This window comes from Budorcas taxicolor, chromosome 6, assembly GCF_023091745.1.
Source record: "Budorcas taxicolor isolate Tak-1 chromosome 6, Takin1.1, whole genome shotgun sequence".
Taxonomy (NCBI): Eukaryota; Metazoa; Chordata; class Mammalia; order Artiodactyla; family Bovidae; genus Budorcas; species Budorcas taxicolor.
In genome coordinates this window covers 46,215,991-46,360,169 of record NC_068915.1, presented here as the reverse complement: position 1 = coordinate 46,360,169, position 144,179 = coordinate 46,215,991, and the positions used below count along the sequence as shown (strand labels likewise).

The 144,179-nt window shown below is 40.1% G+C and overlaps 1 protein-coding gene, 1 non-coding gene and 1 pseudogene across 2 annotated transcripts; 1 reads left to right on the top strand and 2 right to left on the bottom strand.

The window, feature by feature from the left end:
- Nucleotides 1-30,896: 30,896 nt before the first annotated feature.
- On the bottom strand, nucleotides 30,897-142,874 carry RBPJ (recombination signal binding protein for immunoglobulin kappa J region). The gene is made up of 11 exons (XM_052641600.1): nucleotides 142,801-142,874; nucleotides 74,098-74,136; nucleotides 59,499-59,594; nucleotides 50,954-51,119; nucleotides 47,803-47,977; nucleotides 42,439-42,576; nucleotides 42,175-42,287; nucleotides 36,771-36,911; nucleotides 35,325-35,480; nucleotides 34,861-34,964; nucleotides 30,897-34,686 (listed from the first exon to the last, which is right to left on the bottom strand). Exons 1-11 carry the CDS (start codon nucleotides 142,857-142,859, stop codon nucleotides 34,371-34,373), a joined length of 1,503 nt encoding a protein of 500 aa, XP_052497560.1. The 5' UTR covers nucleotides 142,860-142,874; the 3' UTR covers nucleotides 30,897-34,370.
- On the bottom strand, nucleotides 80,286-80,931 carry LOC128049401 (deubiquitinase DESI2-like; annotated as a pseudogene).
- On the top strand, nucleotides 109,740-109,843 carry LOC128050145 (U6 spliceosomal RNA). The gene has a single exon (XR_008199654.1). It is a non-coding gene; the product is annotated as a U6 spliceosomal RNA (small nuclear RNA).
- Nucleotides 142,875-144,179: the final 1,305 nt, after the last annotated feature.

Genomic DNA, 144,179 nt, shown 5'->3' with positions numbered 1-144,179 from the left:
CTGGGGAGGGAGATGTAAGGGGGTTCAAGAGGGAGGGGGCATATGCATACCTGTGGCCAATTCATGTTGATGTATGGCAAAAAGCATCATGATATTGTAAAGTGATCATCCTCTAATTAAAAATTTAAAAAGAAGAAATTAAGAAATTAACTGTCTTTCACATTAGAAAAAAATGAAGTCTTGTGTTTTTTAGCAGAATAAAAAAGGGGGGAGGGAGTGAAGAAGCCCTGGTCTATAGTATTCCTTGGTTTTGCTCCTCCCTCTGCTCATTCCCTTTAGGGAGAACAGTGATGACAGCAGAAAACCATCACTGTGTTCCTGGTCCATGTTGAAGTCCCCTGATCACTCTTTAGGGCTAACGCGTATCATCGAAGCCCACCCAGCACCCCTGGCTGTTCCCTCGTAACTCTCTGATTTCCTGCAGGACTCCTCCTGGAGCCTCTGGGCGTCTTCCTGGCCTTTCCCCCACCCCACACCCTACCTCTGAGCCCTGTGGCTGCTCTCAGCTCCAAGCAAGGCGCTTCCTTGATTCGGATCCCTCTGGCCCCTCCGGCTTCCTGGTCACCCTCAAGTGGAGCATAAATCCCAGGTTTCCTAAACCTGCTGCCACAGCTGAGGACCAGCCCCACAACCCTAACCCCCAACCCTGGCTCTGAGCAGCCCAGCCTGGGAGGAATTTCAGGTCCCTCTTCTTGCTCAGGAAGAGGGGTCAGACAAGTATGAATTGTCCAGCAACCACTCTTGTACATAACACGTAACAGGTGCTCAGCGAGTGTCTGGGGTGGATGACACAGTGAACGGGTGAGGACATTTGAATGGAGTCCGTCAATGCCGGGCCTTTCTGGGCTGCTCTGGGGACCCCACCATCCTAACCAGAAGCATCTTGCCCAGAGTGTGCAGTGGTGCTCGACAAGAGGGGAAGTGCACGGGACAGACTTGTTCTGTTCCCAGTCCTCCACACTGCACATCAAGTCTGGCAGACACTGCTTTCAACGTCACTGACAGTAAAGGCCTCCTTCGTTAGTGAAGAAGATACAGTTTGGACCCCAAGTCCATATATCTGTGTCCCAGTGTTATACACACACACACATACGTTCAGCCATCTCTGCCCTGTCACTAAATTGTTGTGTGACTCCAGGGAAGTCACATACCTTCTCTGGGTATCATTTCCTTCATACAAAGTGAGAGGTTGTCACACCATCTCTGTGGGACTCAATGAGTCAGAATTTGCTATGAGCTTTTCTCTTCTATATCCTTACTCAATACTGTTGGGTTCCCATTGTTTTTGCAATCAGAGAAACTCCCTGATGCCAAGCACCTCTGAGGAAGGCTTGATCTCCAGGGTGCCTCTGAGAGCAGGTGGCCAGGGTGAGAAAGAAAAGGTCTCACAGAGGAATCTGTAAGCTCTCAACCCCTTCTAGGTAACAGCTGACCAGAGCAACTCATGGGAGGCTGATCCCTGGAACATAAGCCCCAGTCCCACTGACATGAAGGCATAAAAATCCACTCTCAAACCCAATTTGGCCTAGGTGAGAGGGGTACAAGCATCCTTTAAAGCCTGCGTAAAGCATTATGAAGTCACTGGTGACAGCAAGCAACAATACGCACTCGTGGAAGGATGGAGTGTCTGGTGCTCATGGGGTTAGAGAAAGTCACCAACAACATGCTTCTATGCTTCCCTGGTGATCCAGGGGTTAAAAATCCACCTTGCAACGCAAGGAACATCCGTTCAGTCCTTGGTCCCAGAAGATCCCAGATGTTGAGGGGTAACTAAGCCCAGTGTGCCCTAACTACTGAGCTCACGCTCTCTGGAGCCCGCACTCCGTAACAAGAGAAGCCCCTGAAACGAGAAGCCCCTGAAACGAGAAGCCCATGCACCACGATGAAGAGTAGCCCCCACTCTGCAACTAGAGAACACCCACAGGCAGCAATGCAGACCCAGCACAGTCAAAAATCATGTTAATTAATTAAAGAAAAAATAAAAGATGGTACCACCTGTTGACCCTGGAGCTGGACCCGGGCAATTGGAGGCTCCCCTTGCCCTCCCCTGTCCCAGGAACGTGCCTTCCCCCTTGCCTGGAGTTGAGCCAAGGATTCAGCCGTGAGATAGAAACGTGGTGCCGAGGCTCCTGGACTGTGCACATGACTGAGCACAGGGAGCGCGTGCATGCGTGCTAAGTCACTTCACTCGGGTCCGACTCTTCGCGATCCCATGGACTGTAGCCTGCCAGACTCCTCTGTCCATGGGATTCTCCAGGCAAAAATACTGGAGTGGACGGCCATTCCCTCCTCCAAGGGACCTTCCAGACCCAGAGATCAAACCCGCATCTCCTGTCTCCGGCACTGGTAGGCAGGTTCTATTTTTTTTTTTTTTAGGAAAGAAGAATGGTTTCTTTTTTATTATTATTACTGAAGGATAATTGCTTTACAGAATTTTGTTGTTTTCTGCCACCAAACATCAACACGAATCAGCCATGGGTATACATATGTCCCCTCCCTCTTGAACCTCCCTCCCACCTCCCCGCCCATCCCATCCCTCCTAACCTGTTGCAGAGCCCCTCCCTCTTTGAGTTCCTTTACCACTAATGCCTCCTAGGAAGCCCAAACCCAGGGAAGGCCTCTGCATAAATTGCTAAGAGTCTGTGGGTAGGCGTGGAGACCTACTCACCCTGTTGCCACTCAAGCAAGTCCCCTTGCTCTGTGCACCTGCTGCTAACCAATCTGGAGGGGCTGTCTCTGTCCTCAGTGTCTCCCTGCCCTCCACCAAAGCCACTGGTTTCAGCTTTCACCCAGGAAGTCCTGGAGAATGTTGCTTGCCAATCAGCATCTGGTTTCTTATTTAAATTTCAAAAACAGCATGTGAGGCACCATTCTCCCCACTTCACAGGTGAAGAAACAGGCTCAGGGGAGTGGCAATGTGGACAAGGCCTGACACCTAGTAAACAGTAGAGACTGAATGGGCTCACTTTGAAGCCCCCAGGCTGCTGTTGGCATTAGGTGACATTTAGTAGCCTAAGTAATCAGCAGCTGGTGATTTCATTTCCTATAATGCTTCCCAGTTCCTAGTCCTGGTGCTGTACCAACCCTAAGGATGAGAAATCCCATCTCTGTCCCCTCCTCCTTCCTGACCCCTCACTGCCCAGGGTTCTTGCTCTGAGTCCTCTGAGTGTGGAGGACTGGAGAGCTGACGTTTTGTACTTGTGTCTTGGATGTTTCTATGTTTATTTTTAGAAAGGAGGTCATACACTTTGCCACCTCACAGGGAAGCCAAGAGATACTCTCAGCCAACGAGCTTTCACCTCTTGGCCAAGTGATCGAAGTATCAAGGTAGATCTCTTTTCTCAGAATAATCAGAGAGGAAAGAAATACAGGCCAACTGTAAAGCTTCCTGGTCCACCCCCTTCACCTGTTACCCTTCTCTCAGGTCCCCCTTTCCCGGGGGAATCTGCAGATTATCATTACCTGCAGGCCAGCACTAAGATGTCCCCATAACCCCAAATCCATCATAGAAATGGAATGGTTTATCCTATCTCAGAGTCTTCCCAGGTGGCGCTAGAGGTAAAGAATCTTCCTGCCAGTGCATAAGAGACCTGGGTTCAATCCCTGGGTTGGGAAGATGCCCTGGAGGAGGGCATGGAAACTCACTCCAGCATTCTTGCCTGGGAAATTCCATGAACAGTGGAGCCTGGCGGGCTATAGGCCATGAGGTTGCAGAGTCAGACACGACTGAGTGACTTTCACTTTTTCATGTGAGTTGTAAGGTAACTGGGACATTCAGTTCATGGCAGAAAGGGAGGAGGGCATGGCTCATGAGCCCAGCCGACATCACAGGGAGTAGCCAGGCCTGAGTACTCTGGGGCAGAGAGAGGTCATGCACCTCCCTGGCTTCAGATCACTGTGCAGGGCCGGAAGACCCCACACAGTATGCATGCATGGGAGGGTGGAGGTCTCTGGAAAACCTACAAAATCGCCCCACAAGAGAAACAGTCAGCATTTGCACATCCGCCATGACAAAGGTCATTTGTTCACTGGAGAAAAGCCACAAAGAACATCACTTAGGTCCCTCTACTACTTACAACCCCACCCTCAACCCCACCCCTGCCATCCTCAAGAAGAGGAGATGGAACAAGGAAGTTCAGTTCAGTTCAGTCACTCAGTCGTTTCCGACTCTCTGCGACCTCATGAAATGCAGCACGCCAGGCCTCCCTGTCCATCACCAACTCCCCGAGTTTACCCAAATTCATGCCCATTGAGTCGATGATGCCATCTAACCATCTCATCCTCTGTCGTCCCCTTCTCCTCCTGCCTTCAATCTTTCCCAACATCACGGTCTTTTCAAATGAGTCAGTTCTTCACATCAGGTGGCCAAAATATTGGAGTTTCAGCTTCAACATCAGTCCTTCCAATGAACACCCAGGACTGATTTCCTTTAGGATAGACTGGTTGGATCTCCTTGCAGTCCAAGGGATTCTCAAGAGTCTTCTCCAACACCACAGTTCAAAAGCATCAATTCTTCAGTGCTCAGCTTTCTTTATAGTTCAACTCTCACATTCATACATGACTACTGGAAAAAACCATGGAACAAGGAAGAAAGAGAGGAAAAAAGACCACCAGCTTCTTTCCCACCATAGAGGTCTCACCTAGCACCTGTCTGACTCAGACAAAAGTTGAAACTAGGTGTGAGATAAAAGGTTTGATTTTTATCATACTAGGTACCTAAAGATGAAATTGTTCTAATGAACAAATAGGAAAAGCTATGGGATCTCCCAGGATATCATTGGGTGGGGAGATAATCTAACAGATAGGGATTGAAGACAGAGGTTGGGGAATAATAAGGTTCTTTCCTGATTGTCCCACATCTTTCAAGACACCTGTTGCATGTGAACAATATCTGGCAAACAGGAGGTGCTTAATGAAGCAGAACCATTAGAAGTAATAGTTAAGACATCTAGTTCAGTTACTAACCTGGTGCAGCTGGCCTTTTCCGTTTTTATTGAGAATACCCTAATCAGAATTACCTTTGTAACTTATCACCCAGAAAATCATAGTAATTGTTCAACTGTCCTCCCAACCCCCAATTCACTCTCCCCTCCAGCTTACTCTACTCTCTAGGATGAGCTTAGTTTAGCCAATATCAGAGATGGGCATCTCGCTCCCTGTCCAGGAATCTCCAGTGGCTTCTTATTCCCTAAAATCCTACTTGTTCACTTGGCATCAATATCCCCAGCAACTGGGAGTTCATCTTCCTTTCTCATTAGTCAATTTCCTCTTCTTTTCAGAACAGAATAATTTGCTTTTCCCCAAGCACTTCAGTTAGGAAATGGCATCCCACTCCAGTATTCTTGCTTGGACAATTCCATGGACAGAGGAGCCTGGTGGGCTACAGTCCGTGGGGTGGCAGAGAGTCAGATACGACTGAGTGACTGAGCATGCGTGCATGTACCCAACTACTTCCTTGCCTTCGTGCCTCCCCAATTTGAGATGTTCTCCTTCTCCTGTTAGCTCTTCCTCATAAAACCTTCTCATTCTTCATGGCTCAGCTTACATTATCTTCTCCATAAAATCCAAAGTCCTCTATTGGAGAGATTCCTCCCTCCTCTGAGTTCTCAAAACACTGACTCTGGGTACATGTAATTGCCCCATAAGAGTTTATTCCCACAACCCTACTCCTCATTGCTTGCAAATGAAATGCCATCACATACAGGCTTTGATGGTATCATGTTCAGGGGGAAAAGTCTAGCTCTGAGGGGTAAATCATGGTGGATGTGTGTTAGACATGACAGTCTCATTTCCTTTTGTATGAAGTCCTAGAGCTTGGGGTGAGGGGTGGCAAGGAGAGAAGCACTGAGGGGAGGGGGATCCTTTGCAGAATAAAATTAGGGGGCAAGAGACCGTAATATGACTTAAAGACCGTGAGTCCCATTCGCAATTCACTACCCTAATTCTGTGCAGACTCAATAAAACTGAAAGGCTTAGTGCAATGGGAGGCCCATATCAAGGCTGGTAAAAGTGACTTTCAATAACCAGGCCTGAGAAAGATATTGTTCAGCCAATATTCTTTCTCTTGACACTACCACCTCTTCCATAGGAGGCTTTTACTTTCCTGCCCCACAGATATTGGGATTGGCCTTGTGACTTGCTATGGCTAAAAGAATTTGGGGGCAGGGAAGTGACAGTGAGCAAGTTTGAGCCTATGACTGAAGACGTGTTGAGGGTTTCCATTTACTCCTCACTTTGCAGCTGGTCCAAGGATGATAGACACATGGAGCATAGCTGGACTCCACCCGCAGCTTGGAACCAAGCCCAGCAGGGCCTAGCACAGATCAGCTGGAGCCAAGTTGACCAACAGACAACTGAGCAAGAAATATATTGCTATATATTGTTGTATATTGCTGAGGTTTGGATGATTTGTTATGCAGCTTTAACGCAGCAATACCTGACTGTTGCTTTGCTCTTTTCCTGTTTCCTACCGCCTCTCTCTGTGTGTCTTCTCTCCTTTCTCCTCTGTCTTCTCTCTATCAAAGTATTTCTTTTTCAAAAATTTTTATTGGAGTATAGTTGATTTACAACTATATCCGTTGTATCCGTTTCAGGTGTACAGCAAAGTGAATCAATTATACATATACATATAGCTATCAAAATATTTCAATCTAAAAAATCAGCTTATCTCTTAGACGGAATTTTAGTTACACACTTTCTCCTTCCAAATACACACACACACACACACACACACACACACACACACACACATATGGCTTTCAATTCATTGTCTCTTTTCAAAAAGAAAGACTTTACTATTAGGACTTCAGGAATCAGTAACCAGGTGAGAAAGGCCTTTACAGACTGGAAACGGTTTTATAGGTCCCCTGATTTCACACTTCTCATAGCCTAGGTTGAAACAGACCCCAAGCAATAGCTGATTTTTCAAGAAGACTCAAAATACTGAAAGAAGGGTTCAGCAAAAGGTACGTATCTGCTTCATTCCATCATTTACTCTAATGAAGTGGCAGCATGGATTGGTGATTCCAGCCACCCAACCCCTCCCTAAAGTTTGGCCAGCTCCACAGTCCAAATGGCAGCATGTGTTCTGGAAGATGATTAATGTTAGCAGAAGGCTCCAGAGAATCTCTCAGGAACCTTTTGTTTATTAAATATAAAAATCTATGTTTAAATATAATGTCAAAGGTACGACACAGACCAGCATGAGCTAAGACAGACCACTGCCTCCAATCTTCAACTAGATGTTCTTCAAGTTCTGGCTTCTAGGCCCAAAGCATCTAAAGATTTTCCAGGGAGCCTCAAACTACTCAACAAAGAGGTCATAGAGGTCGACTGAGCCCATCTATTTCTGTCCACCATCTGCTCCTAATTGCAGGGGCGGTGGCTTTCATGTTGGGGTCCAGTACGTAGTTGGGTCTGGGTCACTTTCTGTGGAAGGCAGCTATTCCTGACACTACTGAGCCTGGGCTAAGCACACGGCTCTGTTCTGCATGGAACCCAGACCCCATGCACTTGCCCACTCCTTTAACTCAGAGCTATGGTGAACCTTCTGGGTGGTGGGCCTGGGTTCAGGACGCGGAGGCATACGGAGTACACATGGTGCCCACGTCTGCCGGTTAGACTCTGGAGGTGGAGACACAGACCACTCACAGGTAAACACAGGGTGATTTGGTCACAAGGACTAGGAAGAAAATAAAACAGGGTGATATGATACATGTGAATAACAGGGGGTACATCACAATTAGGTGGGGTGCTCAGGGAATACTAGAAGCAGGGGCTTCCACGCTGCCTACCCTGTTACACTATTTAAGTACTTTGCGTCTATTTGTTGTCGTTCGGTCACTCAGTCCTGTCTGACTCTTTGTGACCCCATGGACTGCAGCACACCGGGCTTCCCTGTCCTTCACTGTCTCCTAGAGTTTGCTCAAACTCATGTCCGTTCCACTGAGTCAGTGATGCCATCCAACCATCTCATCCTCTGTTGCTCCCTTCTCCTCCTTCCCTCAGTCTTTCCCAGCATCAGGGTCTTTTCCAATGAGTCAGCTCTTCACATCAGGTGGCCAAAGTATTGGAGCTTCAGCTTCAGCATCAGTCCTTCCAATGAATATTCAGGACTGCTTTCCTTTAGGATGGACTGGTTGGATCTCCTTGCAGTCCAAGGGACTCTCAATAGTCTTCTCCAGAACCACAATTCAAAAGCATCACTTCTTTAGCACTCAGCCTTCTTTAGGGTCCAACTCTCACATCCATACATGACTACTGGAAAAACCATAGCTTTTATATGGACTTTTGTCGGCAAAGTGATGTCTCTGCTTTTTAATATGCTGTCTAGGTTTGTCTTAGCTTTTCTTCCAAGGAGCAAATGTCTTTTAATTTCATGGAGGCAGTCACCATTTGCAGTGATTTTGGAGTCCAAGAAAATGAAGTCTGTCACTGTTTCCCATCTATTTTCCATGAAGTGTTGGGACCGGATGCCATGATCATAGTTCGTGTCTATTACCACCTTTAATTTTCACAGCAACAGTATGGGGAAGGTATGATGACTGTCCTTTGACAAATGAGGAAACCGAGGCACAGAGACACGAGGTAACTCTCTCGGGATCACACAGCCAATAAGAAGAGGTGCTGGAGGCATGCTGAAGGGTTGGCACTGCAGTCTAGACACACGCTCACCCGTATGTGACATATTGCCTCTCAGAGTAGGTGACAGTGGGGTGAAAGTCTGTGATAGAAGGGGCCAGCCATGTCAAGGTCTGAGGAAGAGCGTCCTCCTCAGGTGGACGAGGAGACCAGCACCGTCCTCTAGAACCTGAGTGGATGCAGTGAGAAGTAGCAGCTTTGGGATGTTTCCACTCTGTGGTGTTATCGCTCATTCAAGTGACACCTATTCTGCTAAAACTTCATAAGGACTTGGGTTCACCTTACGTCCTAATGCCTTATGCAGTGTTTAATTTATTTGTTGTTGTTTTTCAGTCCTTAAGTTGTGTCCAACTCTTTTGTGATCCTGTGGACTCTCGCTTGCTAGGCTCCTCTGTCTGGAATTCTCCAGGCTTAAATACTGGAGTGGGTTACCATTTCCTTCTCCTGGGGATCTTCCCAACCCAGGGACTGAACCTTTATCTCCTGCATTGGCAGGCAGATTTTTTACCACCAAGTCACCAGGGAAGCCTGTTTAATTCATGGATATATTTAGTAATTCTTTTTTGGATCAATGAATATGCTTTTTTGTTTTAACTAATTAATGAATAAGCATTGGACCATTATTCAGCATTGGTTTGAATCTTAAATCCTTTACCTGTTAACTGTTCAACCTTGGGCAAATAACCAACTTCTCTAATCCTCATTCTCACTTTCTGTGTGGTGGGGATAATAAGACAATCCCAAGGTTGGTTATTGAGAGGGTTAAATGAAATAGCTTTTGTAAAGAGTTGAGAGCAAGGTCACCAGAGGATTGGTCCTGCAGAAATGTCCAGCTTTCTCTCTCCACTGCAAACAAGACCAGAGTTTTTCCATGGCATGAACCCACTGTAGAATCTAGCATTGAAAGGGACTCCTTGCTACCTGAAGTGTGGTCCGAGGACTAGCCCATTAGAATCCCACAGGAGCTTGCTAGAAATAAATAAGCTCAGGCCCCAACCCAGACCTACTGATTAGAATTTCTGGAGGAGAGGACTGGTTACTTGTGAAAGCACCTCTCTCCATCCCAGGTGATTCTTATCATCAAAGAGAAAATTGAGATGTTGATAGATCGAGTCTACCCCAGTCCAAGGGTCTATATCTTTCATACTGCTTCAAACACATGGACCCCAGCCCTACTCTGGTGCTTGCTGCCTACTCTGGGCTTCTGAACATTGCTGCTAACCTGTTTCCTGCCCATGCTTTGACACCTTGCAGTCCTAGCTGCACCCCACCCGCCGCCCCACTGGAATGACAACCACCCACCATAAGATGTCCATGCTGGACCAATCAGCTGGGCTTGGGAGGTCCAGGGAAGCATCTCACCACACAAGAGCCAAAGCCCGGCTGGCTTGCTGACCAGTAAGGGGCCTTCTCTCCTCTACTGTGCTCCTGGCTCACCTGCTATGCCCGAGGAAACAGCACGGAGCAGCATTCTGACTGACAGTGCGAGGCAGCCTCAGGTCTGAGTCTCAACCATGTCAACACACCCTGAAGACAGAGGTAAAAGAGAGGGTCACTTCCTACTCACCTGTCAAACATTTTCCAGGCTAGTCTATGCCTGTTGCACATTAATCAACTTTGATGCCTGGGTGTCATAAAACTGTGTTTTTTTCTTCGTTGTTAAGATATGATTAAACCCTCCAGAAACTGAATTGTCTTCTTAGCTGGTGCAGACCTCCCTTTAGTGAGGCATGGAGCCTGCTTCTCAGTCTCAGTGGTTGTTCTCATTCTGCGTTTTTGGGGAGCTGAAATAAGGGTGCTTTCCACACCACCCTGTAAGTCCTGGCTTTGCGCCTCAGCACACCTGCTTTCGACATCGTTGAGGGACCATCTTTGTCGAGATGGCGACCCAAGTGATGGGGCCAGAACATAACTTCAGAATGGTTGTGATTCCATCTGCCATGACGACTCCACCCGGCACAACACGGGGTTTCGATGTGCATTTCTTAATTAACGCCCAAAAGCACAGAGATGTAAATGAACTTTACAAAGATGCTCATCAAGATGAGGACTGGAGACTCGACATTTTTATCCAGAGCTGTTTACCTTTAAACCTTCACGGCTCTGGTGGACTCTCATATTCTGTTCCAGGAAACAATTTCCCAGGCCAAGTTCAAACTTGCTGCCATCTACTGGCCAACCCTGAAGATGACATTTACCTGCATATGCTTACATTTTAACCAAGCCTACTGAAAAGACCCTGATGCTGGGAAAGATTGAGGGCAGGAGGAGAAGGGGACGACAGAGCATGAGATGGTTGGAGGGCATCACTGACTCAATGGACATGAATTTGGGTAAACTCCGGGAGTTGGTGATGGACAGGGTGCTGCGGTCCATGGGTTCCAAAGAGTCAGAGCGACTGAGCGACTGAACTGAACCGAACTGATGTGTAACTTAAAACATTTGATGAAAGTTATGGAAACATGAACTTGGCAGTAATATTCCATCTCAAGAAAATAAACATAAACTGTTTTGCATCAGGTGTTTTAAAAGCTTAAATTGTAAATTAGAGCACAATGAGATTTCCAATCAAAAATTATGTTATACCTTCAGTGGATGGATATGCTGCTTCTATTGGGTTTTATGGCTACTACTTCATAATCTGTGAGTTTGGGAAAAATCAAATTCTGAAAGTCAGAGAACATCTCCTGAAGATACTCAAGCCCATAGTGTATACATTCAAGAAAGTGCAGTAGAAACTGCTGCGCACTCAATAGAAGATGCTAGGAAGTCCATTTTCACTGCCCCACACTGAGAAAGAGCATGCTTGTGTGTGAGTGTGTGTGTGTGTGTGTGTGTTTGACATACTTTTTTAATATCTGAACTGCAAACCCTGGGTGACAATAGGTCACCTAGCATTGCTAGTTGCGTATGAGAGGGAAGTTGGGTCTATAAGTAGAAAATCCTCCAAAAAAAGAAAAAACACAGACACACACATACCTCTGATTTCAAAGATTCTTCTGAGACTCAGTATGGCTTGGGACTGGCCATCAAAAAACATGGTTCTGGAATGGGCCCTGAGGTTTACACTGATGGACCCAAAGTCTGGCTGGTGGTTCTTTAGACTGCTCAGAGTTGCCACTGCCCCACAGGACCACAGAGACCCCTTCTGGGCAGGCAGGCAGACTGCACTGTAGTCCAAGAAATGTCCCCCTTCTTTGAAAATAGACTTAGTGTCTCTGAGAATTAATGTTTGTCCTTGAGAATGAGCGCGCACATGTGTGTGTGTGTTTAAGAGTTGCCTCTTGGACAACTGCTTGCTGGCAGGGATCACCAAAGTCCCCCTTGGCCAGTGGCCTGCTGAGCAATCCCCACAGAGTGCATTCATTCTACAAATCCATCCACTAGTATTTACAGAGCAGTCACAGACCCTGTTCTAGGCTCTGGGGGCCACGGCAGTGAACACGGCAGACACTGCCTCCCTTCTCTCGGGTCTTGCCTTCTAGCAGGAGAGGAAGGCAATGTACAAGTGCAGAGACTCAGGAGCAGTAAGGGCTACACAGAAAATAAAACAGGAAATGAGATGGAGTGTGAATGCAGGAGAGAGACTTATTGGACTGGCCATCTTTTTCTCAAAGGGCAGATACCTGAGTGAAGTGAGGGAGACAGCCATGTGAAGGTCTGGGAAGAGTGATCCAGGCAGGATAGCAGGTTCAAAAGCCTAGCAGTACGAACTTCTTGGCATGTTTGAGGAATAAAAAAAAAAATTGCACGTCATGTACATAACCTCAAATAATCATCCCAAAGACCCTAAGAAATAAGCACTAGTATTAGCCCCATTTTACAGATGAAGAAGCTGAGGTTTAAAGAGGTTAAGTAACTTGCCCAAGAGCATCATCCAGCCAGCAAATGGCAGAGCTAGGCAAGGAACCGGGGTATCTGGCTGCAGAATCCAGGCTCTTAAGAATTTGAATGGATATGAGAAGCAAGTGCCAGGTATTACCTGGAAGAGCTGCGGGGTGGGAGTGGTGAGTAGGGGTGGAAGATAGAACCCAGGACAAAACCAGCCTTTGGGAGAAAGGGTGCTTTCTCTTCCTCTTGGAAAGACTTGTAGAAGAGACCCTTTCATAAGAGGGTGTATCAGAAGGCAGGAAGGGAAAAGCTGTCCCCGGGGGTCTCCAATGAAGTGTATTTGTGTGTCTGTGTGTTTTCTCTTTATGACTATGGGGACAGTCACATTCAGTGTGTCATTTTAAATTCCTCTCACTTAGACCCATGAGTCTTAACAACCTGGCTCCTTTGTGGAGTTTGAGGGTTTGTGCAGCTCTGTGGGGTACTGGCACGGGTGAGTGGAGCCCCCACACCCCTGCCCCCCAGGTAGGTGAGAAGGTCAAGACAGGTGGTTCTCGGGGTCCAGGGGAGAACAGAGAGAGCCCTGAGGCCTGCAGCTGAGCTGACCATGAACATAAGGCAAAGAATTTCTTTCCCAAATGTCCTGAGAGAGTATAGCCCTTGGAGGGAGGGTGGTGCCTGGGTCTTACCATCTCATCCTAGAACCTGAGATTTTGGAGAACAGCAGTGTCTTCTGTGACACACACCAGCCCCCAGCCCCCAGCCCCCAGCACCTAGCACAGGTCCTGGCAGGCAGCAGGCACTTAGTAAACAGGTGTAATTCAGATATGTAATACACCTATTGGGAAACTTGTGATGCAAGGGGCAGAAAATTTCTGATTTAAGCCCAAAGAAAACTTCTTTACCTGGTAACAGGAGGACTGGGAACTAGGCAGGGCTTTTCACCCAAAGGACATGGGGCTTCTACAGCAAACCCAGAACTCTGTGTTTGCCATGTCTGAGCTCAGGCTTCCATGAATTTGTTCCATTCTCAGGTTAAGATGGTGGCACCAGCTTAAGCCCTCATCCAACCTCCCAAGAGAAAGACAGAGTCCTGGGAATCACTCTGATCGGACCAGCCCTGAGCTAATAATCACCATGGGCAGCAAAATGCCATATCTTGATTTGGCTCCATCTAGGTCATGCGGTTCACCGCAGATTCCTGAATCACTGCCCCACACTGACCCCAAGGATGAGCAGAGAGGAAGAGGAAGACCCTCTATGAACACCTTATACCAGGAAGAAGGGGCAAGGGCTGCTAGGGGGAAATACAAATGATCTATGCCATAGAGACAGGGAGATGGAAATAATAGCAATAATAATAGCAAACATTTATAGAGGGCTAACTTCTACTGGGTTGCATTTTGCTTTACAGGTATTAAAGCAGTTCTGACAACAATGCTATGGGCAGGTGGTATCAACAGTCCTCACTTCAAAGAAGAAGAAATTTAGGTTAATTAGCTTTCTCAAGTTCACACAGCCTCAAAGTGGCAGAACCAGGAATCAGACCCAGGCATCCAGCCACAAAGTCCATGCACGCAAGCACAGCCTATGTAAAAATGGCTGAGAAAGGTCAGAAAGGGGATGACTTAATAGGCAGCCTTGCAGCTGACACCCAGTGCCAAGTTACAGCCCTGACCCATAGTAGATGTTGACCACTTGTCAACTGAAGAAATGGTGCCCTGGTCTCACCCATGTGCATTTGACATTCTCAGACTGTAAGTGATTTGATCTCTGGGAAAATACTTAAGACACAGCTTCCATATCTTCTTAGGCTGGAGATTCATGGTGGGGGCTAAAATTTTTATTTTTAGGGGAAAATGAAGAAGAGATCATGACCAGAAGGGAGAAATTCCAGAAATGACTTTTCTGTGGGGTCTCGATATCATTTCTCTCCTCTGCTCTTCTGGGAAAGCTTTCTTCAGATACCATGCCTAAGCTATTTGCCAAACAGTGGATGGGGGCTGCAGGATCCCACGTCCTGGGGACTCGAAGATGGAAGCAGGCACCTGCCCAACAGAGCACAGGTGAGGGTTCTGGGTCCCAGGGTAGTGGGTACTGAGAAAGCCTGTGGTCTGGACTTAGACCCTTCCCTGACCAGCATGTCTGCAGCGTGTCTGGAATTGTCAGCCCTGCTGGTTGGTGCTTCTCATAGCTTCTACGTAGCCCCTGTGCTAGGATCCGAACTGGACCACCAGGGATGGGAGTGATACCTACAGCACTCACTCATTCGTCCACCCACTCACTCACTCCCTTTTCAATCCTTTCACCGATACTTATTTGAACACTTATCAAGTTCTAATCACTCTTCGAGTAGTGAGGGCATTAAAAGAGGACGAAGATTCTTCCCCCCACATCCTCCTCCCACAAGATACCTCCTCCTGTGCAGCTGAGACTCTTGAGAGGTCAGGCATTAACCAAATAATCACACACATCGTTGAAAGGACCAGGAGCTAAGAGAGCAGGTAGGGAGGCAGCTGGCAGGGGTAGGGCTGGCAATGGACGAGGGGGTGACAGCAGACAGCCCCCAGAAGAGACATTTGAGCTGACCTCAGTAGAGCAAGTGGGAGTTCAAGGCGAAGTGGGTTAAGGGGAAAAGCATTCAGGCAGACACAAGAGACAGGGCAGAGGTGGTGCAGAGATCAGAGGAGGGAGGAGAGACGAGGCCAGAGAGACGGGAGGGGCCTGACCCTGCAGGACTTTGTAGAATTTGTTGGGAATTTTGTCTTTCCTAGAGGACACTGAAAATCTAGTACTGGGTAATGGAAAGAGATGTGATTCAGTTTCTATGTTCCAAAGTCCCACTGGCTGTTATGTGGAAAGGCAGAGAGGATAAAGGAAGAACAATTAAGAGGTTCCGGGAGAAATCCACACAAGAGGTGATGGAGGTTTGGACACGACTGATGGCCTTGGAAAGAGGTAGCATGGGCAGAGTGGAGAAATGGTTAGGACCCAAGTCAACAAGACAGCTCTGTGACCAGAGCAGAAATGTGCTTTCTTCACACCCCGTCCTATCCAGGACAATCATAAGACTCCACAGACCTGAGACATCTGTCCTTGGAGGCCCTACCCCATATTCATATAAAATATCCACATCCCATGTAAAACATGGGTTTGCAGGGTGGGTTTTTTGTTTTTTTTTGTAGTTTTAATTGAAAATATTTTGATCATTTTGCCTTTCAAATTATCTAGTCCATGCAAACTATTACATTTAGAATGGATAAGCTACAAGGTCCTAAGGTATAGAACAGGGAACTATACTGTGGACTTAAAATTATTCACCTAAAAGTTGAGAGCTATGTTTTATTCAGCGGAAATTTTTAGGACTTCAGAGAACTGTGCCAAAGAGGCAAGCAGAGGAGCCAGGTCATGTAGAAGTTTTGCAAGAAAGGGCATCCAGTGTGAACATTAAGACTAATTAAAGAAAGCCAGATATCTCAAGTTAAGGAACTCAGTGCTTTGCTCTATATGGGAAGGTCTGGGCTTACTGAAATCATCCCTTTGATATGCACCCCAGCTCTCTGGGGCCAGTATCCTGTGTTCTCACATCCTGAGTTCCCTCAGAGCTCACTGGCTCACCATCCATGGGGGCTGCAAGCCCTGATGACCATGACCTCTTTTGTTTACTGACATGGCAGGAAGTATTCCACTTCTCAATACTCAATGTCCTGTGACAAACCATAATGGAATAGAAAAAAAAAAGAATGTATATATGTATAACCAAGTCACTTTGCTGTACAGCAGAGATTGGCACACGTTGTAAGTGAACTATATTTCAATTTTTTAAAAAGTGAAAAAAAAAGTACCTGTAAAATTAATATTTTTGCAATTTGTCTCTTGGCGATCATCAGGCAAACCCCAAAATCCTAGCCAAGGGAGAAAATCAAACCTACAAATTGTTTCCAATATAATCAAAATGTTTGAATGTTACACTGGATAGTAAATTAGATCGACACCTTCACACAAGCCATATTTGACCTACGACCTGATCTTTGCTGAGGGCAGATTTTCCACATTTCTTTTATTCTGGGTGTGACTAGTGTTGATTTATTCAATATACACAATTTTGAAAACACTGCTTTGGCATTTTTTCACTTAAAAAACTTAGATTTATTGGGGTATCATTTAAATCTAGTAAACTTTATTCTTTTTATTGCATAATTCTATGGGTTTGACAAATATGTGGAGTTGTGTGTGGCTACCACAATCAAGATATGAAATATTTTCCTCCCCCACCAGAAGTTCCCTGGAGCCCCTTCTGTACTGAACCCTCCACCCTCCCCCAGTCCCTGGCAACCACTGGTGTGAGGTCTGTCTCCCGGGTCCTGCCTTGTCTGGGTCCTGCCTTGTCTAGGTCCTATGATGCAGTCACAGAATGTGGAGCCTTTTGTGCCTGACTTCTTTCACACGCACATGCGCACATTGTGCATGTATCCTTGGTCTGTTGCTTTCTGTGGCCAGGTAGCACACCCCACTCCAGTACTCTTGCCTGGAAAATCCCATGGATGGAGGAGCCTGGTAGGCTGCAGTCCATGGGGTCACTAAGAGTCGGACAAGACTGAGCAACTTCACTTTCACTTTTCACTTTTGTGCATTGGAGAAGAAAATGGCAACCCACTCCAGTGTTCTTGCCTGGAGAATCCCAGGGATGGGGGGGGGGGAGCCTGGTGGGCTGCCGTCTATGGGGTCACACAGGGTCAGTCAGACACAACTGAAGCGACTTAGCAGCAGCAGCAGCAGCAGCACCACTTCCTTGTGTGAAGAATTACCATGAACTTGTTTATTTCTTATAAGTTTATTTCTAGAAACGTATCCTCTCACAATTCTGGAGGCCAGGCCCATGCCCCCTCCTCATCTCTGGGAGGTTTGTTTATCTCCTCCAGCCTCCAGAGGCGCTGGGGGGCCCCGTGGCTTGTCGTTGCATCATTGCGGTCTGCCTCCATCCTCCCACGGCCTCCTACTCTCTCCTTCTTGTCCTTGGATCTGGGATTCACTGGAGAATCCAGTGTGCATACATCTGGTGGTGGTATAGTCGCAAAGTAGTATTCAACTCTTTGAGACCCCATAGACTGTCGCTAAGTAAATTCGACTCTTTGCAACCCCATGGACTGTAGCCCTCCAGGCTCCTCCGTCCATGGAATTTCCCAGGCAAGAATACTGGAGTGGGTTGTCGTTTCCTTCTCCAGGGGATCTTCCCCACTCAGAGATTGAACCTGGGTCTGCAGCATTGCAGGCGGATTCTTTACCAACTGAGCCACCAGCGAATTATATCTGCCAAGATTCTTTTTCCAAAAAAGGACACCTTCATAGTTTTAAGGAGCAGCACACAGATATGACCTCTGGGGGCCGCCATTTAACCTATTACATAAGGATAGACCACAGCTTGTTCTCTTCTCACCAGCTGATGGGCATTTGTGGTTTCCGGTTTGAGGAGGGTATTAACATCCCCCGCTTTGAATACCCACAGATCTTAGCACAGACCCATGCTCTCTTTTCTCCTGGCTGCAGGATGAGAGGGTCATTCCTCTACCTGGTTAACACAGGACGGCTTCAAAGCATGCTAGTGGCCTGCCCCGCTCTGTCCATCTCTGAGCCGCTGTGCTTTGGGACCTGAGCATACCCCAGCCTCACCCCAAGTCTGGTTTTGCCTGCAGTTCCAGATGAGTTCGGGTCCAGGCCCTAGTCCCCTGCCCTTGGCGAGTCAAGAACCTTTAGATAAATGGACTTTGGAGAGGAAGAGCCCCAGCAGGGCCGGGGACTGAATCTCATTTCTCTGGGCTTGCTTCCTGGAACACCAGCCTCCGGCCTCAGACAAGGAACTTTCTCTTCCTGTCACTGTCCCTGTCCAGGGCAGGCTCCGGAAGCCAGACACACAGGACACCCAGGGTCCTGCAGCATTGCATGCCCCGGCCACCCACCCGGGACCACGACGCGCTGGCCCAGACGGGCTGACTGGGACCCGCTGAGAGGCAATTTTATCATCAACCTGTAACTTCGTTATCTCCAATAATAAATGAACAGTCGACACTGCTAATCCCCTCAGACTCCCCCACAGAGCCTGGCTTCTATTTGGCTACACATGTCCTTCTGTGGGTTCAAAGGAGCCTTTTGTTTAACATCAACATTTGCTTTTGAACTCTTTTCATGTATTTATTTTTCACTGTTTGCATCTGCTTGTCCTTGCCCAGTGTGGGAACACCCGGATGAGAGGCCCTTTGGTTCTAAGGCTTTCCGCCCTGTGAGATTCCACACACCTGGGTGACCCTCACTACCTGCTTCTCTCTCCCTGACTAGGACACCTTCAAGCTCCCTGAGATGAAAGTCAATGAACTTGTTTACAGAAAAGGCTTGCTGGTGACCTCACCTGTTCCCCGGGGAAGGCTGCCTGCTCCCCTGCAGGGGAGAAGGATCTTGTCAGGTTGGGAATTGGGAACCACGGGAGGCCCAATTCAGTCTTCACCTCCTGCTTGAATTCTGTGTCCTTGAACTTCTGCTGTACTGCAACACTAACTCAGCCAGTCACTGCTGTGCATAGTATAGTCCCTTCCAGGATTCGTTCCATCCATTTAAAAAAAGTCCCTTTCTGAGACTCACAGGCTTAGAGATCGAACTTACAGTGGTGAGGGAGCAGGATGGGGGGAAAGGTTAGGGAGTCTGAGATGGACACGTACACACTGCTATATTTAAAACAGTTAACCAACTAGGGCCTACTGTGTGGCACAGGGAACTCCGTTCAATGTTACGTGGCAGCCTGGATGGGAGGGGAGTTTTGGAGAGAATGGATACATGTATATGTACGGCTGGGTCCCTTCGCTGTTCACCTGAAACTATCACAACATTGTTAATTGGCTATACCCCAACACAAAATAAAAAGTTAAAAAAAAAAAAAAAGAACAGCAACAAGCCCCTTTCTAACCATCTGTGAGTTGAAATGCCTGGGTTTTTTGCAGGAATTCAAAATCCTGAGTCAACTTCTACAGGAGAGATGGAGAAATCTGCCTAGTTTCCTCAGTTCAACTTTTATCTTCTCCACTACTCCAAGGGACCTCCTGAATTCTGTGCAGCTTAATCCACAATGAGAGACATGGTTTCTGGGAAGCTGAAAACAGGGAGTGTTCATCTTTCTCACTAGAGAATTCAGGTGACTGCTCAGACACAGGTAGCCTTCCCTCATCTCCACGGGGGAGAAATCCCGGAGGGGTGAAAATCAAGGTGGCTCCAAATGTAATGAGAGCCTGCCTCTTTTCCTCCAAGCCACTGCCTCCCACCTAAAGACATGGCTGCATTTCCATGGGACCCAGATCAAACTTAGCATTATGTGAATGTGAACTTTATGCCAGCCACTTCACGTAGTTCCTTGCATTTTTATGTTTATCATGAGAAATGGAATGTTTCCTGCCATATCTGTCAGTAAACAAGGATGTCAGTCATTGAAATTGCAGCCTTCCTGTGTGAACTGATGAGGGCACTCGGAAAGAATACCTAAGATCTAGCAGCCATCAGACCTGATGTGAAGAGCTAACTCACTGGGAAAGACCCTGAGCGAGGCTGGGAAAGACTGAGGACAGAAGGAGGCAACAGAGAATGAGGTGGTTGGATGGCATCACCGACTCAATGGACGTGAGTTTGAGCAAATTCCAGGAGACAGTGAAGGACAGGGAAGCCTGGCATGTATCCATGTGTCCACGGGGTCAGAGTTGAACACAACTTAGGGACTGAACAACAGCAAAGCAGTCATCAGAATACAGCCTGTCCCTACAGCGAGCCCTAAGGAAGCTGGGAATGTGACAAACACAATACTGGCCCCAGATAGCTTAAGTGCATATCAAAGGAATGATTTCAGTGATCAGTTTGGGACTGCATCTTCCTATATAGACAAAAGTGCTAAACTCCTTAACTTGGGTTATCTAGTTTCTTTAATTAACAATAATCTTTTGATGTTCAGATTACCTGCCCTTTGTTGCAAAACTTCTACATAACCTGGCTTCTTCCCCTCATCTTCTCAGAGCAGTTCTCTGAAGTCCTAAAGACTCTCGAGTAAAACATAACTCTCAACTTTTAGGTTGTGAATATTTTTTAAGTCAACAGCCTCAATGAAGCAGCTATCATTACCTTTTTTTTTTTTTTTTAAACTGAGGAGGAAACACATATGAGACTTAGAGAAATAAAGTGAGGTGTCCAAGACCCTAAAGCTGGCCAGCAGTGAAAGAGGAAATCAGAACTTCCGCCCAAGTCTTTGCATCTCTGATGCTCATATTCCTTTCCCAGCCATGCTACCAGCTCCGACAGAATTCACAGCGTGCTTTTGAACAAGATAGGGCCTCTGAGACTCGGTGTCCTTGTCTATGAAGTGGGAATGTTGTGTCTTGCTCCCCAGTGTTCCTGAGAGCTTTAGAAATGAGACTCAGCAGGTAAACAATTAAGCATAATTCCTAGAACATAAATGTTCAGTGAGCAGCACCAATTTCTGTTTTCTAGTAGCAGCATTCAAGCTTTTGATGGTAGGGTCAGATCATACAATCTTCCAGCTAGACGCACCTCAAGACTATCTTTTACAGTCCCCTCACTTTACAGGTGAGGAGACAGATACAGTCGAGGAGTTTAGGTGAACTTCCTGTGGTCAGGCAATGTGTTAGTGACAGACTGAGTTCATGTTCACACTCTTGCAAGTACAGCTTCAAATGCATCAACGTTGATTTCTAGAAGAAAGAAATGTTTACATCTTGTTCTCTGAGCTTCTTAGCTGCATTCCAGGCTATTCAGGCTTGTTCTTGTTTTGTATCAAATCACAATTGAGAAAAAGGTGTAAAGGAAAGGCAGATATGGGTCAACACTCCTTGACCTATGGTTCTCAATATGAGGTCCTTACAGGAGCATCACATAGAAACTTGTTAGAAATGCGATTTCTTGGGTCCCCAACCCAGACCTCCTGAGTCAGAAACTCTCTTAAAATGGATCTTATAACAAATACTTCATCTGAAAATACTGTATCCATAAAATATACCAAGAACACAACGTTAAAAAAAGAACAAGAGTTTTTGAAGACTTAAAATGAGAGCCAAGATGGAAAAAACACAAAGAAGGGCTGGAAGGAAAAGTAAAGGAAATCTCTCTGAAAAATGAAATAAGACAAAGAAATGGAAAACAGGAAAAAGATAAGAAAATTAAAGAAGCAATCAGGGTAGTAGGTTGGGAGGGTCATCAGACTGGTAGAGAGATCACCATGGGAGGAGGAAGGTTGGGGAGGGGATGGGTCTTGGCCCTGGGACTATCAAAAGTTTGAGGTTGCGGAGCTGAGAAGGAACCAGCAAGGCAGATTGAGAAAGAGCAGCCAGAAAGGTGGGTGTCCCAGAGGCCAAGAGAACAGAGAATTTCAGAACTGAAGAGGTAATCAGCTGTGTCAAATCAGTGAGCAAGAGGGATGGGCACTGTTTCAAAGCAACACAGTAATGGACCACTCACAGTGAGCAAACAGAACATGGGCTTGCAAGCATTTTTTTCTGATAACTCAGGAAACAAAGTATTTCATGGGCTTTAACATACTGCTTTCTAGCATTTAAAATATCTCCACATTTGTGACAAAGGTTAAAAAGGAAAAAAAAAAAAAAAAAAAAACACAAAAGCAAATTTTTTTTTGGACTGACCCCCAAAGCCAAGTCTTTCTCTGCTTGTCCTCGGTGACCCAGTTTCCAGGGATTATGCCCAAAGCTCTGCTCTCTACACACACTTGGCTAGTGTTCAGACCACATGATAGACAAAGTTAAACATCACGTTCCAAAAAAAAAGACGCCTTGGTTTGGTTGAAATACTATCAGAGCAGTGTGTGGTTTTGTGTGTGTGTATGTGTACCTGTGCACACCTTTGGGTCTGTAACATTTCTGATGATCTGGTTTGCTTCTCTGATCACCTTGAGTCTACAGTCCTATCCCCTAGAAGGACCATGTGCATCGTTTGCTCCAGTTGGACCTACAATCACAGGAAGGAGAAAACAGTCTTCCTAGAGGCAGGCCACAGAGAAGCAGAGAAACTTAAGGAGAAGGGTCTGCCTCTCTCAGCTCTGAGTTGTGTCTGTGAATCTCATGAGCAGCTAGACACCACTTAGTTTTTAGGTTTCTGTTTCTGAATTTGCAGAACTGCACAGGAGTAAGGGAACCCAATTAAAAGTAAGTTCCCCTTGCCCCAGTCAAAGAGTTTTCAAACTCTTTCAGCATTCCTGACTGCTGGGTACAGCAACTCACCAAAGACGCTCAAAGAGCTCTGGATGTTATGACCCGTGATCATGTAATGTAGGCTTCTGTGTCTTGTAAATATGACTGCATGTGAACATTTTGATCTTTAAGCCACTTCATCAGCACGGACAGCAGACTCTGATGAATCCATTTGCAATTTGGTATAGAAGGTCTTCTCAAGGGTAGAGAGAAATCTAGACCTGTGCGTCAAACACAGTAAGCCTAATTCTCAAACCATTTGTGAGTTAATGCTGACCTGGAAATAGGGAGGTTAGTTAAGAACCATCACTTTTACTAAGTGAAGAGGCTGCTGCTGCTGCTGCTAAGTCGCTTCAGTCATGTCCGACTCTGTGCAACCCCACAGACGGCAGCCCACCAGGCTCCCCCGTCCCCGGGATTCTCCAGGCAAGAACACTGGAGTGGGTTGCCATTTCCTTCTCCAAGTGAAGAGGCATGTTACCCTTTTTGTCAATCACTCCCATTTCTGTCTGGGCATAAGCGAGGCCCTCGCCCTTCTAGGTGGGGTCTCTCGACCTCAGTCCCTGTGCTGCAGCATTGCTGAAATACAGGATCTCAAGACACACACCTACGGACCTACAGAATCAGCCTTGAATTTTAACCCCTTCTTCCCCTGTGGGATCCTAGCATAAAAAGCTTGAGAAACACGGCTTAAACAGGGACTGTTGGCGAGGTGGGTGGGGCTTGGACCTCTTTTCTACATATTCTCCTCCCTCTGAGATCTCATCAGGCTGGTGGCATTGAACCCCATCTATATGTGACTGACTCCCAAATGTGTGTCTCCAGCACAGATGGCCCTGAGCTCTGGTTATCGAGCTCCAGTTCTGGATATCTAGCTGCTCACTTGCCTTTCTAACTGAAGTCTAATAGGTGTCTCAGAATGAAGCTATAGGACTCTTCACTCTTACAACCTTCCTCCAGCTGCATCCCGGGGTGGACAGGACACGCCTTAAAAAGGCAGAGTGGCAGGAAACTGCTGTGTGGGCACCAGGGTCCCTGCACGGCTCCTGCCTCCCTCAACCTTGCTTCTCCACCCCAGCCTCCAGAAAGCTCGGTTCTTCTGAGGTGAGACTGTCTCTGGAAGCTTCCCAGACCCCATGTGGGTCAAGCCCTCCTGGAGTATGGGAATCCCAGTCACAGCCTGCTTCCTGATGGGCTTTCCTAGGCAAGGACTGTAGTCATGTCTCAATCACCAGGAGCTCACACCACCTCACCCCGCCCTCTGAATGTGTGCCCAGGGATTACTGCAAAGTGGCTGAAAGGGACCCCGAGAAAGACAACAGGGGCAGGCCTCAGTTCCTCAGCTGGCTGTACAAGATTGTTAAGTGATGGTACTCCCATTCAAACAGCAAAGCACTCATTAAAAAAAAAGATTTTTTATACTGAATGTCATCTACTCAGTACTTCTGGGACACAGTAATTCTCATCCATAGATGATGTCCCTGGAGGGTCTTTTTTTTTTTGGTGGTCAGATTCCATCATCTCTGGGCTCAAGATGGTGACATTTTCGGTTGTGATTTGGTTGGTAAGTCATATCTGACTTTTTGTGACTTTGATGGGACGTCTTAGGCAAGGATACTGGCGTGGGTAGCTGTTTCTTTCTCCAGGGGATCTTCCTGACCCAGGGATCAAACCAGAGTCTCCTGTATCAGTGGGTAGATTCTTTAGCACTGAGCCACCAGGGAAGGACTGACATTTTCAGTAGGAGCACTTTAATACATAGACATGCATATGAAAGTGAAAGTCGCTCAGTCGAGACCCCATGGAGTATACATTTCATGGAATTCTCCAGGCCAGAATACTGGAGTGGGCAGCCTTTCCCTTCTCCAAGGGATCTTTCCAACCCAGGTCTACCGTACTGCAGGCAGATTCTTTACCAGCTGAGCCAAGGGAAGCCCAAGAATACTTGAGAAGGTAGCCTATCCCTTCTCCAGCAGATCTTCCCGACCCAGGAATAGAACTGGGGTGTCCTGCATTGCAGGTGGAATCTTTACCAACTGAGCTATCAGCGAAGCCCATGACATGCATATACGTATATTGAATACTTGAACTTAGTTTTCCTTCTTTCTGTCCCACCACGAAAGCCCCATAAATAGCAGGATTTTATTACTGTATCTGCAGTTCCTGGCTGATGTAGAGCTAAATTAACTCATTCAGCAAAGTTAATACTGTACTCGGAGAAGGCAATAGCAACCTACTCCGGTGTTCTTGCCTGGAGAATCCCAGGGACAGAGGAGCCTGGTGGGCTGCTGTCTATGGGGTTGCAGAGTTGGACACGACTGACGTGACTTAGCAGCAGCAGTAGCAATACTGTACTGAGTAAAGGGCAGAGGCCAGGAATCTTAGCAAACAGAAGGTCCCCCTACAAGGCTATGAAGTGCAGAGAGAACCGTTCCCCTTAACAGACATGGCAGGACATTCTACCTATGGAACCCTGGTAGCCTGTTACAATTTATCCACAATCTCATGACAATTCCTACTGCTCCCATGGCGCCATTACATTAGCACCTGCCTGGTGTGCTCCCTGCCTTCACCCAGCCTATCCAGTTCTCAAACATCCACACAGGCACGTCTACCTGGTAAAATCCTGGACCCCTCACTCTTTTGACTCAAATGCTTCTATCTCGATGCGGCTCCCCTAGATGTTGGTACTGCCTCTGAACCCTGACCTCCCCTCAGGTCCAGAGGGCCTAGGTTTGAACATGGTTTTGCCACTTATAGCTACAGAACCCTAAAAACGGCCTTTCATCGACGAAATTGAGGCAACAGTGGCAAGACTTTGCTATTACAACACTGGTTGCAACTACTATGAACCTATTCAAGTTCACTGAAGCACTGAGTGGATGAGTTATCTCGTGGTACTTAAGGCAGGAATACAGTCAAGCTTCAGAAAGGGGGGAACTGGGAATGGTCCCTCTTTAGAAGTTTGCTTCATTTTTCTTCCTGCAAACATGTTCTTTGCTTCTCAGTGGATGTGTCAGAGTTGCTACATCAAAACAAGCTGCCTGCAATCTCCTGTTTGCTTCTTGCCCAATAACCTGCAGAAAGCAAGAGAAGTCTCTCCAGCGGTCCTGAGGCTATCAGTTGCTGGGTGCAGGGGGCGGGTGTGGTAAGCAGTCAGAGTTTCTGAGAGCCTATTGGGTGGAAGGGGCCCTTCTAGGGATTGCTGGAAGGCTAGAGGAGATAGAAGGGGTTTTGGTGTTCTGACTCATCTGAGAATCCTTTTTAAAACTGCCTATTAAATGGACTCAGAGATTTGAGGAATATGAAATATTTCAAGTAAAGCCTTTAGCACAGAGAATACAGTTAATACATTTTACTACAGAACTTATTGCTTGTAGCCCTCTAGAGCAGCTGCCTGGCACCTATTCCTTATCCTAGCAACCTCAAATTCCTTACTAGGAAAATATTTCTTCCCCTGTTGGTTTTAAATCCAGGCTTGCCTGTGACCACAGAAGCCAAAGAGCCTCTGTGCTTAGTTGGTCAGTCATGCCTGACTCTTTGCAACCCCATGGGCTGTAGCCCACCAGGCTTCTCTGTCCATTCGGATTCTCCAGGCAAGAATACCAGAGTGGGTTGCCATGCCCTCCTCACTTCACAGTTGAGAAAGATGTAGCCCCCGAGAAGGTGAAAAGCCCAAATGTGACTATGGATTGAAAATGCTTTATTCCTTTTAACTGACCCTTCCTCTAAGTGCACAGGACAGGCAAGTGACCTGGGCTCACACTGCCAGTTGCTGTCTTCTGCAAATTGAATCTAGAGCAGCTGACTTAAGGATAAAAGAGGTTAGGCTCACAGTAGTGGCTCTCTGGGAAAACCATTCCTACGATCCAGGGTTCCTTAGTTCACAAGAGCTGCCCAGTCCTTAGAAACATGATCCAGGCTTCCCGTCAGTCCGAGGAGTTTCTGCTACTCTTACAAAATCCCTTTTCCCTAAGTTAACCAGGATTGGTTTCTGACTTAACTCTTGTTAACTCTAATAACCACTATTGTATTGAAGGTGTAAAATTTTATATCTTTGAAGTATTAAATACAAAACCACCATATCACTGTTTTCTTGAATGAGCAGCAAGAAAAAAAAAAAAAAGAAAAGCCTGAAGACCATGATCCTGGAGGACCCAGACCAAGTGGCCTCCTGTTTCTCTCCAGAGTTGTGTACTTTACGTGTAAGGCTTGGCCAGAGGGAGCAAGAACATTAACCAAGAGGCCAGGACACTACATTAATAGTGAAAACAAGCAAACACCTTGAAATTGGATAGCACGTTCAAGTGAATAAAGCATTTTCAATCCATAGTCACATCTGGCCTTTTCACCTTCTCTGGGGCTACATTTTTCTCAACTGTGAAGTGAGGACTGACATAGAATGGCTATCCCCTATGAAGCTCCTTAGGGAGACAGAGCCTGTAACAGTACCAGCCCCTAGTAACCTGAGCCCCTGCCCCTTCGTGACTGAGACATCTAGTGTGCCCCTCGAGCATGACTTTGGGGCACCTGGGTCCACTTCGGAAGCCCAGCTCTGCTAAATCTACTGTGCGACTTTGGGCAAGTCTTGAGCCTGTGTCATCTCTGATACAAGCATGTTAGCTCAGTGTCGTGGTGAGGATTAAATCACAGCCACAGTTCACAGGTGTAAAGGTGACTTCTCTCTCGATCTTGCCTCTCCCCTTGTCCCTCAGCCCAAGCCCATTCATCATCTTAGCTGACTACTGAAAACCCCATCCAGGACTCAAAAACGCAAGAAACCTGAATACTATTCTACAGATTCGTATCCAATAAATTATTGAAACTGTAATCTAGAAAGCTTTTAGGAAGGGCCCTGCTATGAACTAAATTGTTTTCCCCTAAATTTCATGTTGAAGCTTAACTTTCAATCTGACTGTATCCAGAGACAGGCCTTTAGGACTTACTTAAGGATTGGGTCCTAAACAAAAAGGGACTATGGTCTTAAGAAGATACAGATGTCTCTATGCTGTGAAAGCATACAGCAAAAGGTGGCCCCACCTGCAAACCAGTTAAGTGTCCTCACAAGAGCCTAACCATGTTGGCACCTTGATCTCGGATTTCTGGCCTTTAGAAATGTGAGAAAATAAGTTTCTGTTGTTTTAAGCCATGCAGTATTTTCTTATGGCAGCCTAAGCAGACAGACAAGTCCTTCCTGAAAATTTTTAGGAAAACAGCCATGCCCTGAATAAGCTCAGTGCCTAGAACACTACTGGCTGTTTTAACATTCCTAGCTGTGTCTTAACTTTAATTCCAACTTCTAGCACTACTCAGAAATAATAGGGACGGATATTCATGCTTCTAAGCAAATACGTGCATATTCCATTATCCTTCACCTGATCTTCTTCCCAAAGATCACGTTTGCACCTTTGGAATCTTACCAGCTGACAACCCTTAGAGCTACTCTCTAAGATAATCAATGATTAAAGTCACAATGACTGTTTCTGAGTCACAATTATTTTCCAAAGCTTTTCATTATATCAAAGTATCTGAATTAAGAATTTAGCTGTGAAGGTTTAAGGAACAGGAGAAAATCACAATCACTGACTTTGTGTTGTGTGGTGAGTGAGGACAAAGAGAACATCCTTGCAGGGAGAAAGCTTAGTTTCAGGAAAAAAGGACAGCTGTCAAAATTGGCTCAACAGGCCACTGGGAATGACCTCATCACAGTCTACTTTCTTATATGAAGAAGACGGGGGCCGGATGGTTTTCTGGATCAACAGTTTGGGATTTCAGCATCAGCAGAAATGATCCACGAGGCAAAGATGCCAGAAATGAATGACCTGTGTGCTGACTGCACTCAATGAGCAGGGTTGTGGAATACAAGGAGGTGAGAAGCAGGGACTACAGTTGATCATGCCAGAAAGAACTTAATACACACCTGAACTTCATACTTATCTTTTAAAAAACGTGTCATAGAATTTCACATTTTAAAGTGCTACTTTCCCCAAAGCAAAACATTTTATAAATTCCATTAAAAAAAAAAACAAAAAACAAAACCCGAGTTCAGCATGAATGTTTCTTGTTAAGAGTTGAAACCCTGTTCCTTTTCTGGATAATATTCACCTGTCTTTTATTTAAACCAAGATGTGTCACAACTTCTTACATATGTGTGCATAACAACTTAAAGTATTTGCTGAACACCTGCACACCAGGCACACAGACGACTTTATCCTTAACACATGAACTGCAAGGAACTGTCCAGTCTTACAGGTTCTCGCCAGGGCTGTGTGTTCTATCTCCGAGCCTAAAACTTTAGGGTCTGACTAAGTCAAAATTAATCCCTTCATTTGTACCTTATATACATCAGCTTAATCGCTGCCCTCACTGTCGTCTAGCACTAAACTAGGGAAAAAGATTTTTCTTTGGGAAGAGTACTTACTACTGGGATCCTTCACCACTAGCATCTGATGTAGCTTGCCCTCTCTATCTTTTAAACTGGCAACCACTTAGGGATCCAAGGACAAAAAACATATACATATACACTGATCTTTCATTAGGTTGCTTAGAAAGTGATCACATACTCTTTATATATTATTGTATTATTCCCATCTAAATTCTAAAGGAGCTATTACTTAATCTAGAGATGAGAGTCTGGAACTGACAAGTACACACTGCTATATTTAAAATAGATAACCAACAGGACCTACTGTTAAAAAAAAATAATAAATTATTTTTTAAAGGAAGCTATTACCAATCCTAGCCATTGAAAGTCTCACCATTCAAACCCCAACTAAATTATTTATTTAACAATCACTATTTTCAGAGGATGTCTTTAAAAAAATCGTGATAACCTGGCTTACGTTTTTTTCTTTTAGGGGATGTCAGATAAATGAACTTGCTATGATTTAAAAAATCCGTAACAACCTCCTCCTTTACTGTTTCCCTATTGAACAAAGTGGGCTTCCCTCATAGCTCAGTCGGTAAAGAATCTGCTTACAATGCAGGAGATACAAGTTCGATTCCTAGGTTGGGAAGATCCCCTGAAGAAGGAAATGGCAACCCACTCCAGTATTCTTGCCCAGAAAATCCCATGACAGAGGAGACTACAGGCCATGGGGTCGCAAGAGTTGGCCACGACTTAGCAACTAAACCACCATTAAACAAAGTATGCTTTCTCTGAAAGCACACTCAAGAGCCCCCAACAAAAAGCACAAACCATTCTATGTTCTTTCATACACCAGGCCCAAATGATAACCTCATACTGGAAAAGCAAGCTGTCATTAAATAATGCTTTCCAATCATGTTGAGATTAGTTCAAAATGTTCCTGAATTAGGAGACAGCTCGAGTTGTCCAAAGTCCATTTCCCCATTTACAAGGATTAAAAAAAACCCTCTCAAAAAAAAACCTTTCTTTTTAAAGCACTATCTAGTTAAAAATGCAAAAAAGAAAATAAAATCAGTATAGTTATTACTTTGATGTGATGAAGCTTAGACAGCAAGGTAAAACTAACAAACTTTAAGTATTCTGAAATCAATGATGATAACGCAGGTATCAGGCACGTCCAACAGAACACTTTTACAATGGTTTACATTTCCTTTTTATTTATTTCTTGAAACTGCCCGTATTGCAGGTTTCTCATGGATGAAATATGGAACTGAGCAGATTCTTTTTTCTACAAAATTATGGTATAAACTTGCTCAATCTTCTATCTTATTGCTAATAAACCTTACAGGCGCACAGTTTGTAAAATAAACCCCTTAAGGACTGAATGCGTAGAGCATGCTGCAAGGTACAAGAAATAAGCTAAAAATGAGCATATAAACCTACATCTGGACCAACACAGTACTGAATGCTGGCAAACATTTATCACAACACAGGGAAAAATTAATAAAAGGAAATACAGTTCAGTCCTGAAAGGGTTAAATAGAAACCCTAATATATTATTGTTTCTAACCATCCATCCCACGTTACAGTGCTTGAAAACAAAGTCAAAAGTCTGGCACAGAAAATTACACACATTTGTTCAGTATTCATCAGAAACACAGCTGCTTTTGAAATCAAAAGTAAGTAACTTAGTTAATAATTGAATAACATTTTGATTCAAAAAAGAACCCCCCCACCCCCACCCCCTACATGGATTATCTGATTAAACATGAATAGTTTAGTTCTTAAAAACTGTTGACAATTTCCTGTGAGGGCACAGACAGTACTAGTTTCATTTAAAAAAAATAATAATAACCAGTTAATATTGCAAATAAGTCTGTGCAGTAAGAGTGACAAATATTTTACCAGTTAATACGCACATATGGATATCTTTACTTGTCATGGTTTAAGAAAAGTCAGCAGCAGATTATACTAGTGTTCAACTCTGAAACCATTCAAAATAAAAAGGGCATTTTATATTTATAGCTTTTTGTTTGCCTTCTCAATCTAGGTAATCAATTAAAACAATATATTAGGTAAGAGACAGCTTCTGTGCATATTTTCAGAAACTGCATAGAATCATAAAAGCATAGGATATACTTCTAATACATGACTTTAAAAAAAAAACACCTTGAACATACTATACTTTAACTGAAGTGGTTACCATTCTGAGAGCCTTTATGAGGGAAACTGATCAGCATCTCTAATAATGCCACAATTGGAGGAAGGGCCACGTTCTACAATACTATAACTGGAGGACGAGGCTCCTGTAAATTATACACTGAAAAAAATTCACAAAAATTTTTTTAAGCAGCTGACAAAAGAACTACTGATAAACGATGAGCCATAATAGACAAATCATTTCAGTTTGTGGTATGTAGAATGGCATAAAACAGTGGCAGGGGGTGGGGGTGGGGGCCTGTAGGAGTATACTCTTAAATATACTCTTAAAAAAAGAACCAACAATGAAAAGGGTTTACAGTCCAATATTTCAATTATCTTATTAAAATAAACAGAGCCAAAATTAGACATAAACAGTAAAAAAGCAAAAGTTGATTTTAATAAAGTCATAAACTTGAAAAAAAATATTTTGAGTTGCAATGCTGGGTAGGAATAGTTTGTGCTTCAAAAGCATCTTATTTGTTATCAGTTAATTTAATATAAATTGGTAACTAAATAACAAACTTGGGAAGTGGAGGAAACCTGTGGCCCATTTCAGCAGCACTGAAAACATTTCTGCGCTCTGAACAAAAAGCACTGTGTGAAGGCTACTTCCAGACTCAACAGAGAGCAGAATAAATACTACTCAGAAATAAGCAAGTTTGCAAGAAAAAGCCAGTAAACAGTTAAAACAAAGAAAGATAAGGCCACAAAGAATTCTGCCCTCGGTCACTGAAACAGATTTAAAGTATGAGGCAGGATTAGCTTACAAGAGAAGCTAGTGACGGGAGCAGACTTAAAGAGAGAAAGGCTATATATAGCATAATGCAGCCTGTAGTAATTAAAAAGGCTTGCAGTAAAGAAAAGACCACAATAACTTTAACTACGTGTTTTACAAATGACTTCGCCCTTGAAAACTGAGGAAAAAGTGATTTCAAGATGTTAGGAACTATATTTACAATGGCATAATCTGAGCAAAAGAATGAGTAATGAAGATTTATCAAAGCTGTGGGGTGGGAATGGGGGGAAGCTACTAATGATGATGTTTTAAAAAGCCGACGGGTAGAAACTTTTCAAAATAGCCCAGGACACCAAAAAGACAATTTCTGTACGGAAAGATATGCAGGAAGTTACAGTTTTGCATCCTTAAGGTACTTGTGGCTTCTGTTTTATGGGACAGTAAAAGCTTACCACAATCTAGAGGTAGTTTTTACTCGAAGAAAGATGATTGTATTACTAGACCATGTCCTGTAACATTACACACAGAGATCCTGTACTAAATGTAGCCCAATGAGTCTGCCGCAATTTCTAAGAAACCAAACAAAGGTATAACCAGAGTGTAGGAACAAAACCAATGTAAGAGAGGTGAGTCCAGCACAGATAGGCAGCACACGACCCGGAATGCAATCAAACCTTAAATGGAGAAGAAATGCTTTCTGAGTAGGTGACATTTGTGAAGACACTCAGTGTTGGGGAAGAGAAGACAAAAAAAGGGAGAGAAATGGAAAGATAAATTACATTTGCATTTTTATAATCTTACAACTATCCATTTCTAAAGTATTGTCTTCCAGCTATTTTAGTTGGTCATCTAGTAAAAGCATCCTGTTTCAAGGTTACAGTGATGTTTTGACCTAGGCTACCCTCCCACCAAAGAAAAAGTAAATAAAACCTTGCTTTTGCTGAGATTTTTCCTCATTATACAATAAGGGCACCATCTACCAACTGGTAGCAAATACTTAGCATGATACTTTTTTGTTATCATATGCCAACAAGGCAGAAAAACACCCTGCTGAATGAAATCACTGGGAATATTCCAAGTTCAAAATAAAATGTTTAACTTACACATAATACAAGTTATGTACAAGATAAGGAGGGGGAGGAAACCTGAACAAATGTTGACTGAGTAGATACATTTCTGCACAGGAAAAAGGGAGGGAACACTGTAAAAACCAACATGTTCCATGCCATTAACTCATTAATGACTAAATGGCCACATTTAATTTCAGGTAAATGTTAGAACCTCTTAGATTACCACTATAAATACATTAAAAAAAAAGTAACACAGAGAAATAACTATCAATGGTATTGAGAATAGAGACTAAGTACATTGAATGTATTGCAGGCAAGGCAGAGGCATTTTTTTTTTTAAAGCTTTTGCACAGACTTCATATCTTAAAAGAAATATGAATGCAGGCCTTTACAAGATTTGACTTGCTGAAATCAAAACACCTTCCATTCAAGAAAAGTCATAAGACTTCAGCTTTTAAAAAAATAATAAAAGAACAGTTCCAGCCTTGGACCAGAAAGACCTGGAAGAGTATGGTAATTAGATTAAACAACCATGGTCAGGCTTGGAACCTGAATGTACTTAAGAGCAAAAGCTCAAAGTGGGTGGGGAGGAGAACAACCTATTTGGTAACAAAGGTGTATTATATATGTGATATAAAAAAGGTATGGTGAAAATGTACCTTTTACTAAAGCTTATACAAGTTCCTTGGTCCATAAAAACTATGTTAGATTTTTGTCTTCTAGTTTGATTAACTTTTTTTTTGAGGACTTCCCTGGTGGCTCAGACGGTAAAGCGTCTGTCTACAATACGGGAGACCCGGGTTTGATCCCTGGGTCGGGAAGATCCCCTGGAGAAGGAAATGGCAATCCACTCCAGTTCTATTGCCTGGAAAATCCCACGGACAGAGGAGCCTGGTAGGCTACAGTCCATGGGGTCGCAAAGAGTTGGACACGACTGAGCGACTTCACTTTGATTAACTTTTACTCCAGCCACATCTCTATTTCTCGCCCATTTAAACAAAATCAAACAAAAACCAACCAAACAAAAATAACAGCTGAAAAAAACTGATTTCCAGAAGTTTGCACAAGTTTTTTTTTGTTGTTTGTTTGTTTTGTTTTACTGTGGCTTCTGCACTTCAAATCAGCACTTGCAGGTAATGGGGTTTTTGAATAGTATAACCTGGTATGAAAAGTTTTCCCAAGAAACCACAAAAGATTGTTCATTTTTTTCTTTCTTTTTTTTCTGTCAACATTTTGCCGCACTCAAGTCAGTGTAAGTCCTAGCAAAAAGACGGTAGTTAGGACACAACTGTTGCTGTAGATGATGTGACATTGGTTGAATTTGTGCTGACGTTTGTGTAACTTCCCTCGCTGTTTGTGTTTGATTCATTAGGGGGCACTTGGCTTGAGTTGGCTCGAAGGATTGCTCCCGCTGCACTGCAATGTGGCCGTGGCCCTGGTTCTGGGGTATAGGTAAAGGTAAGGCTGGTGGAATAAATGATTCCATCATTACGGACCAAAGTTACTGGAACCTGGACTGGCTGCCGGACCCATCTCCAGCCTTCTCGGAATGCAGAAATGTCTGGGACAACACAGAGCATACTCTCTCCACATCTGAGGAGGAAACAGAAATCACTTAAAAGCATGGCAAATTTTATAACTGAAACTTAAAAACAAGGTTGCTTAATACAGGACAATTAACCTCTTAATACAGGACTCTTGGGAAAGAGTCTCACATACCCACCCCCATCAAAAACTCTTGATGATGTAAAAAATTGTATTAAGTACCTGTACATAGTTTCAGCTTCTACATCCCCAAACCACACTCGTAAATTTGGAGTGAAATTCTGTCCTGTAAGTTCAAGCATTGCTACGTCCCCACCGCCATTCAACTGCAATTCACAGAAAATCAAAACAACATTGAGGAAACCTTTCATTTTTCATTAAAGTATACAGATGAGTTTTTCATTCAACTATCATGTGCAAAATAAAAAGATAATTAAAATACTTCCTTTAAATAACATGATTATAAAGACAAAGTAAACTAAAACTCTTCATATACAAGCTGATTTACATTTAAATTTTCTAGCTAAAATTATGTGTGTTCCTCTGATTTTCTTCTTCCTCACTGTATAAAAAACCCTCCAAGTCACAGGATTTGAAGAAAAATCAAATTTATTGTGAAGTAAAATTACGCCACGTCATAGCTGAACAGTTGCAAAAAGCTGAAGTCAACTTGTAAGAGGTCTCACCTGAAGACTTTCTACGACAGGCACAGGTGTGACTGGGGCAAGGACAGGGCCCATTCCCTCATAAAATGTATACTCTGCCTTATCCGTACTAATGATTGTCCAGGAAGCTCCATCATTTATCATCTCTTTATTTGGTTCTTTTGGGCATGGAGTGGCCTTAGAAAAAAAGAATGGTTATAAATTATATACATTGTGGTATTATAAGACAATTTTGACAAAGTAACACTCATGAAGAGAATTTAGTACAAATTTACAAACTTCCCAGGCACCATACTTTTCCAACTCCTAGTTAAAAATAGAATATTAATATGGAAACCTCACGTAAGGCTAGTTTTCTTTTAATATAAACTATTTTGTGAGATACTAAAAATTAATAATACCTTTCAGAATAACCATTTAAGTAATAACCATTAAGTACAGTACCTGTATAATTATTTTAATAAAAGATCAGTATATGTGATATAATTAGCTACTTAAAATGCTTCAGAGATCCCTAAGAGAGAGGGGGGCTTCCCTGGTGGCTCAATGGTGTAGAATCCACCTGCCAATGCAGGAGACGTGGTTGAATCCCTGGGCTTGGAAGATCCCCTGGAGAAGGAAATGGCAACCCACTCCAGTATTCTTGCCTGGGAAATGTCATGGACGGAAGAGCCTGGCAGGCTATGCCCCAGGGGGTCACAAAGAGTAGAAAACGGCTGAGTGACTAAATGACAACAACGAGAGAGAGAGAGAATGGAAGTTCCCTCCTACCTACAAACTACAGAAACTTCTGTACTTTCAGCAGGAAGGAACCAAGATGTGAACGGCAATCCCCTATCCTACCTCGAAACACCTAGGCCAGACCATCAGTGCTGGGCTGGGGAGACCAGCTGTGTGTGGCCATCTCGCTGGAAAAAGTCTCCAGATGTCCACAAATGAGTCTCATGTGGAAGTGTAACTATTCTATTAAATCATTTGTTCATGTCATAAATGTCCTCATAAAGGTCTTCTGAGTCAATATAGTTAAAAATTAGATTTTGACTAATTAGCTTCTAACATGTCATCATTACTACCTTAGAAGACCCCAATATAAATCTGATGAGAATTATGAACCCTCCTCCAAAATGTGCACCACTATATACAGTGCTGTCCACACACATTTCAGGAGACTCTCTCAACACCCAACATCTACTTTTGGATAATCTGAAGAACTTTTCATCCCTCAGAATTAGATGTTAACGGCTTCTCTTAGAACACTCTCATAGTTTTGAGTTCTTTGAGGCAGAACGACTACCATGTCTGAAGAACATGTGGGCTAAGGACCCTTGAAATCGGGATAAATACCTGAACACAGATTCATGTATTTGAATACTATTAACATTTTTTAAATGAAAGTTTCATGTTTCTGAATCCTGCTAACCTAACAGTTTGCACATTTTAGATTTTACCAGCAATTTATAAACATACCTGAAACTGGATTATTCTTTCTTGAGAAAGGCACAAGTACATTCTTTCTGTATCCTTAAGGTAAAATGCACATTTGTGGAGCTGTGACACAGGATCATCGGCATCCAGTAACGCGGTCTGCTTATCAACCTTCCTAATTATCTGCATTTCAACAATTACAAAAGGAAAGGTCACCACAAATGGAGAGTCTTCCTTTCCTACACTGTTAACAGAGTCCATGGCAAGAATCTGCCATGAAATAATATATCACAGATACCTGTCACGTATCTTCATACACAACAGCATTTACAAACAATAAAGTTAGGCATAAAAATACTTTTAAATTGCAAGCATGTTAAGAATGCGGAGATGTTGCCTTCTCCCACCAACTCCTAAAAACAATAGGGCAGGCAGGCACTTGCTTTCTAAATCTGTGCTTTTCAAACTTTGACATCCGTACAAATCACATGGGGTTCCTGTTAAACATACATCTGTTCTGAGCCTGCAAATCATAGAGACGGCCTGATATTTTGCATTTCTGGCTAATTTCCAGCTGATGTTCATCCTGATGGTCTATGAACTGTATTTTGAGTAGCAAGTTCAGATGGCCTCTCCAATAACACACAATGACAAATATTCTAACATCAAAGGGAAAATTATCTCTAAAGGTCACTATGGGTATGCTACTTAGTACCTAAGTCCATTATCACACTTACATGCTGTTGCTTTGTTTTAACATAAAATAGGCATCATTCTGCAGGTTAGGAAACAGGCTCAGAGGTCAGGTTAAGCTCTTCAAATTCACCCAGTCAGTAGCTGAAGAACCAAAGTATGATTCCAAGGCTGGCTGCCTGCCCAGCTTGAACTCTTTCCATTATATAGTATGACCTTACACTACAAATATTCCACAAAACACACAGGATATCTGAAAGATAATACTATTCAAACCTTCAGTGTTACTTATCACACAGAAGGTAATCACTAAGTGTTTGAGGACTGTGAAGATTACTCTCAACAGCATACAAACATGTTGGAACTACTTCTCATCTTTAAATCAGAAATAAAGAAACCCCTTCCTTGGGACTTCCCTGGTGGTCTAGTGGTTAAGATTCCATGCTCCCAAAGCAGAAGGCATGGGTTCTATCCCTGGTTGGGGAGCTAAGATCCTGCATACCAAGTGGTGTGGCCTGCATACCAAGTGGTGTGGCAAGTCAATAAACACTCTCCAGTCACTGACATTAAAAAAAAGAGAAACCCCTTCCTTGACTACATGTCCTTCTTCCCTCTCACCACCCCATTTCTCTGTTCCCCTTTATAGCAAAACTCCTCTTCCTCACCATCTCATCTCGTGAAATCTCTCCAACTTTGTGTTTCAAAATTGCTCTTGGTGAGGTCCTAAGGACGTCAAGACAGATGAATCCCATGGGCACTTCTCTGTCCTCACCTTAGCGTCCTCAGAAGCATCTGACCCCCACACTCTTCCTTCAGAAATACGCCTGCTCTACCTGTCTTCAGTGCTCCAGGGCTGAGTCCCCAGATCTCTTTCCCTCTCCCTATACTCTACAGACTTTCTATTCTCTTTAGAGGTCAGTAGTGGCAGTGTTAGTCACTCAGTTGTGTCCGATTCTTTGCGACCCCATGGACTGTGGCCCGCCACGCTCCTCTGCCCATGGGATTCTCCAGGCAAGAATATTGGAGTAGACTGCCCTTCCCTTCTCCAGAGGATCTTTCCGACCCAGGGATCGAACCTGGGTCTCCTTCACTGCAGGCAGATTCTTTACCGTCTAAGCTTTAGAGGCTGGCAATTCCTAAATTTTTCTCCAGTCATAGCCTTTCTCAAGCACTCAACTTGTATATTTAACTACCTATTCAACAATTCCACTTAAAATGTCTATTAATAGCCATCTCAATCAAAAATACAATTTTTTTATTTCTTCCTAAGCTCAATAAATGACACCATATTCACTCAATCCTTAAACCGTGGAGTCATCTTTGACTCCCTAATTTCTCTTACATGCCATCTGTCAACAAATTCTGTTCGGTCTACTTTCAAATAAATCAGTCACCTTTCATCCCCTTACCAGTCCCATCTTGGTTTAAGGTATCATCATCAGCTTCTTGCCTGAATTATGACATAAGCCAAGTCATCTTTCTCTTTGCTTCCACCGCTATATCTCCCTGTGCTCTTACTCACAAAGCAGCCAGAATTATTCTTCCAGACATAAACCAGCCACCATTCTCTGTGAGAGCCTCCAGTGGCCTCCTATTGTACATAGTTAACAGAAAGTTCTACCCGAGACAGAGAGAGGGATTTGACCAGATGCTGCCCATGGCTTCTTTGCAGCATCGTCTCCTGGCACCTGCCCTCTCCACTCCTCCCTGAGCTCTAGCTACCATGGCTTCCTTGCTAGTCCTCACACATTTCTGTCCTTAGTTCTTTCTGCTCTCATTCTGTCAGCCTGAAACGCTCCACACCCAGTTTCTATTTCCCAACTTCATTGTGGTCTGTGTTCAAATAGCCCCACTTCATGAAGACTTCTCTGACCACTGTTAGTGCTCCCATTTCCCTACGCATTTATCCTGTTTTAATTTGTCTTGCCACTTGTATTAACCTTTAAATACATTATATAGACATCTCTTTAGCTTTTTTTGTCTACCGTCCTACCAAAACATAAGCTCCAAAAGGAAAGGAAGTCTACCTTTTTCACCAATGTGTCTCCAGCATCTAGACAGTGACTGGCCCGTGGAAGGTTCAGGGCTTTTGTAGAATGCATATATACATGTAGAACTATAATACTTTGCTCCACAATGGACATTCTTAATAACTGACAGAATTTTGAAGGGTTAAATGAATTGATATTTATAAAAGTGCTCAGAACAGTGCTATAAATATTATGGGTTTCTATTGGGTTTTTATTACTTGATTCACACACCTAATTTATATTCCATGATCATTTTTTTTCACCTAAGCCACAACTATTAAAAATCCTGATCTTTAAAGTCAGCATTCTTCACATTTACATATTTTTAGCTCTGCAGTTTATCTGAATATTTGTCACTCTTACTTATATCACCACTAATTTTCAAGTTTAAACGGAGACAGTACACTTTTAGCAATTATATTTTCTAATATATTCTGTGAGACTAATTAATAAACTTAAGTAAAATGTTTCCATTCAACTCTAGCCTTAAAGCTGTATTTAAGTTTAACAATGCTTGAATTTTAGAGAAATAGTGAATTCTGAATGAGGTAAGCCTCAAACTTCCTGTAAGTCTACCACACTCATTTATGACTTCACCACATAAGAATCAAGATCTGCCTCTAACAGCTTTATTCCTGTAATCTACTATTTCTCCACTACTTAATAATAATGAGCATATTGAGAACATGGGTCATGTTTGGTTCAATTTTATTTCTCACAATAGCTCTCTGGACATAGACACTGCTGAGTGACCTGGTCTCACCAATAAACAAACCAAAGATGACCCCTACTGTTTGGTATCAAAAACTTGCTGTGATAATTTCTAATTATTAAGAAGAGGAAAGAAATCTGAGAAGCCAGGTAGTGTGAATGTTATAATAAGCTATGTGTAATGAGAAAGTGATGAATTCTAACACCAGGAGTTACTCCAACCAGCTCTCTCTCCTCTATGCTGGCTCTGTAGGTCACTGGTACAGTGTTTACTATACTTCTTAGGTAACTGGGATGCAGCCCTTAATGACAGAAAACACACCTTATTCATACTCTTAACACCATACCTTGTAAACACCCAGGCTAAATTTACGCTCATTAGTTTATCTAAAAGATGTTAGATGTCTCCAATTTCTGGGGTATCTGACAGACTTGAGAACATGAGACCTTCAAGCAAGGTAGACTGGCACTTTACATGAAACTAAGTGAAAAGACCATTTTTACATTTGAGTCAGTCTTTTCAGGTGCTAACTGGTGTTTTTTATTAGTTGGCTACATAGATTGTGCCTGTTCCCAAAGTAATCAAACCAGGATTTCTCACTAAGACCTTCATCCCATTGAAATTGGTCTTGGGGGGACAGTGTTCATCAAGCAAGGATCTCTAATAAGACTAATATTCTAGGACACACATAAAATGCAAACTTTAAAGGCAGTGTTATCCTTCTTAAAAGCATATGAAAACTATAGAATGCTTCCTCTGAAAAACATGTTTTCATTGAAAATTGTATGTAAGTGGATGAAAAGGAAGTAGTGTAGACCATATAAAGCCTAGCTATGATTCTGATGCCTAGCTATGAAACTAATGCCTCAGTCACATGATCTCTAGAAAGAAGTCTTTACTGTTAACAGTGCTAACGATGGTACTGCAACTTTTCCTAAGGCATTCTCTGGATCATGTTTTTTTATTGCAACAGTTTTATAATGAGAGCCACACAGTTTTGAATGTAAAAATATTCAATTAAAGATGACTTTCAAGCAAGGTAGACTGGTACTTTATATGAAACTAAGTGAAAAGACCATTTTTACATTTGAGTCAGTCTTTTCAGTGGCCTATATATAAGTTGTTGCTGGTCAGAGACATAAGCCTCTGAATTGTGCCTCCAACTACAAGCATTTAATGCCAAAGCAAATAAACATTATTCTTGGAATATAGTGACCAGAATAAATAAGAAGAGAACTTTAGTAAAATTTATTCATTCTGTTTTTTGGTTTGTGTCTTCCTAATTTATGCACCCTGCTTTCCCTACCTTTCTCCCTTTTATAATCTATCTTAGGTTCAAGTTTTGTAAATTTATATTACTGTGTTTCACATATTTTGGCTTTAAGTTGATGTGGGAAATAAAATCACCTTGTACAACCACAACACAGAAAAATATAACAAAAACCACAAGATGATGCATTAACTTAGATAATTATAGATAATATCAGAAAATATCAGCCAATGAAATATTTCATCAAAGAGATACAAAGCATATTCAGGAAAGTAATACTAAAATTCTTCCATTTGCTCAGCCCCTCCCCCAAGCTGACCTTGAATCGAACTTACTCATAAACTTCCATCTTTAATACAACTAAATTGTGTTGTTTCAGAGAACAAGGGGGAATATGATGCAGAATGTATAAGAGGCTTTTGGTTCATTTTGCTAAGAAAAGCAGTTTTTTACTATTTCAAAAAGCCCAAACACTGTCTCTATCTTTTTGTAGGAGAGTAAACTAGCAAAAACTATGCTTATATTTTTAAAGAAGTTTACAATTTCTATGCTTTTGAAAATTTGGGCCTGTGGCAGGATACAGCAAGTACCACAAAGAATGAATAATGAACCTATATTAGCTAAGAAGATAAATCATAATGTAACTTTAGAGTGCCCTCTATCGTCCAGATAAACAACCCAAAAAAGGGGGAAAGCTGTCAAAATTTATTATAAATAGTCATGAGGTCATTAAGGCCATACCAATCTTGGGAGTGCCATGCCAGTAACTGAACACACAAGTTTGACTGTTTGTCCATAATGGATGTATCCATCGCGGACTGTGAATTCTTCTCCTTCTGATTCATCATCATCCACTGCAGTGCGATGGAAACAGAGATCAAATTATCATCTTTAAAATTTATTAATCTGCTTATAAAAATGACAAAACTATATCTGTAAGTCTTTATTACTTAGAAAAATTTAATTTCACACTAAAAAAAACCAAACGCATGTTTTTATACTCACAGAGATGAATGTAAAATGCTCCCCACTGCTGAGAACTGGCATGGAAATTACCTCCTTCTACATGCAAGTATCTGGTGCTAACTGTCTGGGATCGGAGTCTATTAAACAGAGCCACCTTTGTTCCTGAGGCAATGCAGACTGCAAAGAAAAAACAGCTATTTACGTGATTGAGGGGTGCGGGTAGGGTAACAGTAAAGAGCAAGAAGGGACCAGTACCTGGTGAGTTATGACTATTCTTTACCATAATAATTAATGGCTTCAGCTAACACTTATTTCAAACTCTCCAAGAAAATACAGATAATACTCCCCCAGAAGTTAGGGTAACTCTTTTAATAATAATGTTAAGCTACAGATATATAATATGCCCATAAAAATGATTTTTAAACGAGTGTTGTATAATATATTTAACACAGTGCTGAATTTTTTAAAAGGAAACTTTTAAAATAATAGGTGTCAAATAACAGGAAATTGATTAAATAAAACATAATATCATTGACCTAATTGAATAATGTGTATTTAAATGCACTGATGAGAAAATATCTCCCTGATATATCACTGAATGCAAAGCAGACTATACTGTGGTTTCATTAGGTAAACATATACATTTTTATGTGATAACATATGTCTCCATGTGCTCATATATAATCCCATGGAATATATTCAAAGAGAGGGGTCTAGAAGGTTGTTTACCAAAGATGATGGCAATTGCCTCTGGATGCTGTGACTTTAGAGATTTTGCTTCCTTCTAAATACCTTAAAGTATAGCATTGCATGACATTTCTTGAAAAACCAACCACATCTATGTAAGCAGGAAAAATACTGAATAAATGAAATACATTCTCTGCCATCAAAAAACTCAATAATCAACAGAAATACAAAATTATAAAGACTTTAAATAAAATCCTATAATTTGAATTGGCTTAAGACATCTGTGCATGCTCAATCGTATCTGACTCTCTGTGACCCCATGGACTATAGCCTGCCAGGCTTCTCTGTCCAAGGGATTCTCCAGGCAAAAATACTGGAGTGGGGTTGCCATTTCCTTCTTCAGGGGAATCTTCCTAATCCAGGAATCGAACCCGAGTCTCTTGCATCTCCTGCACTGTCAAGCAGATTCTTTAGCCACTTGGCCGTGCTGCACAACTGAACTGGAGACAACCTAAATACATGGCATTAAATGCCTCCTGATGCAAGAACACACAGAATAACTACATAAAAAAGATCTTCACGACCTAGATAATCATGATGGTGTAATCACTCACCTAGAGCCAGACATCCTGGAATGTGAAGTCAAGTGGGCCTTAGGAAGCATCACTACGAACAAAACTAGTAGAGGAGATGGAATCCAGTTGAGCTATTTCAAATCCTAAAAGATGATGCTGTGAAAGTGCTGCACTCAATATGCCAGCAAATTTGGAAAACGCAGCAGTGGCCACAGGACTGGAAGAGGTCAGCTTTCATTCCAATCCCAAAGAAAGGCAATGCCAAAGAATGCTCAAACTACCACACAATTGCACTCATCTCACACGCTAGTAAAGTAATGCTCAAAATTCTCCAAGCCAGGCTTCAGCAATACGTGAACCATAAACTTCCAAATGTTCAAGCTGGTTTTAGAAAAGGCAGAGGAATCAGAGATCAAATTGCCAACATCCACTGGATCACTGAAAAAGCAAGAGAGTTCCAGAAAAACATCTATTTCTGCTTTACTGACTATGCCAAAGCCTTTGACGGTGTGGGTCACAACAAACTAGAAAAGCTACAATCATGGCATCCAGTCCTATCACTTCATGGCAAACAGATGGAGAAACAGTGGAAACAGTAGCAGACTTTATTTTTCTGGGCTGTAAAATCACTGCAGATGGTGACTGCAGCCATGAAATTAAAAGACGCTTGTTCCTTGGAAGGAAAGTTATGACCAACCTAGACAGCATATTCAAAAGCAGAGACATTACTTTGCCAATGAAGGTCCGTATAGTCAAGGCTATGGTTTTTCCAGTGGTCAGGTAGGGATGTGAAAGTTGGACTGTGAAGAAAGCTGAGCGCTGAAGAATTGATGCTTTTGAACTGTGGTGTTGGAGAAGACTCTTGAGAGTCCCTTGGACTGCAAGGAGATCCAACCAGTCAATCCTAAAGGAAATCAGTTCTGAATATTCACTGGAAGGACTGATGCTGACGTTGAAACTCCAATACTTTGGCCATCTGATGCGAAGAACTGACTCATTGGAAAAGACCCTAATGCTGGGAAAGATTGAAGGCAGGAAGACAAGGGGATGACAGAGGATGAGGTGGTTGGATGGCATCACTGACTCAATGGACATGAACTTGAGTAAACTTTGGGAGTTGATGATGGACAGGGAGGCCCGGCATGCTGCAGTCCATGGGGTCGCAAAGAGTCGGACACAACTGAGCAACTGAACTGAACTGATGCAAGAACACTATATATTACTGTAAAGCAGGCTTGCCCTACAGCAACAAAGAACAACAAAAGAACAACAAACTGAAATCTGATCAAGTTTCTAAATTAACTACTGACAAGGACTCTCTCCTTAACCAAACTTCAGACAGTGTTCCTCTGAGCCCTTTACCCATGGAGACTCTTCCTTGGGTCCCAATAAGAGCTTAGCTAGCCCAGTTATTGCCAAGAATCCTGCTAAGTCGTCCTTCCATCCTTGATATCTGATCAAGTTTTTTCCCTCCACCTTTATATGTAATCATCTTGTTCTTGTTAAATCACTAAGTCGTGTGCAACTCTTTCGTGGCCCCATGGATTATATAGCCTTCCAGGCTCTTCTGTCCATTGGATTTCCCAGGCAAGAATACTGGAGTACGTTGCCATTTCCTCTCCAGGGGATCTTCCTGACCCAGGAATCAAACCTGTGTCTCCTGCACTGGCAGATGGATTCTTATCCTCTGAGCCTCCCAGAAAGTCCATCTGATCAACTTGTCCTATCTTTATAAAACTTCTCGTCAACAATACCCACACCCTCGATGTCTCCTCTTAGTAACTTTTGACCTCCTGACACGTTCAACGCTGCTCCTTGACTATAAATCCCACTTGTCCTTGTTGTATTTGTAATTGAGCTCAGCTCTATACTGAAAGCTCTTTTCCCTATTGCAAATGTAGTGAATAAAATGTGCTTTTACCACCTTTAATGTCCAGTTCTGTTTCTCTTTGACACTACCAATTTACAGAAAATACATTAAACTACACCAAGGGAATACAATTATTGAAATACAGTATGTGAAAATCTCTCACAGTCAACTGACTTAGCCTCTTGAATAAATAAATATGAGAGAGAGAAAGGTGCAGAGAAAAATCTACAAATTTAAAAAGAAAATTCAATGACATGTCAACACAACATATAATATCTGGTGAATCATATTTGAATTTTGATTCAAACCAATGGCTAACCAACACCCCCCAACCCCCACACACATTTTAGACAATTTTCAATTTGAGCACTGACTACGTATTTAATGATACTAAGACATTATTTCTTTTTATAGTTGTTTTATGTTTGTTTTTGTGTGATCATGGTATTATAATTATATTAGAATACAAAGAGACACTATCTTTCAGAGGTTCATAGAAACAGTCTTGGATTTGCATCAAACTAAAATGAAGGCAGAGAAAAGTGTGGGTGGAGTAGGGTTACAGATGAAGATGAATCAAGACTGGCCTGAAGTTATGATCACTGATGAAAAGTTAGAGGATAAACACAAGAGGTTTCATGTTATTATGCAACTCTACTTTAGTACGTTTGAAATTTCCAGAACAATGATGATAATGACTAAAGCAGACTAAAAACCACCCACTATATAACATCCCATAAATTCCTTAAAAAAAAAAGAAAACAAAGTAAAAACAAGCAAATTAAGCAAAATCCTAAAACCTCGCCTTCAAAGAATGAAACTATTATTCTGCAAATTAGTAGACAAGCACTTATCCTGCCTTTTCTTCACAGACTACATTTTAAGCAAACAGCTAACAAACACAAAAGTTAAGAATAAAACAATCAGAAATGCCACTATTTTGCAACCATGATGGACTACTAAAATCATTTGGTTAAAGTTTTCTGAGGAATTTTGTAACTGTTAGATTAGACTAACAACTCAACTTACTATAACCAGTCTTAGTGTGACAAGAAGTGGGATAAGCAGACAATAAGACTTCTGATCTGACAGAAATGAACATACGCAGAACCAGCTAATTCTAAAATGAAGGTCTTTAGGTCTAATCAACAGTTTATAGGAGATATGAGAGACAGAGGAAACACGTATCAGTCAGATTCAGAATATGGAAACTGCACAGGAAAAAATCACCCAATTTCAACAAATAAATAACGGAGGAAGAAAAAAAAGGCTAGTAGAAAGAACAGAAGCTATTTCAGGTTAAAATATATGAACGCTGTTTGGATTCAAGTTTGAACAAGCCAACTACTGAAGACAACAAAACAACAAAACCACAACTGTGAAAAGGTCTTTTGAGACAGTATGATCAATCCGCACGTGGACTGGCCAGCAGATGGCGATAATGAACTATCACCAACTTCTGTTGGGTATAATGATGTTTAAAAGGAAAATTTTCTGTTAAGAATCACCACTACAGAAATGATTGAAAGGACAGGATGTCTAAGATTTACATTAAAAAATTCTAGCAATTGATGGAGGAAGAAGAGTTGGTGGTGACAGAAATGATAAAATAGAATTGGTAAAATCTGTTGAGGTCTGGTGGTTGGTCACCTTATATCAACACTACCCTTTTCATGTAAGTTTGAAAGTTTTCATAATAAAAAGTCAAAATAAAAAAAGAAAAATGGGTATAGAAGTTGAAATGTCTAATTCAAACAGCATTTACTGGTGAAAATCTAAAAATGGGCAGAAACAGCAGTCTGCCAGACAACCATGTTAAATTTTTTTTAGGTTTTCATGATGGCCTTCCAAAGTCCATTTGATATAACAGTGCTTCTCAAAGAGGTGTTCTGATATTCTGAGTGAACCAATTCTTGTGGAATAGGAACCATCTTGCACACTGCAGGATATTTAGACACTCAATGCTAACATCACTCCCTCTAGTCACTGACAGCAAAAGGAAACTCCCATTTCTCCTAATGCCTCTGGGGAGCAGTGAGGAAGCAATTCTGGTTAAGAACCAGGTGTTGCCCATTTTTAATTAGAGAAAAAAGACCATAAAGCAGCAGCAATAACTGAATATGACTTTTTCAGATAAAGTAAGATCAAAAAAATACTTTAAAAAAATGAACTGGCTACTGAAAAGAAAATTTTAATTTAAAAAATAGTTGAATTAGTCTTATTAATTCATATTGGGAGTTGAGGGGAAAAAAAGAAAACTAGTATACACACGGTCAGCATTTTTCAGTGACTGCTTCTTTTTGGAAGGTTTGGAGATGACTTTTATCCGTTTGCTTAGGAACACACCAATGTCATCACTGTTGCCATAGAACATCTTTACAGACAGCATGAAGTGCTTTCTCTTGTCTGAATCAGATATATACAATGTTTTGGCTGTGCAATAGTTCTGTGAAAGAAAAGGATAAGTCTTAATAGCATCAAAACCCTGTCAGCTATGTACAAATAACTCAATGAGGCTATGGCTAAGTCTGATCAGACTTAAGGCAATAATCCCACTGAACAGCTGATAAAACCAACTGTAAAAAGTACTGAAATTGATCTCTGAAAACAAAGTACAAAATCTTCCTTACTGAGTCTACAATACCAACACTGTATTATTCTGTTTCCCCCTCTCAAAAAGACTTAAAAAAATAATCTTTTATTGTTTTATATAGCTCTACATCTATTTACAGAATTATCAAGACCTTCAGGCAATAAAAACATTTGCCTTGAAATAAAAAGAAATACAAAATATAATGCTACAAAAGTCTACAGAAATATGTGAATTGTAGAATTTGAATTATAGAAACAAAACAATACTAGCAACAGAGGTATAGGGCATGTAATTCTTAAAAATAAAAATTTAAGTGCTAATTAGGGTAAAAATTCATGTTGCATAGCTTACGTAGCTTCAACTGTGTAAGACAAAAACTGAGAAAATGAATATTTAACAAATTATTTTAAAAACATCAGATCCAAAATATAACTATATAGTCAAATACCATGACCATAATAAAAATAAGGGCTACATATACTAGAACTTTGTTGTAATAAATATTAAAATAAGAATGCAACATGCAAAATAAAATCCCTCCTTTCCCAATAATGACTAATCGTACCATTCAATGAACACGCTATTGAAAGAAAACAATATTATCTTAAATGAATGCTTGTTAAGTAAGACAGGAGTAAAGTGCCACTTTCTCAAGCTCAGCATCCATCTCACTGCTTGGTCCATCTTTGCCTACCTGGAACCAAACTGACCTCATTCTTGTATTTGATGGTCCAAGCATATGATTATATTGTTCTTTCTGCCTGGAATGCCTTCTGCTGACTCTCAACCAATCTTATTCTCTATAGACTCCTCTAATAGCATTTTTCATTAAAACTAAATATTAACACATAATTTTGGCTTAGAGACACTGTTGCTAAGTCATTTCAGTCGTGTCCAACTCTGTGCAACCCCATAGACGGCAGCCCACCAGGCTCTCCCATCCCTGGGATTCTCCAGGCAAGAACACTGGAGTGGGTTGCCGTTTCCTTCTCCAATGCATGAAAGTGAAAAGTCAAAGTGAAGTCGCTCAGTCGTATCTGACTCTTAGCGACCCCATGGACTGCAGCCTACCAGGCTCCTCTGTCCATAGGATTTTCCAGGCAAGAGTACTGGAGTGGGGTGCCATTGCCTTCTCTAGAGACGCTGTACTTCCCTGTAATTAAGTGTTTTAAGTACTAGTTAATACTCAAGCTCTCAGGTATTATTTTCTGCAAATTTCTAGGGCTTGGGGAAATGATATAATGGCAGAAGTTGATGAAAGATGTACTAAGCCACAATGCTGAGAAAAGCAAGTGGGCATGCTGTTTGGTATTACTGCCCTCAGAATTGCTGGAAGCAGTTAAAGCTAGCAATAAAGTTCAATTGCTATTGTTTAGTTGCTAAGTCCTGTCCAATTCTTTTGCAATCCCATGGACTGTAGCCTGCCAGGCTCCTCTGTCCATGGGATTTCCCAGGCAAGAACACTGGAGTGGGCTGCCATTTCCTTCTCCAGGGGATCTTCCAGACTCCGGGGTTGAATCCACATCTCTCGTGTCTCTTGCACTAGCAGGCAGATTCTTCACCACCGTGTCACCTACGAAACAGCTGGGCTTCTCACTACCTATCCAATTATCAATCACAATTACAAATGTCTAGGTGTACAGCTTGGAGACATACATAACAAAAATCCATGAGATGTGACCAAAGCCTCTTTGTTCAACCAATTACTCAAATATATCTTTAACTTTACCTCAAGAGTTATAACTCAGATACATTTTATATTGCTCTATTTTAAAATGAAACAATCTTTACAGTACTAAATTTTCTCTCAACTCTAACTTAAAATACATAGTTGACAAGCATTAATGATAACAATTATAAGAATATAAATGACAGAAACACACTCAAATTGGAAGGATACTGATATTAAGGCTCTTTATTCTCAGTGCTCATTATCTGTAAAATGACTCATTATCTGTATAATCACTAAAAAAATTAAATGAGAGTACAAATCTCCTAGTTCATCACCCTCAACCTTGCCCTCCAATTCCCATCCCTAGTGTCAACTACAATACATCAAACACTAAGACAGTCAACAAATAGTTACTGAGTGAGAAAATAGCTATTTGTGCAGTCTTTTAAAAGACATTCGTATGATCATTGAGATCAGAAATATCCATTTTTCAATTTTAATAGCAAGAGAAAACAAGTTGATGCTAAGTCAATAAAGAATTATTTTTGAGTACTAAAGGTACAGACTGAGATAACTGCTTTCTAAATTCATAAAATACAATTAGTAAAACTATCTCATAAACTGCATTCCTTAACAAAGTAATCAAAGAAAATCCCTAAAAGTTTGACGAAAGCTATTCACAGTGTTCCTGTCGACACAAGATAGTGCTCTTCCACACTGAAGCTAAATAAAACATTTACGATATTACCAACTTATTTAATACTTTGCTTCCAGTAAAAGACTAAGATTAAATGAGCAGAGTAAAACATTAGTGAACTATGTATTTTCATTGTTATTTGAATATCATGCCCTTATGAGGATGGGAAATTAGCCTCCTAAATTTATTATCGGCCCCCAATAGAAATATGATTCACAGCCTGCCAGAACTGCTAGCAAGCTGAGGAAGCTTACTGTGTGCCACCTTTAGATGTCAAAGCTCACGGTTCACGAGTCATGACTAGACCTCAGCTATTAGAGGTTATTCTAGTTCTGAGTTATATATTCAAGAAGTGCTAGTAGTAACCATAAAATCAAGAAAAAAAGAATCATCACTACAAAAACAAGAAAACTACATTATGGTATCATGGTGCTCTTTACAGGGAACCATGTAAACTTACCTTTCCTTCCAAGTTCAGTTGCTGCATTTCTTGGTCACTATTTCCTATTCCAATAAATGCACATGGTTGAGATTCTTGTTCTGAACAACCATCGCGTTCCATTTGTTCTTTTTTTTTCTTCCAGCCACTGCCCATAAGATACACACAAGGAGGAGGGCAAAAAAACCTAAAATAATGAGGGGGGAGGAAACACAATGCAATTACGCTCAAGAAAGCACTTCCTTTTCTTGAACATATGAATGCAAAATCATGTTGAACTGTATCAAGTTAGCTCCTAAAGAAACATTTTGGTGAAGCCTTTTGTAATGCAAATAACCATACCCACAGCGCAGAAATCAATACTTCATTTGTTCTGGTTAAGGTTCATCTATAATGACATTACGCATTCACTTAGCCTAGATACTTTCAGAGCAGGGAACTTAAATTTTCACACAGCTCAGAGTTTTGAACATCTGCACTTCAGCCAAATCCAGTGTACTCCAACATACACAAAAACAGGGTATACCACCACAGAATCTGCAATTACTGATTAAGGTCTACTGAAAATGATGTACTGTTAATTAATGACATTCTTGGTATGGATATCATTCTTAACTTCATTTGGTAATTAATCTGGAAAACAGAGCAGTGCCCAAAGTAGACACTTCCAAAATATTAATACAAGTAAGTAAAAGAATTAAGAGAAAAATGGATCATTAGTTTACTATGTATCTTACAACCTAAACACCTGCTGCATGTGGATCAAAGAACAATATATTGTGTCCCTTTAACTCAAAGACAACCAACAGATTTGTTTTGTTAGTTGCCAATAACCTGCCCTCATAAATTCTTCCCACCTAGAATAATTCCTTATAATTTTCTTTTAGCAGTTAGATTATTTTGAAGTCTAGCTCAAGCCCCACAGTTTACCTAATTCAGAAGACCACCAATCCAGTCCTTATATAGGGGGTAACACCTTCGCTTGATTACACACATTGACTTATACACACTTTAAAATATTTATTAATATGTCATGTCTCATCAAGGGGCCTGAAAACTCAAATACTTACTCAGATAATAGCCAAGTAAACTCAAATAGTGGCCAGGTAAGTAATCTAAATAAGTGGACCGGGTGTACAATAAATAAGTAGAAATATTCTTTAATTACCCAAAGACGTATGTTCCTTCCCTTCTTTATTGAAACAAAAACCCTCAAGGCAAGTCCCACTTTTCATATAGTTATAAGCATAGAAATTTCTATCTTAATTCTTTTAAGTTCACTGTAAGGGAATAAAAAGCTTAACCGCAAAGGTCATCACCCACTTGTGTATGGCTCTGATGACAAGGAAACAACTGAGAACTGCAAGCATCCCCACATGGCTGAACTAAGGACATGGAGGTCACGTGTTGATCACATCCTCCAATTTTCCAATAGTCACCGAAAATCAAGTTTTATATGAAATTCCTAATTCTAAAATTTAGCAGCTAATTTATTATGCTTTTTTACCACTTTTTAGGCCAACAACGTACAGACTTTTAAAAGAAGTGTATCCATGCATATCTCACACACACACACACACGTGTGTGCATGCACAGAAACACACAGATACCATCATGCTGGATTTAGTTCTCGGTCCATCCTAAAGGTAGCAGAGTAGTATCTACTTGTTTGCTTCCCCCTCAGCACCTACTATAATATTGACTGAACTGAATCAAAATAAATGGTATCCACATTTTGCTCAACTCTACCAAAGACTACTACTTAAGAGGCAATCTACACACAATTTACAAGAAGTGAGCTGGGTTTATTTAATTTTCACTAATTCACAAAAATTTACTACATTCCTAGTCTGTATCATGGACTGGAAAAATAGTAGTAGTTAAACAAAAATCCTTGCCCTAATGGAACTCATACTCTAATAAGAAAGACAATTTTAAAAATGTAGATGACTAAAATAACATACATACTTTAGCTGGTGAGGGGAAAAATAAAGCAAGGAAGGGGTACTTAAAAATGTAAGTGGCCACCAGAGTGGCCAAGGAAAATTTCTTGAAGAAAGTGACCTTGAGTTAGGACCTATGGCCATGGGTATCTGGGGAAGAGCATTTCAGAAGAGGGAACAGCAAGCACAAAAGCTCTGAAGTAGGGAGGACTGAAACAGCAGAGAAACAACAGACCAGTGTGGCTGGAGCACAGAGGACAATAGGATGTGACCCAGGCGTAATGGGAGCAGACCTAGTAGGCCGGCAGGGTCAGGCTGTGAGAGGAGGAAACCTTCTGAGGGTCTGCTCGTACTTGTCTAAGCCAAGAGAAGGGAATCAGAGTGGCTTTTTTGCCTGTATACTCTCCTTGTTGCCATGAGTACAGAGGTCACAGCAGAGGCACTGGGCTCAGCTCCAGGTCACTCCAAATTTGGAGGGATGCCTAGATTAGCTGGGCCAGTTCTGGAATTTGCTCATTCAAGTCTATACCAGGGATCTCTCTGGCCTCTAATGCTGGGAACTACCCAATACTTAACATGGCACAGACTCAGATTCCTAGCTGGCACACTATTAGGAAGCTGAGAAGGCATCAATTTTGGAAAACTTATCTCCTATTAGTATTTTACTGAACACTGACAAGTACTAGGTCTCCTTAGTAAATTGGTACACCAGCTATAAAACTTGCTGCGTTTTAGTACAGTGTACCAAATATAGTAATCAAATCCCAACAAGTTATCACAAAAGATACTTTTATTTCACACCTGGAAAGAGGTCTAAAACTGTTAAAGACTCAGTGAAAGTGAAAAAGAAAATGAAAGTCGCTCAGTCATGTCCAACTCGTGCGACCCCATAGACTATACAGTCCACGGAATTCTCCAGGCCAGAATACTGGAGTGGGTAGCCTTTCCCTTCTCCAGGGGATCTTCCCAACCCCTCCCGCACTGCAGGCGGATCCTTTACCAGCTGAGCCATGAGGAAAGCCCAGAAGACTCAGTAGTGCTGGTTTTCTCAAAAGTACTGCGATGACGTGGTATGAAACCAACAGGGCATAAAATCAGAAAGATTGTCAAGAAATTCTTTATCACTTAAAACACTGACTAAGGTTCTATACTGAAAGTGCTTTCCAGTCATGTAATAAATCTAAGAAAAATGAAGAGTCTTCAACTGTCTCTAAACTAGACAGTTTTAAATCAACTCTAAAACTAATTTTAAAAAAGCTGTGATGCAAGAAAATAGCAAAAAATAGCCAAAAAAGACACATTAACATTATTTCTACCATGTGATGATGAAATCTTATTTTAAACATCCCAATATTGCCACCCCCTAAAAAAATCACAATTCAAATCTTCATCTCCAAAGACTTCTGCAGTAATATAATAATCAAACAGAAGATAATCATCAATTTAAAAATTACAGACAAATGAAAAGAAATGAAGGAAGGGAAGGAAAGAATATTACCTAATTAACAGAAGAAAAATTAATTATATACCTTTATAGTAGTACGCAAATCGATGTTTTTAACTTAGACAGATGCTCAATATGTACCAAACAATTAGTGAAAAGTCTGAAATCAAGTGCTCACCTTTCAGAGTTTAACAGCTGCTATGAAAGCATACTTTATGAAACAATGTGCCTTTATTTTCTAATCTTTCCCAGTAGCTACATCTAAGCAACTAAGGCAAACAATGCTTTTATCTACCACTTGGTGGCGATATGCACACATTTATGATTTTATTCATTTCCTAAGTCAAACAATCAGTCTTTATTTTCAGAGAATGATTCAACAACTTTTCCCTCAAATCCTAAGATGAGGTCTGGAAAATACCTTACAGATTCAAAGAAGTCTTTTTATTCAGCCCAATACATAATATCAGACAAAATCTAAACACATCATTTACATTATCTGACTATTTTGGCAGAATCATTACCCTTTGATGATTATTCATACTTCCCCTAACACAAAGTTGAAGAAATGTTAATACATCAAATTGCATTTCCATATTTTTAATGGAAATTTTCCTCTAGACAAAATAATTTTTTCTTTAAGTTTACCTTTCAATCTTGTAAAGAACGTTTTCAATGAAAGGTTAAAACTAACCGCTAACATAAGTGGGATACCAAATGTGTTAAGCAAAGAAATATTCCTTATTAGGCACAAAAGTGAATTCTCAGAACAATTTAAATTTTAGGATAAAACTTCCTGCTCAAATATTTCTAGCATCATTCACTGGAATTATTTTGTAAGCCAAGAGGACTGTGGTCATGTCCCCAGGTTACCTCATGCCTAAACTTAGCAGCTTTTCAGAAAGGCCTGAATCTGATCAACAAGAAAGCAAGCAGATCTTCCTCTTTCTACTATACTCTACCAAGCAGTAAGGGACAAGACCTCTTCCTGTAAGAAGCCCTGACAATCACCCAGGAGACTGACCTCTGTTAGCAGCCCCTGACTACTAACTAATACTTTTTAAAAATCAAGTAATTTTGAGAAGTTTGCCTTTAGTGTAAAACTAGTGCCATGTCTCTTCTGGACATGTTAATAACATAGTAAATATAAGAAAGTAGTTACTCTGGCATTTTTTTTTAAAATCTTTTCATTTTTTGGAGTCAGAAGCTTAGATTCCTTGATCTTTCCTTTCACTAAGGTTTTTAGATTCACCAGGCAATACACAAATAATAGAAAGAAATTGAAAATAAATACAATCATAATAAAAAATAATTGCTAAATCACCTATTTTAACTCGATAAACCACTATAGCTTTATATTTTTAACAGTGACTAGCAAACAGGAATCTTATCTGGGACTTTGAGAAACTCTTCCCTGTCTGTATCTTCCACTGGGTCTCAGTTATCCACTTCAGTATTAAATGACATAGCGACTTTTAAAACTCTTGGCTTAAAACAGCCTTTTGCATAGTACCTAGAATCTAGCAGGTTGTCAGAAATAAAGAAAAAATGAGTTAATAAATGAATCAAAACATACTAAAATGGGTCTTCAAAAATCCATGGGTGGGGAGAGGGAAAACAACACTGCCCAGGTGAGCAGCTATACAATGAACTTGTTAAGTTAAATTATTCTTATTTTCACTGTTGTTGTTCAGTTACTAAGTCGTGTCTGACTCTTTGCAACCCCATGGACTGCAGCACACCAGGCTCCTCTGTACTTCACTATCTCCTGGAGTTTGCTCAAATTCATTTCAATTCAGTCAGTGATGCCATCCAATCATCTCTATATTGACCTCTGTCGACGCCTTCTTCTTCTGCCCTCAATCTTTCCCAGCATCAGAGTCTTTTCCAATGAGTCCGGTAGCCAGAGTACTGGAGCTTGAGCTTTAGGATCAATCCTTCCAATGAAGATTCAGGACTGATTTCCTTTAGGATTGACTGTTTTGATCTCCTTGTAGTCCAAGGGGTATCACAATACAAAGCATCAATTATCAGCACTCAGCCTTTTTTATGGTCCAGCTCTCATATCCCGGAGAAGGCAATGGCACCCCACTCCAGTACTCTTGCTTGGAAAATCCCATGGACAGAGGAGCCTGGAAGGCTGCAGTCCATGGGGTCGCTGAGGGTTGGACACAACTGAGTGACTTCACTTTCACTTTTCACTTTCACACACTGGAGGAGGAAATGGCAACCCACTCCAGTGTTCTTGCCTGGAGAATCCCAGGGACAGGGGAGCCTGGTGGGCTGCCGTCTATGGGGTCGCACAGAGTCGAACACGACTGAAGCGACTTGGCAGCAGCAGCAGCAGCTCTCATATCCATACATGACTACTGTAAAAATCATAGCTTTAACTATATTGACCTCTGTCGACAAAATGATATCCCTATTTTTTAATATGCTGGCTGTCTAGGTTTGTCATAGCTTTTCTTCCGAGAAGCAAGCATCTTTTAATTTCATGGTTGCAGTCAGTCTGCATTGATTTTGGAGCCCAAGAAAATAAAATCTGTCACTGCTTCCACTTTGTCCCCTTCTATTTGCCATGAAGTGATGTGACCAGATGCTATGATCTTAGTTTTTTAATACTGAGTTTCAAGCCCGTTTTTTTCACTCTCCTCTTTCACCTTCATCAAGAGGCTCTTTAGTTCCCTTTACTTTCTGCCATTACCGTGATATCATGTGCATATCTGAAGTTGTTATTTCTCCTGACAATTTTCATTCCAGCTTATGAGTCAGCAAGTCCAGCATTTCGTATGATGTACTTACTCTGCATAAAAGTTAAATAACGAGGATGACAATATACAGCTTTGATGTACTCCTTTCCCAATTTTGAACCAGTCAGTTATCCCATTCCAGTTCTAACTGTTGTTTCTTGACTCACACACAGGTTTCTCAAGAGACAGGTAAGGTGGTCTGGCAATCCCATCTCCTTAAGAATTTTCCACAGTTTGTTGTGATCCACACCATCAAAGGCTTTAGCATAGTCAATGAAGCAGATGTTTTTCTGGAACTTCCTTGCTTTCTCCACAATCCAACAAATATTGGCAATTTCTCTCTGCTTCCTTTGCTTCTTTGGAACACAGCTTGTACATCTAGAAGTTCTCGGTAAACGTAGTGCTGAAGCCTAGCTTGAAGGATTTTGAGCATAACCTTGCTATAGCATGTGAAATGAGAGCAACTGTATGATAGTTTTGAGCGTTCTTTGGCATTGCCCTTCTTTGAGACTGGAATGAAAACTCATCTTTTCCAGTTCTGTGGCCGCTGCTGAGTTTTCCAAATCTGCTGACATATTGAGCACAACACTTTAAAAGAAGATGTTCTTTAAGGATTTTAAATAGCTCAGCTGGAATTCCATCACCTCCACCTCTAGCTTTGTTCCTAGTAATGCTTCCTAAGATCCACTTAACTTCATACTCTAGGATGTCCAGCACTAGGTGAATGACCACATCATTGTGGCTATCCAGGTCATTAAGACCTTTTTTGTATGGTTCTTCTGTGTATTCTTGCCACCTCTTCTTAATCGGTTTTGCTTCTGATAGGTCCTTATTATTTCTGTCCTTTAACATGCCCATCCTTGCATGAAATGCTCCCTTGATATTTCCAATTTTCTTGAAGAGATCTCTAGAATTTTCTATTCTATTGTCTACCATCCCATTTCTAAAGAATCTGATCTTTTGTTTCCTCACTAATGCACTCCTATTTACAAAATTCTTCTAAGGATTAAAACTTTAAAACATCTGTAAGGCATTTCCTGAATAATGTCTAGATATGACTGGATAAAGGGAAGCTGTTCCTTCTTCACCATGAGGTACAACACCAGCCTTTTAGATCCATCTCAAGTAATGAAGGTACTGACTTGGTTTGCTTTCCTTGGAGTTAAAAAAAAAAAAAAAAAGACCATCTCCTATACTTACATGATGTCATGGGGCAGGGAGTCCTGAACATCCAGTATCAACTTTATGCAAAAAGGGGCCACTAACTTGATTTGGTTTCTATGTCCCAAACCATAAGTACCAACTTCTTCCAGTATTTGAATCATATGATTAAGTGTCATAAGTAATCAGAAATTTAGAGAACTTGAATAACTAAAAAAGAACACTTGACAATATGAGTCCTAAATACTGTTTTCAGCTGCTAATCCTCTTTGATGATAACATTATCAACTAAATAGTTTCAGCTCAGATTTAGAGGACTTTCAGAAACAGACAATTTAAAAACTTTTTAGCACATGAAATCAATGTACTCCATCTCCTTTCTCTTATGCATATGCTAAGATTTCCTTTATCTCACAAACTCAAAAGATTTCGTGGAATCACAAAGAGTCCACTCATTCCTTTCAATCCAATACTTAAACCTGAGTTTTTATTCCTTCTTCCAGTTCAGTTTTATTTCCTTTTGAGCCAACCCAAAAAAATCTTTCATGTTCCTCCATAAGCAGCCTTGTCCACCAAAGCATGTTATTTTATGCTTAACATAAAAATGCTATCTGAAAGACGAAGACTTGAGAAACTATTAACAGGAAAATTCTGGGAACTAAGTGAAAAAGCAAGTAACAAAAACCCATAAGCATATACCAAAAACGCTGAAATTGAAAAGATACCAAGATAAACACTTAACATTAAAACCTATTATCTAATTTTGGCTAATCTGATTTAGGTCATTTCTGTAACGCCACATTCACATAATATGAGCACCAGCTCAACTCTGCTGTTTCTCCCTTAACCTGGGTGGAAAGGGCTGGGATATGTCCTAGGCCACTTTTCTTCACAATCACTCCATAATTCAATTCTGGGGTCTGTTTAAGCCTTTTTCTTTTTAAAATGGTAATACTGAGATCATATTTCTTTATAAAACTACATTTTGCACCAAAAGGAAAACTACTTTTTGAATGAGCTAATACATGTACTTAGGGAATACTACAGAGCCCTGAATAAAAATTATGGATTATTTCATTTTGTGAAATCAGGAATTTACCAGAGGATCTGTACTAAATAGAGACAATAGAAATAAATCCTGTAATTTTCACTTTGTACTTGCAAATAACCCAATAACAGAAACCATTCTCTTACTTGCATATCAATAAATCATTTGTAAATTCATGTGATAACTATTAACTATCCACAAAAAGAAAAAATAATCTTACCTTTTTTCATTTCCATATGACTTCTGTGCAACTTTTGCATGAAGAATAAGCACTGTTTGATCCCCTCGCTCTTTTAAATAATTTCGCATAGCTTCCCTAAAGTAAAATATAAATATTACTATTACAGGGGTAAGATTTGGAATATTACTATGTTCTGTAAAAAGAATGCTTAAAAATGTTTCAAACAAGTAAATATAAAAATAAAAATAAATCAAAACAAACCATAACTAAATTTAAAAAATATTATACAATGAGGAAACAAATACTGCTCATCTTCAACAGTATACTTTGTTCTCTGCAAAGAAGAAACTGTCCCTCACTATAAGAATTTATGATATAACTCAATTAAACCACAATTACAACTTATAGAGTAACTAGAAACATCAAGTACATTGCTTATTAGGCTTTAAACCCTTTGTAAAATTAATCATGTGCAATATTTTATATTTAATAATCTAATTCACCACTAAGACTAGCCCCTCTCCCTCCAGCTATTAGAATGAGTGTTTTTCACCAAAGACAAAACCACAAGAAATTCTCAGGTCATCCAATTTATTATTACATATTCTTAAAATAACAACCCTACCAAACGAAGAAGAAAAGGCTATCATTTATATACAAACTCATAATTACTCTCAATGATGTTACTAAACACGAAGTTTAATAAAGGGTAATTCAAATTAGGGAAAAACAATTAAATTTTGGAAAAAATACAATGTTAACTGTTTTGGGTACAAAGTACTCCAACTATCCATTTATTATGCAAATACTGTATAAAAAGTTCAATGCCTTAACAATATTTATCAATTACTTTGCTAAGCAATACAATAGAATACAAAGAACCCAAGGTCTACAACAAAGATCAAACTTTCACTTATCTGAATCAGTAGAACCCTGATTCTTAAGATGTTTAACACATTACAAAATTAAAGCAGAAGTGCTTCAAAAACAATCATCAAGAAGCACTTCTAATATACTGAATACTATTTTATTTATAAGTAAAAAGACAAATGTATAAGAGGACAGCTATAGATTAATGAAAAGTGAAGTGAAAAGAGTTAGTTGCTCAGTTGTGTCTGAGTCTGCTACCCCACAGACTGCCAGGCTTCTCTGTCCATGGGATTCTCCAGGCAAGACTACTGGAGCGGGTTGCCATTTCCTTCTCCAGGGGATCTTCCCAACCCAGGGATGCAAAGTGTGTCTCAAACATTGCAGGCAGACTCTTTACAGTCTGAGCCACTAGGGAAGCCCATAGAATAGTAGTAAGTTATCAAGGGTGGGGAATTTATACTTGCAGCACTCAGAAACTAAGTGGCCTGCGGCATATCTCTTAACCGCATCTAGCTTGGTTTCTGTATCTGGTAATAAGCATAATGCTGACATAATATGGAGTGGTTGTGGATGAATGAGATAATCTAGATGACAGTGTTTATATGTACTGATTCAAGGCAGAAAAGGTAACACTGGAATCTAATAGATTGCGAATTAATCCTTACCACAGGAACAAAGCTCAAAGTCCAGTAAAGACAGTAAAACATATCTGGAAAACAAATTGTAATGAAATACATGGTTCAAATAGAGGCATGACCAAAAGTTTTGCCAAGAGAATGCACTGGTCATAGCAAACACCCTCTTCCAACAACACAAGAGAACACTACACATGGACATCACCAGATGGTCAACACCGAAATCAGATTGGTTATATTCTTTGCAGCCAAAGATGGAAAAGCTCTCTCTATATAGTCAGCAAAAACAAGATGAGGAGCTGACTGTGGTTCAGATCATGAACTCCTTATTGCCAAATTCAGACTTAAATTGAAGAAAGTAGGGAAAACCACTAGACCATTCAGGTATGACCTAAATCAAATCCCTTATGATTATACAGTAGAAGTGAGAAATAGATTTAAGGGACTAGATCTGATAGACGGAGTGCCTGGTGAACTATGGACAGAGGTCTGGGACACTGTACAGGAGACAGGGATCAAGACCATCCCCATGGAAATGAAATGCAAAAAAGCAAAATGGCTGTCTGGGGAGGCCTTACAAATAGCTGTGAAGAAAAGTGAAAAGCAAAGAAGAAAAGGAAAGATATAAGCATCTGAATGCAGAGTTCCAAAGAATAGCAAGGAGAGATAAGAAAGCCTTCCTCAACGATCAATGCAAAGATATAGAGGAAAAGAACAGAATGGGAAAGACTAGCGATCTCTTCAAGAAAATTAGAGATACCAAGGGAACATTTCATGCAAAGATGGGCTCGATAAAGGACAGAAATGGTATGGACCTAACAAAGCAGAAGATATTAAGAAAAGCTGGCAAGAATACACAGAAGAACTGTACAAAAAAGATCTTCATGACCAAGATAATCACGATGGTGTGATCACTCACCTAGAGCCAGACATCCTGGAATGTGAAGTCAAGTGGGCCTTAGAAAGCATCACTACGAACAAAGCTAGTGGAGGTGATGGAATTCCAGTTGAGCTATTTCAAATCCTGAAAGATGATGCTGTGAAAGTGCTGCACTCAACATGCCAGCAAATTTGGAAAACTCTAGTGGCCACAGGACTGGAAAAGGTCAGTTTTCATTCCAATCCCAAAGAAAGGCAATGCCAAAGAATGCTCAAACTACCACACAATTGCACTCATCTCACACGCTAGTAAAGTAATGCTCAAAATTCTCCAAGCCAGGCTTCAGCAATACATGAACCGCGAACTTCCAGATGTTCAAGCTGGTTTTAGAGAAGGCAGAGGAACCAGAGATCAAAGTGCCAACATTCACTGGATCATCAAAAAAGCAAAAGAGTTCCAGAAAAACATCTATTTCTGCTTTATTGACTATGCCAAAGACTTTGACTGTGTGGATCACAATCAACTGTGGAAAATTCTGAAAGAGATGGGAATACCAGACCACCTGACCTGCCTCTTGAGAAACCTATATGCAGGTCAGGAAGCAACAGTTAGAACTGGACATGGAACAACAGACTGGTTCCAAATAGGAAAAGGAGTACGTCAAGTCTGTATATTGTCACCCTGCTTATTTAACTTCTATGCAGAGTATATCATGAGAAACACTGGTCTGGATGAAGCACAAGCTGGAATCAAGATTGCCAGGAGAAATATCAATAACCTCAGATATGCAGATGACACTACCCTTATGGCAGAAAGTGACAAGGAACTAAAAAGCCTCTTGATGAAAGTGCAAGAGTAGAGTGAAAAAGTTGGCCTAAAGTTCAACATTCAGAAAACGAAGATCATGGCATCTGGTCCCATCACTTCATGGGAAATAGAGGTAGAAACAGTGGAAACAGTGTCAGACTTTATTTTTTGGGCTCCAAAATCACTGCAGATGGTGACTGCAGCCATGAAATTAAAAGACGCTTACTCCTTGGAAGAAAAGTTATGACCAACCTAGCTAGCATATTCACAAGCAGAGATATTACTTCGCCAACAAAGGTCCGTCTAGTCAAGGCTATGGTTTTTCCTGTGGTCATGTATGGATGTGAGAGTTGAACCGTGAAGAAAGCTGAGCACTGAAGAATTGATGCTTTTGAACTGTGGTGTTGGAGAAGACTCTTGAGAGTCCCTTGGACACCAAGGAGACCCAACCAGTCCATTCTGAAGGAGATCAGCCCTGGGATTTCTTTGGAGGGAATGATGATAAAGCTGAAACTCCAATACTCTGGTCACCTCATGCGAAGAGTTGACTCATTGGAAAAGACTCTGATGCTGGGAGGGATTGGGGGCAGGAGGAGAAGGGGATGACAGAGGATGAGATGGCTGGATGGCATCACCAACTTGATGGATGTGAATCTGGGTAAACTCCAGGAGTTGGTGATGGACAGGGAGGCCTGGCGTGCTGCGACTCATGGGGTCGCAAAGAGTCAGATACGACTGAGCGACTGAACTGAACTGATGTTAAGGAGGGAAGAGGTAATAAAGAGCCTGATTCGATCTCTGGTCCGGGAAGATCCCACATGCTGTGGAGTAACCAAGCCCATGTACCACAACTACTGGGCCCTTGCTCTAGAGCCCTTGAGGCACAACCATTGAGTCGTTCTGCAACTATTGAAGCCTATGTGCCCTTGAGACCGCGCTCCACAACAAGAGAAGCCACAGTAAAGAGAAGCCTGTGCACTGCAATGAAGAGTAGTCCCCGCTTGCCACAGCTGGAGAAAAAAGAATGCGCAGCAACAAAGACTAGGCACGGCCAAAAATAATAAATCTTAAAAAAAAAATTAAATAGTAAATATAAACGTTTAAGTTAATTCAAATCCCACCCTATGACAGATGATGATAAAAGCAATAGAAGGTAATAAACTTAAAATACCTAGAAAAAACTTACAATCTTAAAAAAAAAAATCCATCTCTTTAAAACTGGGAAAAGATCATCATTTAATTTTATCCCAAAGTGAAAGTGTTAGTTGCTCAGTCCTGTCCAACTCTTTGTAACCCCATGGACTGCAGCCCACCAGGCTCCACCCTCCATGGATTTTTCCAGGCAAGAATACTGGAATGGGTTGCCATTTTCTTCTCCAGGGGATCTTCCCAACCCAGGGGTGGAACCTGGGTCTCCCACTTTGCAGTGAGATTCTTTACCATCTGAGCCACCGAATCCCATTACCAAAAAAACACGATGCTGTGATTTCCCTGGTGGTCCACTGGCTAAGACTCTGCGACCCCAAACGAGGGGGTTGGAGTTTGATCCCTGGTCACAGAATTAGATCTAACATGCTGCAACTAAGATTTTGCATGCGGGCAACTAACAAAAAGATCCCACATGCAGTAATGAAGATCGAAGATCTCACGAGCTAAAACTAAAGAAACAGACAAACAAAAAAGCACCATTCTGTGGAATCCAGATTTTCAATGTATACAAAAGGCAACGTAAGATCTTGAGTTTTTTTTTTTTTTTTAAAGACATACAGTCAATTTTCTTTTTCAGTTAATTCTAGTGGTGAAATAGGGAAAGGACTTTAGACAGCACAGAGAAAAACTTAAAATAAGGCTGACACACTAATAAAGAGGTAACAAAAGATAGTACAGGAGAAGACAACATTTAAGCCTTTCGTTTCAGGAGAGGCAAATGTATAATAAGTTCCATTATATTTGACAAATGTCAACTCTGAAATGCCCCAGAACACCAAGCTAAAAGTATTCAATAGGTTGTTGGAAATAACCACCTGTAGTTCCAGAGAAGGATCTGGGCTGGAAAAGTAGGGATCATTGGTATATAGCTCACAACCAAAGCCATGGAAGTGAATGAAATCTCCCAGATAGGAATGTCAAGCAGAAAATGTATAAAAGGAAATGAAGAAGAACCAGTAAGGGTAGAACTGAAACTGCCTATCAGATGCTAAGGAAGGAGACAACCTCAAAAGAAGGTAACAATCAAGAGTGGGATGCTGCAGAGGTGTAAGTCTCTAATTTTAGCAGGAAGTCAGCCACCAGCTAACAAAAAGCCTTACCAATTTTGTAAAATGAGAGTCTGCTATGATGCCTAACAGGTCAGAAGAAGGCCATAGGTACTACTGATATCTGAAAATACTCTCTAGGGAATGGAGAAAGAAGCTTACAATGTAAATGACTGAAAATCTGTACTGAAGGACTGGCTAATGTTGAAATTCATAAATGATAGTGACAATTCCCACCAACACTGCAAGGGAATAGACAGCACATTCTCAAACCTGCTGGGTAGTGGACAAGTGGTGTAGCATGAGGAGGATAAGGATAATACGGGATCTGAGGCACTAGTAAGTCACATGACTGACCAAAGTGTTCAAGGTAGATAAGGAAACAAAAGCTAAGCCAGAAGGTCAATATCTTGACAAAACTGACACAGAGGTCCAATCACTGGCATAAAATGTGAATAGTTGCAATATACTTGAAAAAAATTTTTTAAGAAGCAATTTCAAATATATTTCCCCACACTGAATTCTACTTGCATTTTAGTCTCTATTATATCATTTAGCAATTACTTAGTGTGTCAGATGTCAGGGCTTTTTCCTTGTCATCCCAAGCAGTATGCAAGGCCTCTAAGACACACTATTAGGCACATTTTAGAAATGGAGGAACAGTTAAGCAACTTTCCAAAATGACACTGAAGTCTCAGGATTCAAATTTAGGCAGTCTGGCCCTTGAAGACAAAATTAATATTAGATATTTTGCACTGGTTATGAGCCCAGTTTTGGTATAAAACAGGGGTCTGAATCTTAACTCTTATCAATTACTGAGCCTGAGTTTTCTCACCTGTTTTAAAAAAAAAAACTGACATTAATAGCTCATATTCTGAAAAATATTTTAAATTAAGTATCCTCACAAACACAAATACCAAGGGTCAGGAAACTCTACCTATTATTATTATTTTCTTAGAACAGCAGGAGGAAGGGGGCAGGAGGTCGAGCTTGGAAGACTTCCACTTAAGTTTGACAGCAAACTTGAAAGGGACTAGGAGGTAAAGGATCAGGTGTCTCACCTGACTTGCAAGGCACGAGTTTTTTTGCCAGCATAACAGGTAGGCTACACTTTTATCCATCTTCCCATTAAAGATTTATTGAGAGTCCATTACCTCCCAAGGCACTGGTTATCATGCTAGCTGCTCATACTGGAAGTAACTGTTCACAATGTCTTCGTGACGAAAAAGTACAGATCTCAACATATTTATGATGAATGCAAGATAGCTCCAGTTTTCCTTGTCTTTTCCCTTCATATTTATGATAAAAATTCTTGAAAATGCAACTAAAAACTTTAATAATAGTAATTCTGTAATAACAATTTAACAAATAGCTTCTTCAACAAGACAAAATCCAGTTTGTTAATAGAATATCAAACATTAAAATTATGTTCTCTGGCAATTGTAGGTTGATAATACTATTTCGTATCTTAAAGAGCCACTAAAAAAAATTAAGGCAATACACTCAAAAGAAACACAATTAAAAAGTAAAGCCCGTGAAGTGATAGCCTATATGCTCGTCACTCAAACAGAGTCGAGTTTCTTCAAATGAACAGGGTTCCAGTTTAGGCACTGTTGACATCCTGGACTAAACAATTCTCTGTTGTGAGGGGGCTGTGCAGTACACTGGAGGGTGTTTAGCAGTATCTCTAACTTCTACCAATTAGAAGCCAATAGCACCTCTGCTCCATTTGTGACAACCAAAAATGTCTCCTGATATTGCCAAATATCAGAGGGGTGGGGCAATTCACCTGGGCTGAAAATAAGTGGATTAAAGAAAACCAAAATTGTTCCTTCCAACAGTAAGATGAGAAAATCATCCAATGTCTTTTTAAGAAAGAACGAGGGAAATTTTATCATTTGAAAACAATATACGTGCTATAAGAACCTTACCAGTAGAATTACTACTTTGTATTACTGAATTATTTTAAAAAAAAACCACTAACAATAAAGCTGAAACTCATAATCTGTTTTAACAGTTACTATTTAACAAGTTTTGAAGTTTATGTATTCTTTATTTCATTCCATAATTCCTTATAAAATATTCATTCTGAATGGAAGCCAATTAAAAATTATTTGAAGAAGGGCATGGAGCAACTATTTTTGAGTTTACTTACTCGAAACACATTTAGCTTAAATGTTTAGAAAAGCAGAAATTTTTATCTATATTTTTACTAACATGAAATCATGGCAAATGCCATTATAATTTGACATGGTTAAACCATCACTTTGTCAACCCTCTGACTCTTTTTTCCTTTATAAATGTGTACTTCTTTTATATCGCAAGCAAAATTCAAAAAAGAATGTCCTTAATGGTCCTAACCCCCCTAATCGTCTGAAAATAGAACCCTTACTTCCTGACCACATTCAGTTAAGCTGCCATTACTGCACTCTGTGTGTGTGTGTGTGTGTGTGTGTGTGTGTCTGTGTGTGTGTGTGTGTGTCTGTGTGTGTGTGTGTTGGGGGCTCGGGATTGTGGAGAAGGCATTTGAGCTGGGAACTAACCATAGCCAATCCCAAATACTCAAGAAGAAAGTTGGCCCACAAAGATGGAAGGTCTACACTGTCACCCTTACCAACGGTACAAGTCTCTGTACACCTCAAATTGGATTTTTGTCACTTGTAAAATCCAAATAATAAAGGTTCCAACATGAACTGTCTGCTGGTAAAGAAACTTATTTTTGTTGCATTAAGCAATTCCACACATAACACCCAACACCTGCAAACATTCCAGAGAGCTGCAGAGTATAGTTTGAGAAAAACTGGGAGGCCTGGCATGCTGCAGTCCATGGGGTCACAAAGAGTTGGACATAATGAGCAACTGAACTGAACTGACTACAGGCCACAGAAAACCATGCCAGTTGTTTCTGTATCTCAGTACAAAACCTAATCCACAGTCAAGTAAAGTCAGTTTTACCTGTGATCCACTCTAAGGGGACTATTTTCAAGAGAGTGGGATGCCCTTGAGAGTTAGCATTCAATTTCTACCATATGTATTCATCTATATATCCAGAAGAATGTAGCATTTTTAAAAAGTGAAATGCTGAACAGTACATAGTATTAACTATACTTAATCAAAAATATTAACTCTGTATCAGTAAAATAGTATTTTTAGAACACTACCTAAAAGATCATCCTCTAAATGACAACATATTTTATAAACTACTGCTTAATTTGGAAGACAGGGATTAGAATAGGGTAGGTTTAAAAGATTATTTTTTTTAAGAAAGAAACTCTGAATTACACTGTCCAACCTCCATACACTCCCAGAGATACAAAATTCCTTATCATTCTGCATAAAAGATTTCTTTAGCACTTCTTAAAGCTCAGGCCTGTTTATGACTGATTCCTTTTCAGTTTCTTATGTCGAAAACTGTCTTTGTTTCTGCCTTTGCTGGGACTAGAATTCTAGGTTGCCATATTTTCCCCCCTTGAGAACTTAAATACTCTTGTTCCACTGTCCTCTTCTTCCTAGCAAGGTTTCAGATGAAAAACCTCTGTCATGTTATCTTTGTTCCTCTGTATATAATGTATCACTTTTCTCTGTTCCATTTAATATTTTCTCTTTATCACTGAGGTTAAGCAGTCTAGTCAAGGCTATGGTTTTTCCAGTGGTCATGTATGGATGTGAGGGTTGGACTATAAAGAAAGCTGAGCACCGAAGAATTGATGCTTTTGAACTGTGGTGTTGGAGAAGACTCTTGAGAGTTTCTTGGAATGCAAGGAGATCCAACCAGTCCATCCTAAAGGAGATCAGTCCTGGGTGTTCATTGGAAGGACTGATGTTGAAGCTGAAACTCCAATACTTTGGCCACCTGAAGTGAAGAGCTGACTCATTTGAAAAGACCCTGATGCTGGGAAAGACTGAGGGCAGGAGAAGGGGACGACAGAGGATGAGATGGTTGGATGGCATCACCGACTCGATGGACACGGATTTGGGTAAACTCTGGGAGTTGGCAATGGACAGGAAGTCCTGGCGTGCTGCGGTTCATGGGGTTGCAAAGAGTCGGACACAACTGAGCGACTGAACTGAACTGAACTAAGCAGTTTGATGATGAGGTGTTTCCAGGAAAAAAAAGTAATAGTTTTTGCACTTGGGGTTCACTGAGTTTTAGAACTGTTATTTTATAGTTTTCACCAAAGTTAGAAAATTTTCACTCATTATCTCTTGCAGCCGACTCCAATACTCTTGCCTGGAAAATCCCATGGATAGAGGAGCTTGGCAAGCTACAGTTGATGGGGTCGCAAAGAGTCAGACATGACTGAGCAACTTTACTTTCTGTTTCTTTCTTCCCCTTCAATGACTTCAATTTGAAAATAAAATACAGTTCACTAATGATATTTTTCAGACATTTTTTCTGTGTGCTTCACTCTGGATAGCTTCCATTGGTATGCCTTCAAGTTTACTAATCTCTTTTTCAATAGCATGTATCTGTGAGTAATACTGCACGTGTATTTTTTCATTTAAATAGTTTAGTTTTCATCTCTACAAATGTGAATTGGATCTTCTCTTTCTTTTAATCTTCCATGTCCTTTATTTAACTTCCAATCTCTCTTTCAGCTCAGGGATCTGCAATTATAGCCTATAGGCCAAATGCAACCTACCATCTATATCTATAGTAGAAATAAAGTTATACTCCAGTATACAGTAATATCCATTCATTTAGACATTGTTTCTGGCTACTTTTGCACTACAACAAAGTTAGTTACAACAGAGGCTGTTCAGGCCACAAAAACAAAAATATTTACCATTTTATCCTTTGACAAAAATTTTGTACAGTCCTGATCTTAGCTTCTTAAACATAAAGAAGACAAATATAATTAACAGTCTTAATGCCATTTTCTATCATCTGTGTCATTTCTGAGTTGGTTTTAATTGACTGGTTTTTCTCATTATGAATCATTTTCCTACATTTTTTATTTTTACCATATGTTAAGATACAATGAATTTTACCATCTTTCTGAGTGCTTCATATTTTTCCATTCTTTAAATATTCTCTAGCTTTGTTCTAGTTCTAAATTAAGTTATTTAGGAAATGTTTGATCCTTTCAAACTTGCTTAAGGTTTTAAGGTGGAACCAGAGCAGCATTTAGTCTAGGCCAAGTTGGCTTAAAGCTCAACATTCAGAAAACGAAAATCATGCCATCTGGTCCCATCACTTCATGGCAAATAGATGGGGAAACAGTGGAAACAGTGTCAGACTTTATTTTGGGGGGCTCCAAAATCACTGTAGATGGTGATTGCAGCCATGAAATTAAAAGACGCTTACTCCTTGGAAGAAAAGTTATGACCAACCCAGATAGCATATTCAAAAGCAGAGACAGTACTTTGCCGACTAAGGTCTGTCTAGTCAAGGCTATGATTTTTCCAGTAGTCATGTATGGATGTGAGAGTTGGACTGTGAAGAAGGCTGAGCACCGAAGAATTGATGCTTTTGAACTGTGGTGTTGGAGAAGACTCTTGAGAGTCCCTTGGACTGCAAGGAGATCCAACCAGTCCATTCTGAAGGAGATCAGCCCTGGGATTTCTTTGGAAGGAATAATGCTAAAGCTGAAACTCCAGTACTTTGGCCACATCATGTGAAAAGTTGACTCACTGGAAAAGTCTTTGATGCTGGGAAGGACTGGGGGCAGGAGGAGAAGGGGACGACAGAGGATGAGATGGCTGGATGGCATCACAGACTCGATGGACGCGAGTCTGAGTGAACTCCGGGAGTTGGTGATGGACAGGGAGGCCTGGTGTGCTGCAATTCAGGGGGTCGCAAAGAGTCGGACACGACTGAGCGACTGAACTGAACTGAACTAATTTTGTACCACTGAAACAAAACTCTTCTGAATACTCTAGTTGATACACTGTGAATTATGAGATATTTTCCCCACTTTGACTACTGGCAACAGGCACAATTCATAGAATTGAGAGAGCTCTAGGAATTCTTTTTCCTCTAATTCTTTAGGTTTATCTTCCCCCAGCCTTGGGTAGTCTACTCACACAGGTTTTGTTCACTACTCAGCTCAAGACTAGACAGAGGACCCCCTAAAGATCTCTGACACTCTGCATAGCTCTTTCCTCTCCAGTCCTCTGCCCAAAGAATTCTGACCACTTTAATTAGCCTCCTTACATTCCCAGTTCATCTCCACAACTCAAGGTGCTTACCAGACTCAACCTGGATTCCCCTTCCTATATCATATACTGGAAACTTTCTCCAGGCACTAAGCTGGGGCTCACCTCATTTGTCTCCTGTCTCTCAAGGGTCACTGTCCTTTCTTGCCTGCCATCCAATATCTTGAAAACTGCTGTTTCATATATTTTGCCCAGGTTTTTAGTTGTTCCAAGCTGAAGAGTAATTCCAGTCCCTGTTACTCCATCTTGGCCAGAAGCAGAAGTCCTAAAAGCTACTAAAATTTTCTAACCAGGGAAAACTGCTTAAAGGGTAAATGGAAAGCCATGATAAAGTAGATGGGACCTAATTATATCATTGTATACACTTAAGGAAAGGAAAACCTCCTTTCCTTATATTATTACCATTTATTATATTATTTATAACATTTATACATTTTGCTGATTGCTATTTTTATGGAGTTAACTAATTTATTCATCAAAATATATCTTATTGTTAGGAGTCACTCAAATCTAATGCTGCTGGTAATGAAATGAAAATAGTTATCTAGGGTGGTTCAGAGGATAAAGCGTCTGCCTGCAATGCAGGAGACCTAGGTTCAATCCCTGGGTTGGGAAGATTCCCTGGAGAAGGAAATGGCCACCCACTCCAGTATTCCTGCCTGGAGAATCCTATGGACAGAGGAGCCTGAGCGGGCTACAGTCCACGGGGTTGCAAAGAGTCAGACACGACTGAGTGGCATCACTTCAATATTATTTATCTAATAAATTTTAAATTTCAAAATGCCTATTAGGTGAATTAAACAAATTCCAGTTAGAATTTCTTCAAGATATATAAAAACAAGTAGTTGACAATATGTTTACATGGACCTGTGAGGTAAGTTACATTTTCCCAACCCACCTAATCTGAAATATGCCTTAAAATATTTTTAAATTTTGAGTTTTAGACATAAAGTTACAACAGTAGTACAAACAATTCCTAGTCTCCATTTCCCTCAGACTAGCCAATGTTAACATTTTACCATATTTGTATATTAAACACTTTTAAAACCATTTAAGAGCATATTATAGACATAAAACCACTTTACCCAAAAACTTGTGTTTACTGCCAAGAAACATTGTCTTATACAATCACATGCAATTATGACTGATACAATACTTCCACAATAGATTTTTATTCAGATGTTTCCAACTATCCCTCTAATATCCTTTATTTGGGGGTGGAAGTGTGAAGTAACGTTGAGAAACTCTGAACTCAGACCAAATCAGGATAGCCTCCATTTTGTTTGTTATTTTAATTAAGCTGAGCTGGAACATGAACACACCACTCATTTACATATTGTCTATGGATGATTTGGGGACACAAGAACAGAGCTGAAAAGTCACAACAAACTCAGTGTGATCCAAAGAGCCTAACACTCTCATTATCTGATCCATTAGAGAAAATGTTTGGCAACTCCATCCTTAGAGCACAAGAAAAATTTGTTCCTGATCCAGTTTAGTTAAATCTGTCATGTGTAACCTAGCTGTTGTGACCTCTGGGGTTCCTTTACTTTGGTACTCTGCAGTCTTTATTCTTCATAATCTTAAACATTTGGAAGAGTAAATGCTGTTTACTTTATAGGATGTCCTTCCATCTGTGTCTGTCTGACAGTTTCCTTAAGCTTAGATTTCAGCTTATGCAATTTTGGCAAGTATCACACCAAAGCTATACCGTGATTCTTCATGATGCATGTGGAATTTATTTGTCCATTATTGGTGATGTTAATTTAGAACACTTAATTAAGGTGGGTTCTGTCAGATTCCCTCACTGTCCTGTTACTGTTGTTCTCTTTATAGTTGACACATGCTTTGTGAGATGCACTTGGACACTATAAGCAAGCTCTGTCTCTCACCAGACGTTAGGCAGTGGCTTAGACATTGCTGATGGCGCTGCCCGAAACGATCACTGCAGTGGCTGCCACTGTGTGGTATAAGCTTCACCGTTTCTTCTGCGTTTATTAGGCGGAATTCTTCTGTAAAGGGAAGCTATCGCCTTTCCTCCACTTATTTAATTATTTAACTCAGCATAGACTTCTAAACTGTCATTTTATTTTGTGGGTTTTAATCTATTATTGTCATTATTTACTTTGATGACCAAAGTGTCCATGATTTGGCTAAAAGAAGCCTCTTCAAACTGGCTCCCTTTGTGTGTCCTTCTGGCAGGTCCCCATCATTCTTTGAGTGAAACAGCTTTTTTAATAATGGCAACAACGTGGAAATGACCCAAATAGCCACGTGTGTGAATTAAATAAAGATTGGTCGGAAGACAATGAAAAATTATGAAGACACTAAAGAGAGCAAGGTAGAAGATCTACAGTTAAAGAACAATGCTGAGAGTATGATGCTAGACTTCAAAAAGAAAAAAACAGACACGTCTCTGTTTATACATGCATACGATTTTCTATAAAGATATTAACAAGGCAGGGTAGCATTATCTCCAGGACTATAGCAGTGGAACTGAGCATCTTACTTTTTATTTTACAATCACTGGCTATCAGAAATTTTAAAAAATATTTTCAAGACTAACACTTTTAAATTTAACATGTAATTAAAATGCACACTGTACAAATTATATAATTAGAACAGTATAATATTTATAGTGTCATTAAAATGTATAAAATCTGTTCTAAAATTCTTTCTAAAAACATTTAAGTATCTTTCAAGTCCCAGTTGTAATCAACAAATTCTGATTGGCTAATGAAACTAGACAAAGGAAACTATCCTTATGCTGTAGTCCTTGTTACATTAACTATATAATACTCAATATTAACTCTTTAAAGGTTTCATTTTCCCTTTGAACTGTATCATCTTATCTTGCTTTATGTAGGAGAGAAAAGGGGGTGATACAAGGAAGGGAAGATGGAAATAGGCTTATGATCTAGATACCATTATGTGAGTAACTTCTTTTCAATTAAAACCTAACAGAGTTTCCAAAATGACAGGATATAACACTTTCATAAAACGTTTGGGTAAAAGACTAATATAATGCTTACCTAGTGAGTCGTTTAGGTGGAGGCCGCTCACCAAATTTTCTAGAAGAAATAAGAAAAAAATAAATAAATAGGCTATATGACATACTCCACAACATTTTAGACACCATGAAACCTCCTTTACAACTTATACTTCAACCCTACTAAAGGCCACTGTAAAAAGAAATCCTCCAGTAAATACCAACACTCAGTAGTAACAAAATACAGAGTTTAAAATTGTTTCTAAACAAAACAACAGACCCTAGGTAGGACTGACACATCCACACACTGAGTGTGTATTACACTGATTAGGCAACCCACTCCAGAGTTCTTGCCTGGAGAATCCCAGGGACGGGGGAGACTGACAGGCTGCCATCTATGGGGTCGCACAGAGTCGGACACGACTGAAGTGACTTAGCAGCAGCAGCAGTTACTTCCCAGAGACACCTTGCTAAAACACCTAACAAAAGATGATCTTCCAGTCTCACATAATCTGCAGCATTCAAAAAATTCCTCACAGCCCAAGGGGGTACAGATCTCACAGATGTTTACCATGTGGCAAGCATTATGTTATACCCTTTGCTAACCCTTTTTAACCATTATAAAATAATTCTGGAAAGCACATTTTAAAGATGTGGAAAGCAACTTGCCCAATGTCACAAAGTGAGCTAAGTGGCAGGCAAAGTTAAGATTTAAGCCTAGATGTTGACTAATTAATTAGTTCATAATATATGGCCCTTCAAAAAGAAATATGCTAAATATTCTAGCATAGAACCACAGAAAGACGGTACCTTGTTTGCGAGAGGGCAAGAGAAAAAGCACAAGCAAAGATTAGCACAATTTAGGCTGGAATTAGAATACAGCATGGGTGGTAAGAGAGATTCCAAGAGTAAATCAGCTGAGTTCAAATCTATGATTTAGTGTTTATTTCCCGTGCAGCCCTGAAGTTATCTGACCCTCTAGTTCAGTTTCCTTCCTCATCTGCAAAACTGACAAAGTGGTTGTACTGACCTCAAGGAGTTGCTGAAGGATTAAAAGTGCTAACTAATATACAGAAGACACACAGAACACCTGAAACACCTGGAATTATTAATTATTAGTAAATGTTAGTAATTATTACTGTTTTCTAGTTATAAAAGTTAAGCCAAAATAACTAATGATATTAAGTGTGATATTAATAAAGATAAACAAGTTTAAGAGGAAGAAGAAACTATTCCTTATGTGATGACTTGTCTCCTCTGAAATAAAAAACGAGGTCTTCTGAAAGACAGGGCAGAGGCACACAGCACTTGAAGAAAAAAGATCAATAGAATTTTTCTTTCTTTTTAAAGCCACACTGCAGTTATAAATAGGTTAAGTGACTTGTTCATAACGGGTTATAGGTTTGAGAAGCCTAATTTGACTTAAGAGTTCTCTACTCTATTTGCAGTATTTTACACAATTATTAAATTGATGACAAAAGTCTTAAAATCCCATGTAGTTCATTCTGTTGAGTAATTTAACATTCTATGACACTGTTTATGAACTTGGTTTATAAGAAATTGCCCTTGAATATTTTGGTATTTCAGTTAATCCTAAAATACTGAAAAGTGGCTTTAACTGAAATAGCACCCCAAAATGAGTAAAGAATCCCAAGTTTTTGTCAGAAGGATTAATAATAAGTAATCCTCTTTGATTTCTATAAACACAATAACTTAGTAATATCAACAAGGCTGCTGAAGGACAAAGGTTTTAAAACACTGAACTACTGGTTAATCTATGATGTGAATTCCAATTATGGAATTAAAGGCAAAAATCTATTCCTGAAACTTTCCACAGGAAAGATTTTTTTTCAATTTTTGAGGCTGATTAAATTTGCCATTGCAGCATATGATTAAAATTTGAAAGTGCCTCACTAGGTTAGATTTAGTATATTTTACAAAACCCCAAAAGTTTAAGACAATCTTTAAATTACTTCTTTGCATATATTTATTTAAGAACAGAGTCACACTTTATAAAGAGAAGCAAAGAATATAGAGAGAATCTAAGAGCTTAAAATGGTGAAAATTTTAGAGAGACACAGCTAACTAATGAGATGAAACTTTTCAGTTAGAATCACGATACTAATCATACTAGCTAATAACTCTGACCATCGCACATCCTTTGGAATCTAACACATAATTTAACATAGGTCTATTATATAACTAATAAGATCCACTGCTCTCAAAATTCAAAAGCAAACTTTGTTTTCTGGTACTCTGAAATGCTTTAAAAATCAGATTAAGTCAACTGAATGTTGATTCAAATGTCTGTCTACATTCTTTTCTGGAACTGCCCATTCAATGAAGTCAACAATCATATGTTGCTTGTGCAACATCACTCCTGCCCCCAGAGAAAACATGAAAAAGAGATTTGCCTGCTGAGCTTGAACAGTATTTCAAAATGATGCACTGTTCTATCTGAGTGCTATCTGAAGGTTAGAAATCTTATAAATGACAGTAAGATTAAATCACTTCTTCAGTGTATAATAAAGCATCTCCAGTAAGTGTCTGTAAACTCAATCCTCTCTGTAATGCATATGCCATCACACTTCTACCGATCTCATTAAATGTAATGATTACTGTATCTAATAGAATGGTAGAAGGGTAATAAAATGGGTCTCCTGAAGATAGAAAGCCTAGAGATAAACCCATGCACCTATGGGTACCTTACTTTTGACAAAGGAGGCAAGAATATACAATATGACAACGACAGTCTCTTCAATAAGTGATGCTGGGAAAACTGGACAGCTACATGTAAAAGAATTAAATTAGAACACTTCCTAACACCATATGCAAAGACAAACTCAAATGGATAAAAGATGTCAATGAAAGGCAAGAAACTATAAAGCCCTTAGAGGAAAACAGGCAGAACACTTCATGACATAAATCCCAGCAAGACACTCTATGACCCACCTCCTAGAATAATGGAAATAAATATAAATAAATAAACAAGTGAGACCTACTTAAACTTAATAGCTTTTGCACAGCAAAGCAAACTATAAACAAGGTGAAAAGACAACCCTCAGAATGGAGAAAATAACAGCAAATGAAACAACTGACAAAGGATTAATTTCCAAAAATATACAAGCAGTCCATACAACTAAATATCACAAAAACAAACAACCCAATCAAAAAGAGGGCAAAAGACCTAAACAGACATTTCTCCAAAAGAGACATACAGATGGCTAATAAATACATGAAAAGATGTTCAGCACTGCTCATTAGAGAAATACAAATCAAAACTACAGTGAGATATCCCCTCACAAGAGACAGAATGGCCATCATCAAAAAATCTACAAACAATAAATGCTGGAGAGGGTGTAGAGAAAAGGGAACCCTCTTGCACTGTTGGTGGGAATATATATTCAGTCACTATGGAAATTCCTTAGAAAACTAGGAATAAAACCACCATATGACCCAGCAATCCCACAACTAGGCACATAACCTGAGCGAAAAAGACATGTATCCCGATGTTCCCTGTAGCACTATTTACGATAGCTAGGACATGGAAGCAACCTAGATGTCCATTGACAGATGAATGGAGAAAGGAGCTGTGGTACATATACAGGATGGAATATACTCAGCCATAAAAAGGAATGCATTTGAGTCAGTTCTAATGAGGTAGATGAACCTAGAGCCTATTATACAGAATGAAAGTCAGAAAGAAAAATAAGCACTGTGTTTCGACACATAAATATGGAATCTAGAAAGATGGTACCTATGAAACTACTTGCAGGATGCAATGGAGACACAGAGAACAGACTCATATGGACACAGGCGGTGGGGAGGGAGGTGGGGTGGAGCATGGAGACAGCAACACAGAAACAGATATACTATTGTACGTGGAACAGGCAGCCAACTGGAATTTGCTGCGTGACTCCGGGAACGCAAACAAGGGCTCTGTAACAACCTAGAGGATTGGGATGCAGAGCAAGGCGGCCGAAAGGTTTAGAGAGAGAAAGGTATACATAGGTATACCTATGGCTGATTTATGTTGATCTATGGCAGAAACCAATATAATATTTTAGAGCAATTATCCTTCGATTAAAAATACGTAAATTTAATCATTGAAAAGAAAAGGGTTTTCTGAGAAAATTCATAAAAGTGTTTAGTAGGTTCGCAATGTATAACTCTGAAGCTCACAACTGAACTAGATTCTAATTATTCAGTTAAATTCATAGATCTACATATTTAAAACTGTCAACTTATACCAAGATACTATATGCACCCTATACTTATCAAGAGCCACTTTCCTCTACTGATCTACATAACACTTCAGGAATTATCTTCTGCAGAAAGAAGGCCCATCTTTGAACATGAGTGAGTCAAGAAAATTCATGATATAGTATTTATATTATACAATCAAAATAACCAGTTTTCAGCAGAAATGACAAGTCAGATAACAATTACTCAGAGACTGATTATAATTTAAAGATTAAGTCCTATTCCTCCCTTTTGCAGTAGGGAGTAGGGACACTACAAAATTTTTATTTTTACTTCTAATCTATTTTTAAAACAAGATGTCTACTGACATGTGTTGACAACTGAAAACCAGAAATAAATCGGATCAATCAAGTTTAGACCACTCTTCTGTAAGACACTTTCATAAGATGTGCAGTCAATTCAGTTCAGTTCAGTTGCTCAGTCGTGTCTGACTCTTTGAAACCCCATGAATCACAGCACGCCAGGCCTCCCTGTCCATCACCAACTCCCGGAGTTCACTCAGACTCACGGCCATTGAGTCAGTGATGCCATCCAGCCATCTCATCCTCTGTCGTCCCCTTCTCCTCCTGCCCCCAATCCCTCCCAGCATCAGAGTCTTTTCCAATGAGTCAACTCTTCGCATGAGGTGGCCAAAGTACTGGAGTGTCAGCTTTAGCATCACTCCTTCCAAAGAAATCCCAGGGCTGATCTCCTTCAGAATGGACTGGTTGGATCTCCTTGCAGTCCAAGGGACTCTCAAGAGTCTTCTCCAACACCACAGTTCAAAAGTTTCAGCTTAGGGAAAATATTATTTTAACTGTATCTGTTTTCATACACCTGGCAGTGCTGAAGATTTTTCAAAAGTTTCCATCAATCACTAAATATACTTCCTACCTATATAAGGTTCCCACATATCCTCCAATCCATTAGAATTTTCAAGTAAGTAAAAGAGTTGAACTTTGCATACTTTACTTCTTTTTTGCTCATGGTGGACATGTAATACTGTTTCCCCCACAACAGATACATTTCTTCTATATTAACCAATCTGTTAAGGAAGTACATGATCACAAACATATTGAGGATAAACACGATAAAGTTACCAAAACTTCACCATCTTAACACCTTTTCTAGCTAACAGATGCTTCACAAGAGAAAAATCAAGTCAAAAACCAAAAGGTGAGCTATGGAAAGAAAAGAAAAAACTTTGAATATAGAACAATTTAGTAATTACACTGCTAGGATATTGTCTAGTGATGATATTAGAACTCTTGAGTTTCTAGATGCAAAAGCCGGCTCAAATCATGTGGGAAACTATTCTGCCCTTGGGTGTAGAACTAAAAGTAATTTCCTCTAGTATTTTGAATTTCACAAGTTTTCTGCTTAATGCAGAAATGAGATTAAAATAAATTATTAACTCAAGTAACATCGAAGAGAGCATGAACAATCCAAACTCCTAATGAAGTCAAATTTCATGCAAATACAACACTGAATGAACAGCAAGCTGAGAAAAGTACACTTGTTTTATACACTTGTCAGGCTTCCCTGGTGCCTCAGATAGTGGAGCATCTGCCTGCAATGCGGGAGACCCGGGTTCGATCCCTGGGTCAGGAGGATCCCCCGGAGAAGAAAATGGCAGCCCACTCCAGTACTCTTGCCTGGAGAGTTCCATGGACGGAGGAGCCTGGTAGGCTACAGTCCATGGGGTTGCAAAGAACTGGACACTGAGCAACTTCACTTCATACCAAATCTTCTCTAAGTAGTATACAGTTCAAAAACAGTACTAGAATTTTTTTTTCCCCCTCCTGCGCCAAGTGATTTTTTTTGTTTTGTTTTGTTTTTGATTACAAATATAATCCTGAGCTGAAAAACTGGGATTTGGGGGAGAGCCATCTTTGCATACAAAATATCCAAAGGACGTTTATTCTTTTACTTTTCTCTAGTGATAGTCAACTGGCACAGACAGTTCTGAATGTGTGACTTTGGAGACGTTTATAGTTTGGTGTGGCACCCAGGTCTGGAGCCTGCGGGGGTGCTGGCCATGGAGGCCGAGGCCGCAGCGTCCTCTGCTTCCTCCAGTTCCTCCTGGAGCTCCTGGCTGACACTGGACTGCAGGGCTGCGGGTGTGAGCCACTTCTTTGGGAGGCAACTCTGTAGAAAAGGTAGACAGGAGCTGAAGTAGGCAAGCCGACTGATCCAGCGAGGAATCTCTTTCCCACAGAGAATCTCTGATAAAGCCGAAGAAAAGTGATTGCAATTTTTATGCATCAAATGATAGGCATTGCCTTTGTATTTTTCCAATTCTTCCACAATTTTTTCTATATCATCTTCTAGAAAATCAGTGCTCCCTAAAACAACAGCTTCTTTAAATTTAAATGTTTCTCTAGTTCAGAAGCATTTCCTGGGGAAATTTCAAATATTCCAGAAAAGGGATAAGGATGGCCACCATAAGCAAATTCTCTGCCATATACTTCAATTCCTGAATGAAAAACTCCAATTCCGATGGAAGAGGTGTATTCGTTCATCCAGTACATGTCGTACACGTTGAGCACCACTAACTGGTTAGCCCCCATCCTCCTCCCGGCGGCCGCCGCCTCGCGCTCCAGCCGCTCCGTTCCGCGGGGCCGAAGCCGTTGTCACCCACGCGGACGCCTCCGGGGGCCGGAGCCGGGACCTAAGCGCACAGCCCGGCCGGCGGGAGCCAGGGCGGAAGCATCGGGAAGCTAGTCGCTCCCGGGCGCCGCCGACAGGACCCTCTGCGCCTACCGGGCCGGACCGCTGGCGGCCCGCTCCGGCTCAAGCGCCTGAGTACTAGAATTTTTGAATCATGGTTCAAGACAGTGAAACAAAACAGCATTTAACAAGGGAAAAATAAGGAAACCTGACTGATACCCTCAAGAATCCATACCTGATCATTCCACCAGGAGAAAGAAACAAATAGATGATATACATGATCCCCATAGTCTATGCTAACATATAATATGAAAAACAAAGCAATAGGTACCAGAAAGTTGTTGAGCAATCTACTCACCAAAACAGAACAGGCTTATTAAAAAAGGCTACATGTAACATACCATCTTTGTCCTCAGATTCATTCATTCACCTAGTATGTACCAAGTATAGGTACTTGCTATAAATCAGTGAGAGACACAAAATCCATTCCCTTATGGTACTGACATGCAGTTACAACAAATGGACAATGGTGTATATTCAAAGATGTTCATCAATGTAATTTCTTTTTTTTAAAGCTAGAAAAAAACATTATACTTATTGAATATGATTGAAAAGACTAATATTGGAACAATCTAAAAATACAGTTCAAGTAAACATGTAACATCTTCACTTCTAAAGCTTCATTCTGTATCTATGACAGAAAACAGTCTATGCATTGAGTCAAATAACTTTGAGCAAGACAAGCCACACCTTGTTCATAATTCAATTTTTAGCTTTAACTTACTCTTACCTTAAGACCTGTCAAGGTATAACTAGTGGTCTTGGATACAACAAAAAAAGACGGTCAAGGCATGATGCATTCTCCTGAACCACACTTACTAAACATTTTCTATTAGAACAAATATTTTATGGCACATTCCACACTTGCAGCTGGCCCCATCAGGTGAAGAAACATGTTCCCCTTCTTACTAGTATACTGCACAGAACATCTGAAAGGCACTGCTTCCTTAATTTTAAAATCCTTTTATTCACCTTTTTTTTTTCCAATTAAAACAACAACAAACTTTGTTAGTCTGTCATCAGTCTGTGTAAAGAAGCAGGAAGAGTGGAAAGATACAAACTAGGAGTAACCGAGAACATGGTTTCCAGATATTCTCTGCATCTGGCTTTTGAGGTATCTCCAAAGTTAGCATCAGATTAGGAAAAGAGTGCTTTTCCTAAAACTCATACCTGCAGAGGGATTTGCTCCAGTTAAATCTGTGATAGCCATAGGCCTCACAACCCAGACAGCACAGCTGAGCTGAGAACCCTGGCATCCATGAACATCACCTATAAAGACCTTATATGAAAAGTATATGTCTTAAAATCTATGGCCTCAACAAGACAGAGCAGTAAAATGCTGCACAACTACTTCAATTTCATGCCAAAAGACTGAAAAGGACAAACTGACATCAAATGCCTCCTAACATGGCAAGAGCACAGTGTCATTTCTGTAATTTCACTGACAAAAACACAACTTGAAGCCAAACAAGACGAAACATAACAAACCCAAATTGTGGAAGAGTCAACAAAATAAGTGGATTATACTTTTAGAAGCATCAAGGTTGTAAAGGACCAAAAAACTGAGAAACCTGCTCAGGTTAGAAGAGACTGAGGAAACACGATCACTGAAAACAACAGACCATCCAGGATTTACTTTGGCTAGAAAAGGAAATTAAGTGACAACATCTGCATAAAATGGTAGATTAGAAAATAGGATCATATAAATTTTAATATCTAATTTTGATAGCTGTACAGGCATTAAATAAGAGAATGTCTTTAATTTTAGAAACACTGTAGTGTTTAGGAAGAAAAGGGAATGATGTCTACTTACCTTCAAAAGGTTCAGGAAAAAGAAGATTTTGTGTGTGGGTGTGTGTGTGTGTGTAGATACACAGAGGGATAATCTAAATGTGGTAAAGTGCTAATAACTGAAATATCTGGCTGAACTTCTTTGTAATATTTTGTAATAGTTGCAATTTTTCTGTAAACTGAAATTATATCAAAACAAAAAAGGCAGAGAAGCACTAACCTGATCTAGGTGCTGGCTTAACACTAATCGCCACAGAACCTGGTGGCGACAAACATTCACTGGAGATGATAAGAGGCTCTACAGCCAGCTTCCTGGCACAGCTCTTATGCTCCTATGACAACTTGCTATAGACGTAAAGTTTGATTATACCCAGTGTTGATGTACAGGTGGAGAAACAGGAACTCTCATGCACTGTGGGGAGTTTAAATTGGTGCAATCTTTTTGGAAGACATCTGGCAGCATCTACTGTAATTCAAGATGTGCATTCCTTTGAATCCTTAGTACTCTCTATTGTGACTATGCAACAATTTGTATACAAAGATATTCAATAAAGCATCATTTGTATTAATAAAAAAATTTTTTTAATCCATGATAATTAGGAATGGATTGCTGGTTACACATAGCACCTCACAATCATGCCTACAGACACAAACAGAAAAGAAAAAAGTAAAAAGAGCTATCCAATTAATAGTGTTAATTTTTTTCTTTTTTTGCCCATGCTGCCACCACTGGACTGCTAGGGAATTCCCAGAAGCATTAATTTTGAATGGAAAAATGAGATATATATTTTCATTCCCCTCCCAAAGTGTGTATATAAAATAATACACACACATACATATACACATATATATATACACACCATTCCCACTAATTATCAGTATTAGTGATAATGGTGAGCAGCAGCAGAATTCCATTTTGCTCTAGAATGTATTATATATAATCTGGCAGATGTTTTATTCATTACTAGCTAGGCTTGGCTTAGGTAAATAGCCAAATAAAATTGCAATATCTAAACATCAGTTAAGGCCACTCATATATTGAGTCTAGAAGAAGGGTGGCTTAAAATAAAAACTGAGAAAAACATATAAGTTAAAATTTTACCCCACAAAATGTTCTCAGTAAACAAATTTCACTAGGGGAAATAATACAGGAAAAAATATGCCAGATCCAAATAAAGAAATTCACACCCTTATGGAAAACAGACACTTCCACATAGGAAAATATAATGCAACTTATAGAAGTTTAAGGAGGTCCTAACCTTAACCATCTGTTTAATTTCTGCAAAAGAATTCAATTTTTGCTAAGAACTCCTTCAGACACCTTACTTGATCTTATGCACTGCCTTTTAAGGCAATATTTAAGAGGTGAAAAGTGTCATCTGATAAGAGCACACACAATCTGCCACAAATACAGGTCATGGGACAGGTAGCCACGTAGTCCGTACGGGCATGGACTCAGGAGGGAGGTTGTTTAAATTCACACCCTAACTTTAAAGCAAAGGAACAGAATTTACTTAAACTCTTGTTTCAGTTTTCTCAATTTGAAACACAGATGAAAGTATCTCTGTACAGAATTCTTACAAGAATTTAAAAGGTTCCTAAGTGTACAGACCCAGGGATTTTCTGGAGTTTCAATGATTGGGAACCCACACTTCCAATGCAGGAACTGATCACTATGGAAATGCAAATCAAAAACATAAAGATACCACTTCATACCATTCAGGATGCCTATTATCAAAAACGACAAAAAATAACAAGATTTGAAACCTGGTACATTGTTGGTGGACATGTAAAATGGTATGGTATTACGGTGGAAATGTAAAATGGTATGGCAGTATCTCCAAAATTAAACGTACAATTAATACATAATCTACCAATTCCACTTCTGGGTACATACCCAATAGAAATAAAAGTGGAAACTCAAACAGATACTTGTACACCAATGTTTAGAGCAGCATTACTCACACCAGGCAAAAGGTGGAAATAATCGAAATGCACACTGATGGATGAATAGATGTGGTATACACATACAATTAAATATTCCACCTTAAAAAAAATTCTGACACAAGTTACATACAACATGGATGAACCCTGAATACATTATGCTAAGTTAAAAGACACAAAAGGTCAAATATCCTATGACCCCACTTCTATAAGGTACCTAGAGTAGTCAAATTCAGAAGACAGAAAAGTAGAATGGTGGCTTCCAGCGACTGTCACCATGCTTGAGGGTGCGGAAGGAAGCATGGAGAGTTACTGTTTCATGGGTACAGTTTGGGAAGATGAAAAAATTTTGGAGACAGAAGGTGCCGGTGGTTGTGCAGTAATGTGAATGTACCTAATGAAACTGAACTGTACACAGAAACATGATTAAAATGTTAAACTTCATGTTTTATATATATTTTGCCCCTCTAACAGTACATTTAGTTTTGCCTTAAACTACGGTTTAATGAGGAATATTGGCTCAGCTTTGAGGGTATCCTATGTGACTGCCGGGATAAGTGACAGTGGCTGCCATACAACTTAGAAAAAAACAGACAAGTGGGCGCCAAGACATACAAAAGAAGAACATAGGAGTGTATGTATAATATATAAAATGGTTCCTACTACCATCAAGGCAAAGATAGAAAAGGAAAAAGAGAAGTTCTTCCTAGAATCTGTACCTCCTAAGGAAGGCCAGCGCAGAGAGCATGCAAACAATCCCTCAAAGACTGTTTGGTTTGAACATCTCCTGTGGAAAATCCCAAGTGATCATGAAAAGCAGCTTGTACATGAGATGTCACATAGTTTTTGCCTTTGCACCTCCCCACTTACTTCTCACCCCTACCTCAAATTATAAACAGTGAAGATTTTTTTTCCTCCACAAAACATCTGCCAAAGATGTTGTCAGTTCTCTGAAGTCATTTGAAAATTCTTCACAGGAACAAAGAAATCTGATATTAATTAGAAGTTATTATTTTTTTCTCATCTTTTGAAATGCCCTTTCCATCCAAGTGAGACTTAAAAAGGAAAGAAAGAGGGATGCCAATAAAAGGGAATTTTTTTTTTTTTTTTGGAGAGCCATGCTGTTGCTGCTGCTAAGTCGCTTCAGTCATGTCCGACTCTGTGCAACCCCACAGATGGCAGCCAACCAGGCTCCCCCGTCCCTGGGATTCTCCAGGCAAGAACACTGGAGTGGGTTGCCATTTCCTTCTCCAATGCATGAAAGTGAAAAGTCAAAGTGAAGTCGCTCAGTTGTGTTTGACTCTTAGCAACCCCATGGACTGCAGCCTACCAGGCTCCTCCGTCCTTGGGATTTTCCAGGCAAGAGTACTGGAGTGGGGTGCCATTGCCTTCTTCATTTGAAAGCCATAGAATACAACTATCCATAATAGGATTTCTTTGCCTTATTTCCTTGGGTTCTTCTATTCTTGAAAATGTATACAACATTTACTGTTCAATACATTTATCTTAGAAGGGGTCTAGCTCTCCTTTAACCACTGTTCAGTACAAGTATTTGGAACCAGAGATCAGATCCCCAAGAAGTAACCATCAATGATTTCTGGTAGGGAAGCCTAAATATGAATATAGCAGAGACGACCAAAGAGATTTTTAGTGGGGAAGAATGAAGAAGACAAGTAAGTTACATTTCAGGAGGCCGCTCAAAGTAAATTTTTGCCTCCACAGAATTAACAAACTATGGAAAAATAGGTAATTTTCAGTTTTTAAAAAAAGCTACCAAGCCAGAAGACCTTGCAATTTTAAAAGCTGGGCTCTATATTGACTCCTGTGCTAAGTTGCTTCAGTCGTGTCCAATTCTTTGCAACTCTACGGACTGTAGCCCACCAGGCTCCTCTGTCCATGGGATTTCCCCGACAGGAAGAATACTGGAGTGGGTTGCGGTGCCCTCCTCGAGGGGATCTTCCTGACCCAGAAATTGAACCCCTATCTCTTATGTCTCCTGCACTGGCAGGCCAGTTCCTAACCACTAGTGCCACTTGGGAAGCCCATATTGAGTTCTAATACCTTACAAATAAAGTTTTCCAAGTACCTAGTGAGGAATCACCTCATCACCGACTCAAGGGACATGAGTTTGAGCAAGCTCCAAGAGATGGTGAACGAAAGGGAAGCCTGGCGTGTACAGTCCATGGGGTCACAAAGAATCGGGACACCACTGAGCAACTGAACGACAATGAGGAATCAAAGGATTAAACTTGGTAAAGACAAGCCAGGCATTGTAATACTTAGCTCCCGTCACCAGGAAGAAAATACGAGTAGAAAAAAATAGTATTTCCCTGTAAAATTTAGGTCCAACAGGCCTCTCCCTAAATTAATTCTGATTCAGCCCATAGAATGGAATAGCCTCAGAAGCAATATCATGCAATTAGGTGGTACATGAAGGCCCATAACTTTCCTTAATAAAAGTACACCTGAGAATGTAGTAATACTGCTAGACCACTGACAGCAGCTTAAAATATATGCCTGTTGACTTGAGATTACTATTGCTGATGTTCAAAAGTAATAAAAATGCTATACCCCCACAAATGTGTATATATGAATACCAAAAGACATGTACAAGAATGTCCACAGCATCATCAGATGTAATAATCCCAATCAGAAACTCAAATGACCACTGTCGAAGGATCAGATAAATTATAGAATCATCATACAACATTGTGCTATTCAGCAATGAAAGTGAACAAATTATCACTACATATGCAATAACACTGACAAATAGCAAAAGAAGCCAGACTCAAAAAGGAACAAAAATTATATGATTCTATTTTATATGAAATTTTAAAAGAAAAGCAAAATTAAACTACAGTGTTCACCAGGACACAGGTTACCTTTGAGAGGGAGGTACACACACTAGGAGGAGCTATATGAAAGATCCAGAAGAACAAGTAATATTCTGTAACTTCATCTGTGTGATGGTCACACATGTATATTCACTTTGTGAAAATTTACTTTATTGTACATTTATGATTTGTGTGCTTTGTTTTTCTGTAGGTATATTACTTTAATTTATAAATACTTATCCAGATTTATTAATATTCAAGTTTTTCAAATGAATGGATGATTCTGGGAAAAAAGTTCTTTCCTAGACTTTATTCCTATTGTCTTTGACTTCTATTTTAACATCAGATTTTAGAAGGTGGTGACTTCCAGTCCTCAGCTACATCATTCCAGAATATATGTATTTCATATCAAAGGTTAATATAAGGATTTAAGTCCTGAAAACTGGTCTTCTCTCCATCCAAACTGCAAATAAGAATTTACAATCTTCTTCCCTAATTTTAGTAGGCAAAAGAATCAGGATCCATTGTGGTCCTCTGTTTGGCAAATCTACCCCACAGTATGCATTTTTTTAAAGTCACTAGTTATGCAGTGTCACAGAAAAATGCTGAATGGGTACTAGGATTAGAACCTTCCTATTGTTAACTTTTCAACTGGCTTCATTTGCCTCTCTCAACTAAAACCAAGATGTAGAAGGAGAGAGAGAGAGTGGCATAACTGTTCTGAACATTCTAATTTCTTTGTTCTTTCTTTAACATTTCACACACATGTAAGGGCCTGCTGTATGTTAGGGACTGCAGGAGACATTTGGGACATGTAGCAGCAAATGAAACACGGCCCCCATCCATACAGAATACACAACAGGAGAAGCAGCGGGCTACCTACGCACTACCCATGCATGTCTCACTTCATACACAGGTCAGTCTTACTAAGGGAGGTGCTATTATCCTCATTACACAGATGAGAAAAATGCTTAGAAACCACTTTGCCTTGTTCACACAACGGTAAATCTGATTTAAAATGTAACTACAGTATAATGTCCATGATTTTCCATATATTCTGCAATAAGGTAGAATTCAAGTACAGTTCAATTCTAGATACTAACATCTGAAGAGACACAATTTTTATGAAAAGACTGTAAAGTGTACTAACTGATCCTAAAAATTTCTATGATACAGTATAGGCTTGTTTTGCTTAAGTGAGGCGTCAACAAGAAACCTGAAAGGAAACCTTCTTTCATTACCCTTCCAATACTTCAACTACTGACTAAATTATAAGGGTAAAAGATTCTTTTGTCTTTGACTACTAGAAAGTGAAAAAATTCTCTTCTAAAGCTATAAATACATAAAACTCAGGAAATCTAAAGACACCTGCTGTGGAAGCCATACCTTAGCTATTGCATACATATACATAAACAGACATGAATGTTTGTGCATATACATACATCAAATATTTGACAATTACTCTTTCATATTTCTTGCACAAAGATAATAAATGTTACATTGCTCATGACCACTGTCTACATCACCAATCATAATTTTGCAAAGTACACTTTTTTTCTGAGTTGAAAAGGATCAAGAATACATAAACATCTTCTATGTCTATGTATATATACATATATATATACTATGTCACACTAACGTTTTCTGTTAGTCAAAATTATTAACATAAAGACTGTGTATCAGTCCAACCTCTATTAAACCATTACTGGCCAATTTCTTAAACAGTCAAACCTCTAACATACGGTTTGGTTTTAAAGTATTTGAATTCTGTAGTCTATCTGCCTTTTGTTTTCCTTTTAAATAAAGCAGACCAGAACATTTATGGATGTGTAGCCAAAAGTCTAATTCATAAAGGAAAGGCTATAATTCAAGTTTACAAGGAATTAAACTATTTCAAAGAAGCCTGACCCTAAGGGGGGGGGGGGAAGATTCCAACTGTAATTTTAAAACACGCAAAATAGGACAGTGAAGGGAGACTATCAATAAGCAAAAATAAAATGGTCAAAATCTGTACATTCAGAATGGGGAAGAAAAGATTTCCAGAATATTTTTTACACACCACTGCATGAATAAGGAAATGCCTTCCTGCCTGAGTGTTCAGACCCAAAACAATACATTTCTTTTGAACTGTAACTTAACTTTCTGTTATCACATGTCATGCTATAACAATCAAACGTACGTTTGTGGTAAAGCCAAAAACCACTCTGAAGAAGTGGTCTTAACCACAATTCAAAGCTTATTAAGATTATCTGAGCCATTAACCTGTCGGGCTGCTTTCATACACTGCTAGACCAAAAAGGCAGGCCCAGCAGTTCGTTGTAGCTGCTCCCACAAGCTTCACAAGGAAGCCACCGGGCTCTGCAAGGGAAATACACAATACAGGGGAATGGAAGTTGGTGGTACAAAAATCTAACAGCAACCTACTTTGTCTTGGGTAGTACTACAGGCAGCCTAATAAAACATCAACCATCTGAGGAGCCTCAGCTTGGCACAGGTAAAAGACAGACTCTGAATTGAGAATCACTATGAAGTGATTAGGGCTTCCCTGGTGGCTGAGTCGGTAAAGAATTTGCCTGCAATGTGGGAGACCTGGGTTCAATCCCTGGGTTGGGAAGATCCCCTGGAGGAGGGCATCGCGACCCACTCCAGTACTCTTGCCTGAAGAATCCCCATGGACAGAGGAGTCTGGCAGACTAGTCTGTGGGGTCGCAAAGAGTCGGACATGACTGAGCGACTAAAAAACGAAAAAAAAAAAAAAAGGAAGAATATAGAACATCAGTCACTTAAAGTCATAAAGCACTAGAAGACGAGGCAAAAGCCTTGGGAGTTTGATGGTAGCGAGGAGGAAAACAAAGGTTAAGACCTCTTGGCGGATATAGATTTAACTGTCAAAGTTTGGGTCATTCGGGTTATATATTTACTTAGTATCTTGCTATGCTATGAATTCAAGTTAGGCAAACTGCAGAGCTGTTCTATTATAAATTTACTAGTTAACTGGCTAGTCAACTTCCCTCTATCATTTGTCTAACTAGAAAGAAGAAGGGCACAGTTCTTTAAAGATCAGCTGCTCCATTGCAGCAACTTAATTCTTAACATTTCCTCTCTCATCAACATCTATCTATACAGGCATGTTTTCTAAAGATGTGGTCTCTATTCTCTTTAGTATTAGATTTTTGACTTCCCCTCATTCTTGACTTCCATCACAAGGAATTCATTGACAAATGCTGTCCGCTGCCTTCTCAAATTATCTTCTATATGTCCACCCCCTGATTCCATAAAGTTAGATGAAGCTCTTATTACAACTTTTGTATCTATAGCATCCTAAACTAGCCTCATGCAATAAAATAGACAAGCACACAACAAACAGAATGTATGTGTTTGTATGTGTTCTCATTTAACTATCACCAACAATCCTGATAAGCCTTCAAACTTAGAGGGGAAAATTAAACCTCAAACAGTCACGATAGGATATTCCTCTGCTTCTGAGTTCACACTGATCACACTAAGGCTGAAGATTAAATATACAAGGAAGCCATCTCTAGTCTTTAAACCACTCATCTTCTTTAACTCCCCAAATAATTATGTTTGTCCCAATTCACTGATAAATTATTTGCTCTTCCATTAAATAAACCACCTATCATATGGAAATTTATTTAAATGTTCCAGAAAAATCACTTCTTAACCTGTAAAGTATTTCTTAGTAAACCAAAACTGTTGATTCTCAAGGATGAAATGCTGCAGTAATCCAACTAGAGAACAGGAACAATGCCACAGTTAAATCAGCCATGAAAATCTGATTGTGTTAACAGCCCTAAACGTGAAGGTGAAGTCGCTCAGTCATGTCCGACTCTTTGCGACCCCGGTGGACTGTAAATCTAGTCTTTCTTTAAGTATCCCAGTAATGAAGAAAATGTCAATCTGTTTCCATAATAAACTAGAGATGCACAAGGGAATTTTTAGGCCATAACTTTTATGCTGGACAATTTTTTTTTAATGGCAGAAGTGTACATTAGAGAAATATGGACAACATTATGCATGTGTTATTCATATAAAATTGACTCAACGCATACAGTATTAACATCAAGTTTTCAAATGCAAGTCTGTATGTACACAGCATATGCTCACTAAATGAATGAATAATATTAAATAGTAAGTCATCTGTTAAAAAAGTGAACAAAAAACTGTCATAAAACTGTAGCTCTTAAACTATAATATTAATTACATCAACTATTGTTTTCAAATACATATATATAATTAAGGAAAACTAATATCTTTATACTCACTACACTTTTTTTAACTTTCTGTTTTATATTGCAGTATAGTTGATTGACAGTGTTGTGTTAGTTTCAGGTGTGCAGCAAAGTGGTCCAGTTACACATATACATATATCTATTCTTTTTCAAATTCTTTCCCCATTTACTTTGTTACACAATATTGACCAGAGTCCACTGCGCTATACAATAGGTCCTTATTGGTTACCCTTTTAAATACAGTAGTGTGTACATATCAATCCCAAACTCCCTAATTATCCCTCCCCCCAACCCTTCTACCCTGGTAATCATAAGTTCATTTTCACAGTCTTGTTTCTGTTCTGTAAATAAGTTTATTTGTATTATTTATTAGATTCCTTAGGACATTCTGTCTGACTTACTTCACTCAGTGCCAATCGCTACATCCATCCCCCTTGCTGCAACTGGTATTATTCCATTCTTTACAATGGCTAAGCAGTGTTTCATGGTGTGCTTAGTGGCTCAGTTGTATCTGACTTTGCGACCCCATGGAGTGTAGCCTGCCAGGCTCCTCTGTCCATGGGGATTCTTCAGGCCAGAATACTGGAATATTCTCATCTGTTGCCATGCCCTCCTCCAGGGGATCTTCCAACCCAGGGATCAAACCCAGGTCTCCCGCATTGCAGTCAGATTCTTTACAAACTGAGCCACAAAGGAAGCCCAATATTTCATGGTACATGTGTACAAAATCTTTATCCATTCCTATGTCGATGGACACTTAGGCTGCTTCCATGTCTTGGCTATTGTAAACAGTGTTATAATGAACACTGGGGTGCATGTATCCTTGCAGACCATGTTCTTCTCCAAATATGAATATATGCCCAGGAGTGGGACAGCAGGATCATGTGCCACGCTGTGCTAAGTTGCTTCTGTCGTGTCCAACTCTTTGTGACTACAGATTATAGCCCTCTAGGCTTCTCTGTTCATAGGATTCTCCAGGCAAGATACTAGAGTGGGTTGTTGCCAAGCCCTCCTCCAGGAGATCTTCCTGAACCAGGGATCAAACCTGAGTCTCCTTCATCTCCTACGTTGGCACTTTACCACCAGTGGCACCTGACAAGTCATTGCAGGATCACATGGCAGCTCTATTTTTAGTTTTTAAAGGAACCTCCATACTGTTCTCCACAGTGGCTATTGCAATTTACGTTTCTACCTACAGTGTAAAAGGGTTCCCTTCTCTCCAAATCTTCTCCAGCATTTACTGTTTGTAGACGTCTTGATGATCGCCATTCTGACCGTTGTGGGTTGATGTCTCACTGTAGTTTGGATTTGCATTTCTCTAATAATTCAGTTCAGTTCAGTTGATCAGTCGTGTCCGATTCCTTGCAACCCCAGGGACTGCAGCACACCAGACTTTCCTGTCCATCACCAACTCCTGGAGCTTGCTCAAACTTATATCCATTGAGTTGGTGATGCCATCCAACCATCTCATCCTCTGTCATCCCCTTCTCCCCCTGCCTTCAATTTCTCCCAGCATCAGGGTCTTTACCAATGAGACAATTCTTCGCATTAGGTGGCCAAAGTATTAGAGCTTTAGCATTAGTCCCTCCAATGAATATTCAGGATTGATTTCCTTTAGGATTGACTGGTTTGACCTCTTTGCTGTCCAAGGGACTCTCAAGAGTCTTCTCCAACACCACAGTTCAAAAGCATCAATTCTTCAGAGCTCAGCTTTCTTTAAGGTCCAACTCTCTGACATCCATACATGACCACTGGAAAAACCATAGCTTTAAATAGACGGACCTTTGTCAGTAATGTCTCTGCTTTTTAATATGCTGTTTAGGTTTTTTTCATAGCTTTTCTTCCAAGGAGCAAGCATCTTTTAATTTCATGGCTGCAGTTATCATCTGCAGTGATTTTGGAGCCCAAGAAAATAAAGTCTCTCACTGTTTCCATTGTTTCCTCTTCTGTTTGCCATGAAGTGATGGGGCTGGATGCCATGGTCTTAGTTTTTTGAATATTTAATTTTAAGCCAGCTTTTTCACTCTCCTCTTTCATTTTCATCAAGAGGCTCTTTAGTTCCTCTTTGCTTTCTGCCATAAGGGTGGTTTCATCTGCATATCTGAGGTTATTGATATTTCTCCCAGCAATCTTGATTCCAGCTTGTGCTTCATCCAGTCTGTCATTAACATGATGTACTCTGTATATAAGCTAAATAAGCAAGGTGACAATATACAGCCTCGTCGAACTCCTTTCCCAATTTGGAACCAGTCTGTTGTTCCAAGCTCGGTTCTAATTGTTGCTTTTTGACTTACATACAGATTTCTCAGGAGGTAGTTAAGGTGGTCTGGCATTCCCATCTCTTTAAGAATTTTCCAGTTTGTTGTGATCCACACAGTCAAAGGCTTTAGAGTAGTCAGTGAAGTAGATGTTCTTCTGGAATTCTCTTGCTTTTTTCTAGGATCCAACAGATGTTGGTAATTTGATCTCTGGTTCTTCTGCCTTTTCTAAATCCAGCTTGAACATCTGGAATTTCTTGGTTTATGTACTTGAAGTACGTGATATTTAATAACTAGATATCTAATCATTAAGTACCTTTCCATGTGTCTCTTGGCCATCTGTATGTCTTCTTTGAAGAAATGTCTATTGCACATTTGTTGACTGGGTTGTTTGAGGATGACCAACTATTTTAAATTAACCAACGATTATGAACAAAATGATCTGAAATGTCCAACAAGTTATTTTCTGCAGTGGAGGAAAACATTATCAACTGTCTACCAAATGAGGTGATACTAACTTCACAAATTTTATAATGAGGAGAAAAAGGAATTAACTATTTTACCAAGTCCAAAAAGCTAAAATGATGATTAATTTCCTCACTTATGAAACTGTCTACTTTTCCCATAGAGAATGTCCTGCCAACATACCATGCTATAGGTAATTGCTGTTTCTTACTCTTCAATAGCAGTGTAGTTTAATGAGGCATACTGACACTTCAAAAAAAAGTGATAATCCACATTGTTGACAGATTCTATTAAGAACCAGTATCAAGATCTAAATGGGGCTATAAACAATACAGCTGAAAAGAACTCCTTAGAAGTTTATGTTCTTTCATGTAGTTTTGCTGAATCTAAAACTAACTGTTAGGAAAACTTACATACACCAGGTGTAAATTTTCAGTAATTTCACCCAGGCAATTTTTTACTACAATAACAATAATCAAGTGCTAACATAAGATCCATTATGTATAAGCCAGATAATGATGCTGTTAACAAATTAACTTCCTGGGCTTTTAAAATGTTAGTAACTCCTGGGTATGAAGGATAGTTTAAGATTGAAGTTAAGTACTTAATTCTAAGTATAAGTTTGAATTCTGGAATAAAAATCAAAGCAAAAGGGGGATCATTCTAATTGTTGACTTTTTCCCTGATTATCCAAAAATGTCTTGGTTTGGTTCTGGTATTCCTCAAGAAATAAACCCTACTCATCTGGCCATTATGCTCAACAACTTTCTTTTGAAAGAGGAATACTACTTTGCCTTGGGTCAGCCCTCTTCACTTTTGGACAATTTACTAGCATCTACATTTTATGCTATTTTCATAACATCCTTATTTCTCACTTGGTTTGCCAGGTTCTCTGACTCAAAACACAGTCACATATTATTCTACACAATAAGAATATAGAGCTAATATTCTTGTTCGTTCAGACTGCATGTAAACAAGAGAGAGAGGGCTAAGGGGTAGAAAGGAAGAAAGAAGAGAGAACTGCAATATAAAAGAGCAGTTTAAAAAAAAAAGGTTGGAGAGAAAAAGACTGCTTGAGGAAGTGACAGAGTCACCAAGTTGAAGAAACATAAAAGAGAGCCATGGAGTGTCTGATGGCCGTAAAAGGGCAATCGTCCACCTCCTAACAAACCAAATCTGGTCAACACCAAATATGGAAATGTTTTCATTTAAACACAGAGCTTTTCGTCTGTGGGATATGAAGATAGATCACATTCTTTCCCTACCAAAAAAAAAAAAATCTCACACTTGGATATCTACTATTGTGAGAAAAATATGTTGACTTGTTGTATAAACAATTTTCAAGTTTTTCTACCCCAAAGTTCAGGACTTTCTAACAACAAGAAAAACACCATAATCCTTTCACAGTTATTCTAAAGCTTCAGTCTCTACATCTGTAAAATAGCAAAGTTAAATGACAACCTGAAAAGCCATGTGAAGACTGAGCTAATACCCATAACACACTTTAAGGGGGCATTTTTTTTTTTTTAAGGGGGCATTTTGTAAGTACAATACCTGCTAAGTGTTAGCTATTATGCACTCAGCTTTTCTCGGCCTTTAGACTTACAAACCTCAACTCACAAAAGGTAACCGATGACAGAACCATTCAAATCAAGATCATTTCAAAATAAAATCCATTTCTGTATATATCTACTCATTCTATTTATAAATTAAGAGGTTGGTAAATAAGAGAATGGCCTATTCTGCTGTTGCAGGACAGTCACGTTATCTTAAAATCTAGTGTTCTCAAAAAGTTCATTCATTCAACAGGTATTTACTGAGTACCTGCTATGACTAGTCACTGTCCTGGGGCTGAGGATATAGGAATCAACAAAATAAAAATTTGTGTAATGTGGAGGACTGGGGAGGGGAAGGATTAGAAATTGGCTCCCGGCAGAGGACGCAGGGGCTTTTATTTCAAAAGTGAATGCTTTCAATGGATTCTGCCTGTTCCAAGTTTTATATACTTCTATTACTTGCCTCTCCACTATTCTTGCCCCGAGTCTAGAGTTTCTCACTCAGAGTACTTTTTCCACAGGAATTTCAAATATAAAGGAATTTTAATAAGTTCAATTTCATGCACAATTAATCTAGCTGCTATCACCAGCACTTCAACATACAGTTTTGATCACTTTCATTCACTCATTGCTATGATAAAACACAAAAACACTCAATCAAAGTAAATGCTTTGAAAATGTTTTGTCCTATCTCCCACCCTAGGAATCCCCAGGATTCCTTATAACAAATAATTAAGGGGCAGAGGGGAAAAGGAGTCAGTCGTCCTTCCTGACCACTAGCATTTTCAGTTATGATCTTTCAAGATTTTATGTTCACTCGGTAATTGTTAAAGCAACCCCTGAAGACTTGCGGAGGTCAACTACGGCCGCCATGATTTTATTTGCAGTTCTTCATCAGCTACCAGAGCCTCACAGAGCTCATTCACTCTGAGGTGTAGGAAACTGGCTACACAGTTGATATGGTCTCCATTATGAAAGCTGTACTCCTCACTGAAATGACAAGTCTGGCATTTCCAAGAAAACTCATGCACATTTCCCTGCTCATCACTCACCTACATGTGCTAACAGTTCAACAGTGTAACATCAACTGATTCCACTGTATTTTTTCAGAAGAAAGAGATTCCCTGATTTTTATGACAGTTCCAAAGCATACGCCCATTTTCAAGTAGGTTCATATTCAAGATGGGTTCTAATATTCTTAACAGATACCCCAGATCCCACAGAAATGCAAAATAGTATTATTTTTTTAAGTAATAAATTAAAAAGTAGTTTCAGAAAGTTCCTAATTCTAAAAATACTATCATTTACTTAAAAGATCTATTTTTTTTAAACTTTGTTACCTTCAGAATCTAAAACAACTTTTCAATACTTTCAAAGCACCTTAACGTTCATTCTTCGGGGGTATTTTTAACTGATCTGTTTTTAGTAACCAAAAGTATAATGGAGCCGTATCTAATAATTGACATAGTAATTTATGATATGTTTTCTTCTAATTCCAGATGTGTGGTTGAGGTGCTGCCTCTGGTCAGTGCTCTCAGTTCTAGGGCAACTATAACTAGAAGGTAGTTGAGTTTCTCTTTCTAAACTACAGTTTAGGAGAAAAAGCTTTCAAAGAAAAAGTTGCTCACATGCGTTATGATAAAGTAAAAGGGACACAGTTATAAAGAAAGAAATGCCACAAGGGTATCCCCTTGCATGAAACCTTGCACCCAACAGGATAAGCAGCATGAGGCCAAAAGTGATGATGATGGAAGTAAACATGACTAACATGATGATGAAAAGTAATGCCACTGATATAAGTAGGAAGTCTGAGAAAAGACAAGGCTGGGTGGGGGTCTGGGGGCAGGGGTGGGGTGCTTGGGGAAATAATAATAGGATTCAACTGTACACGGAAAGAAAGGATAGAACTGTACATGAAACAACAGGTTTCAAATTAGGAAAGGAGTATGTCAAGGCTGCATATTGTCACCCTGCTTATTTAACTTCTATGCAGAGTACATCATGAGAAATGCCCGGGTGGATGAAGCACAAGCTGGAATCAAGATTGCCGGGAGAAATATCAATAACCTCAGATATGCAGATGACACCACTCTTATGGCAGAAAGTGAAGAAGAACTAAAGAGCCTCTTGATGAAAGTGAAAGAGAAGAGTGAAAAAGTTGGCTTAAAGCTCAACATTCAGAAAACTAAGATCATGGCATCCGGTCTCATCACTTCATGGCAAATAGATGGGGAAACAATGGAAACAGTGAGATACTTTATTTTCTTGGGCTCCAAAATCACTGCAGATAGTGACTGCAGCCATGAAATTAAAAGACACCTGTTCCTTGGAAGAAAAGCTATGACCAACCTAGACAGCATATTAAAAAGCAGAAACATTACTTTGCCAACAAAGGTCCATCTATTCAAAGCTATGGTTTTTCCAGTAGTCATGTATGGATGTGAGAGTTGGACCTTAAAGAAAGCTGAGTGCTAAAGAAGTGATGCTTTTGAACTGTGGTGTTGGAGAAGACTATTGAGAGTCCCTTGGACTGCAAGGAAATCCAAACAGTCCATCCTAAAGGAGATGAGTCCTGAATATTCATTGGAAGGACTGATGTTGAAGCTCAAACTCCAATACTCTGGCCACCTGATGCAAAGAACTGACTCATCTGAAAAGACCCTGATGCTTAAAAAGACTGAAGGAAGGAGAAGGGCACGACAGAGGATGAGATGGTTGGATGGCATCACCGACTCGATGGACATGAGTTTGAGCAAGCTCCAGGAGTTGGTGATGGACGAGGAAGTCTGGCATGCTACAGTCTCTGGGGTCACAAAAAGTTGGACATGACTGAGCAACTGAACTGGAGTATATTTCACCCAATTCAGAGCAGCTGCTATGTATAGTTTTGACTCAATTTCTAAGAACTTGCAGAGAAAAATGAATTGTGTTTATTATCTTTTGGCTTATTATTTTGGCAAAGATTTTCTCTGTTTTTCAACTCCCAGGTGTAAAAAACTAATGTACAAATTCCATTGTTATGAAACAATTTACCAGAAGTCTTCATTCTCTTATTGTTTTCTAGGGAGGAGGAAACTGTATTTCAAACACAACCTTAAAACATACAAATGCTGACACTATCCTACTCTGAGGCTTAATTTAAAAAAAATACTCACCAGAAACTCTGATCATTTTTAATAAGTCTATAAAGCAAATATGTGCTGTTATGTGGATAGTGGAATAGCAGAGGCACTAATCCACGAAAAATAAAAAATTTTAAATTATCAAATCTTCACAAAAACAGAAGCTCTAACATTTAACTATCTTAAATACTTGTGATATATCTGATTTATGGTAAAATTTTTTTCAGTGTTAAACCTTTATATTTACCTTCTAAAGCAAAGAAAGTATGAAAAAGTTCTAAGATCTAAGGAATAGGAGAATGAACTGGGTAGATTTTAGTATGTATCATCAGTTTTTCTGAACTTTTTTAATTGCATGGGTCATTTTCATCATCAAAGAAAGAGTAACTCCTCCACAACTAAGAAATATTATAAATTTCTTATCTGTGAGCCTTTTGGAGAAGGAAATGGCAACCCACTCTAGTATTCTTGCCTGGAAAAAATCCCATGGACAGAGAAGCCTGGCTGTCTACAGTCCACAGGGTTGCAAAGAGTCAGACACGACTCAGAGACTTCACTATCACTGACACTATGAGCCTTTAAATATTTACCAGGGCAAGCAAGCAACAAGAAAACACACGTACACACACACAAATAATACTATAAAAAACAAATATGAAGTTTCATAGTTTGGTAACTGTTCCCTAATGTCAGAGATAAAACTACTGAGCTAATAATACTGCTTTAAATATGTGAAGTCTTCTCTGGCTGAGATCAGTTTGACAATACAGACTTACAAGACGGAGTTTCATACTGTTTCCCAGTTGACCATTACTAGAACTTAGGTCTGCAATACAGTACACATATGTACCCTTGAAACGAGTTTTCACACAACTATATCATGTGATTCACTCATGACATTTCCTTTTCTGTTCTTTCCTGCTTAATTTGTCAGGTGGGGGGTGGTGGCGAGAAGAACAGCAACTTAAATTGATTGCAAAATGGGCTGCCATCGGCAGTTTGAAAACTACTGATTTAAGAGTTGATTAACACCAGAATACATGCCAAGGGACAGTATACTAGATTACTTGATAAAACAGGCAGAGTTAATGCCCTCTAGAGCGTGGCTACTATGTTTCCCTTTTCTTCCTACTCCTCAGATAATCTCCTATACTAAACTTCACTCGCATATCACTAGGAGCCACAGACTGGAACCTATCCTGGTCACCTTTTCTCAGCAAGGCAAAACAATATAAAACTAATACCATTCTGAGGGACATCTACTACTATGGGAAGCATACATTTAGTGGAACTGAAACAATCCAATCAACATACACATAAATGTGCATATCTTGTTTACTTCAGCTTAAAAAAAATGAAACAAGTTTGTTTCAAAATACTCCTTTCTACATTCACTGTGCTGATTTTCTTTTCTATTACATGTCTTAATGCTGATCATAACCCACTAAATTGAGTTCTTGACCCACTAATGAATAGGTGGAAACCTGAAATTTGAAAAACACAAATCAAACTAGCAGGATAAGAGAACCACAGATGAAATTACCAGTATCTAGCGCCCACCTTCTTTCACTGATGAGAAAAAGCTCAAAGAACTGAAAACATTAGTCAAAGAGTGATTGTTTATTTAACTCCAGGAAGACCATACAAGAAGGTATAAGATTCAGGAAAAGAAACTGTGACAGCATTACACCCCCACACAAAGGAGTTCCCGATACAGCATTTAATAATCATCACCACTGTCACTCTAACACTGGCTTCTCGCATGCTCAATTCCGCACTAAATGCATATATAATTTATCTATATAAGTGGTGTGTGTTAAGGTATGTATATGTGTGTATATACACATAATAGTATATACTTATGGTATTGTATTTTTAATACATAAATTTATATTTTTTCCCAAGTCATTCTTACAACCTGTCCAAACAACAAGGCAGTGCCAGATCTGAAACACAGGTTGGCTGGCTGCAGAATCTCAGCTCTTAACCACTCAGGTATAAGCTCTTCCAAAAGAAAAGGAGTACCCAGCTCTGGCTGTGCATCAAGAATCCTCTGTGGCGTTAAAGAGAAACAGACAGATGCCCAAGTGCATCTAAAAGGAGATATAAAAGGAGACTTTTTTAAGCTGAAGTGGCAAATATTACAGAGAAATATATCTTGTAGATAACGTATCAATACCATCTCCAACCCATTATGTCAGAAAAGATCTTTTCCGAAGGAGTAGATACTGCCACATTGGACATAAAACACCTGTTGAATTAATCGACAGTTGACTTCACCTTGAAATTTGATTCACTGTCATTATAGGCTAGAATTTAATAAAAAGTAGTTTTGTCTTAGATTTAACAACTAAATTCCACTGATAATTTAACTGCTGACGCATCAAAAGATTCTCGACATAAGGTAGCCTAAATGATAAAAATTACAGGCTGTTCCACTGTACTTCTATTACACTTATATATCCATGATTTAAACCTCTATTTTCCCAACATTATTTTCCTTCATTACCTAAAAGATAAAGAATTTTGAACCCAACGTAACATACATGAATTCAGCATTCTCCCTGGGTTGATTCACTTCCACATCTTGAAGAAAACACTTAGTAGCAAGCACATAGTACACAATTAGGAGGTTTCCAAGGTTTCAAATAATTAAGAAATGGTTTTGACTACATCACTCAAATAAAATGTTATGAAGAGAAAAACCTTAAAGATTTTTGATGGTCAAGAGGGTAATATGAAGCCTAGAATTACCACTATTAGCAACCACAGTAACAGTGGGGCTACATACCTCAAGCACATGGAAGATTAACTGTACACTTACGGTGGTGAAGAGAGAACAAGCACACTGTTAATGATGAATCACTCATTTTCCTCAGCAAAAATTTTTTGTAAAAGACAAAAACAGCACAAACTATAAATGGTCCATGTAAAAATTATTTTGTTTGGCCAAATTAATACCCTAACTGAAGAACTGTATCCAATTATTTCCTGTTCAGGCTACCATGAAATGACAGCACTGCAGAGAAACTAGCCTATGCTGAAAACCATGAAGATAATTACAGACTAACAGAGGAATAATCCCCAAACTATTTCATGAAAGAAATTATAACCGATTACTATTAAAATTTAGCAAAAAATGTCTACTCCAGTGTATCCTATAACCATATCTCAAAAGGAGGGGGAGAGGGGACTCATTCAACAAGCTTGGGATATATAGTTTTTTTGTAAACAAAAAATACTTTTGCCATAAATCCATAACCACATCTGCAATCTAAGTATTAAAATATTTTAAAATACATGTTAATTAAATATAGAATCATTAGTGTTTGTTCTACCCATGACCTTGGGGGATCACTGGAAGATTTCTAAAGCATACCTTTTAATCCACGCCATGGTACTTCAAGAACATGTTAAGGTAAGCCACAGGCTGGAACACTTCGATGCACCTCACAACACCTCAGCCAGTATATCTGTATCATTCTCCTTTCCTTTTGAGATCAAAATGTTTCCGAAGAACTATAATGCTTCCATCTGAATGACAGTCTCATAATTTCAATGACTTAAAAACAAACAAACAAACAAAAAAAGGACTTAAGTGTTGGTATGTTAAGCCACTAGTGCACTGTGTCAACTGAAGCCGCAACTAAGACAAGCAAGCCAGCTGCTGCTACTGCTATGTAACACTGTCATTTTTTATATGACCCTCATGTGAATGAGGAAGAGTCCTTGCTTAGTGACCAGTGACAGCCCTTGCTTTCCTGCATGCCTGAGTACCTTCGCTTCAGTTGTGTTCGACTTTCTGCGACCCTATGGACTGTAGCCCACCAGGCTCCTGTCCTTGGGATTCTCCAGGCAGGAATACTGGGGTGGGCTGCCATGCCCTTTCCAGGTGATCTTCCTGACTCTGGGGTCGAACCCACATCTCTTAAGTTTCCTGCATTGGCAGGTAGGTTCTTTACCACTAGCTTGCTTTACTGGGATCTATCCAAAGCCCACAAATCTCTTTGCCCCAACTGATTCTTCAGTTCTCTTCTCAAGGAATTAAAATAACCTAAAAGACGGGTCTGGAACACTTGGTAGATGCCAGGTTCTCCTCTGACCAACTATTCTATGTAGAAGGAGAGCTGGAAATTACAACACACCTGCATAAAATGGAATTCGTTAATAGACACAACAGTAATGCCCTCAATAACACCCCTTCCTGATGCTAATATTACTGAATCATTTTAATTCCATGGAAGTCATTAAACGTGTAAAAAGTTTCTCTAAAGCTTACTTCTATGAAGAGCATGCAGATAAATGAATAGATCAACGGCTAATTACCAGGTTTTAGTGCTTCTGTGATTGCCCTGGCAGGTTACCTGGTTCCTCCTTCCTCTTCCCCCCGCTCCACCTTTCTTACCCATGAAGACATTAAAAACACTTCATTATTTAAGTGATACAGTAAGAAGTCTATGTACCATATTTTAAAACTAAAAATTCACTCTACTTTTGCTTCAAGCTTGGCACTCTATAGTTATAAGAAGAATGAACACTCAAGCTACACAAAAGAAGAGAAGTAATACACACATTTATGTCATAAAGCAATTAACATTGCTTTAGGATGACTGACCAGGAAACTTTTAATAAAAGCAAGCCATAAAAAGAGCTTCCAAGGAAAGAAAGTAGCTGGGAGAGGTTTGCTAGACTCTGGGTTTGTGGAACAGCTTGTGTAAAGGTTGACAGACAAGGAATGGAAGATGACAAGTTTCCCAGCTAAAGAGAACATGCTAAAAAGCACATGCTAAGGAAAAACAGAAATTATTTCCTGCTTAAAAGAGTAGATTCAACAGATGAATGTCAGAAAAAACTACATATTCCTGAGATTTAGATTTACTGCAGATTGTAGGGAATACAGATTACAAAATACAGGTAACTCTTCGGAAAGCTTAATAGTGGCATAGCTGAACACAGAAAACAATTCTACCAGGGCAGGAGGGAAAATAATAATGAACAACAGAAACAAGGGACCTGGTACACTGAATCACTGCAGCCACAATCACCTTTTAAACTGATCATTTCCCTCCTCTAGCTTAAAACCTTTCAAAGCCTCTATATATGTTACAGCCTCCTGGAAGGAAATCCACGTTGTCTCCTACACTCTGTCCGTCAAAATAAACATATCCTATGTGTAACTATCAGGTTAACGTTCCTGAAGTACAGTTAGTTCCTCTCTTACACAGGAAGAATAATGTGAATCACTGAGAACTAAGGGAGGCTTTAAATACAGCAGATAATAAAGAATAAAAGCCCAATGTTTACTCATTATCTCATTTTTCATAATCTCATTTTATTGGGGAGAAAACTGACAGTCTGTGGTCAAGTGATTGACCCAAGAAAACACACAGTATGAGAAAAGAACAAGGATTTAAGTCTAGACCCTCCAGCTGGAATTTCAACACTTTTTCTACACAATATTGTCGTAAATATTATTGGAGAAGTGGTACTGGGGCTAACACTGCTGATAATATGCCAGGAACTAAGCTAGGGACGTGTGTGTGTGCATGCGCTAAGTCACTTTATTTACATCTCACTCTGTGCCACTCTACGTACTGTAACCTGCCAGGCTTCTCTGTCCTGGGATTCTCCAGATATGAATACTGGAGTGGGTTTGCCATGCCCTCCTCCAGGGGATCTTCCCAACCCAGGGATCGAACCCGCATCTCTTTTATCTCTTGCAGTGGAAGGCAGGTTCTTTACCAGTAGCAACACCTAAGAAGCCTCATGCTAGGAACCTAATGGTATTTTATTTCATCCTGCTCTAAGACTGACTAGTTGCCTCTTTTACAGACTGAGGCTCCTGGAGATCTGAGCACTAATTTATTCAACATAATGCATCAGAGACTCAAAGTGGTTGGTCGAATATTCTCTCTCATGTGTCCAACTTTAAAACCCACACTCATGTTGCTACGCTGATCTATCTCCCAGAAGCAATCAGAAGAAATCAAGTCCAACACTGAAGCTTTATTCTTCAACCTGGCTGATACAACAACAATCTAATTTTATAAATGCATCTTAACCAAAATGTAGGCAGTGTATATAAATAGATTTTTTTATCTATAATTTAGCAAGAGACTATATGCACATTCACTAAAGCCACTAAGAAGGATTAGAATCATATTTAATTGCTCAAGTCAGAAAGTTCATTTGATTCCTACAAATGAGATCCAGGTTGTGCATGAACTTACGCACACAAAAGATCTTTTAAAGCTGACGTGTAAATCGTAGTAGTTATCAATATAAATTTTGGTTGATAAAAACAAGCATGAAATTTATTTCCCTTAAGAAGCTGTACTGCCATGTTTCCCCATGGACTGCTCCCAGTCTTAGCCTCATGATGAGCAAATCATGTACTAACTGAGGATATTCAGTCAAATATCAGTTAATTTTTCTATACAGAAAACAGGACCTATTTATAGCACAGGGAACTCTATTCAATACTCTGCAATAACCTAAATGGCAAAAGAATCTGAAAAACAGATACATGTATATGTATACGGGGCTTCCCCGATGGCTCAGTGGTAAAGAACTGCCTGTAATGCGGGAAACCCAGTTCCATCCCTGGGCTGGTAAGATTCCCTGGAGAAGGAAATGGCAACCCACTCCAGTATTCTTGACTGGGAAAATCCCATGAAGAGAGGAGCCCGGCAAGCTACTGTCCATAGGGTCCCAAAGAGTCCAACACAACTGAGCTCACGCACCGTGTATGTATAACCAAAACGTTTTGTTGTCCATCTGAAACTAGCACAATAATGTACATCAACTATACTCCAATATAAAAGCTAAAAAAATACTCCAAAGACTTTATCGGTCACATACTGTTTTACAGCATCCCAAATTTTATTACTCTCAAACCACCAGAAATCTCCACAGAAAACTTTTAAAAGATCATCAAAAGGTATTACAGAAACTTGCCAGCTTTTAAAACATACCTAGGTAGGCTTATTTTAGGAGAAACTTGAGTTTGGGACTTCCCTGGGTGGTCCAGTGGTTAAGAATCCACCTTGCAATGCAGGGGACATGGGTTCAATCCCTGGTCGGAGAACTAAGAGTCCATACGCCAAGGGACAACTAAGCCCATGAGCTACAACTAAGAGCCAACACAGCCAAATCGAATTAAAATCTGAAGATTAAAAAAAAAAAAGAAACAAAGAACCCGAGTTGTGTTGAGGGAAGAACACAATATTAGGAGGTATGAAGGAAAAAAGGTGCTGGGTTTGGTTTAACTGGACATATGCAGCAGCTCCTCCTTGCTCCAGTTTCTGGTGTCCTCCAGACGACGTTTGTTCTAGCCACACTGGACATCCGTACACTTCTCAGGACACACCATGGTGTTTCAGATCTCTGGACCTTTGCCCCACCCTTCCATACCCACAAACTGCAGTAGTAGTGGGCAAAACAGAATTTAACGTCACATGACATTTAACAAGAAAAGAATAAAGAAAGGGGAGCTGAAATAGGTGAGACAACAAGTTAAAAAACTTTTTAATGTTTTCAGTGCCTACAATAGATGACATACTACATGCTGAGCTAAGTTAGTGTTTTTACATAAATTCTCACAGGCTATTATATATAAGAAATTTTTAAGAAGAAAAGTTCTAAATACTGAGTTGATGATGCAATGTGTTTTTAATTAGATACCATAATTTGGGGAATGTGTTTTACAGAACTTTAATTTTAAATGAGTTGTCAATCAAGTACTGAGAAATAGTCCTCTTAAATAATGACAGCAAAGTAACCACTGCTATTATCTAAAGTATGAAAATCATGTATTCTAGGGATTTAAGTTCTAAGCTCCTTTTTGCCAGTGCTAATAAAGGTCTCAATTCTAAAGCTAAATCTGGTTTGAGCAACTTTCGAAGAATCTTTCCAAGAATGATAAACTATTCCAATTCCCATCTTGATAGTAACTCCTTTTCCAATTAAACACTGGAGGCCAGGGGACTTCAAGCACCTATAGCTAAGAGGTTAAATTCAAGATCAGTGAGACCCACTAACTAAAAGACATTTGAGATCTAGCAATTCTGGAAGATGCAATATTCAGCTAATTTTACTTGTGAGGAGTTCCCAAATGGGGAAGCACTTTTCTCAAAATATATATCCTAATTTTCAGCAACATCATTAAAAACGAGCTAAGTGCCTGCTGCTACTGCTCTTAAAATGACAAACACTCAGGGGTCAACTGGAATATGGTTGAATTTTTTGCTAGAAATCTAGATGGCACAGTATGGACAAATATAATTTAAATATAAACACACACATGCATACATACACACACAACTATCCTTTTTCAAATAGATTAGTGTTAGCAAGTTGTTACCTGTCTAAGCTAGGAGGGTGGGGAAAATGAACAGGGAGATGGAAGGTACATTGTTCAAGTGCTGAGTAAAGGACATTAGGGAGGAAAAGTAGTAATACAGTAAATCAGCTCATAAAAACTACTAGAGACTTACTCAAAACAAGCAGATACAGCCATCAACAGACGTTTCTTTCCCTTCCAGGATATGAGAGGAAACTAAGGAAGAAACACTAAAGAGTCTGAACCAAATTTACCTCTACTTTCTTTAAGCTATATACTTACAAAAACGGTTATGAGTGAATTGAGTTTCTCCATATCATTTTGTTTCTCCCTCAGTTTACTTGCTTAGGTCTCTTTTTGTTTAAAATAAAATATAAATTTTGCTGGCTTGAAAAACTGTGTGGTCATGAGTGTAAAAGAATGTGCTGATCAAGTTCTGGACTTGGCAGTGAAGAGACTAGGTGAAACTCACTGGAAGGGTAATTTCTGACCGATCACAACTTCTCTGTAGATAATAACAGAGTAAAATTGCAATAATAATGCTTAAATGCTGCTTAAATGTGAAAGTACTTAGATCACTGCCCATTAGAGTAAAGCATAAACATTACTGATTTTGAAGCCACAATCTGATAATCAGTTACCACTAATGCCACAATTCTAAAGTCAAAACAAAACATTTTCCTATAAATTTTTTATTTAATGTTCACGAAATACTTATGTTTGTTTTAAATTTTTCACACTTTTATGTTTATTTCAATTATGTGAATGATGATCCAATCTGTGGCTCTAATTCATGCCGTCAAGCATTTTCCTTTCTCTTGATAAATTCATTAATTCAACAAATATTTTAACATCTACAATGTGCCACCCCTTTTTAAAGTACTGAGAATATCTTTGTGTATACATGAAGACCAAAATCCTTGGCAGCAGTTTACAATGTATTGATAATTAGAACGTTGCTGCTACTGCTGCTAAGTCGCTTCAATCGTGTCCGACTCTGTGCAACCCCATAGACGGCAGCCCACCAAGCTCCCCTGTCCCTGGGATTTTCCAGGCAAGAACACTGGAATGGGCGGCCATTTCCTTCTCCAATGCATGAAAGTGAAAAGTGAAAGGGAAGTCACTCAGTGGTGCCCGACTCTTCAGGACCCCATGGAGTTAGACAGTGGTAAACACTGTGGACAGAACAGAAGGAAAGGATAAGGGAGACAGGGGGTGAGGTATACAATTTTAAATAAGCCCTTAATGAGGTAATATTTGAGCAAAGATCTGAAGGAGGTGATGAAAGGAAGATTTCCTGCAAAGGGAATAAACAGCAGGTCCAAGGGCCCCAAAGCAGGAGTGTTTTGGTGAGAAACAGGTTTCAAGAGAAGGTTATTAGGAGACAAGAGGTTATGGGAGTTTGTGTGAGTACGGGTCGGGGTGTACATGTACATGTTGTAGGGAACATCAGGAAGGTCTTGAGCTTTTTACTCCAAATTCTGAGTCAAAGAAGATGAAGATCTGAAGAGAGGAAGGTCAGCATGAACTTGGCTGCGGAGCAGAGAAAGAGAAAAGGCATAAGGGAAGAAGCAGAAGAAACTAGTTAAGAAGCTATGGTGACTATGTAGATTAAAGATGACAAAGCCTCACACAGGATAGAAGCTGTTTGAAGTTTCAGAACCTCTGGACATATTTTAAAGACAAAACCAACCACACCTGATGATACTCTGGATCATGGAGATGAAGCAAAAAGAGGACTAGGACAATGGTGACTCCAAGGTTTCTAGCCTAAGTGACCCAAAGGATGGAGTTACTTCATGACATGAGGAAAACCTAAGGAGAAGATGAGGGGGGTTTTCATTTCTTAATTTTGTATCTGTATGAGACTGTGGTTGTTTACCAAACTTTCAGTGATGTAAGTTATCATTATGCTGCATACCGTAAACTCATATAAGCTATATGTCAATTATATCTCAATAAAACTGAGAGACAAAATACATTAGGAAAAAAGAAGGGGGTTTTGGTAGTTCAGTTTAGATATAATAAATTGTACATGCTCAGATTTACTACAATTTATCAGAACTTTCTGCAGAGTAGGGTGATATGATGAGTCAGGTTAGTCTATTTAGTTCTTGGTTGCAGTTCGAATTTTTTAAAAATGAGGTAAATGGTGTTCACACTGGCAGCACACATACTAAAACTGGAATGATACAGAGATTAGCATCGCCCCTGCACAAGGATGACACGCAAATTCATGAAGCACTCCATATTTAAAAAAACAACCAAAACCGGGGGTAAATGTATTATTTATTAAACAACTGTTCTAGTAATATCAGTATTTTAATTATGCATCTTCTTGCCATCTATATCTGTCAATGTTAAATAAGCAATGATGCGATAAACATATTTAAGAAAATCTCTATTTATAGAGACTAACTTAAAGAGAGGCAGTCCAAGCAAGCAGAGGTTAAAATAATAAAGGCAATCTCAGCTAAGAACAGGAGCCTATTATCTGATGCTCACCAGTCACCAAAATGCTTCTCAGTCTCAATCCTACGGATTAGAAGGAAATTTAACAGACAACAGATATGAAGTGCTTTCCACTTGACACTAAGCATCTCATTTAAATTACCAACTACCTTCCAGCAGCTCATGAGGCTGAAAGGAGTTATTAAAGCTAAAGAATGGTCCTATAACTTTAGCCATCCTAGAAAGAACTAGTTTGAAAGTCCCTAAGGACTTCTTTTCATCCATTGCTTTAATTTTCCATCACCATGCTTCACCTACATTTTGTGTTCTCTTCATCCTCTTCCATTTTCTAATGCCAAGTGTTATAAAAGTTTGATGTGCAGCAATCTGTTTGGGTATATATTTTAATAGGAAAGGAATATGAAAGAAAATCATGTATTAAAGAGTTCTAAAACGTGACACGTTTCTGAGATGGAATTGTGTTGAAATGTATTAATAGAAGTCACATTTTCAGGCTGTAGGCCTAGAATTACAACTCCACTAAACAGAAAAGAACTGCAGAGAATCTGGGAAGTATGTGTTTTCTAGGGAGAAATGTATAAAAAGAGAAAGGAACCTCTGATATACACTTGATATTCTTGATAGTTCTGTGATATTCTCACCTCTCATTTTAACTTCAATTAGAAAATTACTGCCACAAAGTATCAAGATTTTAGACACTTTCACAATTCAGCTCAGTTCAGTTCAGTCACTCAGTCATGTCCGACTCTCCACGACATGTCCGACTCTCCACGACCCCATGAACTGCAGCACACCAGGCCTCCCTGTGCATCACCAACTCACGTCCAACGAGTCGGTGATGCCATCCAGCCATGTCATCCTCTGTCATCCCCTTCTCCTCCTGCCCCCAATCCCTCCCAGCATCAGAGTCTTTTCCAATGAGTCAACTCTTTGCATGAGGTGGCCAAAGCACTGGAGTTTCAGCTTCAGCATCAGTCCTTCCAAAGAACACCCAGGACTGGTCTCCTTTAGGATGGACTGGCTGGACAGGTTGTAACTCCTCCCTATTTTAGGTTACATTTATCAACCAAGTTATTTCATCTGATGCAGGGGCTGTTTTCTTTCACCTATCTAATAGTTTAAATTCTTCAAACAGTTCTTAAATCATGTAATACTAGAACATGTATTACAACACCATCTCTGTTTTGGGCACTTCAGAGTGTACATAATTTTGTATATTTTACTAATCACCACAATTATCCAATGATTATATTTAAAACCTCAAGTCATCTATGTCCAGTCTAACATTATATTATACCTTTGATCACTGTGGTGTCCACCACTAGTAGGATAAGCATTTTAAGTCATTTTTCCAACAGCCATAATATATTTGAGGTGTAAAAAGTAAACTCGTCCCTGTGGCAGCAAACACTATTTCCAAACAGTGGGTCTCTACAGGAGTGTACTGCTTTGCATAGTTTTATCAAATTCAATTTTACCATATCCACTTTTCAATAACAAACAAAAAACCCAATAAACAGCTCAAACAAATGCAACCCAAATGTCTACCAGGAGATGGATGGATTTTTAAAATGTGGTAGTACACGCATACAATTAAACACTATTCTACCTTAAAAAGGCAGGAAATTCTGACACATGCTACAACATGGATGAACCTTGAAGATCTCGTGTTAAGTGAAATAAGCCACAAAAGGAGACTACTGTATGACTCCACTCACATGAGGTGCCTAGAGCAGTCAAATTTCAGAGACAGAAAGCAGAATGGTAGTTACCAAGCACTCAAGGTAAGGGGGAACAGAGTTAATTTACGGGTTCAGAGTTTCATTTTAGGAAGGTGGAAAAAGTTCTGAAGACGGATGGTAGTGACAGCTGCATAACGATATGAATGCACCTAATGCCACTGAACTGTGCAGCCAAAAATGGTTAAAAAAGTCAGTCTTATTTTACATACATTTTGCTACAATTAAAAAAACTGAAGACACCTCGTGCAAATACATCAACAGTGGATAGTAAATTATCTTCCTTATATTTTAAGAAACTTTCCCTTTATCACAAATCTATTTCTCATTCTATTTTTGTAAATGGTGCCAGGAAAATTCCTTTTTTTTTTTTTTTTTGCTACACTACATGGCTTGCAGAATCTTAGTTCCTCGATCAGGGATGCTCAGGCCCACCAAATCCTAACCACTGGACCACCAGGGAATTCCCAAGAAAAGTAATTCTAAATGTACACTAAGAACTCAAGAATCATGAACTTTTTAAAGTAAACATTATACTATATAAATACAGTAATATGAGCCCACCTGCCCTGAAGAAAACCCAAACTACATTCATATACTTTTATATGCATTTAGATACATGGAAAATTGGAAGAATATATCTCAAAATTTTAAAACTAGTTACCTCTGGGGAAGGAAGCAGAACTAGAGGCTTCTAAATTATCATAATAATGATACAAGAATATATTCTCATATTAATTGTGTAACATTCCAAATGGGTTACAAACAGGCACAAGAGATACACAGATAATCTCTCTCATTCCTGATCTACCTGGCCTAATCTAGTTCCTACTCTATTTACCCAAAGAGACAAAATTTAATTGAATGGCAGTGGCTACGCAGAACAGAAGCACAAGCAGCCTAACTTGGCACAGATCTACAGTGGCCCAGGCTCCCTAAAGACATTCACGGTTGCCAGTGACACACTTCTCAGGCCCAGTCTAGCAGAGCTGACTAGACAGCCACATTTTCACTCAGCCACTACTTAGTCTTACCCTTCTATTGATTCTGTTTTCTTCCATTTAAAGGAATCTTTACAAACACTGGGCACTTGCAGTTTTTAAATTAATCTGTCTCCTACAAGAACCATGTGTCCTGACAGGGAGGGTCAGAGAACAGACAGTATCCTAGGTATTCCTGAACAAAATATCCTGCCTCCAGATTCCCAGAACTCATCTTTCTCTAGCATAATTTGAAAGTTTAAGGGAATTCCCTGGCAGTCCAGTGTTTAGGACTTGGCACTTTCACTGTTTGAGGGCTTAGGTTCAAGTCCTGGTCAGGGAACTAAGATCCCAAACTAAGATCCCAAGCCAAATGGCATAGCAAGGAGGGAGAAAAAAAAGGTTTTAAAATAATAAGAGTAAGAAATCCTTCACAAAGCCACTGATGAAATCCCCAGTCCTAAGTAATCATTCCTTATTTTTATGTACTTGCAAAATGTCTCTATTATGGGAGCCACCATGTTCTACTTTATACTAGCTATGAGCACAGCTGGATTCCCCAGTAAGGCACAAAGACTGAACTCTCTTGACTCATCTTTTACAAACTTAAGTTGTTCAAAGATATTACCTGTAACAGGAGAAATGACTCCTTTTCTTCAAGAAAAGAATAGAATTTGAACATGGTTCCGTGCATGATACTAGGTACTAGCTCACAGACATGATGTTCAATTTCAGAATAACATTGTCAATAAGCAATTTCAAATCAAAAAAGAAGGATCAATGAGAAGAAGTCTTACAAATTTCCATTTCAACTTATTTGGTTAACTGAAAGCTTTGAGTTGAAAGAGAGATTATAATCTCAAAAACCACTACAAGTCACTGGCCAAAAGTAGTATAGAACTTTTTAGTGGCACTTAAGCAGAAAAGAAGTTCATCTCCTTCACAACTAAAGGGAAAAAATCTGTTTGTATCCCCTTTACATCACATAAGCCTAAATACAATTACAGCTTCTGCATGTTCTGATTATTTTACCAGTTTCCTATGTAAAACTTTGTCAAAAAAATGAAAACACAAATCTCATTTATCATACATTTTGTGTCTACTTTCCTTGTGACCCACATTTGACAGTATGAACAAAATCCTGCCTTCTTGTAAGTATTTAATATTAAATAAAATTGAAAAGCATCTAAAAATCATTTGAGAAATGTTAAACTTGCTGAAAATATTCCTTGGTAGTGGGATATGCTATGCTTTGCTCCAAATAGTATTATGAATCATAAATGACAACTGCCAATAAGAGCAATACTTAGTAAATATGGTGTGTAAAAAAGACTGTCAGGTCTTATCTCCTTTATTTACAACCAAACTTCCATGGGCAGGTACAATAAATTAGTTCCACTTTACAGAAACAGAAATTGAGGTTTAAAGAAGTCTAGTAACTTGCAAGAAAATTATGTTTAAGAGGTATAGCCAGAGTTCAAAGCTAGATCTTCCTGACTTCAAAACTATTCCAGTTGATCCTTGAACAACACGGTTTGAACTGTGCGGGTCCAGTTATACAGGGATTTTTTTTTTTTTCTCCAATAAACATGCACTATAGTACCACAAGATCCATGGCTGGATGAATCTGAGGATGAGCAACTATGGGTACAGAGAGCTGAAACACAAAGTTTCGTGGGGATTCTCTACTGCACAGGGGTCTGATGCCACTAACCCCCAAGTTGTTCAAGGATCAACTGAATTCTCCTGCCTCTCATCCTACACATTTAACAAATTATATCAAAATACGTCTGTTCTGCTACAATGTATGTTTCTTTGCTGTGAATTACTTCTTAGGCAACTACAAACAGTTTGGAATGATGTTGGTGTAAAAGGAATTCATGATGCTTCATACACTGTTTTTCCTAGCATATTAAATGTTTTAAGCCAACTGAGGAAAGCTTTTTACAAACAAACATAAAAGCTTACTAATAGATGAATATTTTAAGGAAAAAGCCCTGAAAATCTACAAAAGTACTTTTCTTTCTTATAAGTAGTTGGTTTACTGGCTTCAGTAATGTTCTTTCAGTTTGGGTCAACCTATCTGCCAAAGCTGCCTGTGCAAATGAAGCAAAAAAAAAAAAAAAAAACCTTCCAGTAATAAAACAATGGATTAATGAAGAATGCTACACATAAAATTATAAAATTAATTTTTCATTTTAATGAAGATAGCCTCTTAGAAGCAATGCCTTTCCACGACCTACAACTAGAAGAGGCTGAGCCTAACGTTTGATTCCAAAGACTGACAGTAAGAAAAGGTACAAATGCTAGTCTTTTTATTATTGGGATTGCTATTATTTTTAGTTATTATCCAAGATCAGAGTTTCAGGAAATTTTACTAGTCTGTCTCAACTCTTTTTTTGCCCAGAAGCTTAGTCCTTTCATTGCACAAATCTGCAAATCTCAAGTTTTGTCAAGCTACATAGTCGTCCCTCAGTATTTGCAGGTGATTGGTTCCAGGACCCTCTCAGATACCAAAATCTGTGGATGCCCAAGTCCCATATAAAAAATAACATAGTATTTGCATAAAACCTATGTATATCCTCATCTCTAGATTACTTATAATACCTAATATAATGTGAAAAGAAAGTGAAAGTGTTAGTTGCTCAGTCATGTCTGACTCTGCAACTCCATGCACTGTAGCCCACCAGACTCCTCACTGCATGGGATTTTAAAGACAAGAATACTGGAGGGGGTTGCCACTTCCTTCTCCAGGGGATCTTCCTGACCGAGGGATGGAACCCGGGTCCTCCTACATTGCAGACAGACTCTTTACCATCTCAGCTTCCAGGGAAGCCCCCTTTCTCCAATGAAATACAATGCATATATCCATAAATACTATATAAAAAGCTCTGCCAGCAAGTGGCAAATTCAAATTTTGCTTTTTAGGAACTTTTGGAATTTCTTCCCACAAAATGGTTTTGAGTCACGACTGACCTTTCAGATGCAGAATCTGCGGGTACAAAGTGAAAGTGTCAGTCACTGTCATGTCCTACTGTTTACAACCCCAAGGACTGCAGCCCGCCAGGCACCTCTGTCCATGGAATTCTCCAGGCAAGAATACTGGAGTGGGTTGCCATCTCCTTCTCTCTCCTTTCTCTACCCGACCAGGGATTGAACCTGGGTCTCCGGCAATGCAGGGAGATTCTTTACTGTCTGAGCCACCAGGCAAGTTTGGCAGCAACTCCAGTGTGCATTAGACAAAACATTCCTTATGAACCTTTAGTATATGGACTGACTAAAATGCCACGGATAGTTTTTTGTGAGGTAAACTCCAATGCTACAGAGAAAATAATGTGTGTTAAAACTGTTCCATTAGGAGTAAAATGCAGCAGGAATGATTAATGCTACTTTGATGATTTGTTATTGATCTTTAAACAAAGATCAATGTAGACAAGAGAAACACATATACCTCAACACAGCTCTTAGTGGACTTCATTTCTTAACAACTAGAGAAGATGATCCTATGGAGAATGATTCTACTGAATAATCTAAGGCTATTCAGCTTACATGTATTTCCAAAGCTATAAACACAGCATCAAAACAAAAAGCTCACATAGAAAGATATAGTTTGCCTAGAAAACAGGTCATATAAAATATATATTTTCATACACAGTTGCCCAGAATTTATTGTTTATAACAAAGCATTCTTGGAAAAAATTACTCAAGTGATACCTGGAGACCCAAGTTAAGTGACTAAATATAGGTTTAGGTTCTGATAACTAATTCCCACACCAACAAACAATCCCCTGATCACCAGAAAAGTGTCCTACAATTCAACTCAATTCTGACACTACCTACTGAGATTTCCATAAAACCTATGCACATCCTCATCTCTAGATTACTTATAATACCTAATACAATGTGAAAAGAAAGTTAAAATGTTAGTTGCTCAGTCATGTCTGACTCTTTGCAACTCCATGCACTGTAGCCCACCAGACTCCTCCATGCATGGGATTTTAAAGACAAGAATACTGGATTGAACTCTGGTTTCAGAGGTTCCAATGACCTCCACCTTGGGTTTCAGAAGCCAGCCTCAAGACCAGGTTATTACCTGTGTTTCTGACAAATCAGCTATACAGATCAGAGGTTCCCATGACCCCCTCCTTCAGTTCGGTTCAGTCGCTCAGTCATGTCCAACTCTTTGCGACCCCATGGACTGCAGCACGTCCTCCCTGGATGACTAATTTGCTGGAGGGGCTCACACTTACTACATTCAGCTCAGCTCAGTTCACTCAGTCGTGTCCGACTCTTGCAACCGCATGGACTCCACCATGTCAGGCCTCCCTGCTCATCACCAACTACCAGAGCTTACTCAAACTCATGTCCATTGAGTCGGTGATGCCATCCAACCATCTCATCCTCTGTCGTCCCCTTCTTCTCCCGCCTTCAATCTTTCCCAGTGTCAGGGTCTTTTCCAATGAGTCAGTTCTTCACATCAGGTGGCCAAAGTATTGGAGTTTCAGCTTCAGCATCAGTCCTTCCAATGAATATTCAGGACTGATTTCCTTTACAATGGACTGGTTGGAACTCCTTGCAGTCCAAGGGACTCTCAAGAGTCTTCTCCAACACCACAGTTCAAAAGCATTAATTCTTCAGCTCTCAGCTTTAAGGTCCAACTCTCACATCCCTACATAACTACTGGAAAAACCACACTTGGACTAGATGGACCTTTGTTGGCAAAGCAATGTCTCCGCTTTTTAATATGCTGTTTAGGTTGGTCATACCTTCTCTTCCAAGGAGTAAGCATCTTTTTTTAATTTCATGGCTGCAGTCGCCATCTGAATTCTGGAGCTCAAAAAAATAAATTCTGTCACTGTTTCCACTGTTTCCCCATCCATTTGCCATGAAGTGATGGGCCAGATGCCATGATCTTAGTTTTCTGAATGTTGAGTTTTAAGCCAACTTTTCCACTCTCCTCTTTCACTTTCATCAAGAGAGTCTTCAGTTCTTCTTCACTTTCTGCCATAAGTGTGGTGTTATCTGCATATTTGAGGTTATTGATATTTCTTCTGACAATCTTTGATTCCAGCTTGTGCTTCATCCAGCCCAGGGTTTCTCATGATGTACTCTGCATAGAAGTTAAATAAGCAGGGTGACAATATACAGCCTTAACGTACTCCTTTTCCTATTTGGAACCAGTCTGTTGTTCCATGTCCAGTTCTAACTGTTGCTTCCTGACCTGCATAGAGATTTCTCAAGAGGCAGGTCAGATGGTCTGGTATTCCCATCTCTTTCAGAATTTCCCACAGTTTGTTGTGATCCACACAAAGGCTTTGGCATAGTCAATAAAGCAGAAGTACATGTTTTTCTGGAACTCTCTTGCTTTTTTGATGATCCAACAGATGTTGGCAATTTGATCTCTGGTTCCTCTGCCTTTTCTAAATCCAGCTTGAACATCTGGAAGTTCACAGTTCCTGTACTGTTGAAGCCCGGCTTGGAGAATTTTGAGCATTACCTTGCTAGAGTGTGAGATGAGTGCAGTCGTGCAGTAGTTTGAGCACTCTTTGGCATTGCCTTTCTTTGGGATTGGAATGAAACCTGACCTTTTCCAGTCCTGCTGCTGCTGCTGCTGCTGCCCTGAGTTTTCCAAATTTGCTGGCATATTGAGTGCAGCCCTTTCACAACAGCATCTTTTAGGATTTGAAATAGCTCAACTGGAATTCCATCACCTTCACTAGCTTTGTTTGTAGTGATGCTTCCTAAGGCCCACTTTGCACTCCAGGATGTCTGGCTCTAGGTGAGTGATCACACCATCATGGTTATCTGGGTCATGAAGATCTTTTTTGTATAGTTCTTCTGTGTATTCCTGCTACCTCTTATATTTTCTGCTTCTGTTAGGTCCATACCATTTCTGTCCTTTACTGTGCCCATCTTTGCACGAAATGTTCCCTTGGTGTCTCTAATTTTCTTGAAGAGATTTCTAGTCTTTCCCATTCTGTTGTTTTCCTCTATTTCTATTTCCTCTATTTCCTCTCCTTGCTATTCTTTGGAACTCTGCATTCAGATGGGTGTATGTTTCCTGTTTTCCTTTGCCTTTCACTTTTTTCTTTTCACAGCTATTTGTAAGGCCACCTCACACAACCATTTTCCCCTTTTGCATTTCTTTTTCTTGGGGATGGTCTTGATCCCTGCCTCCTGTACAATGTCACGAACCTCTGTCCATAGTTCCTCAGGGACTCTATCAGATCTAATCCCTCGAATCTATTTCTCACTTTCACTGTATAATCGTAAGGGATTTGACTTAGGTCATACCTGAATGGTCTAGTGGTTTTCCCTACGTTCTTCAATTTAAGTCTAAATTTGGCAATAAGGAGTTCATAATCTGTCAGCTCCCGGTCTTGTTTTTGCTGACTGTATAAAGCTTCTCCATCTTTGGCTGCAAAGTATATAATCAATCTGATTTCAGTATTCACCATGTCAGTGATGTCCATGTGTAGAGTTACTACAATCTTACTACATTACTGATTTATAATAAAGGATATAACTCAAATTGAAAGAGATGCAAAGGGCAAGGAATGGGGAAAGGTCCGAAAGTTACCTCATTAACATAACAAAAGATACTTTTTATCACTCTCATTATTTAGGAAATTCAATAGGTTTTAGCAGCTCTGAGTCAGGAACTGTGGACAAGACCAAACATGTAAGCGAAATAAATTCTGGTCATCTGATGACCAGATTTATAGATCACAACATCACAGTGGTCAAAAATGTGTTTCTTTTTTCTATTAGTCTTAATGTTATGCCTTCCTATTTCCCTGTTTCTATCTATATAGTCTCATTATTATGTTTTTCATATCAGGGGTTACACAGTAATCTGTACAGCATTATCACATTTATTGTTTAAATCAACAGAGTTGAGAAGAGAGGTTATGCATTTTAATAGAATAAAGCAAGACAATTTCAAGTAATCATTTAAGTAATCAAAAATTAATATGTAAAACACTTTTGTTTACTCCAGGAAAGTTTCCTTCATTACTTTTGACTTGAGCAAAGCTAATAAATTAGTTCATCTTCCATGTGTGCATGCACACTCTGTCCTGCTTGACTCTTCGTGACCCCGTGGACTGTAGCCCTCCAGGCTCCTTTGTCTATGGAGTTTTCCAGGCAAGGATATTGGAATGAGTAGCCATTCCCTTCTCCAGGGGATCTTCTTGACATGGGGACTGAACCCACATCTCTTGCAATTGCCTGCACTGGCAGGCTGGTTCTTTACCACTGTGCTACCTGGCAGAGGAACCGGAGATCAAATTGCCAACATCTGCTGGATCATGGAAAAAGGAAGAGAGTTCCAGAAAAACATCTATTTCTGCTTTATTGACTATGCCAAAGACTTTGACTGTGTGGATCACAATAAACTGTGGAAAATTCTGAAAGAGATGGGAATACCAGACCACCTGACCTGCCTTTTGAGAAACCTATATGCAGGTCAGGAAGCAACAGTTAGAACTGGACATGGAACAACAGACTGGTTCCAAATAGGAAAAGCAGTACGTCAAGGCTGTATATTGTCACCCTGCTTATTTAACTTCTATGCAGAGTACATCATGAGAAACGCTGGGCTGGAAGAAACACAAGCTGGAATCAAGATTGCTGGGAGAAATATCAATAACCTCAGATGTGCAGATGACACCACCTTTATGGCAGAAAGTGAAGAGGAACTAAAAAGCCTCTTGATGAAAGTGCAAGAGGAGAGTGAAAAAGTTGGCTTAAAGCTCAACATTCAGAAAACGAAGATCATGGCATCCTGTCCCATCACTTCATGGGAAACAGTGGAAACAGTGGCTGACTTTATTTTTCTGGCCTCCAAAATCACTGCAGATGGTGACTGCAGCCATGAAATTAAAAGACGCTTACTCCTTGGAAGGAAAGTGATGACCAACCTACATAGCATATTCAAAAGCAGAGACATTTCTTTGCCAACAAAAGTCTGTCTAGTCAAGGCTATGGTTTTTCCTGTGGTCATTTATGGATGTAAGAGTTGGACTGTGAAGAAAGCTGAGCGCCCAAGAATTGATGCTTTTGAACTGTGATGTTGGAGAAGACTCTTGAGAGTCCCTTGGACTGCAAGGAGATCCAACCAGTCCATTCTGAAGGAGATCAGTCCTGGGTGTTCTTTGGAAGGAATGATGCTAAAGCTGAAGCTCCAGTACTTTGGCCACCTCATGTGAAGAGCTGACTCATTGGAAAAGACTCTGATGCTGGGAGGGATTGGGGGCAGGAGGAGAAGGGGACGACAGAGGATGAGATGGCTGGATGGCATCATTGACTCAATGGACGTGAGTCTGAGTGAACTCCGGGAGTTGGTGATGGACAGGGAGGCCTGGCGTGCTGCGATTCATGTGGTCCCAAAGAGTTGGACACGACTGAGTGACTGAACTGAACTGAACCTGTATCATCAGTTTAGAGTGAAAGTTATTCAAAATCCTGTTTTCTGCCTGCATGACATTCTTTAATCCATCACCATGCAAAATCCAGAAACCACACAAGCAAATTATTCCTGTGCATATGTCATCATCTCCCAGTTTCACACCTAAAATCTGTTTCCTATATCAAATGATGGAACCTGTAATTAATACCATTGCTCAAACCAGAACATGAGGTTAGCTTTGACTCCTGCCTTCATTTCACACACCATATCTAATCCTGGCACACTTTGCCTCAGGGTCTTTACAACTTCTTTTCCTTCTTCCTCAAACCCTCTGCCACAGACATGCCTCATATTGTCACCTTATCCTTCAGGTCCTTTGCACAAGTGTCCCTATCTCAGAGAACTTCCAAAAACACTTTATCTTGGTGCAACCTCTTCCTGACACTCCTTATCCTATTTCCAGCATTCTTTCTCTTCTAAAGTCCTTATCTCAATAAATATTACACCCGGGATATAGCTGGCACTCAGAAACTTTGAATATATCACCAGGGCCCCTGCCTGAGGGAATAAGTGGGTTCCACAATGTGAAGGGTTGACAAGGACACCCTCATTGATCTGTTTCAACGTATCACAAATTACCTAGTTTAATGACCTGAGCCTGCAGAAAACAGGTGAGGGACTTAAGATAATTCATGCAACAAAAGTAGCATTGGAGATAACACCAATAATTTAAGCACACTAAACAGATAAATGGCAAAAGGGTACCTTTTCTTCTTAGTATTCCCTCTTTACCAAGTAAAAATGATTAACCAGATACAATAAGAGTCAAAAGAAAATAAAGATAACTTTTTAGAACACAGATTTACACCTATTACCAACAATAACTTCTCCCTGTGTATACAATTTGCCCCAATATACTAGCAAATGACAGTGTAAAGCAACAACAATTAGTAAAATACTTAAAATTTTAAGCACTTAAAACATTAACAGATCTCTGGGTTGTGAGCTTTTTCTCTCTGGCAATATTTAAAATCACGATTTTCAGTTTAGAACTTTGGAAATCACTCAGTTTAGATGCTTCTTTTATGATTTCTTAGAAAATAGTGTAAGATAAGAAACACATACCATGGGGAAAAACTTATTTTTCCTGTAATGGTAGACAAGGCTTAAATGACTTGGGGAATAACATGAACATAAACCAAAATGTATTTTTCTTTCAGTAAATTACTGTATAAATATACACAGAAAATACTGTTCAAGATTATGGTAGGGAGAAAAACTATTAGAAAAAATTACATACTATAGGATATTTGTCATAAAGTGAATAGTTATGTTTTTCTAATGTGCCTCAGTTTATACAGCCTTTGCTGGCTTCTTGATGAAATGCAAAGATTTCTAAGAAAATACAGGAAAATATCAATATGTTCTCAGCTGCAAATTCATTCTACAGTTAAATATTTACTGACTGCCTTTTACATGACAGGCATTCTTCTAGGTACAAGGCATAGAAAACAACAAAAAGACAAAGTGTCTTTAGGAGGGAGATTCTTTACTTATTTAAAACTTTTTATGGAAAATCTAGAATATCATCTGCTATGAGAGTGCTTACTTCACTCAGAATAAAAATTTATATAAAAAGCTTACTGAGATCCCATCACACAAGAAACTTATTCATTTCACCTTTCAATTAGCAAGCAAAGAAAATGACAACGGAATTGTACAAAGTACTACCAGATGTCATGGATATGGTTAATTACACAAAACACTGCAACTTCATGAAATAAGGAGTAACCATGAAAATCTCTTCTACGACATAGAGGTTTGCTCTTCATACAAGAGCAAAGCACCTAAAAGAATTGTGAAATCAGACGAATTACTCATTTTTCTTTACACAAAGAGGTTCCCAAATTGATTACTTTTCCTGTGAAGGCATGGCGCTTCCTGTAGTATGTGATCTGGCAGTTATTTTTGTAAAATTAAAAACATTTAAGGTAAGCATGGCATTTAAACAATGGCATTTCAACTATAAAATTACATGATTTGTACAGAAATAAAACAACTTACAACTAGCTCTCTAAATGACTCTCATAAAGTATAAACCAAGATTTTAAAAAAATAACAATCATATTATATATACAGTTTAGAAAAATAATGAAGAAAACTAACTACACTGCTCTCCCTAAAAAATACTTGTAAAATAAAAAGGGGTTCTACCATTCTATTAAAAGTATCTTTAAAATTTTCACCTCATTTGTCTCACAACATTTGAGATTTCTGTACATACTTCATTGTGAATATTAGCAAAGTACATTTCAAATAATTTATTACTACACAATCACATATACTGGGATATATGTTAACTTTTTACTGATACAGGTAAACAACGGAAAGTCTAGAGACTATAATACAGTACGAAACAAAACAAACTGCTGCAGGAGGCACGCTGCTCTTGTAGTATACCGATCAAGACCCCAAAGACAGGCGATCTTCTTCGGCTCCACATGAATTCATTAAATCCACCATGCCTCAGTTAATCACTAGGGACACCAAGCCAAAAAAAATAATAACATGAAAGAATCAACAAATAAACATCATCCCTTGAGGAGAAAAACAATACAGAATATTTTTCCTCATTAAAATGAGATAGTCAATGTGGAAAGGCTCTGAAAAGTTGAAGAAAATCAGTCAAGTTCATGAATGTCTCCACTGTCACAGCATTATTTAATTTGTGTCCCTCTCCCCAGCAAAAGCCACTTTTAACGTTGACTTTCCATTAACACAGAAGAAGCTGTACAATGTTATAGAAAAGGCAACAAAAGGAGTTTCAATTACGTTTCATCCCCTTCCCTCATTGTGTTCCTTCCAATAAACGTATAAACAAATCAAGGCAATTCCACCTTAAAAAGCTCCATCACCACACCTAGGCTCCATTCCCACCAAATTCTGAACCACTGCTCTTGAAAGAGTCATCTCCACCTCCTCAACCTGCATCAAACCACATTTTGGCTCCCACCAGTTCACTGAAATTGTTTTTACCGATTTGAAATCCTGAAGTCCTAACTGGTGAGCACCTGTATTTATTTCATGTGCCCTCTTTGCAGCATGTGACACAGCTGACAAGTTTCCCTCCTCCCAGAAGCACCCTCTTCATTTTTGTGACACTACATTGTCCAGGCTTTTGTTTCACCTCTATTGTTAATTTTCCTTGACTAGTTTTTACACCTCTACCTGAAGTGCTGATGCTCACCAGAGGTTTGTCTCTGCTTAACTCCTGAGGAGATTTTGCCCACACTCCAGGTTTTAATTACTATCTAGCAGTCTTCAAGTTTATATTTCCAAAAGGGACCTCTTTCTCCCGAGCTCCAGAAACCACAGAAAAAAAAATTTATATATGTAATTGGCCACTGGAAATCTTCAACTAACTCTCTCACACAGGCCTCAACACAACATGCTCAAAACCAAAAACTTCTCCCCACCAACACTAACTCTACTCTTCCACTATGTCATTTATTTCAGTGCTGTCTCATCCTAACAAATGGCACCACCACCTCCCACTCCAACAAAATGTGTAAAGCACCAGCTTTTTTACTTCTTGACAAATTTCTAATAACTCCAAAAGACTACTCTCACTCTTACAACTTGCCCCACGCAGTTATACTAAAGAAATAAAGCTCCATTCTGTCTCTTTAAAATGACGTGTCTTCACAAATTCTGTCATTAGATTCCTTTTGGATATCATGAAAAAATGACTTCAACTAACAAGCACATGAAAAGATGCTCAACATTACTCATTATTAGAGAAACGCAAACCAAAACAACGAGATACCACCACCTCACAACAGTCAGAATGGCCGTTATCAAAAAGTCTACAAATAATAAAAGCTGGAGAGGGTGTGGAGAAAGGCAACACCCCTGCATTGTTGGTGAGAATGTAAACTGATACAGCCACTCTGGAAGACCGGATGGAGATTCCTTAAAAAGGTAGGAATGAAACCACTGTATGACCCAGCAATCCCACTAGGCATATACCCTGAGGACACCAAAACTGAATGTACCCCAATGTTCATCACAGCACTATTTACAATAGCTAGAACGTGGAAGCAACCTAGATGTCCAAAGACAGATGAATGGATAAAGAAGCTGTGGTACATACATACAATGTAATACTGCTCAGCCATAAAAAGGAAGGCATTTGAGTCAGTTCTAATGAGATGGACGAACCCAGAGGCTATTATACAGAGTGAGAGTGAAAGTGAAGTCACTCAGTCGTGTCCGACTCTTTGTGACCCCGTGGACTGTAGCCCACCAGCTCCTCTGTCCATGGGATTCTCCAGGCAGGAATACTGGAGTGGGCTGCCATTTCCTTCTCCAAGGGGATCTTCCCCACCCAGGGATTGAACCTGGGTCTCCTGCACTGCAGGCAGACGCTTTACCCTCTGAGCTACCAAGGGAGCCCAGACTGAAGTAAGTCACAAAGAGAAAGATAAATATCATACACTGACACATATATATGGAATCTGAAGAGATGGCACTGATGAATTTTTTTTCAGGGCAGAAATGGAGAAACAGACCTAGGGAACAGACCTATGGACACGGGGGAGGGGAGGAGAGAGCAGGGGAGATGTATGGAGAGAGTAACATGGAAACTTAACAGTACCATACGTAAAACAGAGAGCCAGTGAGAATCTGCTGAATGACTCAGGGAACGCAAACAGGGGCTTGGTGACCCGCTGAAAGGTGGGATGGGGAGAGAGATGGGAGGGAGGTTTGGGAGGGAGGGGACATGATGTGCCTATGGCTAATTCTTGTTGATGTATGACAGAAAACCACAAAATTCTGTAAAACAATAATCCTTCAATTAATTTTTAAAAAGTGACTTCAAAATACAGATATTCCTTGCTACAGAGTAAATGTAGCTTACAAATGCAAAACTTTCAGAATCCTAATAGTGACTTGTGCCTTTGAAATTTCAGGAGCATAGGTATACATGTGGATCCCCAATATTTGTGTTTTAAAATTTCCAAAATGGGATTTCCCTGGCAGTCCAGTGGTTAAGACTCCATGCTTTCACTGCCGAGGGCCTGGATTCAACCCCTACTCAGGAAACTGAGATCCCACAATCCAGGCAGCAGGGCCCTTCCTCACCAAAAAAAAAATTAAAGGAAAAGGAAAACAGACACATGGGGTGGGGGTGGGGGGGAGATAATCTTATTAATAACAAGAAAAAGCTTCACATTAGAGCAGAAAAAAAGGCACGATTTTATAATTTTCAATAACTGTGTCACTATATCCTCTGAAAATCTTCCTCATACACAATAGAAACCTATCCTTAATCCTAACAAAAACCTACCAGTGCCTCAAAGCACTGGATGGGCTAGTTATCTGATCAAGCAGAAATGAAAATAGCACACTGATGTCAGAGCTAATTAAGAAGTATCCATTACTAGGTGATTCCTCTCATAGGAACAGACTAAGTTCCCCCAGGCCACATGGGAATTTCATACACTTCCAACTTTTGGAAGCTCTCAAGTTCACTAAGCCATTCTAGTATCTACATCACATTCTATTGCCAGGTGTCATCTTTCCAAAGTATACCAAGTTGGTGTGATTAGTAAATAGTCCAACATAAACAAAAACCTCAGGAGCGCTGCCAGAGATGAGTGCTGGAAAAGCTATCTATTCATGGAAATAATATTTCTATTTCCCTAGTGATTACAGCTACCAGTGACAACTGTGATATCCCAAGAAAAGAAAATTTAACTGCCTCAAAACGTTAATTATTCACATAAACTAGCCAAAAAACTAAAGCTAAATGTTACACCAAGGGCTCTCTAATCCCCCTAATATTTTTGGTTAATTTTTCCACCGGTAGTCTACATCTGCTCTACTAAAATCTGATCATGAATCAGAAGTAACTCACTGGGAACACTTTTATATCTAAAAGTGATTGTGGATAATAACTACAATTCACAAAAACTGTGATTTTTAATGTGCATAAAATCCTGTGCTACACAATAAAAGAACAGACGTTACTGTCAAAGTTTAAACTCTCAGAAAAAAAAAAAAATCTTAAACTCTTAAACTCTCTTAACCACTAAAAGAATGAGACATATTCAACCTGTATTTTTTTAATATCTTCAATAATAGCAATTTATGATTAGGAAGCATGTTAAACATTGCCTTTACAAATAAAGTGAATCTATTATGTTGATTTAAACACATAGTTTAGAGGTTTGCAAATACATACTCTAATAACTGCATAAATACTGACCTATAATCCCACACATACAGCTATGGGAGTTTTTGCTTTGTTTGATTTTTGGTCAGAGTCTCATTTGTTTTAACTACTGTTCTTCAACCATTCCCTCTTTTTTATTGTCTTTTTGAAATAAATTATTTTCTAGAATGAAGAAGTTTTATCTTCTACATATTTTAACAAAAAATAACCGAGGTTCCCTTATTTCTTGTAGCTCAGTTTTAGGCAAGATCTTTGGCGAAGGCAATGGCACCCCACTCTAGTACTCTTGCCTGGAGAATCCCATGGATGGAGGAGCCTGGTGGGCTGCAGTCCATGGGGTCACGAAGAGTCGGACACAACTGAGCGACTTCCCTTCCCTTGAGAATCTCAGAGGAAAACTATCTTTAATAATTTATACTTAACTATTTGTATCTGCTCAATAACATATTAAAACCATATACTTTTGATATGAAAACAGGGATATACACTGTGGCTAAAACACTATGTAGGAGTTAATTATGTGTGTGACTGTGTGTTACTCACTCAGGTGAGTCTGACTCTTTTCAACCCCACGGACTGTAGCTGGCCAGGCTCCTCTGTCCAAGGGATTCTCCAAGCAAGAAAACTGGAGTGGGTTAGTTCCAAACAATCCAACATTTATAGCTTTAAACAACAGACATAGGTAAAGCATCATTCATAAGTACTTGCTTATGAGTAACTGCCCAACGCAAAAATATTTGATGACAGAAACCATGTTCATAAACCAACTAACACTACAGTTTACGTTTACTGTACACATATCCAAGTAATACAGTTAAAGATCATCAAAAAGTCAAGCAAAATATCCGAAATTCCTTCAAAGTCATAAGAAACGGAGAGCAGTCATAGAAATAACTGCTCCAAAGAGTCCCAGAATAGAAACACTCTCTCTGTACTGTCCTAACTCATCCCTCTCAAAACACATTCACCCTTAGGGAACAAACACGGCATTCACTGCAACAGTGGTACCATTTGTGAGCGGCCTTTCATTGCTCCGTAAGGCTCACCACTGCAGATGTTCATCAGGTTTTAAGCCACATCCACAGCTGCTGTCTTAGTTAGAAAAACAACAAAATGTGACAGCAAAAAAACTTTAACAGTTTTACATAAAATGAAAAGTACTCCAGTATAATAAAAAGAATGTATATATCTCAAGTACCAAAAACATGAGACTCAAAGTCATTTTTAATAGTGATACCTTTCACTTACATGGTGTGACAATTACTTTCTAAAGCCTTCCAGCACATACAGTATCATTTCTAACTTAAAGCCTAGATCCAAGATATCAATTACACAGAAAATAAGTGAAGCAGGGATATTATCAAATTAGTTAGTGGTGAACTGTGTCTATTTCATGACCACCAGCCTGTGTTCTTTCAAAAACCTTCCTTCCAAAATCATATAATAAACTTTAGAAGCAAAAATCCCACATAAAACTGTTCTTTAAAAAGTCTATTAAAAGAAAAAAAAAGTCTATTTAAAAAAATTCCGGTATAAACCGACTCCCTATTCAACTTTACCCTCCTGATTCAGATCTGTTCTCTGCCTGGACTGAGGAAGGGGCTCCTGTGGTTAGTGGGCACAGCCAATCATGTGCTGATGGATGACTACAAGTTAACCACACATGGGGAAGGGAGGATGCCTAGTAGCACCATCATCAGATGATGTTCATGGCAATGGGACTGGAATCCAGGGACATGAGTTTGAATTTCAACCCCCCACCAACCAGCAGGTGGACTTGGTAAAGTTTCTGTAAAACAAAAGAACACTATCTTCCTCTCCAGACAATGGCAAGGCCTTCCATCCCTGGGCTGGGAAGATTCCCTGGAGGAGGGCATGGCAACCCACTCTATATTGTTACCTGGAGAATCCTCACGGACAGAGCAGCCCAGTGGGCTACAGTCCATGGGATCACAAAGAGGTCAGACACGACTGAGCAACTAAGCACAGCACAGAGCAAATGCAACAACAGAGCTCAAAACTGCTGCTGCTGCTGAGTCACTTCAGTCGTGTCCGACTCTGTGAGACCCCATAGACAGCAGCCCACCAGGCTCCCCCGTCCCTGGGATTCTCCAGGCAAAAACACTGGAGTGGGATGCCAATTCCTTCTCCAATGCATGACAGTGAAAAGTGAAAGTGAAGTCGCTCAGTCGTGCCCAACTCTTAGCGACCCCATGGACTGCACAGGCTCCACATTAGATGAATCTGTATCTATACCAGGGAGCCTATAAAATTTTTTAAGTATAACATACATCAGTAAAAGTAGGACTTTAAAATCAATGAGAAAACAACAGCATTCAAATAGCGATGCAGTTATAACACTTCATTTATTCATTCATTCAACAAACACATATTGTGTACCCACTATATTCCAGTGGGGAAGAGAAATACAGTAAAAAGCGAATAACAGACATTGTTAGAAGGTGATACATGCCAGTGAGTAAAATAAAACAGGGAAAGAGGACAAAATGTGGAATAAAAAGTAGGATAAATAGAGTAAAATGAAAAGCACTATAAAGGAGATTAAAAAAAAAAAAAGGTGCCAGTGAGGTGGGCAACCAGAAGTGTGGTATCCTAGAAGTCAAAGAAAAAAAAAGTTTGAACTAGATATCAAATGCCACTGATCAAGTCAAGTCAAATAACATTGTTGGGCGGGGCGGGGGGGGGGGGGTGGCGGGAAGTAGAGAAATAAGAACTAGTGGGGAATGGGGAATCCAGATGGGAAAAGGCAGCATGTCTGTATACTGCCAAGAACGCTTCACTAAAAAGGCAAAAATTGAGACCAGCGGGAAGGCCAGAGAGCTAGCCAATGTCACAGAGTAGCTGAGAAAGCAAGGGATCTAAGGCACAAGTAGAGAGTTTGCCCTTAAGTTTCAAAGTATACTCACCCCACTGTAAGCACTGCATGTCTCTGGGAGTTGGGATTTTAGATGTGCAGTGGAGCTATTTTATTCACTCTGCTATATTGATCTTTGTTTACAAGGAATATGTATTTGTCTAAATGACTCTTTTTAAAAAACTCAAGACAGGATTTTAGGATGGTGGTGGCACCAGCTTAGTTTTTCAGCCTTTCCACATAAAAAGCACCCGGACAACAAAATCAAAATCTGTGGACAACATTTAGAAAAAAATTAGGTTACCAGGTAACCCCACAAACTCCCAATACTGACACGTGTACAATAATGAACTTCCAAAAGCCACAGAGTAAAGAAGAAAGCAATTCAGGGGTGCGGAAGAAGAAGTAGACAAGACTATGTATGACAGTGGTCCAACCAGGAGGCGAGACTGGCCTGGAGAATAAAACAACGGCAGTGAGCAAGGAAAGGAGAGCCCAGAGTATGAAACAGCTCCGCAGTAAAAGAAGCCACCTGCAATGCGGGAGACACAGGAAACTTGGGTTTGATCCCTGGGTTCGGAAAGATTCCCTGGAGAAGGAAACAGCAACCTACTCCAGTATCTTGCCTGGGAAATCCCATGGACAGAGGGCTACAGTCCACGGGGTTGCCAAAGAGTCAGACTTAGCAACTAAATAACAACGCCTATTTTATAGGATGCTATAACAGGTCTAGGTGGTAGGAAAAAACATGTTTTGGAAAAAACAAATTTGGCTGGCCTACAGAACAACTGGTAGTAGTTTTAGAAATACAGATCTAAACATCTGAGGCAATGATACAAATATAAAGTCAAAGAATAGATAAAGCAAGGAAAGAAACAGACTGCAAACAACAATATTTAAGACTAAAGATGGAATAGGTAGAAAAGATGGAATGCTCAAGAGGTTAACAGAGTGTCTTAATAGTCAAGAACAAAGACATCCTGGTCAACAAAAAACAAGGATGCAGAAAAATAAAACCAGGTTTTGGGAGCCAGTTGAAGGGTTATTTATTGATGGTCTGGGAGGAAAAATCAGATTTTAACATGTAACAAAAGAAGGATATAAAAATAAGTGGTAAAGCAGTGGCTTCTAAGAAATGTACGAAAGGAAATCAGCAGTAAGTAATTCTTGGAGAAGAGCCCAGTCTGGCAGCCTGTTTGCATACATGCATGAGATCCTCACAACAATTCTGAGATATACTCCCCATTTTACAATTGGGGAAACTTAAGTTACAACACAATTATACAACTTATACAATGTGTACACAAAATAATTAAATGACCTGAAAATTGGTCTCTAGGTGGAAAAGGAGTAAGATGATGGACCAAAACTAAAAACACAAATTGGGGAAAGAGGATTTAACTGATTTAACTTCATCCCAGGACTATCCGACAGGATTATTTTTAAAATTTTATTTACAGACAAATGATGCTACTTGAGAGAACCTTTTGAGTTCAAACACTGGTCAAAAATAAAGGTTTATTTTTGAAGTACTGTAACAGAGAAGGATATAATAATCTCCTAAGCCTTGTATTAGACTTACTTATATCTGGGACTGTCTTGCCATCTAATAGAGCGCTTGGAAGCTTTCAAATGATTAACATTTAGGTGGAGAGATAAACAGAAGCTCTCTGAGTACAGGGTAGGACAGTGACAAGGAAGAAGGAAAGCTGTGTGAGCTTGGGTTAAATCACTAAATCCCTGACCCTCAGACTTATCTATAAAATGGAGATACCATCTCCCTTCACAGTGTAGTTGAGGTCTCAGTAGACATTCAACCAAAATGTCAGTTCCCTAATCCCCTTAAATATTTTGTTTGCTTTAAAAAAAAAAAAAAAAAAAAATATATATATATATATATATATATCTGGTTGCTAAACTAATGACATTTTAAATATAGAATGTTAGCATTTCCATTTAAAACAAAGTTTAAGAATATGCTCTCAGTTGATAACAGTAGCTAATTTCCTACTGGAAGACTACAGTGGCTCACTTTACATGACATATTCAAGTAACTTTTGAATTTCTTATAACAAATCTATTATTTTTCCAACAAGAGAAATAATCAAGATGAGTGTTACAGATGACATTAACTAGCCGTTTAAAAAAAACTTCCACATCAGGATAGTCACTTCTCTGAAATAACTGTAGAAACAGGGTAAAATGAAATGGAAAAATAAATCAACAGCACACCTAAGCTACTATATGAATTTAAATTATTATGTAATTTAAAAGATTTAATTTTCCAACTGACAACGTCAAGGACTTACAGTTAAGAAACAAAGTTTAAAGGAATAACATGCCACTAAATTCTGTATTAAAATGTACCCATCACACCGTAGCATAGAAGAAAGCCAGAATGAAATGCGATTTATCAATAATTGTGAAATAAATAATCTTTGAAAGCTATAACTGTCTAGGGGTTTTTTTTTCCCCCCAACATTACACAAGTGAAGCAACAACTCCCATTAATTCAGCACTACCCACTTAAATCAAGTAACGACACTCACTCATTACTACACGCTACAAGTAAACCACCAAACCAAAACCATCCCTACTATCTTTGGAATGCTGAAATGGATTTAATTCACTTCCTTGTCATTTGGATAAGAAGAGATGATAGACAACAGATTTAATAAACTCCACAGTCAAGAGGGGCTTCCCTGGTGGCTCAGATGGTAAAGAATCTGCCTGCAATGCAGGAGACCCAGGTTTGATCCCTGGGTAGAGAAGATCCCCTGGAGAAGGAAATGGCTACCCACTCCAGTATTCTTGCCTGGAGAATTCCATGAACAGAGGAGCCTGGCAAGCTACAGTCCTTGGGGTCGCAGGAGTTGGACACTCCTAGCATCTGAGCAGTCAAGAGGGTAATATTATCTTGACATAAATACACTAGAAATTCACTGTATGAAAATAATCAAATTTATAAACAAGCTCATCTTTCAGTATACAATTTCAAGTTGTGACCTCCATCCCTATGACAGTCTTCTTTTTTCTCTACTTCCTCTTCCGCCATTTTCTCTTCCAGAAGTTTTGGAAATAGCCAGGTGCAATTTAGTGCCAAGCGGCAGAACTAAGAAGCTAAGGAGGCAAGAAGCAGAGACCGGAGTGAACCAGGGGTTAAGTGAACCCAGGCAGTTCCTGCATAGCGGCAACTAAAGCAGAGTGGCTGAGGAGATGTGCAGTGAGAACAAGGATGTGGCCACCTTGGTCAGTCAATATACAGTACAAGATAAAGAACAGGGAAACAGAAAAGGGGAAAGGCTTAGAGTTGACGTCTGTTAAGCAAACTGGCAGTCGCACTCCCAAGCCTGGGGCTGCAAGATTTGTACTCTTCCTCTAAGCCCACAAAAATAGGGGAAGAAAAGTATTTTAAAAAACAAAGTGCATGTAACTTCAAAAGGCAGCAGAGTGGTATAAACACAAAAGAATAAAAGACCAGCATAAAGCTCTCACCACACTAGTCTCAGCTCACTCAATGTGTCTCAGCCATTAGCTATGGGTAAATTATTTAATCTGTGCCTACATTTCAGTGAGTAATTACTTCAGAGCATATGATTAACAAAGTCTTTTCCAGATCTGAAGTTTGCTGAATCTAATGGATATAACAATTTTTGTCACACAGGATGCAGTTACTTTCTATGATAACTGGTATGCTGTCCACAACAAGAAGAGGACAGCATACCAGAATATAAATAAGAGGATATAGAATCGTAGTCCGGTATCCCTACAGACCACACTTCTCCATCATCTTTCATTAAATCCAAGAAGAAACTGATTCCCAATCTTCTTTAAAACGATCCACAAATTCTTAAGAAAAAACAAGGCCTAAAATCTAAGACTTCACTTTAAATACACTCAGCAGTGGAAAATTTGATCACCTGTCAATTTCACTAAGCTTCACTTCAGCTTCTTTTCACAGGACATACTCTAATGCCATTACACTTTCTGTTTTTCAACACTCTAAGTTAGGTTTCTATTTGCTATATGTTTCATATCCCACTTCAGAAAGTACAGTCCAAAACTAGCAGAGAGCTGAACATGAATGAATCCAGTAGGTCATTTTATCAATGGGTTCTACATAGAAAAACCAATCTAGTTGAACGTCAGCTTTCTTTATCACTTAAACTAAGTGCCACCTAGCGGCAAGTTTTATATTTTATTAAATCCATTCAAGTCCTGTTCATCCAGCAAGTATTGTACAATCTAGCCAATAGCAGCTGCTCCACAATTATGCAACGTAAGTAAAATAGTGATCCAGTTTTTATGAAGCTCAGCTGATAGATTAAATACACAGACAGAAAAAAAGATAATACAGATGTATTTACATATTTGCAGAAAGATGTCTAATGTTACAAAAGTATGTCAAATATTACAAAAGTATGCAAAAATACTCAGTATTTACTTAAAACCTGGTGGAAACAGACTCCCAGCTCTGTAGGTGCTCTTCCACCTGTGCACCTCATTCAGACTTTCCCATTTGTAAATACTCAGTTAGCTAGGTTTCAGCAGATCCCCTGGAGAAGGGAAAGGCTACCCACTCCAGTATCCTGGCCTGGAGAATGCCATGGACTGTATATTCCATGGGGTCACAAATAGTCAGACACAACAGGGTGACTTTCACTTTCTCCAGTTAGTGGATAAATCAGGAGCTCTGTACAGAACTATATAATTTTTTGCATGAAAAATTTCCTCATATTCAAATCAAAAGTTAAATCATTTGAAAAAGTATGCTGGACACTATGGAGACAATAAACAGTTCAGGGGTTGCCGTGATGGGATAAGGGAAAGAGAGAGAAATGGACAGGCAGGGCCCAAAGGATTTTACAGGGCACTGAAACTACTCTGTGTGCTACTACATGGGAGATACATTTGTAGGTGTATTTGTCCAAGGCCTTCCCAGGTGGCTCAGTGGTAAAGAACCTGCCTGCCCATGCAGGAGCCACAGGAGATGCAGGTTCAATCCCTGGGCTGGGAAGATCCTCTGGAGGAGGAAACAGCAATGCACTCCAGAATCCGTGTGGGATAATCTCATGGATAGAGGAGCCTGACAAGCTACAATCCATGGGGTCGCAGAGTTGGAGATGACTGAGCACGCACGCATGCACACACACACTTGTCCAAACCTACAGAATGTACCCCAATGTACAGTGAACCCCACTGTAAACTATGGATTTGGGGAGATATAACGTGTCAATGTAAATTCATCAATTATAACAAATATATCACTCTATTGGGGGATACTGATAATAGAGGTGATTTGTATGGGGGCAAGAAGTACACAGAAAATATTCCCCTCAATTTTGCTGTGAACCTAAAACTACCCTTTTAAAAAAAGTTCCATTTAAAAAAGAAAAAAGGAAAAAAAAAAGCAATTCTCTGGTGGTCCAGTCGTTAGAGGACTCAGCACTTTCGCTGCTGAGAAACAGGTTTGATCCCTGATGGGGGAACTAAGATCCCACAAGCCATGCAGCACAGCCAAAAGAAAAAGTATGCTGGAAAAATAACGCAAGATCTTAGTGCAGCAGCACTTTTCTAAAAAGAGATATATACTCTTGTTACAAAAGAAGTTATTTATAATAATAAAAAAATCTGTAACACTGATTCCCTATTTTATAAGGCAACTACTACTGTAGTTATATGACACAATCTTTATCACGTAATTAAAAAAAGTAGGGTTTCATAAAGCTGTGCTTCCCTCATAACTCAGTTGGCAAAGAATCCGCCTGCAATGCAGGAGACCCTGGTTGGATTCCTAGGTCAGGAAAATCCGCTGGAGAAGGGACAGGCTACGCACCCCAGTATTCTTGGGCTCCCCTTGTGGCTCATCTGGAAAACGATCCCCCTGCAATGTGGGAGACCTGGGTTCGATCCCTGGGTTGGGAAGATCCCCTGGAGAAGGGAAAGGCTACCCACTCCAGTATTCTGGCCTGGAGAATGCCATGGACTCTATAGTCCACGGGGTCGCAAACAGTCAGACATGACTGAGCAACTTTCACTTCAAAGCAATAAACATTTTTCCTAGTTATATAAACTTAGCGAGAAAAAAATTCTTATTCATTTATAACTCTAATTAACACATACACAAAAAAACATTAGTTCTAGGGCTAAATTAAATATATTGAATATAGAAAAGAAAGCATGGGTGGGGAATTTAAAGGGGTCAATTTGATTTTCTAGTGTATTCCATCTCCCATCCAACTAGTGCAGCATCTTCACTGCAAGGCGTTTGCCACTTAGGATACCTAAGAAGCAGTAATTTCTTTTTGCTTTTGTAAACTTAAATAATTTCAATATTCCCAAAACTGTCATGAACTTACAACCTGACTAAAAAGTTGTCATGCTCATCACTCTGCATTGTCTAAACACAACAAACCTACACAAACATTTATACAGCTAAGTAACTACAACCAATTATACAAAGCAAGCCACAGTGCCCCCCAACACTTGTTTTTTCCCCAGTAGTAAACTGTGCAGGAAATGCATTACCCTTTTCACACCATCAGGATATCATTTCACCTCCTGAAGCAGAAGCAGGCCTAATGAAGCATAAATGATATCATGATGTTGTGCCAGGCCTACAGGGCATCCAGAACTGTGGGCAGGGTGTCTGAGAGATGGTAGCAATTGGACATTCAACATTCCTTCATCATTATAGCTGTCCAAGCGGACACCAGAGTGACTAGAAGCAGACCCCCAAAAGTTGGGGATTACTCCATAACAACATGCATGGTCAAAGCAATAATGTACCAAATATGTCTGCTCAAAACGCCAAGGAACATATTTCAAGGGCTGTGGTCCTCTACACTAAATACACTGCTCCTTTCTAAAACATGACCCACAAACCACAGGTTGCAAGATAAAAAGGTCCATCTTGAATCCTGACTGCAAAAGGTTACCAAAAGAAACTGATTACTATAATTAAAGTATTTGTACACAGAACTTTATGATTTACAAATTACTTACACATACACTGTTTTATCTGACACATATTTTACCTTACTTGATAGTCAGTGTGCCTCGCCGATAAATACAACAAAAATATCATTCGTTATTTTATAGAGGTAGAACCTGAAGCTTGGAGAAATTATCTGTGAGTAATTTGTGTACAAAGCCTGAGTCTTCCTGAAGATTACCAACTGATTTGGTTCAAAGACATGGATCCCCAAAAAAGCAGTCTACAGAGTCTTAAGGTTTAATATATGTCCCTATGCATCTAAGAAGTATTTAAAACACTTAAAAATGATGTAACCTTGTGAGAAACACTGAATAGTCAACTGAATATACAAAAAAAAAAAAAAACCAAAAAACGACATTTAAGCCTGTCAGTTTGTACAAACAATACACTATTTTCTAATAATCCAAAGGAGCTTTTGCCTAAGAATTGTACTGCAGTATTCTCAGGAGCTATGGGCTGCCTTCAGCTGAAAATATCAATTCCTTTGGGTATTTCAGCAGCTAAGTTCCTTATGGAATCAACATATTCCCTATACACATCAAATTCTGCTTACACAAACCATGTTGTATCAAGGCTTCAAAGTCCTCCAAGTCCTTTGTCCAAAAACTTTTTACTGAAGCTCCCATCATGTTCTAGACACTCTTTTGAGTATAAGAATATAGTATGAAAAAAAATTGTGTTATGACACTTCCAAGTGAATTACACCTGGTTCTTTAAGAATACATGCAGAGGCACTGAACCCAGCCTAGTGAATCCAGTCAGAATATCCTCAGACCCAAATCTACAAACACCAGGACTTGTCAAGCACGTGGATATATTAAACTGCTGACTGAGCCCAAGCAAGGAACTCCAAATTCTTAAATATGGCTGGAGAATTGAATATGAAGGGACAGAAAGGCAGACAGTCTCACTGAAGAAAAGGTAAATGAAATAACTATAGAGGCCCCTACATGCCATCCTAACATTTTTTTCAGCACCTGCTTTGTACCAAGCATCCTAAAATGTTTTATTCCATTTACTTTTCACAGCAACCCGCTGAGCTAAAAATAATTACCTTGCAACTCATGGAGGAGGCAAGGAGAGGTGAAATCGCTTGTCAATCTTACTGAGGTTGTGGCAAAGACAAAATAGGAACCCAGTTCAGATTAAATCCTAAATGAGCTCATAAACTCTGTACTCTGCTGCCTCTCTTAACAAAAGCTGCTAGGGGGAGCCATTGAAAGGTTTTTAAACTAAGGAGTGAAGTGATCAGATTCACTCCAGAAAGACTATGTGGAAGTTGGACACAGAAGGTGAGTCTACAAGCAGAAAGAGCAAGCTGCAGTGTTTATAGTAAGACAGGTGAGAACGATGACAGCATGAACTGTGGCAGTGAGGATGAGAGAGAGAGATTCAAGAGTTCTTCAGAAGAGAAAATTATTAGTTCTTAGTGATTAAATCTAAAGGGTTAGTTTTAGAAAGAACACCTAGTTTGCAGAACTAATGGGACATGACATCATCTACCAGGAACAGAGAAGCAACAGGTTTTGTTTGCTCAATAAATATCTACAGTGTCTCCCAAACGCAAAAGACTTTCCTAGGCCAAAGGTCAAGTCCAAAATTAAGGTCCTGCTTGTTGGAAAATACTGAGAGTAAATGACAAAGCGTTAAAAAATATATCAGGTATACTGAACATTAGTTATTACTATTAACATTCTGGCCTAGAGTCTAATGAAAACGTTTTGTGCTACCATTTTAAAAAATTACCATGTGCGGAAAACAAATCAACAGAGGAAAAGCATCCCACAATTTAAAATGTTATTACATCTGAGTTTGACAGATCTTCAGTCTCTTACACAACACACACACACACACACACACACGCACACACGCACAGACACACACACAGACACACAGACACACAGACACACACACACACACACACACACACACACACACACACACACACACACACACACACACACACACACACACACACACACACACACACACACACACACACACACACACACACACACACACCTTGTAATTTGTTTTACTTATCCCTGTCCCTTTTTTAAAAAAAGAAAGTATCGATTTTACTACCCAAACTATAGTACATATTCAGGGGTTTTTCATCCCACTATCACCACTGTGATTTCCCAAGAACTTTAGTTCATACCCTTCTACGTGATTTTCTATAAAATATGACATACTTCACATCAGCTTATTTCAGTAAGAATTCCTAGATTTTTAGCCACACCTTTCATCCAATGATGCTTTCTGCAAATCCTAAGGCACAGCAGTCCTGTGCAGATGTGGCAAGTTACTACAATTCCCATTTTACTACATAGTTAGGAAATTGGCCCAGGGGAAGCAGAGTAACTTGGAAATAATCACAAAGCCAGATGCCAAAAATAACAACTTTTAGTCAATCCATGAGAAAATACTGCCCCTAGTTGAAATAACATGAGATTTCGTATTAGGAGGAAGCAAAATATAAAATAATGTTTTAAAACCAAGTCCTAGGTTCTTAAAATACATCTTTAAAAATGACCAAATACCACAATTAAGATTTGCAAGAACTTCCAAACACCATTTTCCCCCTAAAACTTTGTCCATCAAGAGTGGCAAAGATTATTTAATGAATTACAGCCGTCAAGAGTGGCTTCCTCTTCTCCCCAAATTATTTTTTATCTTAGCCACTTAAGATACTGATAGAAATCGGCTGGTATAGAACAATAGGCTAAGTTTTAAACTTATTTAGAATCCGTATGTTAGAATAGTTGTGAAAATACTGAGTGAGTCTCTCATACTTCTTCCTGAAAATATACTCTACAGACCCATCTGCAATTTGCACGCACAATAAATTTAAAGCTTTAATAGTCAATAATCTGAATGAAAGTTTCCCAATCACAACTCATGCTGTATGTTTCTAAATATGCTGCTGTTTGATATAATTTAATAAAAGTGCTGTTTTATTTGGTCACAAAATAAAGGTCTTACACAACTGGAAAACAAAAAACAAAACCTGATTTTTTAAAGTTGCTTTTATGATGTTTGTGTTCTCATTCTTATCTGCACAAGTCAGAGCAAAATACCTTCCATTCATACACTTAACACTTTGCTTACAGTCAGAAACAGTGTGTGCTCAAGATTCTACCTTCAAAAGAATAAGTGTGCACTAGAATCAAATAAGGAAGACGAAATGATTGTTGGTGGAATCCACTCATGGAACCCAGACTGCAAATTTTCACACAAGCCTCTTGTATCAATTATGAAAGGTGATTTTCAATTAATTAAAATTAAACTAATTCAAACTAGTTCTAATCACGGCCTTAAAAAAAATGCTTTCCACACTACCAATATTCCTCACACTTATAATATCCTCTACTAGTAGCACTCTCCTGGTTTATAAATGAAAAGACACTCCAAATGATATTTATAGATAACATATCTTCTAAAGTAACGATCAACCAATCGGGGGGACAGTGTTCTGAACAGTATATTCAGTCTAGTAACACTGTAAAATCTAATACCTATTATTTCAGCACCAGAATATTTAGGCAGCATTTAAGTACACCAGACCACCTTCCCCCAACTTCCACAGAAAACGCCAAGCTTTTAATATTTGCATAACAGTAAGCACTCTGAACAAATTAAAGCTCTTTTAACACTAGAAGCCCTTTTACCTTAAAGATTATCACTTAAATGACTTTTAACTGCATTTGATGAATGCATTCCACAAGATTCTAGAAGCAGTATTCATCAACCCAAATAGCACTCTTAAGCGCTTGCCTCATTTCAACTTCAAAGATGAGGCAGAAGGGCTGTCATAAATCTAGAGGCAAAAGCACATAACTGTAAACTATCTAAAAATTAAGAAAAGGTAAAACAGTTGTATCAAATTCCCAAGCAGCAAAATTCCCTCCCTTTTTCTTTGCAAAGTAGGAGTTACTGGTAAAAATAACTGAACTCTAAATCTAGAATCCTGAAAATGCTGAAATTCTCCACCCCAGCATTCACACGTTTTTCAACACCAAAACGCACTCAACTGCTACGCACACACCAATGAATATCCAACATGAAAACTGAAAGTATTCTCACACATCAACAGAAATATACACCTTGCGCCTCTACAACACCCTCAGCTAATCCAGATGCAAAGCTACGACAGCCGCCCTTGGCCTAGGCCGTCAGAAACCTAGAGGCGAGGGGGGGGAGGCGCGGCAATAATCAAGAGACCAAGGTCTTTTTCCAGTGCTACTTTTTCCACGCAAAACAACCAGGCGCCCAAAGAGACCGCGAAGAAAACTGCAGACACTGTAATCCCGAGAGAAAGGGATGGTAGGGAGGTGTGCACGCAATCCCGAGAGAAAAGGGTGCCGGAGAGGAGGAGCGCCGAGGAAGAAACTAAGTATCCCCGCGCAGCTTTGAGACCCACAACAACAACAAACCGTAGGGTCTGTCTGCTCGTAGAAACACCAGATGGAGTCCCCGGGGCTGAGACAGCTCAGCCGACAAACACCGTGGGTAGTGGATAAATCAACCGATCTTGGGAGGTGAAGGGGGTGCCAAGCAAATAAGCCACTGGATGGGGGAGACAAAGCCTCCAGGGGTAATCACGGACCAAGCAGAAAGGTGAGAGGGAAACGCTCGAAAGAAATAAAGCAATAAAAATTGAAAGACAGAAGTCTAGTGTTTGGGCTGAGGCAGGTCACTAAGCTACCGAATAGAGAGGGGGACAACAAAGGGGTTCGGGAGGAAGGACAGCTGAGGGGAAGAGAGGGAGAAAGGATGCGGGGCGCGACGGGTCGGACAAAGCGCCCAAGGCGGCGAAACAAAGGGCCGGGGGTAGAGAGTAGCGGGGGGCAGCGGGGAAAGACAAAGCGCACGGGACTGGGGGCACCGGCCCGGCGAGACGGCGGCGACGGCCCGGAGGAACAAAGCTGCGCGGGGCTGGGAGGCAGGGCCGGCGAGCGGCGGCGCGGAAGGCGCGCGGCGGGCACGGCGCCCGCGGGCCCCGCGCTCCCGGGCCGCACTCACACCCGCACCCGCCGGCCTCGCCGCCGCCGCCGCCCGCCCTCACGCGCCGGAGCCCGAGCCACGGCGGCGCAGAGCGGGCAGCGCACGGCCACACGCCGCCGCCGCCGCGCTCGGCGCACGCGACACCGCCCCCGCGTCTCCCGGACGCCAAGCGTGCCGCGGCCCTCGAACCCGCCGCCCGCCGCGGGCTGCTGGACGCCCGCAACTTTCCCGGTTCCCTGCGCTCGGATTCCCCAAGACTTACCCTGTCACAACAGGCGCCATCTTCCACAAACTCTCGCCAAAACTCCAACCCTCGCGAGATTCCCCCGACGCCTTTCCCTGGTCCCTCTCCCCCGCCCCTTCCCTTTTTCCTCACTCCTCGATTCCACCCAGCCCCCGCGCTCCTTTTCCCCTCGCAGCAGCCGCAAAGAGCCAGACGCCTCGCGCCGCCAACAGCCTAGGGGATCCAGCTCGCTCCCTTCCCTGGAAACCTACCCAAGCGATGGAGCATGCGCAGGCGGCTCCTCCGCAGGCGAACCCTCCATCTGGTCCATGGGGAGCGCTCCGGTTATCCGGGTTTTGGGACGCGCCCTGAGGGACGTACGTGGAGACTGAGGAAAACCGGAGGGGATTACAGGGGGACGGGGAATGGAGGGGTCAGGAGGCGGAGCCCAGGGTAGAGAGGAGGGGTCCTGGGAAAATCTGCCGCGTTTCACAGGCCTAGATGAAACACCTCCTCAAATGGGTGTTTTCCAAGTGGCTTCCCCCTCACTTTAGTTCCCAGCCCTTTTCATTCATTCACACGTTCATTGGACGCCTGCTTTACGGTAGTGTCAGCGTTAGGTCCTGGAGCTACAAAGATGCCTGGAGTTCGGAGGGGTAACAAACCAGCAACTTCGTTCATTCGACCCCCTGGGTAGCCACCAGAGCTCTGTAAATGAAAAACTTTTTTGAGGTTGAACTCTATTGCCTTAGCTTTCTTCTCCTTGGGTGTGAAATAAGGTCAGGCCAAGGCCTCTGGCAAAGTCACCACTACTGTGTCCACCTTGCATACAGACGCCGGAGCGCTGCGAAGCTTTCTCCAGGGGTGAAAACTGTACTGTAATTGAAAGCCACCACTGCCCCAGCCAGCACATAACTCAGAGGTTCTGCCTGGGCGGGGAGCTACCTGTCGCGTAAACCTCCACAGGACCTCATCGCAGACCCAAGACGGCTGTGAACCCGGGTGGTATATGGGGACAGAGTCTGACAAGGTCCTCCCATGGGCCTGGCACAGTGGAGGACGCAGCTCGCTGCCCAAAGTGTATCTCAGCGACTTAAACCGGGAAGCCTCCGAGCAAATTTGGCCCGTCTGGGCATACAAGAAAGGTGCAGGACTCGAACCCTACCCGTCCTTCCAACCTGCAGCACCCTTTTCTCCCCCCCCCCCCCCCCCCCCCGCTTTGCCCTTTCAATTCCTAGAGATTCCCAGATCCAGCACTGCCTCCTGCAGGGAGCCCCAAAACCCGGAAAACTGGAATCCACAGCCCGAAACCTGCTGAAGGCGCTGCAGGATTGGCGCGGCACGCGCGAGCGGCACTGCGCATGTGTCCAATGCGGGCAGCCCGGTCTCACGCTACACCTCCTTCCCACCGCCTTCCACTACTCGATTCAGACACAACACGGGCCGTGGGAAATTTCCTAAACCTCGCGAGAACGCGCCCACTGTTGTCTATGCTTTTGCCCTAAATCTCGCGGGGCCCAGGCGGGACAGGTGTTCGTCTAGTACAGCTCCCAGCGCCGTTCGTGCCGCGCGTGCCCGGGCGGCGGGCGGGGTGGGAAGGGAGCGGCTCGCCGAGGAGGCGGGGCTGGGGGGCGCGTGGCGGGGAGCGCAG

Coding starts and splice junctions, on each gene's coding strand:
- RBPJ (XM_052641600.1), bottom strand. CDS start 142,859: ATGGACCAGATGGAGGGTTCGCCTGCGGAGGAGCCGCCTGCGCATGCT. Junction 74,137..142,800: donor GCGCATGCTCCATCGCTTGG/GTAGGTTTCCAG, acceptor TATTTCTTCTAG/AAAATTTGGTGAGCGGCCTC. Junction 35,481..36,770: donor AAAGAATAATCCAGTTTCAG/GTATGTTTATAA, acceptor TTTTTTTCTAAG/GCCACTCCATGCCCAAAAGA.